This window comes from Xyrauchen texanus, chromosome 17 (genome assembly GCF_025860055.1).
Source record: "Xyrauchen texanus isolate HMW12.3.18 chromosome 17, RBS_HiC_50CHRs, whole genome shotgun sequence".
Lineage (NCBI taxonomy): Eukaryota > Metazoa > Chordata > Actinopteri > Cypriniformes > Catostomidae > Xyrauchen > Xyrauchen texanus.
This window is the reverse complement of record NC_068292.1, coordinates 3,738,359-3,882,537: the sequence shown is the minus strand read 5'-3', so window position 1 is coordinate 3,882,537 and position 144,179 is coordinate 3,738,359. Positions and strand designations below refer to the sequence as shown.

The following is a 144,179-nucleotide window of genomic DNA, read 5'->3' as shown; positions in this document are numbered from 1 at the left end:
ATATAAATCCTGTGTAAGCACATTGAGAGCAATGAAAAAAACTGTGGTCAAATTCCTTGTATGTGTACAAATACTTGGCCATTAAAGTTGATTCTGATTCTCATTTTGATATTAACCGTCAATGTAGTAGATGAGGGATGTGAAGTGTATTGGTGGGAAAATGGACTGGGATTTTGTTGTAATGCCAACTTGTCTAGGCTGAAAAAGGGCAGCTCAGGCATTGTTGCCTCGAAGTAAGAACGTCCTGGGTATCCATGTGCTGGCCAGCTAGGGCCTTTCTTTGAGTTTCCTCCCATTGCAATACTTTTTTCCCACATGTATTTTTTTTTAAATTGATTTTTTTTCCAAATGAGGGTTGCAGCATGAGGTAACCCAAAATATATGTTGTTGTAATGGATGGAGACCTTTTTACAGTGTATGCATATTTGTTCATACACCAATAAGTTGGAAAAACAGGGATGGGGAAAGGTCAAATAAATTAATTAAATCCATTTAAAGGAAATAAAAGATATAAATAAATTATTGGGTTTCTTATTATTTGTTTAGACATGTCTGTATTAACACAAAATAAATGTGGGCAACAGCTATTAACTGTTTATAATTTTATACACATTTTATACACTTTTTTTTTTTTTGAGGGTCACAAATGGCACCTGTTTTGAACAGTGACAGAAGTGCACTTTTGAACAGTTTGACTCTTTTTTTTTTTTTTTTTTTGCTCATCTAGGTCCACCAACACACCTTCAGCTAATCTTACTCGTCTCATGGATGAAATGCGAGAGGGTTTCAGGAGGAAAACTGTGCACTCATTGACACGCTATCACTGCACCTCCATATCTAAATTAAGACTAGCAGTGGGAGAACATGTTATAGATATTTATGTCTTCACTTGGCACATTCTATAAGAGCAGCGGTCATAAGACTAAACTGAGCTAGTCAGGAGTTTGCCAGGGCTGTTACGATTATAATATAATATTACATAATACAGCTATAAGGTATGTGAAGTTGTACGATATTGTGTATATTGTCATGGCTAAAGGGTGTTGTTGCAGCAGTTAATACATTAGCATAGCTTTGACTGCCTTGTCGCCTTTATAATATTACAACGACAATATGACAATAACTTCTGAATAGCACACCAAGAGATTGTGCTCCTCATCCAGTGTGGATGACAGCGAAGATCCGTAATGAGAAAAGATAATAGACATTAAAACCTGAAGTTCTGCATCAGAGAGGAAGTTAACCTGTGGGATCTTGCCCTTAAATGGCACTATAATTATCTAGAATCTCACCATGATATGGGCAATACTGTAAAAGACAGGTTGGTGATGGTTCATATGTCATAACTTTTCTATTTTAAACAGTTTTGTTGTTGTATTTTGTTTTCTTTGGCTTGTGTTGTGAAGTCTTTCAGGGACATCTTGCACTTCTGGAAATGTTATAGTGACCAAGTTTCACAATCTGAATAATTATATAACTCTTTATTTTGGAAATGTGCTAGTTATTAAAATAAAAAAAGTATAATGTCATCAAACCCACTGGCATTGTACAATAAAACAGTATATACACACTACAAAATTAAGTATTAAAAATATATATATATATTATAAATATACATTAATGTTCTATTAGTTTATAAAGGAGTTATTTAATGAGTAACACATTTACAAATGTATTATAAATTATTTATATGCTGTTTTATCAGCATGCATAAAAAGGTTAACTTTTATTTGTAATACCATCCAAATAGTGAGCCATTTTACAGTAATTACTGTAAACACAAAGCAAATTGTAGCAAAATGACACAATCCTTCCTTTTAATCTCCATATTATAATAATCTATTTTTGCTGTGTTGTGACAGAAATCATGAATTAGGGCATTTTATGTTTTTTTGGTATTAGAATTATGAGTTCTAATTAAGTGTATTAATTAAGTGTTTATAACACATAAATTAAAATTTTCACAATTTAGCATGTATTGCATGATAGTTGTATTTTTATTCATGTTGTTAACTATATATAATAATTTATAATGACAAATAATAAAAATCTAATAATTTTATTAACATAATATATTATACAAAGTATATAAATGAATTATAAGTCATTAACAAACCCATTTATAAACCCTTAACGAAAGGAACATTAATGTAAAGAGTTACTAAACACTTAATCATATTCTAGCTTAATATGTAGAGTCAGCTAAATAAGCCGTTTACAGGTTGATTTCCCTGAAAAAATGTAAACACTGACTCAACCAATGATGCCAGTTTGAGGCTGTTTGTTCAGGACAATCACTGAAGTGAGTATTCATGAAAGCTGTTTGAAAACAATTTTGCTATTCCTTTTGGTGACGCTAATGATGCAGAAATGACACACTTCAGCTTTAACCTTGTCCCTGCATCCTCCTGCGTGGACATGCTATACATAATTTCATTTCATTTAAACCGACTGATCTCAGTTCAGGAGACTCTGGGCTGTCAGTAAAGAGTTACACTTTTGACACATCAAGTCATGTGAAATAACAAAAGGCGGCGATCACAGCAGAGTTTGTCTTTGGGAGAAACGCCAACAAAACTACATCTGGTAAAAAACACATCATTAAGTTTTTACATTGAAACCTTTTTGAGTCAAAAGACTAGAGCCTCTATTTTCATCCAATATGCCAATTTGAAAATGTCATTGATTTATCGGGAAACGGTACGCTGTTAAACACAATTACCACAATTAGTCCTTTTTTTAATTAGAAATCTTATATTTACTACATTATCACATTGAGAAAAAAGATCATTGCATTCAGAGGCTTTATATGGAGTTAGGATTAAAATAAGGTGCATTTCAAACTGGTCTGAGACCAGTGCAGACAGACTAATTAACTAATTAACTGTCCACCTATGCAGTTAAGTGCACACACTGCTAAAATCTGACCGAAAGATCAATTTCAGGCTGCAGATAATGTTGGGACAATGATAATCAGTACATAGATTCAGAGTTTTATAATGCTAAGTTTTATTTTAACATGGCTGGCTGTGATTGGATGATGCTGGCCAATACTATGAATCAGAATTAATTATGCTAATTTGTAAAATGCTTCAGCACTGGCTATCACTTGTTTGTTTGACAGAGCAAAGAGAGAACATTGAGATTTTTAATTTTTTTTTTGCTTTTCCCAATACACATTGTTCCAATGCAGCTTTACAGAAAATCAACTGTAATGTCTGTAACATCTCAAACAACATGAATGACCAACATTCCTGCACACATAATAAAAAAATTATAATAATAATAAAAAAAATCTGACATTCTATTGTTTTGTTTTACATAAAGTGTAATAACTAAGTTCCGCTGTCCACATATGAGGACATAATTTTTTTGAAAACTATTGCTCTCATATACTGTATATATACAGTATATGCATGTTTATTAATGGCTACTATTTACAAATCGAAAAGGCAAATGGAAAATGCACACAGAAGTAACGCTCGGGTTTTAGGAGGTTAATGTGTTGAACCTGTGGTACTCTGTAACCACTAAAAATCACTGCCACACCATTTGCTGAAAAGTACTTAGAAAAATGGCTAAACAAAAGTTTGCTCTTTCATCTGAATCTAATGCAGTAACATTCAGACAATTTTCCTGTGGCATCAGTGTACAAATCATTTTGTGGCCACTGTATTTGGTTGTACAATAACTACTCTTTCTCTGAAGATTCACACTGTAACTTTGGCCTCTGACCCCATGCCATTATATTAATGGCTTGCTGCATTTTTTGTCTGAGCGCTTAATAATCAAATCCATCTTCAGTCTGCTTCTTTTACCCTGCAAAAAGACCATCTTAGACCAGCATACATTTCTATTCTGGTTCAGACTGTGTTATGCTGGTTTGAGCTGGTCTAGCTGGTGGATCAGCAGAGTTTTTCCTTGATGTATAATGAGAGGATTTGAGACACCCGCTACTCATTTCAGAGGGGAGAAAGAGGTAAGACAACTGTTCCTATTTTGCAATGTTTCAGGTCTGGAAAATAGGAATGCCTCTCTGTTAGATGACATTTAGTTCTTCCTCTCCCCACCTCATGTACCAGACATTATTAGTTATAATATATCAATGACTCACAATAGAAAATACATCTCTGTTCCAGTGTATTTCCATATACTGTACTTCTTGCTTAGGAGACACTTTCTTGGCTCTGGAAGTATATTTCCCCTTAATTTTCTCCATGTCATGTCAAATAATTCTTTAGTAGAGTTCTGCAGAAAGTCATGAACCAAACCAACCAGCTCCAGCATGAATTACAACATTACAAACTTTGATTTGATTTATTTTTTTAAATGCTAATGTACAAGACTGTTTACTTAATATCTTTAATGAGGGAATTAACTCGAATTCCAAATTAATAGACATAATCAAATTATAAACAACAGTACAATATAAAATTATTGATTTTTAGTCATTGATAATAAGTATGTATTGCGTGGTTTAGGTGTAATGTAGCTTTATCATGGGTTATTGGCTATATTCTGTCAATCTGTCATGACAGCTCAATGGAGGACACAAATGAGGAGTTATTGTGAACGCATCACTCGCTTAGCCGCTTTATTAAACAATCAGATGTGAAACATCATAAATTATCCCACTGAATTAAAGTGTGCATCTCTTGCTTCTCTCCTCAAAACTACAAACACACCACTCTCTATTCTGGCACTATAACCCCAAATCCCATTCAAAATCATAAATCTGATTGGACGAGAGACGTTCCATGAGCACTGATGGTCTGACACATCAGCACTCCGACGCTTCACTGTGTGTATCACTCCGCTTGTGTTCGTCATCCTAAACTAAAGTGTAAGAGCAGTGCAGATGTGTTAAGAGCTACTCTTTGTCTTTTTTTTCCATTACATATGTTAGCCAGCAGGTGGTGGCAAAAGGTAATTTTTGTGTGAGATATGAGCCAGTTAGATGAGGTGAAGTGAATCCGCATCAGCTAGTGTTTACATAAAACAGCTCTTAATGATCGCTTGTATTACTACTACTAATGCTAGGAAATAGCTTTAAACAGCTTTAAATGAACAACTTCAGCATTACGGCACATCACAGCTGAGAGACACAACAGATTGATTAATTACACAATGGGTGCTGTTTAAAATGGAGGACATTGCAGTCTCTATAGTGATCAACTCTTGCCCACCGGCTATCGCGAAATAGGGAGAAATACCCCTGCTTCAAAGCTATTTTTCCACTGAGAAAGCTGACCTTCAGAAAGCTGACAGCATCTCTGCTTGTGTGTGACAACAGGTGATCGCACACGCTCACTCTCTCTCTTTCCTTCTCTCTCACACACACACACACACACACACACATACTATAGTAGTTCCATGCACAAATGCGTTTTTATGACCGTACTCAGTTTTCCTCATTTTGTTTTATTTATTTGTTCATTGAACTGAATATAAGCATTATCACTCTCGCAATCTTGCTCTATGGCCCATATTGCACACTTGCTCTTATGATATTGCTTAAATATACATATATATATATGTCTGTAAGTTGAAATTCAAATATCAATTTATCCATGGAGAAAATATAGATATAAAGATATACTGTACAGTATATATATATATATATATATATATATATATATATATATATAAAACAGTAGCGATTTCTCCGAGTAGGCAACGGAGGCAATGCCTTCTCCAAAAATTGGGTGAGAAAAATAAATGTCTGTACATAGATGAAATAATAAAATATTACGAAATGTAAGCTTAATAATGTGTATAGCAGTCTTCTTTCTGCAGTCAATTTGTCAAACAGTGGAAAGTTCTTTCATTAACGTGCGCGCTGCCCCGGCGGCTTTCACTTTCGCGCACTGTCTCCATGTTTATATCTGCATCTCCCGCTAAACGCTCTTAGATGCTATATACAATATGGAAAAGCCTTTCTGTGCAATCCCCCACCCTTGAACGCTTGCTCTTAAATGTGGCAGCTCATGCCTTCATGAAACCTGTGGTGTTTACCAAATAGATGACATATGATCCAAAAATAAGTCAACTATAAATAAAAATAGATAAAATATTAATTTATATGCTTGTTGCTGTATTCTTGTACTATGATGGCTTGCCACCTGTCCAGGGTGTTTCCCTGCATTCGGCCCGAGACAGCTGGGATCGGCTCCAGCACTCCCCTTGACCCTACATAGGAAAAGCGGCTATAGAATATGGATGGATGGATTTTTGTGGGTATTGATTTTGAAGCAATGTAAAATTATACTTATAATTCAGTCTTTGATTCAACTTGATTTAAAAGTGTTAATATGGCCATACAAAAATGAAAGTATTTAATGTTTATTTTAAGGTATTTCATATGCCTTCCCGTACAGAAATCTATTATATGACTATTAACGTATATATAAAACTATAGTTCATTTTGTTTGGGCTTATATGTATTCAAATGAGATGATAATAAACTATGATTTAAGGAAAATATATGTTACATATGGGGCTGTGCGGTTTTTCAGATTTTTCAGAATAATTTGAATTTGCATTTTGACAAAAATAGAATCGTGAATCGTTGATTTTTTGCCATATCGCACCTAGTTATATATAGGAGAACAGACATTTTTTGTATTTTGAAATATACTGTATGCTTTTAGAGACTAGACAGAGAGTGCAGGGAATATGTATGTATATGTAGTGTGTGTGCTGATTATTGAACGGGGAACCGGTGTGGAGGGATAAATGTGCTTCAGTAGTCTGGGGAATTGGAGTGTATGGTGTCAGGGAGAGGAGAGGCCGATGAGGGCGTGAAAGTTAAATCAGATGATTTGTATAGGTTTAACCTGAAAGTTATATAAATGTCAAATTAAATTGAAATTGGAATTTACATTGGACATCGTGTGTTGGACGTTTTGAAATGAGGTGGCAGAGTAACATTTCGGCATTCGTTTTTTTTTTTTACAAGTCCAATGTACATTCCTATTTCAATTTCATTTGACATTTATATAATCTATAAATCATATGATTTAACTGTCATTCCCTCACTGTCTCTCCTCTCCCCTGATACTATACATCTATATATATATACCATAAAAGTATCATAAAAGTATCATAAAATATGCCTCTTTATGGTATTTAGTACACTTTTTGGTGTATTTGTGTCCTTTTTGAAGCTTGAATGCTTCAGTCCCCATCCATTTTAATTGTATGAAAAAGAGCAACCAGTCAATTTTCCAAAATGTGTCCTTTTGTGTTCCATGGAAGACTTGGAGTGGTGTGGTTGTGGCGTAGTGGGCTAAAGCACATAACTGGTAATCAGAAGGTTGCTGGTTCAATCAACACAGCCACCACCATTGTGTCTTTGAGCAAGGCACTTAACTCCAGGTTGCTCCAGGGGGATTGTCTCTGTAATAAGTGCACTGGAAGTCGCTTTGGATAAAAGCATCTGCCAAATGCATAAATGTAAATGTATTGCTGTTTGAAGCTTGATTTCTGAGTGAAACTGTGAATTCAATGACAAATTAGGATTTCATTTTATCCATTGGTGAGGGGAGGGGTTGAAAGTAAGTATGAGGGATCGGTGATGTCAGCCAAAAAGAAAACTTACTTCAGAGGTGGAGCAAGTTATTACATTTTGATAAAGTTATGAAGACAAAGTACCAGTCGCTGATATGTCTTGTGGTTCACAGAAAAATTACTGCATTTGTGGAGCACGCCCCTTCGTTGTTGAATGTACAACGTGGCTCGTGCCTGTTTATTTGCAGACGTCAGAGATACTCAGTGTTGTCAAGGGACTGCTGACTTCATGGGCCCTGTGAGTTCTCCACAGCTCTGAGAAGTTGACCTTGCCCACATTGTCTATAAACATCTCCTGGAGGTCATCCAGAAGTCAGAATACACTGAGGAAGCTTTCCCGGCCGGACTGCCACCACGGCAGCCCGTTCACTGAGCTGCTCTGACTAAATCCTTGATGATCCACTTTATACAATCATAAAGTGCATTTGACAATTTACACTAGCAAATGTTACATATCAAGAGCCTGCAGTGACATCAGTTTTTTTGTGTCTGTGTGATCTTGTGACTAAGCCAACACCAAATATAACCAGCACAAAAATAAACACCTGCCAAAGCAGTAAATACTTTTATATCAGTTGTCATCACAATGTTTTCACAATCTTCTAGTATTCATGAAATCATTCATTTAAAAAAACTGTTTAAACCAGCCTGAGCTAGACTGCTGGTCTCCAGCCTGGTCAGGTCAGTCTGTTTTGTTGGTTTTTAGGCACTTTTCAGCAAGTCAGACAGCACCAGCTAGACCATTTCATCAGCCTAGGAGACCAGCTAGACCAGCGGTAGCCAGATAAGACCAGCAAACAAGCTTAAGATGTTCCCCACTCTTGCCATTTTGGACAGACTGGTCTGTTTTGCTGGTTTTATAGGGATTGTGGGCATTTGGTCAAACTGCGAGACAAGCTAGACCAGCAAATCATCATAGGATGGTCTCCCAGTCTGTAAATCTGGACAGGCTGGTCTGTTTTGCTAATTTTTGAGGGTTTATGTGGCATTTGGTCAGGTTGGGAGTCCAACTAGACCATCTTTAAACAGATAAGACCAGCAACCCATCATTGGCTGATCTCCCAGCCTGGCTAGTCTAAGCAGGCTGGTTGGTTTAGCTGGTTTTATAGGGTTTTGGGGCATTTGTGAGACTGGGCTAGAACAGCATAATCAAGCTTTGACAAGTAATCACTTTAGGCTAATTTAAGCTGTTTCTTTGTTTGTTCTCCAGCTGTGCAGTTTTATTTACTTCATGCCAGCCTAATGTTTTGTTTTGTGCATCATGTGAAAACTGATGCACTATGGGTGTTGTAAATACAGTATGTTAAGAGTGAGACATGGGTTTGGAAATGGTTACATCATACGACTGCATAACAACAGGCATTATCTTGTGATGGCCACAGCAGTCAACCTGGTGACTTGACTTTCCCCTCGCTTTGACAGTTAAGGTGATTCTATCTCATTCCTTTATATGATCGAGCAACCATGACATCTGCCAGTATTGCGACAACACATGCTACTTTTAGCATATCCGGCCTCATGACTGAACTCACCTGTCCTGGAGTCTGTCCACGCAACACATTCTCACCCCGACTCGTCACGTACGGACGCTTCGGGCAGTTTCGTCACATATTGACGCGCCGGGTATACCTTTGGCGTACTTCCATGTATCTCCGCGAACCGGAGCGTGTAGAGTTAAAATGTCACGTCTCGGGTAAGCTCACGCCGCGAACGGGTGGACAGTCGAGACCGCGATAAATAACAATCAAAAGGAATAGGCTGCAATGGCCCTCCAACTGTTTTTTGATGTTTAAAACCCCGGACACGTCACGTTCTACATATCTCCGAACCGGAGCGTGTAGCGTTGAAATGTCACGTCTCGGGTAAGCTCACGCCGCAAACAGGTCGAAAGTCGAGACCGCGATCAATAAAAATCAAAAGGAATACGCTACAATGGCCCTCCAACTGGTTTTTTATGTTTCCAAACCGGACGCGTCGTAAAACGACGCCAAAGGTACACCCGGCGCGTCAATAAGCGACGCCAAGGGGTCCTGCCCGAGTGTCCGTATGTGACGAGTTGGGGTGAGAGAATGTGTTGCAACACCCCCACAGATGGCTTCACCATGCCATTAGTATAAATACCATTCACTGGTGCTTTGATTAAAACAATCAACAAAGAGCACTTGCTAATGACACATTCTCAAATGAAAGTGAAATTAGTTTAAAGAAATAGCTCACCCAAAAGTGATCCAATATGTGACAACTATTGGATCACATAATTCATAATCCATTTGCAGTTATTTTTGTCCATGGAACACAAAAGGAGTATTTTTGAATAATCTGAAAAGGGTCATAGCATCATTTTCTTTGTATGTTATTATTTTCCATAAGGTTCACTTATAATTTTAATAGTTTTTGCAAAAAAATTAAATACTGTCATAAAAGTGTTACATTAACTTTTCCACCCTGTCTCCGGCCCTCTGACTGAAACACTTGGATCCTATTCTATGTCTCCTTCAAGACTTCGATGTAAATGGCCACTAATATGATTGGCTAACATCTTTGCAGAAAAAAATGCCCTGTACAAGTCACGAAGATTTAAAAAGGACAAATAAACACCATGAAATTAGTCGATATGACTCATGCACTATTTTCCAAGTGTTCTGAAGACAGATGACAGCTTTGTTTTAGGAACAGAACTACATTTTATCTTCTCCTATGCTGATGCTCATGTCTAGCCCACATTCACATCCAGATTCAAAAGTGTGATAATCTACCTTGATCTCGGAGTTTTAAAAGAACCGAATATTGTAGGATCTTTTGAAGGTATTTTGCACACTACATCTCATTGGCCACTTCAATGCGCTCTTCCTAGGGCACTTTGATTGCTTGGTGGACTCAGGGATAATGATCATGTCTGTCCAGTGTGATGTTGACATGATGTGCTCAAGGAACTTTAGCTGCTTATCCAGCTCGAATTTGAACAGCCAGTCAGAGGCTGTGTGAAGGAGACCTGTCCTTGATTTTGGTTGTAGATTGGGGTTTCTCTCCAGCTTTGATGAAGGTGATGGACTTCCTTGGGGTGTGATTGTGTTTGCTGGTGCCAATGACTTGAGCACCTAGTCCTGGCGCCAATGATAGTGACCTTCCCCAAGGGCTTTTGGGTAGCTGCTGAGGAGCTGCTCCAGAGAATCCCTTCCAGGACAAAGAGGGCATCTCAATTTTTTCCCAGATGTGAATGTTTGACTGGCTTGGTAGGGTGTCATAAACCATCTTGACAAGGAACCGGCATTAGGACATTACTAACCGGGTGTTAGTCAGCGAGCTGTTTCTTTGAAGTCATCTGCATTGTCTCACACTCCATGATTGCTTGGATTACTATTACACTAAACCTGGGAACAGCTTCAGCACTCAAAGCAGAGAGACACAACAGATGGAGCAATCACCCATACTCAGGGCACTTACCTGACACTGGAGTTTCTGCAGTGTGAGATGTAATAAACATAGTGGAGGAGAGAAAGTTTTCTGTAGTGAATGACTCTCGCAAAATACTCAGGGGGGACCCCCACTCGGATGGCTACTTTTACAGAAAATAGGATGTATTTGACCAAAATTCAAATCATCTTCAGAAAGCTGACTAACACTAAACTACTGCTTGGGAGTAGCGACCGACTCAGCTTAATCTCTCTCTCTCAAACACACACACATCCATGTTTCTGTAATGACTTGTTAGAAACAGCCCAAGTCGTTGTTACCAGTTCTGAAGTGATGTTTTTCAATTAGCAATGTAGGGCCATACAGCACTCTTTCTTGTGTGATATTGCTTTTGTCAGTGGTCCTACTCGACCTGCCCCGAGTGTGATTCGAACTGGTAGTCCTAGGCAATGGAGTCAGACGCGCTAACAAGGAGGCTAGAAAAGTCATGGCCTCTAGCCTCGGTCGCTAGTGCGTCTTTTATGGCCAGGAGTGACACACTACATAGCTATCATGTACCAGCTAGCTACCATTACACTTTAATATACTTTAATGCACAGTGAATTGTGGCAGACAGCTTGCATGATATATTCAGTTCAGCAACAGTTTAAGGGCTCACTTTATCTGTATCATTCTTTATCATTTGTTTTAGAATTTTATGATTTAAATAACAACAAATTGAAAGAAATGTATTATTTTTTAGCTTACATTGGCTTTGCAATCTATTCATTCGCTTTATAAACAAAGCATGCTTTTAATGCTTTTGGGCCCACTCAAGAAATGTCAATACTGATTAATGCGTACTTTTGACACCTTTGGTCCTGCCCGAGAGTAAGACACGCTTAGGACCCCCCTCCCCCGTCAAACCTGATCTGCTGCCTGCAAAACTGGAAAATGCAGTATAATACTGGTGAATAGAATTCTGAGTACTCTCAGCCTGGGGAAAATGTGCCTACTTGCATTTGATCAATAGTAATTAGAATAGTTGTAACAAGTTGGAATACTAATAGATGTGATGAATTTAAAGCATCCAGACCCTTGAGGCATAAATTGATTTAAAGCAGCCACCTGCCCATGTGGATTGGACATGGGAAAGTGCAGCAAACCAGCAAGTTTACCAACAGGGTACACACTTCTATTCGTAACTCAGAAAGGTGTGAACCCACTGAATAAAATGTTGGCAGAGTGACTAAAGGAAAGCAAAGCTCACAAGAAAACTTCTTCTTTCAGCTGCTCCCGTTAGGGATCGCCACAGTGGACCATCCGTGATCCGCATATTTGTCTTGGCACAGGTTTTATGCCGGATGCCCTTCCTGACACTACCCCCAGTGGGACTCTCATTCACAACTATGGGGCAATTTAGAGTCTCCAATTCACTTAACCTGCATGTTTTTGGGGGAAATCGAAGCACCTGGAGGAAACCCACGCAAACACAGGAAGAACATGCAATCTCCACACAGAAAGGCCCAGTTGAGCCGGGACTTGAACCCAGACAGTGCTAACCTCTGAGCCACCGTGCCGCCCCAAATCTCTCAAGAAAACAATTTTTCAGATTTTGAATATTGTGAATGTTATGAAGGGATCCAAGGAACTCTCATTAGTATTGGTTTGTATTTGTGCATAATGTTTACACATACATGTTTGCACATTTGGAAAGATACTGAAACATAAAATATGAACAGCATCTAAAATATTCTGTGACTGTACAAATTTAGAGATGTGCAAATCTTTGCAAGAATATGCTGTCAACATTCATTGATATTGTACATTTTAGTATCTATGCAAATGTACAAAAATGCATGTGCGCTAGAACATTTTACAAAGAAATACCTAGGAATACTAAAGAGATTATATTGATGGGTACAGTAGAGCTCATAGTTGCATGCAAACACATTTTCATTCTCCCGTCTCCAAGAGTACTCATATATAGTGGTTTACCTGAAACCGATTCAGACTATGTTGCTTAGGGTGACAAACAGGCAAAAGTGAATGTTACTGTATATAGATTACTGCCATTACTAATTAACTGTGTTTGCTGAGGGCCACACATCACCAAGCAAAGGCAGTGTGAGGATTCTGTACCTATGAAAGCAAATAGTGTTCTCTTCAGTACACAGTACCATCTGCATGGGAAATTTGAAAAGGAGAATACTAGAGAGCATGCGGTCTTTTCACTCTCAGTTTAAAGAAACAGATCACCCAAAAATAATACCTCACTGGATTTTGTGTAATGAGATCTCAAGATGAAAGTTTAATGCCGAAATTAACTCATTTGCAAAGTTGTTTACTTGTTGGTTGCTTTTATGTTTTCTTTTGTTGCTGTGGTAGTTTATATAGATTACTCAAAGATAATGTGTTTACTGTTCTGTTTGGCAAAGTGTTTTTTGTAGTTTTTTATCCCCTTTTCTCCCAATTTGGAATGCCCAATTCCCACTACTTAGTAGATCCTCGTGATTGCATGGTTACTCACCTCAATCCGGGTGGTGGAGGACAAGTCTCAGTTGCCTCCACTTCTGAGACAGTCAATCCGCGCATCTTATCATTTGGCTCATTGTGCATGACTCTGCGGAGACTCCGCATGTGGAGGCTCATGCTACTCTCCACGATCCATGCACAAATTACCACATGCCCCATTGAGAGCGAGAAACACTTATCGCGACCATGAGGAGGTTACCCCATGTGACTCTACCCTCCCTAGCAACTGGGCCAATTTGGTTGCTTAGGAGACCTGGCTGGAGTCACTCAGCACACCCTGGATCAAACTCGTGACTCCAGGGGTGGTAGTCAGTGTCAATACATGCTGAGCTACCCAGGCCCCCCTGTTTGGTAAAGTGTTAAATACCAGTCTGTTGCTTGTGTGTAGTATGCATACTGCACACTATATGGCACACTATATGGCTACTGTCGCATCATCCAGGTGGATTCAGCACAGTGGTGGTGGTTCAGGAGAGTCCCCTGTTTCCTATGTCAAGCGCTTTGAGTGTAGTGTCAGAAAAGAGCTAAATAGGTGTAACGTTCATTCATTCATTATAAAGACGTTAATGAAAACAAGTTCACATAAATTGTTAGGATTGTATAACATTGATGTGTTTTCAAAGTTCCCTAAATGCATGCTGCAACATTCTCCTTTCTTTTAAAAATAGCCTAAAAATGACGATTCAATGCACACATTTTGCATCAGTTTCCACTGCCCTCTTTGCACAGTTAGCCTGTTAAAGCAGACTTTATAAAGTAAAAACTACAATCTAGAAGCCGCTTCATGTACAAGATAAGCCTGGATACTGAGTACAGATTTAGTTTTGTAAAACAGTATTTTACTCATATAAAGATTTGTTCAAATATGGATTGGTCTGTTGACCATCACTCTGTCCAAAAAAAATCACAGCTGAAATCATGTACTGTCAGAGTATGTTCTGCATTTGATGAAGTAAAGATTTATAAGCTGGTACAAATTGTTTTCTTTAGGTACACAGGTAAGTAGTATGAAGACCTGCAAATGCTTCATCTAGGAACGTATGCATTGTCCCGTGACCCGAATATGATATAATACAACCATGACAATAAAGTTCTATGGATTTGTTAAGTAAAGCACAAATTAAGCACAAGGAACAACTTGCTAAACAGGGCAAAAAAAGAAATGTTCCTTTTTTAGGACACTGTATTTTAAAGATAATTTTGTAAAAATCCAAATAACTTTACAGATCTTTATTGTAAAGGGTTTAAACAATGATTTCTATGCTTGTTCAATGAACCATAAACAATTAATGAACATGCACCTGTGGAACGGTCATTAAGACACTAACAGCTTACAGATGGTAGGCAAATAAGGTCACAGTTATAAAAACTTAGGACACTAAAGAGACCTTTCTACTGACTCTTCAAAAACACCAAAAGAAAGATGCACAGAGTCTCTGCTCATCTGCATGAACGTGCCTTATGCATGCTGCATGAAGGCATGAGGACTGCAGATGTGGCCAGGCCAATAAATAGCAATGTCCGTACTGTGAGATGCCTAAGACAGCACTACAGGGAGACAAGAAGGACAGCTGATCATCCTCACAGTGGTAGACCACGTGTAACAACACCTGCACAGGATTGGTACATCTGAATATCACATCTGCGGAACAGGTACAGGATAGCAACAACAACAACTGCCCGAGTTCCACCAGGAACACACAATCCCTCCATCAGTGCTCAGATAGTCTGCAATAGGCTGAGAGAGGCTGGACTGAGGGCTTGTAGGTCTGTTGTAAGGCAGGTCCTTACCAGACATCACCGGCAACAATGTCGCCTATGGGCACAAACCCACCTTCACTGGACAAGACAGGACTGGTAAAAATTGCTCTTCACTAACGAGTTGCGGTTTTGTCTCACCAGGGGTGATTGTCTGACTCACGTTAATCATTGAAGGACACCGAGGCCTGTCCTCTGGAGCGGGATCAATTTGGAGGTCGAGGGTCCATCATGGTCTGGGGCGGTGTGTCACAGCATCATCCAATAACAGCTGTCTGTGCGTTCACTGGCTTCCTCTATCCTCTGTGCTTCCGCGTTCGTCACTTCTCACTTCGCCTACGTCATACGGAACTTGACTCTCTCGTGAACGTGCAGATGGCTGTTACCGGAAGCCAATGATTATAGTTTATAAAGTTATAAATATGGATATCAGTAGGCCTTTATTAACCCCCTGGAGCTGTATGGATTACTTTTTTTGATGGATGGATTTTTTGGGCTTCAAAATCTAAGATACCATTCATTCCGATTATAAAGCTTTGAAGAGCCAGGCTATTTTTTAATATAACTCTGATTGTGTTTGGCTGAAAGAAGAAAGTCATATACAGCTAGGATGGCTTGAGAGTGAGTAAATTATGGGATCATTTTCATTTTTGGGTGAACAAACCCTTTAAAGGTAAAAATGGAAAAACAAAATGATGAGGAGCATTTATGAATCAGCCTTGTACTTTCTGTGGCTTTTGTGTACATGATTGTCCTAATTACACTCCATTATCGCTCATTCCCTCATAGTCCTTTATTTAAAATGAGCAACAGTATTTTTATAACCATGTAGTTATGTCTAAATGTGTCCATGCTCTTTTGCGTGGGTGGCTTTTGTTGATTACAAGAAAAGAAAAACATGAATAGGCAAATTTGTGCTGTTCAGTGGAACTTAATGAATGGTTTGAAGTAAGAGGGAGACAGAAGCTGTCATCTACAATGCTTGGCGACCTCAAACACACCAAATTTGCTCACTTTCTCTGCATGAAATGCTCTTGTAAAAGCACAAAAAATGCAAGAATCAGCAATTACCCAAAATGGTCCTTGGTGATTATGACTTTCAACAGAATGTTACGTGGTTGGCAACAGTTTAAGGCCATTATTGTCATGCATTTCCCTAGCTATCCATGTCCTACTTCCCAATTCATTCTTTTGACTAAACCTCAACCGAGCCAGAGGCTTGAGCCTGAACAGGACTTGTTTCATAACATTCAAGTTACAGCAACATATTTGGGCCCAATACTTTATATTCAGTTTTATACCCCAAAATAAGTTGGTTACCAAACTATTTAGCAATACTGCCACTCAAATAGAGCACAAAAGTGACAGCACACTTTTTCAGCTGCACATCACCCTTACATGTTACTACTTAATCAAAATTAATGGGATTTTAACTTGCACTCTAAAAACAGTCATTTTGATCTGAATGCAATTTTTGTAAATAAAATACATGTTGTAGAATAAGAATCGTCATGTTTTCCTAAAGTGTCCCAGCCCATAACATAGTAGGTGGGCCATGTGGACACAGATGACATAGGTCAAACACTTGACATGTCCTCATTTAAACCTATGACCTACTTGTTTCCTTCTACTTTACCTCACACACGCACGCACGCACGCACACACACACACTCACATGGACACACCCACACTGCCCACACAAGCTTGTCACTTGCAGAGCATCCATTAAAATCATCTGGCAGAGACCTCACACTGTCATGACAGACCACACACACAATCTCTGGAACTGTCACATTGAAATACATCCAGTGACCTTAACAGGTGTCCAGAGCGGCCATGTGGGATACAAATCTGGTCCAGACTGAATGTCTTGGAGTCAAAATGAAACGCTGTTCACAACTCATTTTGCTACATATTTCTGAATAAAACAAGATATTCAATGTGAAAATGTTTTAAAAAATATAAGCCAGGACTTGATTTAATCCTTTGGATCATGAAAAGTAAGTGTTACCTACCAGAATGGCGTCAAGTGGTTGAAGGGGCGAGGTTGAAAAAGTAGAAGTGAGTTGTGATGTCATTAACTTCAGCAGTTAACTGCTGCAGGTAGATGCAGTTAATACACCCATTATGTGTGTTAAAAGTAGTTTTGTCCATTGACAGACATTCAAAAGTAGCAATGTATTATGACTAAATAAACTGCAAATAACATATAAATCACAACTATTTCATAATATTGTAGAAGATTTTTTTTTTTACAGTGCCCATCCATACAGAAATCTGATATATGGCAATATATGTAAAAAACACAAATGTGAAATGGTATATGTTCATATATGATTTGCTGTGATATAAAAATGTCACATACATACATATACACATGTATATGGACACTTACATACAGTATATGGAACATATATTTCAAAAAACTTAAAAAATGTCCATTTTCATATATCGCAGGTAACATATTTTCTCAAATACTGTTAGGCCATTTTTTGAGCCAACGTGCATACAACAAGCTTTTTTATTATTATTCAAATTGACACAGATGCTGTCTTTCCTTGATACATGCTAACAAGTGTCCCATGCAACAAATGGCCAAAATCATGCAGCTGTTTTCTCAGTCAGCTGTTTGCGACCATTTCATTCTGTCTTTGATAGAACCGTAATCTAGGGGGAATTTAAATCGAACGTGATCATCCTTATATGCCCTACAAGGACAAAGGGTTTGATGTGCGCAATCTAGAAGGAGCATGCCATTTCTGTGTGAATGTACCCTTCGCTAACATTCTTGTAGATGGACCCTTGTGAAAAAATCGAATTGTCTTTCTTTCATTTGGAACGAGCATTTGAGTGGTGTGCCCTTCAAGGGTGCAAAAATGTAGTTAGGAAATCACCCCTGATGCAATGTTGTTACTGCAGGACCAAAGAAGGCTTTTTGCGTGGTCTTAATCAAATGCCCAGCCATTTTGAAGTTTTAGCTCCCCCATGTGTTGGGGATGCAATTTTAGGATACATATTTAAAAGAACAAATATTCCATATAGTTTCTCAAATAATAAATCTGAATGTGCAATAATTCTTAAAACAAACAAAAAAAAAACGTATTTAATGATACTTAAAATATTTTTAGCACGTCACACCATTGGACATATAAACTTTCCAAAATGATTTCATGTCAACTAACCTCATGAGCACCTAGTTCAGTTTTCTTAATTTTTGTTCTATCAAAGATATTCAACATAAATTGAAAATTGTGCCAACCACCCCCGTTTCCCCACAATGATACATTCATACATATGTGATACTACACAGATTTATCCTTGAGACATTAAAACTGATTTCATTTGGAGATACTTGTTGAGAAAATGTTAATGAACTTTTAGGCAGACAGTCTGGAATCAACTTTCTCAGAGGAAGATTCTGTTTTTAGAATATTATTGGCACCTTATTAAAACTCAGTACATTAGAAACTACATGACGTCACATTGGGCATCTTTCAGATTACTTAATAAAAGAGGAAGAGTGTTATCATATATGAAGACAAAACAAGACCTTGTTTTGTTCATCCTTGCTCTGAAACGAGGATAAAATCTCAGCGCTGCAGATGATTTGACTACTGCTGTCAATGATATGATTTCTTCTTGTTTCAGCCAAAATAATATCCAAATAAAAGGATACATACTGTATGTTCATAGCATATGCTCTTCCAAACCTGCGATGGTTTTCATTTCCAAAACCCAATCCATGAGCTATCATCACTGCACCCTTGAGAGAGACATGTAACCTGAGGTTACTCCAGGATAATGTACGTTGATTTGGATAGAAGCATTTGTTAATGACTTCTTACTGATGAATGTGATTCACGGTCCTCTTAAAGGAATAGTTCACCCAAAAAAGAAAATTCTCTGATTATTTACTCACCCTCAAGCCATCCCAATAGATATCCATAAGTGATATGATAGATTTGACCAGTTTTAGAACCAAAAGATTACTTGCAAGTGTAAAGTGACTTGTGAGATGTTTCCAAATTAGCACATTAGAATGATTTCTTAAGGATTAAGAGGAAGAATTTTCTCAGTAGACTGGAACAATGACTGCTGAAAAATGGGACTTTACCATCATGAGTAAAAATTGAAAACACTAATAATGCAACATTACTAATAAACTAATAATTTGCAACATTACTAATGTTTTTGGCACTATTTTTGATAAATTTAATGCATCCATGGTCTTAGTGTTATAAAACTTTTGGATGGTTGTGTCCACATACTGTAGAGGTGCATCTCAGTCAGCGCCCTAGTTCAGTAGTCGGGGCATTGATCAGGGCGTCGGCCATTTTTAGGGCTGTCTCAATCACAAAATGGTTCCAGGGCACTGAAACGTTCGCTCCCTAAAAAATCCCACAATGCACCGTAAAAACCAGGGAACATTGTTGCTCACTGTTTCCTTACCGGAAACATTGTCATGTCTTCTGAACATTAGTGTCATTTAGACAGTGATGGTTCTGATTAATAACAGCTGTACTTGAAAGTTCGAGCTTGTTAACATGTCACAGGTGATTGAGTCATAAGTATCCCAATGTTCAGTGGACAAACACACTTACCAGTGCCTGAATTCGTGTTCACGATATACTGATTCATGACACAGGGAGTTATTGAGCTGATTGAGACACAGGGTATGTTTAGTTCTGCATGGGGTGAGTTACATCATCAATATTTTCAAATTGAAGATGGTAGCATGAAGTGGACATCCAGCCAGGTCAAGGCCATGAGGCAAATCTTATGATACAGCCTTGAAATGTTCCTTACTTGGTCTTACTCTTCCTTTATTATCCTCTAAACTTAGACTGGCCATCTCTCAGTCAACATGTTATTAAGTGTTCACCGTAAAAAACACAAAAAGTTAACAAACCACCACATCTGTTCATGTGCAAACTGAAAAACTCAGAAACTACAGCTTACTTACCATGTGAATCACTTTCACTTAAGAAAAATACAAGAAACAGCACAAGAGCAGCCATGAAATTTGTGCTGAACCCAATTTCCAGTTTTTGCGAGCCTGTTCTGAATGCTAAGCTGTAAAGGATGCAACAGACTATTGCGATCTGACAAATTTAACTGGGACTGTACAGCATCACGATCTCTACACCTGAATCCACTCTTTAAAATGCTGAAAAGGTACTTAACCACACTACTCCTCTGGGTACAGTAAATGGCAGGTCTCTTCACCATCATTTGATCAACAGGTACTGTTGTCATGAGCCCCAGAAAACCTTCAAACATCCGTTTTAAACAAAATTCTGTTTAAAGAATAAGTGCAACATTAATTAGCTATTTTTAATAAGGTGCAATCTATAACTCAGAAAGGAGTAGTGTTCAAACTGATCTCACAGTGAAATCAGAAACAGTAGGTTCACTTTTCTATAGCTAAAATCAGTCTGTGCTTACCGAAATTCAAAACACTGCCCCCAGTGGCCAAAGTGGTAAGTGCTGTTGGGCGTGTGAATGCCATTTCTCAGGTGAAATGTCCATAGAGGGGCGCCAAAAGCGAGTTGTGAAGCGAGTTGTTTTCAGCTGTACAGGCTGTAATACAGTGAAGAGAAATTTATATTTTCTAAACTGAACCCCCCCAACCAATACCTAACCATCAGTGGGGTAAAAATGTAAAGTTTGAAGGAAAAAATGCAACCTACGAATCGCATTTGTCACTGATTATGCAAACGCGATTACTTTCAGGTTTCAAATTCAGTATCCAAACCCAGGTGTCCCACGCTGCTAATGCAATGAGCTTCCAGCTGCGCCACTAGGTAAGGTAAACACACTTGAGCTGATGCAAAAATGTCTAATGGGAGATGACGCTCATCAGTGAGTCGGCATAATGTGGCCGATCCTAGTGTACCGGAACTCTCAGAAACAACTCACCGACTTCCTGTTTGATAAATTTGTAGTGCGATACCAGTGGACTGGATTGCGAGTGGTTACTGAATAAGACACAATTTTTTTGGTGATGCCTCACACAAGGTGTTTGACATGAAACTGAAGACGGACAGTGGGGTGAAATGATCTGATGATCCTTCCTCGATAGGTATGAGAAAGCACAAGGTGCAGCTTTGGCAAAACATGTCTCTATATTGTGAATGTCACTGGCGTGTTTATTTATAAAGGTGTTTATCAAGGTTGGCTATTTCTGCCTCTGGTCTTTCACATTCTCATTCTCATGCACAGCTGATCATGTCCCTTGGATGATGGTGTGAGGAACAGGCAGAGCAGACTAGTTTGTTCCTCACAGTGTTCTGTTATTGGTATTATAAGTGATATCATCTCATGTAATAAAATGACAGCATTTTATGAGTCTCTAACAGACCAAATGGGCATTCAAGCAGTAGAGTAGTCTAACACATACACAAGCATACGGCACATGCCTAAGAATGATCTCAAAATGAAATTGGAAACATTAGGTTGACTTTTCTTTATTTAAAATTGGTCTGTGCTTACCCTAAAACGAAACACTGCCCCTTGTGGCCAAAGCGGAAACTGTTGTTGGGTGTATTAGGCACATGTGTCCTACATTTTCTGGGTGAATTGTCCACTGAGGGGCACCAAATGTGAGTTGTTTTCAGCTGTACAGGCCATAACACAGTGAAGAGGAATGCAGGTTTTATAAACTGAACCCCCAAACCCCAACCCTAAACTTAACCATCAGTGGAATAAAAACGAAAATATGTAACCTCCAAATCGTGCTCATCTTTGATAATGCGAACGTGATTACTTCCTGGTTTTAACGTGGGATCTAAACTCGAGTCTCACATGCTACTGATACCACACGCTTCCAGTCATGCCACAAGCTAAACACTTTTGAGCCGATGCAAAAATGTCTGATACGAGATGCTGCTTGTCAGAGAGTCGGCATAATGTTGCCGATCCTATATGGTACTGGAACTCACAGAAACTATGCCAACTTCACATGTGATCATGTTGCATGCCCACATATTTCTCTAATTATTTCTCATATACTTACCTAAAAATGAGTAATTATACAGTATGAATACAGTGGTGGAAAAAGTACTGAAAATCCCTCCTTGAGTAAAAGTGTTGCTATTCCCTTGAGTATATGTAGAAGCACTGACATAATATATCTTATTTAGTACAGTGAAAATAAACAGAATTGTCAACAAATTTAGGAAAATATTTCACTTTTGTTAATAAGACTGGACTCCCATATGATAATACAACATGTATTGTATCTGTATTTAACCCTTGAAAATACATTATTTAACCCCCATCAGGAGGTTTTACTCCTAATAACCGCTATTTAGATTTAGCAGAAGTTGATTTTTGAATAGATTAAATAGTTTAATAGATTCCCAGATGTCCGAAATGAACATTGCCACTAGTAAAAATCAAAATTCAGCAATTTTACTAGTTTTAATTCAATTCTTGATATCAGGAATGGATATTTGTACTAGCAATGAAATTATTGATATAAAAATTATAATTTTACTAGTCAGTCATACATAGACATTTCTATATATATTTTAACTAGTAAGAAATTAATTATAGATGTCTGTTATTGTGTTTTGAACAGGAGTGAATGACAGCTCATTGTGAGATTATATTAGTGAAAAATCCATTACATAGATCAGTAAATCTGTTTTTAACAAGTTGAAATTGCATTTTGACATCAAGAATATTGCTTTCTGTCTGAGGAATCTGGTATAGTCTCCAGACATCCTTGCGACCCTACATAGGATATGCAGGTATCAAAATGGATAGATGGAGATCAACAATGGTTATATCCATTAGTAATGAATTCAAATCAAATTTACCATATTCACACTAGCGCCATCTTTTAATGGGAATAAGGCTGTGACGGATAGACTTACAGTCTCTTCAATGGGCTGTACTACAGTTTAAAGTGTTTTAGGACCGTTCCGTGGACAAAACATTGATAATATAACTGTCCAGGAACATCCAGTATACAAAGAACTCCAGACAACATGAGTTGTGGAAAATCAGATGTGATCTAGGAGCTTTATACAGCTTAAACTGTCCTGCCAGTGAAGAGACCGTACGTCTATCCCTCACAGCCTCGTTGTCATTCCCATTAAAAATCAAAGATGGCGGTAGCGTGAATTAAGTCTTTTCCTGCTGACATCATGAAATAGTATTTTAACTAGAGGAAATTGAGCACACAGAGCACTGACCAAAAGCCCAGGCAAAATAGACAGTCTGACTCCGTAAAATAACCAATCACAATTTTTAGCACTAAGTGTGTTCCATGGGAATCAAACCCATGACCTTGGCATTTTTGGCACCATGCTTTACCAGTTCAGTTACAGTAACCACACAATGGATAAACACACCTGCTAAATAATTGTATGTACATTTATATTAAAATTACTAAATGCACCTTTAAATGAAAATGAAACAAACATGTCTGTTTTTATGTCGTTCGTTTTTCTGAGCTACAAATTAGCCAAGCAGAATTAGGTCTGGATGACTGAATTAGCTTGTGAACCATCATGTGAGCCTTCAGAGTAAAATAATTTAGCCCCAACAAAAGCTTGTGGTTAGATATATTGCCCCCAGTAGATATCCCTTATCTGTTTTCAGCTGAAATAAAATTAAGGTCCTTCCAACTTGTGCTGTTTTAGGTGTTAAAGTGTGTGGGTTGACAGAGTCTTGGCATGAAAGTTACAATGCCAGTCAATGTCTGTGGCTGTCATCAACACAACCGCGTCTGTCAGCATTTTGCAGCACAGTCTCATCGGCTAAATACAGAGATGTTTGAAATGGGAAACAATAACATTCACAAACATTTATTCCAAATGGTGACCCTGTACCGCACCAAAATGTTTAGCATGAAAAATACAATTTAACATTGTAATTTATTAACATCCCCATTGTAGAGGCCCAACAACATGAACATTTCTCATAGACTGATTTGGAAAATGCACCATATTGGTTTATAAATGTTTCATGGATTTCAGTTGTTTTATGCTAACGGCAACCAAATAATTTACTGCACAAAACACATTTTGGTCAGCATAAATCACATTTATCCACACTGCAATTGAACCCATATTTAATATAGTCTTGGCTGTATTTTGTTTTACTTCGCATGGTTTTGCCCATGGTTTTTTGTGAATGAGAGCACGTCACTCACCCTGTTCTTGTTGGCATCTCCCTAATTTGGCTAGCTTCTAACAAGTTACGGAAGCACATCATTATACGCACATCTTTTGACATCAACAACATATATGAACCCATTTCTCCTCCCTTTAAAAACCTGGTACTCTTAGTTATTTTGCTTTCTTGTACAATTCCCCAGTTTTCCTGACCAAACATTGGGCGTCACCATGATGATCCAGATTGCCGCTGAACTGATTCTGGTCCCCATAAAAAGCAACGTAAAACTGCCAAAACATCTGTTCCAGTTCGAGAACAACTACCATTTTAAGTGTTAGTTGATACAACAGGTAACTCTGGTCCTTGAATTTGATTGGCCAAGCAGAGTTCCAAAAGTACTCATATTTAGTATAACAGAACTTGGACAATTCACTATTTGTGTCACTCTGCTTGTCTGCTTTCATAGCTTTCCAAAATAGTGTTGGGGATTTTGAATCATCTTTCATTTTTATTTGTTTCACTGATTCGTTCATTGTCCATTTCTGCAGTTTACATCTTTATCCCAGTAGGTGGCAACAAATGAGCATCTTTTATGTAATGAGTGAGCCATTGAATCATTGACCTAACAGATTAACCAAAACAATGGATGTAAATGAGAAAGATTTGTTTAGTTAAAAGATGAATTCAAACACTTATTCGCTCACAAAGGAAACATGAAAGGGCACCATCTTACCCTAGGAAGGCACCAGAAACTTCACAGTCTGAATATCAACCCAGCTGTGATTACTTGTGGCTGGACCCGGTGCTGATATATAGAACAACAGCACATTTGCTTGTGTGATTTCGTTTAATTATATTGTCAGTTGTGTTTTTTTATTTGCATTTAGCATTGTTTTGTCCCAGCTGTATGCAAACCTATTAGAACAGACTTGTGAGCCATTATTGGGTTCTGACCCATCATTTGAGAACCACTGATTTAGACCTTTAAAGGCCTGTGTCACCATCCCCTCTACACAAACTCTGAGTAGTGACAGTGGATCTGAAGAGTTCGTAGAGGTTATGGAGGACAAAATCAGTCAATGACCTCCTTAGCCATAATATTCATATCAGACCTTCAGCTGATATGCTCTTGTTGTAAATATTAACCTTGCAACAGCTGTTGTTATCTCAGGACGCGGGAGCAATGCGTGGGGGGGGGGGGGTGTTAAAAGAAGAGAGATACAGTCCCGCTGATCTTTGAGCGATGACCTCGCCGGTATTTCCCGACTGAAATTTGGCATAGCAACTCTGATGGGATACAGTGGCTCTCATTACCAGAACACTTTCTCCCATAATTCCTCACTCTCTCAATCAATGGCTGACCTTTAAACCATCCGTTACTGGCTGTTGCAGCCAGTCTAATCTTCATCAACTCTTGACCTGTCACAGTCCAGACTGGAATTCCCAATCTGTTTGATGACCTAGCTGGAACTAAGACACTAAGAGCAACTAAGCAACTAAGTCACTAAACTGTTACTTCTCATTTAGATGTACCGTACATTTACAAGATTAAGTTACTGTCTATAGATTAAATTACAGTTAACTAACAAATGCTTGGTGGTGAAATGGCTGTTTTATATTAGCACATCATTCACACTGATGTGAAAATGGTTGACACATCTCATTTCTAAAAGATTGGTGGTTGATTTGGGCTTATTTTAACTTCCAAAAGGCAATCATGGTGACAAAAATAAGACCAAATCACTGATCTATGATATAGAACTAGATTGTGGACGCAAGTTGTAAAGTAAGTAGAAAATAGTGCAATGTCTGCTTGTTATAGGGGGACAATATCTCCTTTTCCCCAGACATCCAGTTTTTCGGACCTTAAGTTCAGACAGTATTTCTAAGTTGCCTGAAATCCCAGGATATGCCTGTTTTCAAATTGATGTGCTCTCTATAGACATGCATACATGTCAATCATTCTATGTGTGTATTTGCCATCGGAAAACTACTTAAACCTTTTGGGTTCGAGTCCACCTCAGTTGATTCTGAGTCAAGTCAGAGCCATTAACCAATCAAGTCTGCGTGTGTTGGAGAACATAACTATAAAATTATTGTTCATTTAGTTTGTCTTTGTCTCGATTCTGACTCGGCCTCCTTTGGACTCAGACTCAAGATGGAGACAAAACAAAATTAACAATCTTTTTTTATAGTTATGTCCTCTAAAACACTTCTTATTCGAATTTATTGCCATCCCCTTTCTAGTGTAGCAAAGAAAACAGCTCTGTCCTCTCAGTTTAGTTTTATCTAGTTTTATCTTTAGATTTGTTTTATGTCTATATCTGCTGAGGTTTGGGAAAAGACATACAATAACATATCTCGCTAATCTCTGCATGATGCAAATTGAATTGACTGCAAATGATATATGAGCTGTCTGCTTTAGTTTAAAGCCTGATTCACTAAAGGAATTATGCAGATCAGGCAACGACGCAAACGAGGCCACAAAATCACTACTGAACGCAATTTGTCGCACAATTCCGATCTTGCGGGCCAATTCTGAAGGCTGTATAGCGGAGAATGCAGCCGACCACGTCAGTCTGGCTCACTCTGTTGGGACTGTAGATGTTAGGAATGAGGCAGCGAGGAGAGAGGATCTAAATGCAGGCTTCTTTATTATTAACAATATACAAAACAAACACAAAGGAAAAACCCTCGATGGGGAAACAAACATAAACTAAGAACTCAGGCAGGGAAACACAGATCAGGCTTGACAACATCCAACGAACGACAAGGAGTGAACAAAAAGCAGGGCTTAAATAACCAGGGAGTGATGACTGAATTAGACACAGGTGAGAACAATGAACAAAATGGCAGTGGTGATGGCAGGTGGATTCTGGGAAGTGTAGTACATTTAACAATGACAAGTGAAACCCAGGACAGACAACAAGGGAATCGTGACAGTAGAGCATCACTGACTACTGTGATCCAGACACCTGAATCATCTCTTAAACATGCGGAACGTGTGCTTGACTACACCACATATCTGGATATATGCAGGTTATAACGTTCTTCTCCATCATTTGATCAATATTCAATGAATTACTGCTGATATGATCGATAGAAAATGTACACAAACATGTGTAAAGTAAATAGTGGCTGGCAATTTTTGTGAATGAACTGCAATCTATAATAAGCCTAATATACCTAGAAAGGAGTCATGTTTGTGCAGAAAGGAATGACAATGAATTACTTTAAATACTGTAGACGCGCCACAATTTCAGTGCTGATTGTGTATGCTTAAACTACATTGCGGGTGGTTAATGAATAAATTGAAGGTTTTTACGCTAAAATACCATACACAAAAGTAGAGCAACTGTTTAGTGAATTCAGCCCTAAATATTTAAATGAGGAGCTTGCCTTCTTTGTATCTGGCTAAAGTCCACACTAATGACTCCATGATGAATACAATCTTACAATACAGGAACGTTGACTTGCAGAAAACCTTTATCAAGGAGTGCACTTTGTGCTATGAGTAAACCTATCTTTGTTATCTTGTAAGTATTCTTCTCTATATTCACCAGTGCCAACAATGAAGTCTTGCATACACACTTTAAGCAGGTGGCATTAACTTTAACCCAACAATGCTGTCAGCTGACAGGCTGGCCCAACGCCATCCCAGAATTAAGCTAGTGCAAACGTGCGGCCGCTCATGTAGACACTTGGACTGTAGCCCCTTAGAAATCAAATCACTGCAGAGACAATATTAATTCATTTACTAATAAGAGAACAAACCTAAAACTAAATGTTGATGGGGGCTATGTCACAATAGACAAAACAATTGTCATTAGTGCATTTGATAAACTTGATAAACATAACAATCAATGCAGTGCAAATGTAATGCAACATTTTTCAGATGGCTTGTTTTTACATGTAGAACTGTGGCTGTGTATATTGTGTATTATGGGAAACAATTGGTTGCGTAATAGACACTAAGTGTCTGATAATTTCTCAGGTTCTGCGTGCTAGTGATCAGGTTTGTTGCATAGATTTGCATCAGTAGGTTCATTGTAATGGTTCTATTATTTGGTTGAGATGAGTGGCTGGTTTAAGACCTGTGCCATAAAACTGTAAGCATGTGGATAGTCATAATTTTAAAACAATATGCATATATTATATTAGGTGATCTTAAATAAATAGTTTACCCAAACATATTTACTGATCTTTATATGATCTTGTATGACTTTCTTTCTTCTGTTGAACACAAACAGATTTGATATATTACACAGAAATATATTATGTGTTTATATCCATACAATGCAAGTCAATGGGGACCAAAACTTTCAAACTCCAAAAAGTAATCAGTATGACTCTAGTGGTTTAATCCAAGTCTTCTAAAGTGATATGATAGCTTTGGGTGAGAAACAGACCAAACTTTTTCTCAATGTAAATCTTGCCGCTTTCATGAGAGAACCTTGATTACAATTCCTCTGTGGGTGCAGGTGAAAGCAATTATTAGTTTAATAAACCAATGACGCTGTTTAGTTTCTAAATACAGCATAATTGTATTTAGAAACTAGTATCTAGTATAATAGGTTATGTCTAAAGCTCAAGAGAAGTAGTTTTAAATCAATAGACATGAGTTTATGTTGCCAATTTGCTCCTGCCATGATTCTATAGTTGACACCCTCAGCTTGATTGGGCTTCATGATTTTTGGTACAAAATTGTGTTACAAAAATGTCTGTGGTCCTGTATTTTCATATTTGGAGACTATCTATCTGTACTGTCTCTCCAGTACATGCAATAGTCATCCATGATGAAAAAATGAAGCTGTGGATGGGGATCTAACTTACAATGGAACCTCATGGTCAGATGCCCTCAATGAGTTTGCCAAGTGTCATTCATTGCTAAGCTCCAGTGGGTTTTAAAAAATGACAATCAGGCCCTTTATGTTGCAAATGTCAGTGGAGATCAGTTCTCATTCACAAACACAAAGCATGCCATACACTCACATTACACTGAAAAACACACTGAACCATTGACAAGTTTAACAGAGATGCTGACGGTGTGATCCACAAGGTATTATTATCATTATGTTATTGAAATCTGAATAAAGATTAAGACGTTGTTGAGATCTCCTCTGAAACAGATTACTGGGGTCTTTTTCTCAGGAGAAACATCTGAGGAGCAGATGACTTTCCTTCTTCTGCTGTACCCAAACAAAGAGTTGTGATGTAGATAACTATAAATTGATAGTAAAAATGACATAAATATTGATCTGTTTCTCACCCAGACTTATTATATCACTTATGAAGATATTGATTTAACCACTGGAGTGTTATGGATTACTTTCATGCTTCCAAAAAGTGCTTCTTTTCACCTTCAAATATTTGGCACCCATTCACTTGCATTGTAAGGACCTACAGAGCTGAATTATTATTCTGAAAATCTTAATTTGTGTTCTGCTGAAGAAAGGAAGTCATACACATCTGGGATGGCATGAGGGTGAATAAATAATGAGACAATTTTCATTTTTGGGTGAACTATCCCTTTAATATCTTTGTTGTCAAGGAGAGAAAACTGATTATTCTGAGCTATAAAGGCCATTAATGGCAGTAACACATGCATACTCTCTTCTTTGTTCTTGCCTCATATGTTAAAAAAGCAGCACAGGGAAGATGTCCTGCAGTGCAGCATCTGCTGTAAAAACATGTTTTCATGCCTCAAAGAGGTCAGACTGCATGATACTGTTACAAATGGAAGCAAATGCTGTGTCTATCCACATCAAGGATGTACATCCAATCTGTGCGCACGCAACTGCAGGAGTATAAACAACACACAAGCATTCATTTATGAAGCAGGATGGACAGTGCTGCTATATAATAATGATGATGATGATAATAATAATAATATTTACTTTTTATTTGTATAGGACCTTTCATGCATCAAGTGCAACTCAAAATGCTTCACATATCAGAAATTAAATGTTTGGGGGATACATCACCCAAAAATGAACTTTCTTTCTTTTCATCATTCGACTGGCTGTCAAGTTTAGTTTAAATTTTGCTTGCTTTGTTAAAAATGTGAGTTAACTGTGTGTTAGGTCAGGATACCTTGCACAGTAAATGAAAACTTTACCACTAGACTTGCACATCAGAATCGGGTTTCAAAATTACTCTCAACAAATCAATTGTTTTGCTTTATGAACGTGATTTTTAAATACATCTTGTACTACATACATTTTGTTGTAAAGGTAGTTTTAATTTTCATTGGTTGTCTTGTCAAGAGCACCACATGAGTCATGAGCAACACTGGTGCCCCCTCAAATAAAACAGGTGCATGATGCCCCTGACGAGTGAGATTAACACAAACAGGCATTGTTGCTATGTGAACAGTGATGCTGTTGTGTGAGGATTCTGCGTATGCCGCGTGCTGGTCAGTCTGCGCCCAGATCACACGTACACATACCGAGAGGGACGGGCACTTTGGACCTGGCAGAACCAGAGGAGTCATTTAGGAAACAAACAGCATGTTGTGAGCATTTACTATGCATGAAATCTGTTTACAATCCATAATGGAAGTGACATATTTGTATTGTATTTTATGCAGAGGAATATCACAACTGATTGCATAAATTATGGCTGGCAGCCTTGTCAAAACCAGGATGACCCATTCAGTGTGTGTGGGAAAGACGTAGGTGGACACAGAGGGCTGATGGCCAGTGAGAGGTTATGTCATCCATTCAGGACACCCAAAGAACAAGACAATTTGCCTATATACAGCACCTGAGAGAACAGACCACCCACCCCTCCCCTTTGTGTTAATCACATTTTTCCATCCGTTACATCTTTGTCCATATTATCCACACATAATTTCATTTTAATTTAATGAGAAGAAAAAGCTAAAGTTTGTTTATAAAGGTGCAATTTACACCTTCAAAATTATTTGGAAACTTAAATCACACTTTAAAATGTATAAATGCCATGGCATTAGATAAGAACATATTAAGCAAGTGTCATTTGTTTACAAGAACTTCACAATAATTTTTGCAATTACTCTTAAGCAACTGGTGTCAAAGTGATTTTTAGTGAATGCCCCCCGGGGAAACAGACACTCTTGATTTTATTATTTCCCAAATCACTGAGTAGCAACGATAATCTACTACTTCACTTTCCTAAGCACCTGTTTGTCACTATGCCCTTTAACATTTTCTGATCCATGAAGTCACTGTGTGTGCAATGTCTAAAGGCTTATTTTGAACATTTAATAACTTTTAAAACTTTGCAAATGTATGTAGCTAATGAAAATCCCTGAAAATTAACCTGAACAGAACAATCCGCAAAGGAATATGATCTGCAACATCACCAAAACATCACCACGTTATTATCATGGTGTGTACCGCCCTCTAGTGTTCACTTCATACATGAATTTCTTTAATCCACGTGACAGATCACCCTGTTCCGTCGGTCAAAAACCCCACAGAACTATGGAAGACAAAACTTGCAAAAATAATAAATAAATACATAAATAAATGTAATAATAAGAAAATAAATAAAGGAATAAATGTCTTGATAAAACAAATATAATTCGTTTTTAAAGAAAGTTATTCCTGAAGTTATTTTTGTATGACTTTTTTTCCTTTATTTATTATTTTCTCTTTTTATGTATTATTTTCTCTTTTTATTTTTATTCTTCAAAACATTTTTTATTCTTTCATTTTTTTTTTTTATTTATGCATTAATTTATTTTTATATTTATTCCCACATGTATTTATTTCTATATTTAAATATTCCCACATTTATTTATTTTTGTATTTATTCTTACATTTCTGTCTCTTGTATGATAATGATGTGGGCGGGTCCTGCTTACCATTGGTTTATTGTAGATTGAAGCGTGTGCTCGATTACTCTTGACTTGTTTTGATGTGACTTTAGGTCATAGCCATATTGCGTGTAAACTATAGCTATTTGTGGGGCTAAAAACATAAGAGCTTAAGTCAATCCGAGATTTATTGGTTATACTACAATCACAAAATAAATGGGGAGCTGTTTCTTCAACAAAACCACAAAATGAGCAAGTTTCATAAATGATATGATTTAATAATTTATGACTTGTCCTTTTCTTTTTTTTCTGTGTATATAACTTCATATTTTGATGTCTGCAAATCCATAATATTGTTTTCTGTTGTTATGATTGTTCATTGTAAAAGACACAACCATGCTTCATTTCCCTGATCGTTTATGCATGTATACATCTGCAATAAAAAAAAAAAAAAATTAAAAAAACTATAGCTGACTCTTCACATATATCTAGAGAGTTGTGCGACATGCGAATGAAGTCGATAACCACACATCAAATAACTATGTTTCATTTAAAGTAGAGGTGCTTATTGATGGTTTAGGAGAGCTGTAGGCTGGTATGAATGTCGAAGCACATCCTGGATTGTTAAACTCTCTGCAAAACGTTTCCCTGCATATTCAAAATCTGTGCGAGTCAGAGGCTGCTGAGGTGGGATGTCCATCTGCTCCCAATAAGTACTATTGAGCTCTCATCCAATGATGCACTGGAGCTCCGCAAGGACCGCCTCCCTCATTTCCATTTTGCACACAGAAAAGTAAAAATAAATACATGTATAAATAAATAAATATATATGGGAATATATAAATATGGAAATATATATATGTGGGAATAAATAAATCTAAAAAAGAAATTAACACATAAATAAAAAAATATGCAAAATAAATGAATAAATAATTAAAAGTTAAAAAGAATAAAAATAAAGTAAAAAATAAATATAGAAAATAATAAAGGAATAAAGTCATACAATAATAAATTCAGGAATAAATTTAATTAAAAACGAATTATATTTGTTTTATCAAGACATTTATTCCTTTATTTATTTTTTTATTATTACATTTATTCATTTATTATTTATGCAGGTTTGGGCCTCCATACAGAACCAGTGTGCAACGGGGTAGATATATCACATAATAAAAATAGATTCTTGAATTCTTGCCTAGGACACGCTTTCCCATGAATGTTATTCCAGAAATAATACCAGACAAAACACACATGTGGAGCTTTGAATATAAGATCTTATACTGTATGCCAAAGTGGCATTTTCCCTTGAGAGCTTAATAGAGAAGCTACATCACGTTTCTACAACTTAACAAGAAAACAGTTTTGTAGAAAACACTTAGACTGATGAAACATAAATCCAATAAATACACAATTACACGCCTTGTCAGTCTTTTTTTAGGAGGTTAGGTTATTTTTACAAGAAATGCTAACCAATGTAGCCTTTAACATCATATAGAAAGCTACAACCAATATATTTATGATGAAAATGCACGTTGGAGCATAACTTTTTTTTTCTCTAGTAAGACCTTTGATATTAGAGCAAAGATGTACCGCAAAAATCATATTCTTAATAAGAATTTAAATATGTTTTTTCTGTAAAAATATGTAAAAAAATCCTTAAAGCAGGGGGTCTGGGTAGCTCAGCGAGTATTGACCCTGGCTACCACCCTGGAGTCGCGGTTTCAAATCCCAGGGCATGCTGCGTGACACCAGCCAGGTCTCCTAAGCAACCAAATTGACCCAGTTGCTAGGGAGGGTAGAGTCACATGTGGTAACCTACTCGTGGTTGCTATAATGGGGTTTACTCTCGGCGGGGCACGTGGTGAGTTGTGCGTTGATGCTGCGGATAATGATGTGAAGCCTCCACATGCGCTATGTCTCCGCGGTAATGCACTCAACAAGCCACATGATAAAATGAGCAGATTGACGGTCTCAGACACGGAGGCAACTGAGATTTGTCCTCCGCCAGCCAGATTGAGGCGAGTCACTACACCACCACAAGGATTTAGAGCGCATTGGGAATTGTTCTTTCCAAATTGGGGAGAAAAATCAAATCTTTAAAGAAAGATAAATTTAAGTGCATTTTCTTACTATATTTACTTGTTTATAATCAAAACAAGTGAAAAATTTGCCAGTACTGAAGAAGTAATCCAAAGTATTTGGATTTTTTGAATTTATCACAGTATAATCTGTATTGCTTATAAACCTTTTTCAGAGTAATGCCATATATGATAAGATATCTTGTAAGATAATTTCTAACAAAACATAATTTTAATATTACACTCAGTGCACTCAGTATTTTTTTTATATGTGATCTTGGACTTACACTAACACATAGGGGCCTGGAGGCAGCTTCAGTAGGGTTCCCAAGACAATCTCAGTTGTGACTTGATTCACTGTTACCTCCGTGGCTCCTAGTGTACCTCCAGCCACTGCTCCAAGCTAACGGCAGAACCCATCACCAAGCTCTTGGTCTCTGAAAAAAGTAAAGAAACATTTGTCAAGCTGTGTATTAACAGCTACCAGTCAGTGGCAGTAATGATTATTCATCTTGTTAATGATATGACCCTTACAAAAACAGATAGAGTTCTGGCTAACTTGCCGCAAATTTGCCACTCATTACTTTCACATGCAAATGAGCTTGCTATTCACCACAAATGTTTGCCAGAAATTTGCAGCTCTTCACCAGCAGTGTTGAACCTGTAGCAAACTCATTTATGTTTCATCTGTCAAAGCGTTTCTAACTGTTTTCTTGTTAAGCTGTTACTTGATGAAACTCCTCTATTAAGCTCCCAAGGGAAAATGCCCATGATGAGCTCATGGTGAATTTGTGGATCAAAATTATTTTGTAAGGGGATGCATTGAGCACTGCTGAAATCTAGATAAACTATTTCCTCTCCAAATGTAAACATTTTTGAGATAAGAAACTGATTCATTGTCAACTTACTATGACATGTTGGAAATTGTCATCATTTTGAGTGAGTTTGATTCATTCATTGATAATCATGATGATCTTGTTCATAATATGATGCTTTGAGCATTGCTGCAGTTTACATAAAGGATGGAAATCTGTAAAAACTGTTGAAAAATATAAAACCATAGTTTAAAAGTTGTTCATTATAAGTAAAGAAACAGTGGGTACGGAAAGTATTCAGACCCCCTTACATTTTTCACTCTTTGTTATATTGCAGCCATTTGCTAAAATCATTTAAGTTCATTTTTTTTCCTCATTATTGTACACACAGCACCCCATATTGACAGAAAAACACAGAATTGTTGACATTTTTGCACATTTATTAAAAAAGAAAAACTGAAACAACCATGTTTATACGTACATGTACACATATGCGCATGTGCATGTAGGATGTATCAAGATCGTGACGGGTGGTGATGTGAGTGACAGTGACAGGTGGTAGTGATAAGGGATTAGCTGGTTAGTGATTGATGAGCTTTCCTGATGTAGAAAGGATTGGATCTGGATTTTTGTTCTGATTAACCTTTTTGGGCAGCTGTGGTTGCTGCACTGATACAGAATGTATGACTGGAGTAAAATTTTGCCACGATGCCGGAATGGAGGATGACTCCAAAATGCTTTTGGAACCAGAATCTTGAAACTACATAGTTATTATCATTGGTGAATAGTGGATCAAGAGGGGACTCAATGTGGGAATGTCTGCTAAAGGCGGAGGCATCCTCATGCCTGGGGCAGCTCCGAAGGAAGGATAGATTGAGGGAGGGAGGAGCTGGAAAAGGTAAATATTGTGCTGGATCATTTGTCATTAGTGGAGGCAGCCTTGCACTCGATTCCACTCGAAAGCCCAATGGTAGGACGGGGGGAGAGCTGGGAAGGCTGGTTGAGGAGAATGATTTTGAGCCTCTGAGGTTGGTGACACTCCGAGCGGTGGTGGCCGGCAGGCTCCTGCATCAGGGTGCCCAGTGGTTGGGTGTGAAGTAAGCAGAGGCTGGAATGTGAGAGAAAGGATGGTGATGGTGACTTGCTAGGCATTTACTGTGGCGCCGACACCACGCTGAAGGCCTTTTACGGAATGGAAGTTTGGTGATGGAGAAATGACCTGTGCCTGAAAAAATTGAGGGTTTTGAGCAGTCAGAGTGTTTGCGAGCTGGCACGTCACGTCTAGAGGAACAGGTAGAAGGTAAGGATTCAGCTATAACATTTTCGGGGGTTTTAGAGTTGTCTGGTTTTAGAGGTCGGGGCACTACTGAGGCAGTATCAAACGTGAAAGGGGTACTGCTGTGGCGGTATCAAGCATAGGCGGGAGCTGCTGCGGCAGTATCAAGCGTGTTAGGGCGCTGCTGCATAGTATCAAGTGGGGCACTGTTGCTGCGGTACCAAGTGTGGCGCTGCTGTGGCAGAATCAAGTAGGGCACACATGGCTTTATTATGTTTACACATACCTGTAAGGAAAGCACAAGGTTATTTTGGAGGTTATATCAGACTCTATTTATTATGTGTTTGGCTCATTTTAACCATGAGCAAAAGATGCCAATGCAAAGGCTAATGGGAAATGCTAAAGGCTCTTAAGATTACTGCACCACCACTGGACTGGAACAGGAGAGCTCATACTGCGTTTCGGACGGGAGAGCCCACGGAATGTATGACGTGAAATCTCACACTGCATTTGAATGGAACAGCCCACCCTGTGATTCGAACAGTAGAGCCTGTATTGCGGTCAAATGGGAGGACCCACACTGTGATTCGAACGGGAGAGTATGCAACCAAGGCTCACACTGCATTCAAACAGGAGAGCCCACACTGCAATTTGATGGAAAAGCCTGCATAGCATTCGAACTTGAGGGACCACACTGCGATTCAAATAGGAGAACATGTGGCCAAATTGCATGGGCTCACACTGCATCCAAACACAAGAGCACTGCATTCGAATGGTGGGTGGCGCAGAGTAAAGAAACTTGCCGAATTGGTGTTTGTGATGGGTATATATTTATGCGCTATACCCCTAGACCTTTAATAAGAGTAAACATAAGAGGAAACATGAAACAAGATTGTGGTGTTGTGGGAGATTTAGAGACATGGCCTGAAAGGTTCCGCAGTTGCGGCACCTGGACAACACATTTGCGCTACTTTGTGGTGTCATGGGTGTTTGTTGCATGACCCGAAAGACTCACATGGCACGTGGACAGCACATTTGTACTGCTTGGGGATGTTTTGAGCCCAAGGGAGAAGCACCGCAGTTGTGCTTTCTTAACTAATATAGTTGCCATCTTTGGCTCCACGGAAGGTAATGGTGAAGTCTTGGAAAGACTCCTAAATAGAGAAAGCGAGAGGTAAACCTGCATACAATCCAGTGACAGGAATTTAAATGGACTCTCACAGAGACCTGCTGGAAGTAATATTGGGGAAATCCCTGTGGAAGGCACAATTTTAGTCGTTGCTGTAGAAAAGGCAAAATAATCATATTTAGGTGAAACTTATACTAGGAAGACATTTCACGACCCTGTGAAATACGAAATTATCTGTGAAAGGTTAGGAATAGTCTGAGCGGAATAGTCAGAGCGAGTGCTGCGCAGCAGCGAGCTTGCGTATAGATTGGTTTGAAAAGAAGTTGTCATTATATTATCGGTCGATTGAAATGAGTTATGTGTTACATGATGCCCATGTGTTTACAATTAAATAAATCATGCTCCGAAGGGCACTTTGGAGGGAGAAACAATCATGATATTCATGTTAGAAGATGATGAACAATCACTGGATAGAGCAAGCCCTAAACAAGCTGTGGCAAGGTAATGAGGCTGACTTGCATCATCTCTGTGGCATAACTTGATTAAAAATGCTGGGGGTTGAAATGGTGGTTTGATTGAATAGTTAATCTTTCATTCTCTTTCTTTAAAAAAAATTTAATTATAATGGCATGAAGATGGAATGGTGCCCATCCGCTGAGGCAGCTGGCACTGCTTTCTGGGTGGAAAGTTTAGATAAGAGAACATATGAGCAATCATAGAGAGCTGTTTCAAATTTTTAAAGTGCAGGAGCAGCCAGTTTGCAGCAGCAACTTCACGCTATAAACTGCTTCATTGAATGGAACATAGAAAAAAAGACAGGGTAAAAAAAAAAAAAAATATATATATATATATATATATATATATATATATATATATATATATATATATATATATATATATATATATAAAATACTTAACATGGTAGCCGTCAATACTGCTAAAAACAAAGAGCTGCTGTGGCAGCTTCTGTTGAATAATGAGACTGTTTGGATGGAGGAGCTGTTCTGTTGGATTTGAATGCTTTGCAGGGAAGTTGCATCCTATGATCCGACTGCCTGGGTCTGTGTATTAATAACTGCCATGAAGAACTTGAGAGTTTGAAGCGCTTGTCTAATATCATGTGGTGTCTTGAATAATCACGAGATAGTGACTTATTATAGGAAAAGGCCTAGAAGTCTCATAAATAATTATGAGACACTGTTGATGCAATGATGCACTATAGTATGTGAAAACGTCACATCCTGTGATGTTGACTTGATGTTGATTTTAAACACAGAAAACGAAAATAATGCAAAAAAAAACTAGCCATTAAATTAGCCATTGTGCCTTCTAAAATGTAAATTCCAAACACTGGTTTCTGTTTTTACAATGGCTTATTCAATTATCGTGAGGTTGCTAATTCTAAGTTAATTTTTTATGTGTCAGTGGTGAGAGTGTTTGCACTATCTGTGGGTGTATGTGTGCCAACTGTGGGTGTATTGTATGTTAATGAATTGGTGCAAATTTGGCGCAATTTGCTATTTTCCTGAGTACAGTATATGGGCATTGTTCACAAATATTCACAAAAAAGAGCAGTCAGTAATGAAACAGGTGAATAGCAGTAAGGTCAGCCAGTGCAGAGAAAGCTTTAGTACAGGCTCTGGCGGTATTCTTCATCAACTCGGTACCTCAAGCGTTGAAGTAGGGTGCATGTTTCAGTTCGGGGCATGGGACGGAAGGCTGTTTCTGTTGATAGGTTCACGATTACAGGTCCCATGCTCCCATCCAACTTCTGATATGACAGATCCAGTAATATCACGTAAACTGCTTATACTTGTGCCGTTGTCCAATGACAGGCTGACTTAAATCCTCTTCGAGTGGCACGTGGGAGAGAGGGTGTGTCTTATAACTGAGTCAAAAGTTCATTGGTTGCTCCCACGAGTCAACAGTCCAGTGGAATTTTTTTTACTCAATTCTCAATTGGAGAAAGAAAAAGAAATAGGCAAAATAATGAAGACAAGCAATTGCCAAATACCCTTTTAAAATGCAATTTAAAAGATGCTTTTAAAAGTGCATTTAAAAGACTCACTATATGATTTATTAATTCACAATTTTATTGTTAAATATAATGACATTTTAAAACATGAATTAAATAAACACATTTAAATATGTCTATTTACTTGTACACTAATAAATTGGTTTATTTATTCCTTCGTATTATTTTATTTTCAAATTAATAGATTGATCATTTATTCCTTCATTCTTTTTTAATTGGCACTCCTGGGCTTCAGCAGGTATGAATGGAAAAAGAAAAGGAAACGTCAAACATCCAGCAACTGGATGAAGTTGCTTTTTAAAAAGGCAATTAAATGGTGCATTTAAAAATGACATTTTAAAACATGAATTAAATAAACACATTTAAATATGTCTATTTATTTGTACACTAATAAATTGGTTTATTTATTCATTCATATTATTTTATTTTCAAATTAATAGATTGATCATTTATTCCTTCATTTCTTTTAAATGGCCCTCCTGGGCTTCCATTTTAACTGTGTGGTAAATATGGTTTAACTCAATCCCATGGTTAAACTATAGTTACTGTAGTGAAACTGTGGTTACATTTTGTAAGGGTTAAAAAAAACAGAAGTCTAATAATTTTCTGTTTAGGCTCACAAATGTAAAATAAAATGACTTGAATTAAAAATAAATTTTAAATGACCAATTTTATCCCAAGAAATTGCAAAGAAAGAAAAAAATAATGAATAGAGGTATCGGTGTTGGTGGTATTGACGATTTTGGACTTGAAAGTATTGGTATCGTATCGAAAAGAAATAAGTGGCCCATCATATCACAGCGGAAACCCTGGTTGGGAACGCTGACTTTAGGCTGGGCTGGGAGTCAATTTATAAAATAATTTTTCCGCACCCCATATATATTTTTTCTTTAGCTTGTTTGGCGATGGATTGTAAAGCACTAAGACAGTTCTTTGTAAAGCTGCTTTGTATTGTGGAGTACCGAATTAAACCCATGCGGAACCTTTCTTGAGCACCTCTACCTTCACACGGACTCTTTAAATGTTGCTCGTAAATATCAGAAAATATGGCGACGCTCTTCGAGTCAGGCTGGAGGCGAGTTGGTCGGTTCAAGGCACCGGACTGGAGACGAGAGATCGTTTGTTTGCCATCAAGATAAGTTTGTTAAACCGCCATAAAACACCAAAAAGGTATTTCGGATAGTTTTAGACGGCTGTTGTGCAGTCATGGAGGAAGATTCTGAAGAATCGATAATAGAGGATAGGGAAGGATTTACGGAGGTATTGGGAAAAAGCCAAAAGAAAAAAAATTCAAAACGTAAGAAATTCAAGGATCAAGAGGATAGCGAAGATATGACGGAACTAATGCAGGATAAAGTAAAAAAAAGACAAAAGAAAATCAAGAAATTGTAAGAGAGCAAACTGTACAAAATGTTAAGGAGTCTGGATTCAAAGTTATGTTGACATTTGAAAAGAGTACAGGAATACATTTGCATCCAATAAGACTATCCAAGGCAATCGATAAAATCATTGGGTCAGTTGTTTTGGCTAAATGTTTGGGACTTGGGAGAGTTTTGATCATAGTGAAAGATATTGGGAAAAAAACAAACTTCTCAAGATTAAAGAAATGAATGGAGAAAAGGTCACAACCAAAGAGATTGGAGTAGAAAAGGTGGAAAAAGGGGTTATATATGGAATTCCAACATATATATCCACTGACGAAATGTATGAGAATTTAAGAGGAGGTAAGGTTATTAATGTGAGAAGACTGTATAAAACAAAGGAAGGACAACGACAAGAAAGTTTAAGTGTCTTGTTGACATTTGAAGGAAAATGCCTGAAAAGGTTCAAATGGGATATATAAGTTACCCAGTAAGAGTGTATGTCCCAATGCCATTGAGATGTTTTAAATGTCAACGAATAGGACATGTGGCTGCAGTGTGTCGGGGAAGGTAAGATGTGTAAAATGTGGAGGTGAGCATGAATATGATAAATGCACAGAGGTGAATGGATTAAAATGCTGCAACTGTGGAGGTGCTCACAGTGCAGCATATGGAGGATGTGAGGTACAAGTTAAAGCAAGAGAAGTACAAAAATACAAGTCTGAGCATAAAGTCACTTATGCGGAAGCAGTGAAGATCTGTAAAAGTAAGGAGGTCAGGAGGGAAGAGAAGAGGGATAATTTCAATCAAGACCCAAGGGACCTAAGAATGGAGAAAGCTAAAGAATCAGAACAACAGTGTGATATAAAAGATAGTACTTTAATAATGACTAAAGAGAACTTTCTAGCCTTTATTGTTAAGGTAATTAATGTCACTGCTATGTTGCCAAGCAGATCGGCCAAGATTAAAACAATTCTAGAAGCTGCATCAGAATTCCTAGGGATCTCTGGGATTTCAGTGAACGCAATTCATGAAATTCTAACTAGAGAAGCAGCAGTAGTAGTTTCACAGGTATCTGAGTAGTTAAATGGTGATTCATGTAATGCAATGGAACGCAAGGAGCCTTGTAGCAAATGGTCAAGAACTAAAAAAACTGTTTTGGATATGGATCATAAACCAAGTGTAATTTGTGTTCAAGAGTCTTGGCTTAAGCCAAATCTGCAATTTGTACTACCAGGATATAAGTCTGTTCGAAAGGATAGAGTTGGGAAACAAGGGGAGGGGTGGTAACATTTATAAAAGAAGGAACTATTTATAGGGAATTAAGTGAGGTCAAGGATATGGAATGTGTTGTGGTTGAAATATATTTTAGAGAAGAATCAGTTGTAATATATAATTTTTATAATCCATGTAAGAAGATTTCTATTAAGTTGTTTGATAAGATTAAGAAAGAGACAAAGGAATTATGGTGTGGTGATTTCAATGCTCATAATTGTCTATGGGGAGCTCAAATATAGATTATAATGGGGAAGTAATAGAACAGCTCATGGATGACAGATCACTAGTATGTTTAAATACAGGAGAAGGTACTAGGTATAATGTAGCAGAAAATACGGTTTCAAGTATAGATCTAACACTAATATCAAATGGTATGGCTGACCTATGTGAATGGAAAGTAAATAGCGAGAACACAATTGGAAGTGATCATTTTCCAATTATTTGTAAAATAAATATTGATAATAATCCAGAATGTGTTCTACAAAAGAAATGGTTGTATGAGAAGGCAGATTGGAATTCTTTTAGTAAGCATTGTGAAGAAAATAAAGATTTAGTGGTAAAAGATTCAGTAGAAACATTTTGTGATTCAATTACAAATATAATAATGGAAGCTGCAACATTATATATACCTCAAAGAAGGACAGGTCAGAAAAACAAAAATATTCCATGGTGGAAGGAAGAGTGCAGTAATGCAATTAAAGAAAGAAATAAGGCATTTAAACATCTCAGGGAAAATATGAATATGAGTAATTTGTTGGAATATAAGAAAGCAAGAGCTAAAACAAGAAGAATAATTAAGAATGCGAAGAAAGAAGGATGGAGAGAATTTTGTTCTACCATAGGAAAAGATACTCCTTTGGATAAAATATGGAATATGTTAAGGAATATGAGTGGGAAAGGAAGGAAGTCTACTCTAATACCAGTTTTAATTGAAGAAGGCAAAGTTGCAGTAATAGATATAGATAAAGCAAACATGTTAGGTAAGGTATTAGAAAGTGCACATAGAATAGATTTGGGAGAAGAATATGAGATAAGGAGAAAGGAAATTTTAGACAAAAATCCTGATATAATGAAGAAAAGAAATAGCAATAAAAGCTGTATGGATGTAGAGTTTTCACTTACAGAATTGAAAGTAGCTTTACATAAATGTGTCAATACTACTCCTGGGGTTGATAGAGTAAGCTATAATATGATAAAGCATCTGTCAGATAATATATTATTAAAGATTCTTGAGCTATATAATAAAATATGGATGGAAGGAATTATTCCAAAAATATGGAAGAAAGCTGTAGTAATTCCAATTTTAAAGCCAGGAAAAATCTCAGCTAACCCAGGAAGTTATCAGTCCAATTGCTCTGACTTCAAATTTATGTAAATTAATGGAAAAGATTATAGTTCATAGACTAACATATGATCTAGAGAAAAGGGTAAATTAAGTAAGTATCAATGTGGATTTAGAGGTAAAAGATCAACCATGGATGCATTAATCAAGGTCAGTAATGAAGTAGAGAAGACAATAGCTATGAAAGAGATTATGGCAGTAGTGTATTTTGATATAGAAAAAGCGTATGACACGGTATGGAGAGAAGGGTTGTTAATTAAAGCTTCAAGGATAGGAATAGATGGGAATATGTATAATTGGTTATCTCAATTTCTGTTTGAAAGAACATTTGTAGTTCAAGTGGGAGGGTGTCAATCTTTAATTTATAAAGCAGAAAATGGTATTCCTCAAGGGAGTGTTGTAAGTCCAATTCTTTTTAATATCATGATTAATGATATTTTTGACAATTTAGGATATGGTGTGGGATGTGCACTGTATGCTGATGATGGGGCTATTTGGAAGAGAGGAAGAAATTTCAAACAAGTGATGTCAGGTATGCAAACAGCTATTAAAAAGGTGGAAGAATGGAGTATAGAATGGAGTTTTAAAATGTCAACTAGTAAATCATGTTATATGATATTCAGTAGAAAAAAAGATTTTAAGGATAATGAATTACTATTGTATGGGAAACCTTTAGAACAAGTTAAAACATTTAAATATTTAGGAATGTGGTTAGATGGGAGATACACTTGGAAAAAACATATTGAGGAAGTTGATAAAAATGCAGGAGGATTTTAAATGTGATGAGGGCAATAGCTGGGAAAGAATGGGGAGCAGAAAGAGACTCAATGCTAACAATATATCAAGCCTTGATCAGATCTTCTATTGATTATGGATGCATAATTTATGGGGCAGCTTCAGAATCACTATTAAAAAGTCTAGATAGAATTCAATATAGAGCCCTTAGAATATGTTTAGGAGCAATTAAAACTACTCCAGTCAATGCATTATTAGTAGAAGCGAATGAAATGCCATTGAATTTAAGGAGAGAGAAACTGTCTTTGGTATTATGGACATCTTTAATGAGTTACACTGGAGGAAATATAGCTAAAGATGTTTTAAATAATTGTTGGGAATATTTAAGTAGAATTGAGAGAGGATATGGATGGAAGATAAATCAGTTAACAGAGAAATATCAGATTGCAAATATTGAGTGTAGTGTGTCACCTGTATGGGGAGAGGTTCGAACTGGATTATTCCTGAGGTTAAAATTGATTTAGGAATATTAGATAAGAAATGGGAATGGGAGGAAATGGGTATAATTAAGTCTCAAGTTAATAAGTACATAAAGGAAAGATTTTATGCAAGTATGAACATTTATACTGATGGATCTAAAGATCCAAGAACAGGGATTACAGGAATAGGAGTGTATATTCCAGAGTTCAGAATATCAATATCTAAACGATTAACTTCTAGATTGTCAATTTATGCTGTTGAAATGGTCGCTATTATAATAGGACTAACATGGGTAGAGGAGGTTAGGCCTGACAGAATAGTGATATGCTCTGATTCTGCTTCTGTCTTAACATCACTACTTACTAATTGTACTTCTAGAGAAGATTTGATGTGCTGAAATATTTTCATTAATATGGCGAATACAAAGGAAAGGAGTAGAAGTTGGATTCTGTTGGGTGCCAGCATGTAGGAGTAGCTGGTAATGAGTATGCTGATGAGTTAGCAAAAAATGCTTTAAAAGGGAAGAAATAGATTTTAATGTTCCATTAAGTAAAAGTGAAGTTAAATCTATTATTAAGGAAAATATTATTAAAGAGTGGCAGGAAAAGTGGAATACAGATATTAAGGGACGATACTTATATAATATTAAAAAATGGTAGATACTAAGAAAAGCATAAATGGTAGAAATAGGAAAGAAGAGGTCATTATGACTAGGATGAGACTTGGTCATTCAAGATTGAATGCATACGCTCTTTATAATTGGAGTTCATGAGTCAGGCTTATGTGAGAATTGTGGGGAGAAAGAGTCAGTGGAGCATGTGATATATGATTGTAAAAGGTATGAGGAGGAAAGGAAGGAATTGATATCATATTTAAATGAAAGAGGGAAGGTTAATAGGGATTTATCATATTTGTTAGGTTATGAGTTTAATAAGGATAGAGAAGGATATAGAATATTAATGAAATACATATATAATACTGGATTAAGTGAAAGGATTTAGTTTAGAATAAGGATGGTCTGTTTTGTCCCAGATTTTATAGTCCAGTTTGGAGGAGCTGAACACGCAGCGCCAAGCGGACTATGGGAGATGGAATGAGATGGAGCATCAAATAAATAAGGATGATTATGTGAGAAAGAATCAAAGGAAATAATAATAATAATAAGGAAAACCTGATTAAAAGAAATCATGACTGCATAACAGCAAAGGTAGGTGGCGATATGCACTAAGAATGCAACGCGCCAATAAACGAAAGAAGAAGAAGAAGAAGAAGACGCTCTTCGAGAAGCCACATGTTGAGGTTAAAGATGAAAATGGTGAGAAATGTCACAGTAGAATTAAGTTAACATACATTGCAACGATATGTATTGCTGATGGTTAATCAAACGGCTTTCACGCGCGTTCGGTTACTGACGGAGTTGCCCGAATCAACAGGGAAAATAACATTTATATTGCTTTAATTGTTACAGTAGGATGGTAAGTTTTACAAAATTGCAGCACGGTTCAATGGCGGATGGAATAAAAATATATGTTTGTTTTGAAATATCGATGCCAGTTGTAAATGCACATCATCTTTCCAAGCTTCGTTGATTTGTTGCGAATCTATTCTTCATTAGGAAGGCAAACTGATTGGTATTCTTATAAAGTTTAGGTGTTACAAAAGCTGAAATTTATTTGGACTAAGATACAGTGATCCAACTTCAACAATGGAATTATCAGAATTAAAGTTTGGGATTTTTATTCCAAGAATGTTTGTTTTTAAGGCCACCTGCTTGAAAAAATTCACCATAATAGTTCAAAAAAGTTTTATTTGTGTATGTTCAGATGAAGACTATGAATATTCTGATGATGGTGTCAGTGAGCACGAGGAGACCGCAGGGAGTGATGGAGATAAGGAAGAAGAGCAGAATGGAGATGCAGAGGAAAACGACAATCCCAATGCTGGATGGGCTGAAACCATGGCCAAAATCTTGGGGAAGATCACTGAAAGCAAACCAAGCATCCTCCTGAAAAATAAAGAAATGAACAAGATCAAAGACAAGAACAAGAAAGAGTGGCTTGAAAAAAAGAAACAGGTATTGAGTGGCCATCTGATCAATTCTACTTTGTATTTGTCTTGAACTTGCAATAATAATCTCATAAGAGGCATTAAAAGGCCAACCACTAGATGCATGTCAAGTCACACATTTTAAGAGCTTGTCTTTTGATAGACTGATAAGAAGTGACTGTGGGAGAACGTGCCGGGAGAAGCCTGATGTGGTTAGAGGCCGAGACCATGAGAGGAATCTACAGAGAACTGCAACAAGGTGAAATATCATTCGGACAAGTAGTCATTTGTGTACTTCTCTATGGGTGTGGTGTTAAAGCAGCTGGTAAAAGCACAGGTTGTTGCAGGCATCTTTTTAACACAAAATTCAATAAAGGAATTATGCAGATCAGGCATACGGCACAATCAAACGTTGCCAAATGCAATTTGCACGCACAATTCCAATCTTTCTCCCATCAATGCTCAGCGATTCTGAGCGATATGTTGTGGAAGATTCAGTAGACCACCATGATCTGACACTATCCGTGTGTTCAGACCAGAGGAGGCGAGAGCATCGAAATTCACTCTGGCTGCCCTGCCAACAACGCTATCGAAGATTCGTGGATGCTCTGACGTAGTTGAAATAGGCGGCAACGTTCGTTCGGAATGCTTGGTTTTGTGACATGTCGACCGGTATCTTTTTGCCGACCTATCAAGTAGCGTATATGCGCATTAAATGTTTTAAATGTGAAAGAAATCAATTGATGGCAGAAAGTAATTAAAATGATTGTTGTTTGTTACAAAAATAAAAAACATTTGTAATTACAAGCTTGTTTGGTGGGAACCAAAGTTTACACTGCTCATTACCATAATGTTACCTGCACTTGATCTTTCCTCTGACGCCCCAAGACGCGCCAGCCCCGGACACTCCACTTTTCGCCGCCGAGCGATGCTGGCTGGCATAGACAATGAATGACTTCCGGTCGAATTGACACTCCCGACGCCTCTGGTCTGAACGCACCATATGCTGTTGGGGTTGACCAATGTTGTTTTTTCAGGGCCGATAGCAATTATTAGTGAACAAGAAGACTGATGACTGATATTTGGGGCCAATATTTGCATTAAAAATGAAACTTTTGAAACACAAACTCCTACAGAAAACATCCTTTAAATGCCTATGAACATATTTAATCAAATACTGCAAAACAGAACATGTCAATATTATCTTTTGGAAAATACTGGAAAACAGCATCAACATAGCATGTTAAATAATGTTACATTTCTCCCACTCAACAGTTTCCCTGGATTTGAACTCACGACTCCAGGGGTGGGAGTCAGCGTCTTTACTCGCTGAGCTACCCAAACTGATTTATTAGATTTTCTTATATTGTACATTTATACACTGTTGGCAACTTCCCCCCCTGTAGTGCATTTGTAAATTTTTCTTGCACACCTTTGTTTCCTATAATAAAAGGAACTTTGATTTATCTCTCCAGGTTGCCTTGCATTCTAATAAAGAACATACAATTTGAATCATGTTGGAGTATATTTAAAAGTTGAAAAAATCAAGATTACATTTTTTTGCCATATTGCCCAGCACTAGGATGGATAGACAATTTGATGGGATGGATGGATTGATGGATAGATAGATTGGCTGAGGTTAGAACAGGCTGAAGAACTGTGCCTAGTTTGGTGGATGTTGCTCTTCGACATCCATTTAACATTTCTAATGATGACTTGAAGTTTTTCAGCTATTTAGTCATCCAAATGCGTCCTGCGTTTTAATTGATTATTTGTTTTCCATCTGGACATCCTTGTTGTTCATTCATCTGTTGTTCTGTTTGGGGTGTAGTGCAGTTGTTCAACGCGGTAAAGAAACATCAGATGAACGTGGATCAAAAGATGAAGGATGTCGGCGGTTCAGAGAGAAAGAAAGCCAAAATTCTGTCCTCTGTCTAAGAAAGACTTTATTGATGTTCTACGAGGAGCAGACTCACCTGCCATTAAGAAAGAAAGAAAAGCGGTACGATTACATGATCTTACCATGAGCTCCCAATTTCTTTTCATTTGGCATATCTTCCTTGATTGTAGTTTTCATGAAATCATAGCCTGAACCTGTTTACCTTCTATTACATGTTCTTTTGGTCTTATAATGTTCATTAATAACCAAGCATCCATTTAGTCATTGTTTCAAGCTACTATTGTTGGTACATCATCTAAAAGTTCAAGCAGTAATGTAGTGCAGGCTGACATTGTTACAATGGGTTCAGAAGTGCTACTGTTGGGATATGTGATCAATTTGAATTTCAGCCTCAAAGTCCCAGTCAAAAAGCCCCTCAAATGTGAAATGGTCACATCAATGTTATGTTTTTTTGGTCTGCTTGTCGTCATATGGGATCTCGTACAACTCTTCACAGAGTCATACCATTGAGCACTTTGTCCTTGGCATTATTTTTTCAATTCAGTATAGTCACTTTCCCACTGGTGGATCTTCTCGTTGTGCAGTTACAGAAATGGAATAGAAAGTGTGATGTCTTACTGACCGAGGAGGTCTACTATCACTCACAGAAGAAAAGACTCAAGCTGACTGACATGATTTCAGACATTTTACTCTGATAGATTTGATGTTATCTGGGTCTGAACACATTGAACCCTGAGACATATGTGGCTGTGCTGCCTCTATATGAAATGAACAATGTTTGGAAAAGCATGCGTGCAAACTACTAATATTTCTGTAGTATGAGTACTGAGCACTTGTATGCAGACCTACGTTTGCCATAATGTGCAATAAAAAACAGAGCACACTGTGTTGCTATTTCGGGCTGGATGGACCATTCAGACAAATCGAGGAATGTTTTAATCGTGCCATGCTGTTGCACTTTTGGAGAAATCAACCTACAACTTGCTTGCTTATTGTTGTCGCTGCATATTAAACTGCAATGGGAGAAATAATTTTAAGAGTAGAAAAAAAATGTATGCACATTTCTTTAAATTTCATCTCCCATTGTGTCCAGTGTGTGATTTATGTGCCTTGATCTTTTTCTGCTGGTTGATCTCTGCAGACAGCAGAAGTGAAGGTGGAGAATCCAGCCTGGAGTGTGCTGAGAGATGACTTCATGATGGGCGCCTCCATGAAGGACTGGGATAAAGAGAGTGATGAAGAGGCAGGAGGAGACCAGGATCCTGATGAGGACTGCAGAAGTGAATCAGACTGATTGCATATGTGCGTCATCAGCGCATACAGACTGTACCAAGAGCTAAGTCTCTACACGAACCAGAGTTCCCTGTTGCTGGGTCACATTTGGCTGCCTGTGGAATTAAGTGAGACGCTGGTTTGTGCTGTTTGAACTGGATCTGTTCATATGTCCTGCAAACAGGGTCTTTATTGATGAATCCTGCAACGTTTTGCCTAAACCGTCTACTATTTCTGTTTATACTACAGGGCTGTTGAATGCTTGATTCTGATTGGTTGAGAACGTTCTAAGGTGTGCAATTATTTTCAGGGAAACCCACGGCTAAAGTAGTTCCAGGCAGGTCTTGACCGCATTACAGTTCCATATCACTTCGCGTAGTCAACTGTAATAACGGAAAATAGGATACAATTCATAACAAGAAGTGACAGCGACAAATCCACTTCAACTTCAAGAGGAAAAAAATGACAGACTATTTTGATATTTCCGAAGTAAATTTTAATATTTATGGTCAACATAAACATTTTAACAACTGGGCGACCGCAGTATTGGATAGCTCAGATGAAAAAACAAATAAACGGAAGAGGACATCAAAGGCAGCCGGCAACAACAAAAGACATAAAACAATCAGCGAAGAACAGCTAGACCGACTCGAGGCTGAAAAACATGAAGAAAACACCAAAAAAACAACAGCTTGGGCTGTCAATGTGTTTAACATGCAGTTTAATTTTAATAAATAAATTCGTTCGAATTAACGAATGAATTATAACGTATGAATTAATAAATAAATAATATGACGCACATGATTTTCTGTCTCATTATTGCAACCTCTGTCTCTCTAATAACTACACTAATAACTGTATTAGTCTGCTGTCAGTGGGTCAAACCTCCGTTACTAACTCTAAAATGGCGTTTTGGAATTAGCAACGGAGGCATGGGATTAGATGCGTAAGAAATTAGTCCTACATACAAGAGCGTTTTAATGACAAAAACTTGACAAACGTCTAGAATCACATCATCTGAACAATGTTTCGAGGTGTGGTAACTGTAGTATAAGCGGAATTATTGACTCCGGGCCGTTGAATTATTAGAAAAATAATGCACACCCGAGGTGTAACGGCTGCTTCGCATCGTGACCGCATTACCACCCCGGGTGTGCATTATTTTTCTAATAATTCAACGGCCCGTCGTCAATTATTCCTTACATATAGTCATTTTTTCCATATGTTTTGCAAGTTGCCTAATAAATATTTTTTACATTTGTCAGATGTTTTCATAGTGATGTGTCCAGTATGTTGCTGTTAAGTGTGTGGTATGGAGAATTTCGAGATGTTCACTTCATAGCATTATGAGAACGGGCCAGATATTTCATAATTTCAGTAAGGGGTTGACTGAGTAACTTTAGCCTTTATGAAATGTTTGTTGCCATGTTCTTTTTGCCTTGTATTGGTCATTTGGATAAGTTACGTTTTAAGTTCAGGTTTAAGTTAAAAGGAAAAATGATCCACATGCGTAGATTTCTGCCCATTACCCAGATTTCGCGCTGCATGTAAACACTTAGCCGACGTTCTTCAAAACAACACAAAGCATTAAATTCTGGAGATTTATATTTTCTTGAGTACATTTCTAAAAGAGGCCATTTAGACTAGTGTCACAAATGAACTTTTCTATTAAGGGGCAACATTTGCCCCCTTGGAGTTGTTTTTTAGAGGAATTTTTATTTTCTAACCATACAAAATGACAATATGAAGTAAATTGTGTTCAGAGAAACGGATTGGTTGCCTATAAATTAAAATGAACATCAAATAATTGCATGTGATAAATAGTGTACTAGGTCTAGAATAGAAAAACAAATATATTTGATGGTACAAATAAGAAAAATAAATGCCACTTTTTGCCCCAACATTTTATTTGTTGGGGGACTTCTTTGTCACCTTCAGTGAAATTTCTACACCAATCATCTATGTGATTATCTAATCAGCCAATCATGTGGCAGCAGTGCATAAAATTATGCAGGTATGGGTCAGAAGCTTCAGTTAATGTTCACATCAACCATCAGAATGGGGAAAATGTGATCTCCGTGATTTGGAGCGTGGCATGATTGTTGGTGCCAGACGGGCTGGTTTGAGTATTTCTGTAACTGTTGATCTCCTGGGGATTTCACACACAACAGTCTCTAGAATTTACACCGAATGGTGCCAAAAACAAAATATCCAGTGAGCAGCAGATCTGTGGACTGAAACACCTTGTTGATGAGAGAGGTCAACAGAGAATGGCCAGAGTGGTTGGAATTGACAAAGTATACAGTAACTCAGATAACCGCTCGGTGAAATTGTTGTGAGAAGAATGTGTCAGAATGCTATTCTAAGATGTGGGTTGTTTCTGTTTTGGTGGCACGAGAGGGACCTACACAATATGAGGCAGGTGCTTTTAATGTTGTGGCTGATCGGTGTAAGTAAGCCATTTGTGGGTTTACCTTCCCCAAAAGTATAAACACTGAACCTCCCAGGCAGTCAAAATAATGTTTACATTTTGAGCGGCCCACTCAGCTCCACCCATCCCTTTTTAGCTCAACCTATAGCATGAGTTTGGGGCGTGGCTTCTTGTAGTAAACTGTTCAACGGGAGAACATGAACATCCATGGCACACGTGTTACAGAGGAAACGAAACTTAGCTTCGGCAAAATTCAGAGACTTGCTAGAGACAAAGAGACATAGTGGAGGAATTTTTGGGATTTGATTCTTGCGATTAGATTCATGTTGTATCTCGACAGGTAAACTACACTCTGGTATTGCCACACAAGTTAGCTCATTACTGTTGAGCTTCAGATAAATTCGTAAACTTGAAGGTGAGTAACTGATTTTTTTTTAACTATCCAATTAAGATTTTTTAACTTACTGACATTCTTTAAAAAGTTAACATATTTTTTCTATATTATAAATAAATTAAGAGTGCAGCCCGCAAGGGTACAGGGTTCCAGCGACCCCTGACCTTTCCGAAGTGGAGTAGCCCTGGTCTAGTGTGTCATTATAAGGCTACACCTGCCGAACCGTCAAATCTGGGAAAAAATTGGCAGTGTGTGTTTGTGTCTTTTGCTTAAGTTTTTCATTAAACTATTATTTATATACACGCTGTTTCTTGCCTCCTCCTTGCCAGTCTAAATCCCTTTACGCTTGACGGACAGCTGCCCGTAAACAATCTCTCTCTCCTCGCACCACCATCCGCAGTTGGCCTTTATCCCTCTCGGAGGCTTAATTAGCCTGATAAGGGGCGGGGTGTGCAGAATCGCGACCGGCCCTGCCCTCCGCCCTGTCACATACATATGTATAAAACAAACAGCTTTGTTGACTAAAGAATGTTTTGAGTGGATACAGTGACACCTGTGACGGAGAGGTTTGGCGAGCTTTGTGTGCACACATTTTAAGTTTGTACATTTGTACAGAGATGATTTCACCTCTAAAGAACTAAATTGGGCCAAAAAATTGCCAAAAAAATGACTAAAACAACATTTGCAACAAGTGGGGTGGGCGTAGATTTAAACTTCAATTAGTTCTGTCTATTGTACATAACATGTTATGAAACTATAGTTATTTAGTCATCATGCGCAGAAGATATTTTGTTCTCCTTACAAAAGCATTTTTATATTGATATTTGTTGACCAATTCTGAAATGTTTGTATCATGAAATCAAAGCTAATATTATTCAGTTAAATGTGTTTTGGTGGCTTTTTATGTTTATCAGAATTCTGATTTAATTAGTTATGACTTCAGCGTTTCTTCAGGGTTTTTTGTTTTCACTGAGTGCTGTTATGTTGTTTTATTATTATTATTATTATATAATGATCATCTTATAAAAAGAGTAAAAATAAATTACACTAAAAGATAAAAGAAAGGGAATTAAGTGTCAGGAGTATTACAAAAGATAAAACAATTATCAAAGGAAAAAAGATAAAAGGATTAACAAGTTTGTTTGTGCGATTGTTTGTCTGATCCCTGCTCAAAGATTGGAAGTGACCCCCTGTTTGGAGGTCTCCAGCATGCAGCTATACCTACTTGGATTGGTTCAGTGTCTGTTAGCAATCTGTTATCTAGAACAAAACTTGCTACGGAGCAGGTTAGCCGTGTACAGGGCCGTAGCTAGTGGGGTGAAAGTTGGTAACGAATCCAGGGGCCCAAAGGTCCAGGGGTCCCATAACGAATTTGAAACTGTATTATTTTAAGAGGAAAAGGGTCCAGAGCAATATATAGCCCAGAATTCTTTGCTACGTCCCTGGCTGTGTAGTGTAAGTTACTATGGCGATGAACGCAGCTAAAAGCCGTCCAACCTTCATGGTACCTAAAACCCAACGTTAACACAAACTTAACTGAACGTTTTCCCTCTGAAGCTGGCTTCATGGTACAGGCTCCTGGTGTGTTAAACTGCTTTCACTTGTTCCTTTAAACAGTGTAAGAAAACGGCATTCTCGTTGACATGATGTAGCCTATCAGAGCGCCGCTTTTTGGAAAAAAAAAACGTTTTTAAGAACGTGTAAATGTGGTGATTGTCATCGTTAGAAACTATGTTTATCCTTGCTGCAAGTAAACCCATAGTTAAAGTAGTATGAGCTGTACAATACTTTGTGCACTAAAGAGTGTAGAGTTTCAGTGAACACAGCCTTTGACGTCAAAGGAAAAAAAGTGGGAAGCTTTGATCATTCTATTTGCGTTGATAAGCGTGAGAAGCACTGGAGAATCCTGTTCATCCCAACATCAGAAACGTTGTGTTCTGTCATGTCATGCCATCTCTTGGGAGAAAGTTTTTATACCACACGTCTTCAATGGGATAGGATGGAGTATAAAGTGGAACTGAGAAGGACTGTGTGCCTTGGTGTCCAAATGTCTCCACTGTATGTTTGTGATTGTCAGTGCTGGTGATGTTGAGCACAAGGTGGCGCTGCTGTCAAAGTAGTGTAATGATCTGCAGGTCAGTTCACATTCTGACCTGTATGGAGAAGCTCGTTCTATAAATGAGAACTGAACTCCCATTGCATCTATACCTTCCATCTTGATATGAGCAGGCCATATGGTGATTTATATTATCTTGAGCTCATTAGGATAGTGCTGACCTCTGCATACCGGCGTTGTCGGGTTGCCAAGAGTTGTCACCTTTGGCTTTTGACCTTTTAGGGTGCAGTTGATTCTAGACTTTCTCTTTATCTCTCTCAGTCGAGCTCTGTGTACACTCCCAGTTGAGATATATTTACCCAGCGTCTCGGACAGTACGCTGTCACTCTCAGAGTGTGCTTCAAGTAAAATGTTCATTTCTCACATCATCACTGTGACCTGCCCTCTCCAGGTCATGTTGACACGCCACCCAAGAATCAGTCAACCTCGCTGTCTGTCCTGTTTCTCCTCCACTACTCATTTTTCACATTTGAAGTAGATTTCTGTTCGATTTTTAACATTATATTTGACAAAGAAAGTTGCATTGTGATGATTGGAGTGTGACAGGGTTGAGCGTTTCAAAGCAAAATAGCTGCTGTTATCAAGGTTATTGCTCTCCTGTCATTTAAATTATCCAGTTTTAATTAAAATAAAGGTTTTTTATACAAATGTGATTTATCATATATATATATATATACATACAGTGTGTTGCAAAACACAATATCAGTTCCTGTTCAATATATTATTTAACATGACTATTTTCTTGAGGTTAATAAGTGATGTGAACATATAAATTATTGTGTTGTAATGGAAAATAATGTTTTTTTTTTTTACATGGATAATTTTTAATGTATGATTGTTTTTATATAAACAATTTTTGTAGATATGAACACATTTATTTATATATTATAATGTTTATTATAATATAATATTTATATGTTATAATATTGTTTATTTAATATTTGATATATCATTTCTATTACTGGCTACATGTATAAGTAAAAATGCATTTAATGCTTTAAAATATTTATAAAAGTACTCTATGAAATCACGTTTTTAAAAGAATAAGTTTATCATTTCTTTTGAGAAACTAATATAAGATTGCAAAACACTTTATATCAGATTTGTGAGCACTTCATCAAATGTTGATGAGACAAATATTATTTTATGGTACTTTAATTCATGGAATGCCCTGCATTGAGTCTGTGTTGATTTTGATTTAGTGATAACATCTGGTTTACAGCAGTGGGCAGGCCAGTTGGGGGGTTCTGAGGGGCTGTCTCTCTGATAAATTACTGGAGTGTGGGTTTGGGTATAAAAGGCTTTGCAAATTATTTTTTAAGGAGAAGCTTAAGAGATGGAGGAGTAAATCAAGCAGGTGCAGTGAGGGAGCTGGAGGCAGAGCAGGTTCCACAGGTTGGAGTATAATTCGGCCCTGTGATCAACTGACTTCACAACCTTCCAACAATGGTTATCATCTAGAATTTTATGCACAGATGCTACAGCTGGACCCACTTTCTCATTCCTTATCAGCTGCCTGTGTCATAACAGTAGCAATATCATTAGCCACCACTTGTATTTGCAGAATTTTATATGAAAATAAATCTTATAATGTTCAGTGAGGCTACTAATTGTCTCCGTTAATTTATAGAGAATATATATATTCAAATTCAGAGAAGTCAACATTTTCATCATTGCAGAGTATCCCATATGAACACAATGAGATAGGATGTTCTGTCTAGGCAAGTTTTTAAGGGTACAATCTGTTGAGGATCGTCTGGCATTACCCAAAACAAAACATAAACGAAATATTTTGTTGACATAATAACAGTATTTATGTTTTTGATCATCATCTGGGATGTCTGTTGCCTCTTGTTACCTCCTCAGCATGGCCGTCACTTTGTTTTAAAAAGTAGGGAGGATTTTTCACTGCAAAAAGCGCAAACATGCAATTCTTAAAGGAATAGTTCACTCCAAAATAAAATTCTCTCATAATTTACTCATCCTCTTGCCATCCCAGATGTGTATGACCTACTTTCTTTAGCAGAACACAAATGAAGATTATTCGAAGAATATTTCAGCTCTGTAGGTCCTCACAATGCAAGTGAATGGTGGCCAGAACTTTGAAGCTCCAAAAAGCACATAAAGGCAGTATAAAAGTAATCCATAAGACTCCAGTGGTTAAATCCATGTCTTCAGAAGTGATATTATAGGTGTGGGTGAGAAACCTTTTAACTATCTTTTCTACTTTCACTTTCACTTCCACATTCTTCTGTTTTTGGTGATTCATATTCCGCGTGCATATCGCCACCTACTGGTCAGGGTTGGTCAAATTCTTATGGATAACTTTTATGTTGCCTGTATGTGCTTTTTTGAGCTTCAAATATCTGGTCACCATTCACTTGTATTGTATGGACCAAAAGAGCTAAAAATCTTTGTTTGTGTTTTCTGAAGAAAGAAAGTCATACACATCTGGGATGGCATGAGAGTGAATAAATGATGACAGAATGTAAATTTTTCATGAACTATCCGTTTAAGGAGCTATTGTTACAAGATCTGACCCTCAAATTTATTTTTAAATAATAAATAATATTTTGACTTCAATCAAACCATTTGATTATATTATGTATGTTACCACATCATCATAGATTAACATTTCTATCAGTGGGTGGTCACAAAATTAGTTATAGCACATATTAACTAATATTTATTTGGTGTTTTACTGTTTTATTTCTAACATGTATACATTTTATAATTGCTAATTTATGAAGAGAATCCCTGAAATGATTACATGTAATCTGAGACTAAACACTTATCTGTCATTGTTCAAGATGATTCATTTAAAGGTTTTTCAATAACTGTCCAATAAGTGAAAGGATTGTATTAGTTGCGGAGGCTAAAGTCCCTCCATAAAAAGACGTATTTTTTCGTAGATGTGTTATAAAAAATGTTCAATGGGCTCACACTGACTGATCTGATCACAATGGAGATGAATTTGTTCATAGAATATTGAGGTGTAGTCCTAATGAACTGCTAAATGTGATTGAAATGAACAGGGACCCCTTTTTGGAAGTAGTTATTTTAAATAAGCATGAATTGTAACTCAAAAAAGCATCATGCTGTTTCAAAAGTATATTAATAAGTTGACAAATATTATCCTATTACTATTGCCCCTATCTTTACATTATAATATCTCTACACTATAACCCCCAGGGGCTTCTAACCCCAAAGTGTGGCCTCCTTTGCCACCTTTTATTTTCTTTTTTTATGAATTTTAATCCAAACAACCTTGTGTTATTAATTTGTTTTCACAAAATGATGTTTCTCCATCAGTATTCACCATTTTTGGTGTGCCTTTAGCCCCGAGCCTATATTTAATTTGATAACTCCATCCAACACCTGCCACTGTCGGCCCTGGGACATTGTAGGTCATTTTTGGCTTCAGAGTTCTAATATCACTAAATATAACTTTAATAAACCAAAAACGCAGCTGTATGTCAGTGGTTGTATGCAGAATCGTCCTCAGTTGCGTTTAAAAGGTTAACAGCTGTTTAGTAACGCTTTGGTAAAGACCCTCCTGCTTTTTGTTTTGACTCTTTTGGGAGGGTCCAAGTCTGATTTAGGGAGGCCAGTCCCGTGTGGCAGACTGGCAGGACCCAGTGGGCGTTAGGACCTGACCACAGTGCTCCAGTGAAATGACACGCTGAGATATTTACACTCAAGTGCTCGGTAAACCCTCGCGCTGACGAATCCCCCGGTCTCACCGTGATGATCACAACCACGTGGTGAAGTCAGTCCCTTATAAAGCTCTCTCTCTCCAACCGGCTGCCTTCAGATGTGTGCGGATGCGCTGGCAGAGAGAGCGTCGTTTTCCACCAGCAGGTATGGAGGAGTGCGTAAACTGAAGGAGGAAACACTTTTGCCTGCTCTTCCAGAAGTACCACATCATCCAGTTCTCTTTCTGGTTCTCAACTCTTAGAGGCGCATCTGCGTTAGGACGCGTCAGCTCGGTAACGTTTTGTTTTCTTCAGCATCAACTGGTGCCAAACGCGCATGGCGATGCGCAGTGCGGAGTGAGCGGATGCTATTGCAAGTGAAAGGCGTGATTGTGCGTCAGTTTGGAGGAGAGTTTGAGGCGCTCTGATGCGGTGGAGGTGCGCGCAAAAACCCCGCTGGCGACGCGTCTGTGCTCAACACCCAGTCTGCAGTGCTCTGAGAACCACAAACTTATCTTTGGGCATTAGATGGCCACATCAATGGCTATTTTAGTGTCCCGTGATTTTGTATTGAATTCACAATTAAGTGATTCAGAATGAAGATATTATTTGTTCTCCCGCATTTAACGGATCTGACAGACCATTTTATGTCGACGACTCGGATGGATTTGCACGTACAATAAAAAAGAGACGTTTGTCATTGATGATAGTGCGCGCAAGAGCGCAACGAGTTGCGGTTTGCTTCGCCAGCGAGTCAGTTTAAAGCTGTTTTATTGAGATGATTGGATTTCTTCTTAACTTGTGTCATTAAATAGCATTTTAAAAGTCGCCTATGGTACAAAAACAAACGCACAAAATGAACTTCGTCTTGAGTCTTCTCCTAACCTTGGATTTAGCCACGGTGGCCGTCAGTCTATCCACATGCAGCACTCTAGACATGGATCAGTTCAAGAAGAAGCGGATCGAGGCCATCCGTGGTCAGATCCTCAGTAAGCTCAAGTTGAGCAGTCCTCCGGAGATCTATCCCGAGCCCGAGGAGGTGTCCCGGGACATCATCGCCATCTATAAAAGCACACGGGACCTGCTGCAGCAGAAAGCCAACGAGCGAGCGGCCACCTGCGAGAGGCAGCGCAGCGAGGAGGAGTACTACGCCAAAGAAGTGCACAAAATAGAAATGCAACCATTCTACCCTGCCGAAAGTAAGTGTTTCCTTCCTGTTTGACGTGTTTCTGGGATGGGTGGTGTAGTGGTGAAAGCTCTTGGCTTGGTAACTCAAAGGTTGTAAGGTTGATCCTTCCCCTCAGGTTGAACTTGAACCTGTAATTACAGTGTTGGGGAAGCTATTTTGAAACTCGACTTTCCCAAGCAACTCATAACTTGGCTACAGTCAAGCTACTCTTTTGAAAAAGTAGTTAGCTATACTACAAGCTACTAAAAAAATTTAATTGAAGCTATTTAAAGAAGAAAATAGTTACCAAATAGTTCTATTTAATTAGGATGACATTCCCTTAATAAAATGAACCATGGTTTTACCACAGTAACTATAGTTTCTATCAGGAAGATTCGCAGACTTCAGTGAAATTTAAGATTACATTTATTTGATGAATATAAAACAGAAATGTAATGACTCTCTTTGGCGTAGGCCCCTTCTGGCGGTCCGAAGGGGTTGTACTCGGAACCCTCATATCCTGCCGGAGATAGGACAGGACTCAACTGGTGATGGTGGGGTGGTGGAGGTTGCCGTGTTAGCACACTGAAACAGCAAAGTGATAGATTGCAATGGCTTACATGTGATTGGCTAGGAGTTACCTAGCTAATGGTGTGATGATGTACAGCTGCAAGTCTTCCCACTAGAACTACTTTTAACAATGGTATTTGTCAGGGCCGTTTCTGATGTTGGGTACGTAAGTGAAATCCTACTTTGAACCAACCTTTTTCTTTTCTCCGCTTCTGACTTAAAGGTACGCTTCATGATGATGAAAAACCCTTTGAGCATGTGCGTGCGTGCCAGTAGCATCTAACTACAACTCTCTCATTGCTGTTACATTCTCCCTTCCCTCTGAGGCCACTAGAGGGCACCCTATACAACTGTCTTACTGAGCCATAACAACTGCCTTAGTCTTACTAGCAGCTTTTAATATATATATATATATATATATGAGGCCGAGTGCTGTAGGTAATCACAGCAGTGCTGATGTAGGGCCATATAGCACGATTGTGAGTGTGATATTGCTTATATACAACAGTTCAATGAACAAGTCAATTAAAAAAAAATTGGAAAAACCTAGTACAGTCATAAAAATGCATTACTTTCTTACGCGATGGCTCATAATCTGCCGTTGCTGGTTCAAAACAAATGATGCATCCAAGCCTTCTTTAGTAATTCAAAAATCGGCAATAGGATTCTGAATAGGATTCTGAGATGATAATCTCCTCACCACAATTGTACAGAGTGGTTATCTGAGTTTCCTTAGACTTTGTCAGTTTGATCCAGTCTGGACATTCTCTGTTGACCTCACTCAACTACAAGGTCTTTCCATCCACAGAACTGCCACTCACTGGATGATTTTTGTTTTTGCCACCATTCGGAGTAAATTCTAGAGACTGTTGTGGGTAAAAATCCCAGGAGATCAGCAGTTGATGTGAACATTAACTGAAGCTCCTGACCCGTATCTGCTTGATTTTATGCACTGCATTGCTGCCACACGATTGGCAGATTAGATAATCGCATGGATTATTGTTGGTGCCAGATGGGCTGGTTTGAGTATTTCTGTAACTTCTGAGTTCCCAGTGCTAAATATAAGGCTCAGCTACTGTCACACTACTGGAAAAATGTAAAGTTAGTAGTGTCACTACCTTTAGTTAAATAATTGCAATAACATAAAAGAATTGACTTAAAATGCATATAATTTTAACTTTGTTATGTTTTTGTTTGTTTATTAAATATTGATACTATATAACTTGACACTTGACTTGATATAATAGATCTACCAAGTTAGTCCTCTTTTGACCAAAAAAGGTAGCAAAAATGCATATGATGCATATGGTTTGATTTATCGTTTGAAATGAATAATTTTAATATTTTAATAATTTTTAGAAAAATAAGTTAGGCTAAACAGACTTATTTCTGTGTAATTTTTTGGACTTTTTTTAATTGAAATAACTGTCAGCCATGGATGAGATGCAGTGTATGAGAAAGCAATAAAAACGAAGTAGCTTAAAATGTTCGAGTGTAGGTTAGTGATGTTTTATCAATAATCGTTGCTTGGGTGTTCAAAGATATTGTCGCTCTACACCCCCCATCAAGATTTGGTTTTCTTTATGAAGTTCTTGCAATTAAATGTCCTATACTCATGAGTTTGTGTTAAAAAGAAGCTTACCGATGTTGATAGTCTTGAGCACACATTTAACCGATTGTTGTCTAATGTGAACCTCATGTGAGATGCAAGGTGGGACAGTTTCACTTTGCTGTCCAAGTGCATAGATGTTATTGCCAGTTTCTTGACGTACATTCTAAATGACCAAATGATATTGATAATTTGTAATTTAGGTAATGCTTTTAACCAAAGTGACTCACAATACATAAATTACAGGTTCAATCCCCTCTGGAGTAACTCTAGAGGTTTTACATCAGGATCAAGTGCACAATGGTGATGACTCATGCGTCAAATCTTGGGAAGGTTTAAACACACAACCTTTCAGTTACAGCACAGATTTAACCACTAAGCCAGAAGCACCACATCACAGGCTGTAGTGTGGTCTCCCAGTATCTATTTTTACAGCTGTCTGTTGTGAGGACCTTCGACCCTTGTGCACCATCTCTAGTGCATTTACTGGAGTTTCCTGATGTACAATTTCCTGAGAGGTAGAGTACTTACAGCCCATTTTTTATAAACACCATTGCAAAGCATTGATTCAGGAACTTCTAGTTTGCAGTCCTTCTTGCTTCCCCTCAAAATGCACTTCAGTGTGCCTCGATACTGCCCAACTTTGTCTTCAAAGTCAGGCCTGTATAAGCAAATCAATGATTTACATGCCTGTATTGTTTCATTAATTATGTAATCTTTTTCATTTCCCAGATCAAATGTGAGTATACTGCATGAAAGAAAAATAAATTAGTATATTTTGCATTAAATGTTATTCTTGGGGCTCTGCCCGTTGTATTAATACTCCAAATATGAATAGAGATGGCACGGAGCCAGCCCCAGTCAGCGAGGCATTTATTGGGATATAAATAATCCAGTGTCAACATTTTTTAATTCAACCTTGGCAATCTGCACTTCAGATTGCGCATTCTGCAAAGGCAGCATTTTTAAGGCCTTATACACTCACCGGCCACTTTATTAGGTACACCTGTACATCTACATATTCATGTGATTATATAATCAGCCAATCATGTGACAGAAGTGTAATGTTTAAAATCATGCAGATACGGGTCAGGAGCTTCAGTTAATGTTCACATCAACCATCAGAATGGGGAATTTTTTTAACTCAGTGATTTGGAGCGTGGCATGATTGTTGCTGCCAGATGGGCTGGTTTGAGTATTTCTGTAACCGTTGATCTCCTGGGATTTTCACACACAACAGTCTCTAGAATTTACACCGAATGTTGCCAAAAACGAAAAACATCCAGTGAGCCGCAGTTCCGTGGACGGACACGGCTTGTTGATGAGAGAGGTCAGAGGAGAATGGCCGGACTGGTTCGAGCCGACAGAAAGGCTACGGTAACTCAGATAACTACTACAATTCTGGTGAAAAGAATAGCATCTCAGAATGCACAACATGTCGAACCTTGAGGCAGATGGGCTAAAACAGCAGAAGACCATGCCGGGTTCCACTTCTGTCAGCCACAATCAGAAAAATTAGCCTGTTTTCATCAGCAGAAATCGAGATATGTCAGACCAGGTGATGTTTTTACAATAATCTACTGTTTTTGTGAGCCTGTGCCCACTGCAGCCTCAGTTTCCTGTTTTTAAGCTGACAGTAGTGGTACCCGGAGGGGTCTTCTGCTGCTGTTGCCCATCTGCCTCAATGTTTAATGTGTTGTATGTTCAGTAACATTTTTCTGCATATTACTATTGTAACGCATGTTTATTTGGGTTACTGTCACCTTCCTGTTAGCTTGGACCAGTCTGGCCATTATCCTCTAACCTCTGTTAATAACAAGCCGTTTTCGCCCACAGAACTATTCTCTTTACACTCTAGAAACTGTTGTACGTGAAAATCCCAGGAGATCAGCAGTTACAGAAAGACTTAAACCAGCCCGTCTGGCACCAACAATCATGCCACAGTCTAAATCACTGAGATCACATTTTTTCACCATTCTTAGGGTTGATTTGAATATTAACTGAAGCTCCTGACCCATATCTACACGAGTTCATGCACTGCACTGCTGCCACATGAATAGCTGATTAGATAATCACATGAATAATTAGATGTACAGGTGAACCTAATAAAGTGTCCGGTGAGTGTACAGTAGGTGCGCTCCCAACTCAAAGGCTGTTTCAAAATGTTGGCAGCAAAATGTGCCAATGATATGTGGATATTATACAGTACATTACATTGTTTTAAATATGAGCCTAATTATGTTTCATTGAAAACCTAAAATTAAACCCATAGCTAAATTTTTGCTAAATTATTTTTTCCTGGCTTGTTGTATGTATCGCAGCAGTTTCCTGAAATGAACACCAGAGGCCCTACAACAACAATTACTTTTATTAACATTCACTTAAATCATGGGTATAACGGCAGAATATCAGTTCATAAACACTCGTAACACTTTTTCTCACTCAATACAATCTTATGACATCTACACTCTTACTATAGTGCATGACTTGTAAGACAATATATTTTAACATTTGCATTCAATACCAAACACATTTACAAGTTGTACGAGCATGGTCAAACTGTGTGGTATCTCAACTCGGGGTACGAGTCCTGAAGAGCACACAAGTCAACACGTGAGCTGAAAGTTTCACAGAAGCACCAAAAAACAATGTGGTTGCTTGAGCAATTGCGTTTTTCATGTCACCTGTGCTTTTAGAGAACCACGGTTAGGTTTAGCTTTAAGGTTTATGGTAGGGAAGTCGGTTTTGTTGATGTAAATCTCGATAGAACATTAACATTAAAAACATGATCTGTTTGGGAGAATTTTACTCACTTTTTGCGCTACAAAGTAGACATTTCACCAGAACTGCCGCAATGCATGCAATGAACCATGTTATATAATTTTGCTAAACTGTCACCACAGACACAAAATCTTTGTGTCGGCAAAAGGAAAAGGATCTGCAAAAAGTAGCCAAGCAACCAAATGTCCAATCAACAATGTACAATTTATCCCAGTGTTTGTGTGTGTGCCTTGTTTTTGAGAATAGCACTGTTAGCTTAGCAACATGCTAATGGCAAACTCTGTTAAATCACTTGTCAGTCAAGTCTTCTATGTGTCTCTCGTGTGTGGAAGCGCTATGTATGTGGTGTACAGAGTTGCTGCCTATGTAGACCATTTCAAATCAGTCACTTATGAGGTTCCATTTGAGTTATGATGCTGCCTCCAAAGAAAGCAAGACAGCAAGGAGGCTTACTGGGTTTTGAAATGGAGCCAATGTATGGGAAAGAAATAAAGAGCAAATACAAAAGAAAGACTATATAGGACGTGGTTAAATTTTTCCTGGAAATGAACTTTTAATGGGGTGTCCCATGTCAGAATAATGTGTTTGCTAATACACACACACTCAGTCTATCAGCCTTATTTGGTTGGGCGCCAGGAAGTCCTCGCAGGCCGCACTGCTGGGCACAATGGCACTGGAAGCCACACAAAAATGCAAGCGAGAGAGTGGGGCTCAGTGAGACATAGTGCTGGCAGAGCCCACACAGCAGTTCTTAAACTAGAGAGCAGTGTGCGTATACTCAGCACCGTGCCACATGCTCCATGGAAAATTCCACCCTGAGACCCACTGTTGCTGGGGTGTGGAGAGCTCAAGTCACTGGAGAGGTTTCCCCTCTCCCCCATACATGCTTTCTCCACACCTCCATGCAATCTCGTGTGCTCTTAAAAATAAAGGTTCTTCAGTGACTTTTTGCAGCACCGTAGCTTCAGAAAAATGCGCCCATCATACAGTATAAAGATCAAGAATGTAATGTGTTTTTTTGTGCTGGCTGTTGTGTTCATTGGAGATTAAAATATTTGTTGATATTACAATATAGGTTCTTCACATCAGCAAATTGGTTGTTTAAAGCAATTAAACTCAAAGACATGCACTTGAAGAAACACACGTTATTGTATTTTCAAGAACAGACAAAAGAAAAGCACTCAATGCTTGTGTCTGATTTGCTGATTGTTCAGATGCGTGCAGCGCGAGCCTGTCAAGTGGAACAAGAGCATGTAAATAGTTTTGACTCTTTTTTTCTCTGTTTCATTAATCTGAAAACTGTTTGCAATAATAATGTCATCTATGAGAATGCTGCAAATTATTTTCGATCACCTCATGAGTGCTGTGAGTTTTGCTTGCTTTATTTCCACTCGGTTAGCATACATTGTGAACGCAACTCTGCAGGTTCAGTAATATCTTTCTATTAAAGAAACAAAGACAAAAGGGATTAAATCATAAAGTACAGACACATTCACCTTGAACCTAATTTTTTTTTCTTTTCTTTAGGCAGCATTAACAAAACACAATACAAACACATATTCAATAAGAACCCACATTTGGCAGCATTATTTGGGAACACAAGGGAATTTATTAGGCTTTATTATTATGATTATTATTATCTTTACATTTATAATTGTCTTTAGTTCTTAATCTGTTGCCTATTAGTAATTTTCCACTTGTTGTCATTGACGTATTCTTGCGTGATGGCAAATGGAGCCATTGGAGATGGTAAATGTTTGGATTTGGGGAGGTGGTTCAAAACGATTTCTTGATCCCTTCGTTATTTAAATATTTTTTATTTAGTTTCAAGTGTAACTTGATTTAGAAGTGTATTTTGTTTTTGTTTTTCTTGTTTCAATAAATACATTTAGAGTGTGGTTCGGAGTGGCGGTGGCGTAGTGGGTGTAGTGGGCTAAAGCACTAAACTGGTAATCAGAAGGTTGCTGGTTTGATCCCCACAGCCACCACCATTGTGTCCTTGAGCAAGGCACGTAACTCCAGGTTGCTCTGTGTGGATTGTCCCTGTAATAAGTGCACTGTAAGTCGCTTTGGATAAAAGTGTCTGCCAAATGCATGAATGTGAATGTAAATTAATTGAATTCAACATTCGGCAGGGGGGTTGACAGAATAATCATATATTGCGATATATTTTAAGGCAATTATCGATAAAATATTTTTTGGAAATAGACATTATTTGGAATTTGTTGAGCTGAAAGTGTTTTAGAAAGTAACTTAAAAGTAAAGTAATAAGTAATGTGATTACTTTCACCGAAGTAATCAGTAAATTATTCTGATAAAAATTTTTTGATACATATTTATACATTTGTAGTGGATACATTTTTTGAGTAATTTACCCAACACTGAATGTGCAAGGAAAGTGACAACACAAGTGAGTCAAGACAGTAGTTAATATAAATAAAGCGGACTCTCATTATAATTTCACCATATTTTCCTTTTGTGCTACATTGTGACGTAAATCATCAAAAATGGCATTTTATGTTATTCATTAATACAAGTATGAATAAGTGCATTAATTAGGCATTTATAACACGAGTTAAAATGCTCACTATGTGGCAAGTATTTAATGAAAGTTTCCCTTTATATACATGTGTTGCCATAACTGCATAAATGATTTATAATGCATTTGTAAATTTATAGTAATTAATGAAACCCTTTATAAACCCTTAAAGGTATAGTTCACCCCAAAATAAAAAATCTCTCATAATTTACTCACCCTCATGATATCCCAGATGTGTATGACTTTCTTTCTTCACCAGAACACATTAAAAGAAAAATAGAAAAATATCTCAGCTCAGTAGGTCCTTAAAATGCAAGTGGATGGTGATTCGAATTTAAATACTCCAAAAAGAACTGACAGTCAGCATTAACGTCATCCATACGACACCAGCTGTTAAATTAATGTCTTCTAAAGCGATACAGTCACTTTTGTTGCAAAAAATATAAATATTATGTAAAGTATAAATATTTTAAAGATGTATCCATTTCAATTTAATAACATATTTCCATCTAATTGAATTGAATAGTCTTGAAGAAAATGTAATGAATAATTTTTTTTAAGATTTATACATTTTATTTGGTTAAAGATTAGGCAACTCAATTAGATGAAAATGTGTTATTAAATTGAAATGGATACATCATAAAAATAGGCTAAAATATTTTTTTTAGTGAAGGGGACTCTCCAAAAGTTTACTGAAATCTTCAAGAACAGCAAAGACACCTTTGTTAGGTTCTTTAAAGCTCCAAAACTACAGAATAAAAATGTCTTTGTGGAACTCAAGCTGCAGCCCGAGAAATGACACACCCAAATGAAAACGGCTGCAGTTCATGATGCTTTTGGACTAATAGTTGTGATCACTTGTGAAGACACGTGGAGGCTTGCTATCCAAAGTCAGAACTGATAAAAATCATAATGAGAAAAGTTAGAAAAGCACAAATTCAATGTAAATTGAATTAAATATTCCTATGAATACACATATGAAACCATGTGCAAGTTCAAATCTGATGATGATAACTGTAAAACACAACTACTACCATCTAGGTTGAGCATAGAAACCATCTTCTTTGCCTGTACTCTCACGTTCAGTGAAGTTTGGTTTGAAAGCTGCTTCGCTCTATAAGCAGTTGCTGTCAAACTGACACTGCAACTGTTTCACTGTTGTTACACGGGCTCACCTGGCATATACTTACAGTTAATGAAATTTAGTTGGACCAACTTAAGACAATTAAATAGATCTTATCTAGTTGGTCTGACAAAATTAATTTAACTTTGTACAGCTAGAACTAGAACAAGTCAGTTCAAACCAATAAAAACCTGTTTAAACTTTTTTTTATTTAATTGAGTGGAAAAGTTTTCCTCAATTTAATTAAGTTGGATTTTTTTTTTAAGTGTATTGGTTTCTGGGTACTGGATACTGATGCATCAGTACTTAGTTTTCTGGAGAACTAGATTAAAAAATTCTTTTTTTAATGGAATCAGGCTATAAAACATTTATGATTCTAATTGAAACCTTTATTTATAAGAGTTTTATTTACAACCTCTCTCTTGATATTGGGATTATTCTGCCACATTTTTTGGGAAACAAACCAGCCCGTTCAACTATCTTTCTTCCTGCATGGGCATCCATTAAATCTAATGCCCCATCCAGCTCAACAGTATGTTTTTGCTGTGGTATTAAATGTCCATGCATGCATAAATGCTAACATACCGTGGCCCCACCGGTGTGTTTGTAAATGCAGGTCTCTTGGAGCCCAGTACAGAGCTCCCTTGTGACTGCACACAGAAGAACACAAGGCTGTCTGTGTGCACGAGGATGAGGCTCTAGGAAATGGTTTATGTTGCAGCCGTTTTATGGCTTTGTGTGGTTTATGCTGTTCAAGAGTATATGTCTTAGTATATGTTCTTTGAGTGGTTGCTGAAGTATGCTCTCTGTTTGCACTGGATACCAGCACTGTATTTTTGCCACTAACACACCTAATCTAAAATGACTGGGAGTTTTTGAGCAAAAACAGCTGGTTGGGGCTGTTCAATTTCACAGTGTTATATCCTCCAAGCAAATAAATAAGACTCTAAATTGGCCTAAAAGATCCTTTAGATTTGAGGTTAGTTTTAAGTATTCAGAAGACACACGCACTTTACCAACTAAAACAACAAAAGGAATGTTAGCCTCAATATGTTTCTATCGGGAAGACCCACAGGCTTGAGTGAAGTTTGAGATGCCATTTATTTGATAGATGTAAAACGGGAGGTGATGTCTCTCTCTCTTTGGCGTAGGCCCCGTCTGGAAGTCTGAGGTAGTTGTACCCGGAACCGTCATGTCTTGCCGGAGATAGGAGGCAGGGGCAAGGAGCCTACCCCCCTGCGGGACAGGGCTCAACTGGTGGTGGTGGGGAGGTGGAGGTTGCAGTGTTAGCACACCGAAACAGCAATGTGATAGATTGTGAGCGGACTTAAAAAGCATTGGCTTACGTGCGATTGGCTAGGAGTTACCCAGCTAATGATGTGATGATGTGCACCTGCTGGTCTTCCCGCTAGAACTATGCTCCACTTCCATTTCTTGCAGAAGCGCCATGACTTTTCAAACTGATATAGGGCAGTTATAATAAGGGGTTAAATTGGGACATAATGGCCCGGAATGTCATTCTGTGACCTCTGATTCAAGCAAGCGCTCAAAACAAACACTTTATTTCATCACGCATTGCCTTCATTTTACACCAAGACAAGCGGATATTTCAAGATTATAATTGTAGCTCCAACTTAAGAAAGAGTTTTGCCAATTGTGATAATGTGAGCTTGTCTGTGTTGTGGTGATGATCATTTTCAGGGTGATTCTGGAACTATGGGCTCTTATGACCTCAGTTTCTAAGTATACATTTTTATATCATTGCTGAAATATATCAGTGGCTACTGTAGAAATCCATGTAAACATCCGCGTTAAGTATAAATGCAGTTTGCTCTGCCAATCGCGTGCGTGACGACTGGAGTGCATCTCTCGCGTGCACACTGCACAGCAACTTTGAGTTTTACAGATGCTGCGTTTTTCTCATGGACGACAGAGAACAAGCTCTGAACTGAAATAAGCAACACACTTCCAAACACAGATATAAGATGCACTTTTCACCGTAATAACTAGAAACTGGTTTCCAAACTTCTCTTTTAATTTACAGATTCGTCCAAATCTGACAAGCTTCCATAAAAAAAAATTAGGAAAAAAACATGCAGTAAAATAGACATTTTCCAATATTCAATAATAATGTATACCGTGATATTTAACATGCACAATATTGTTATTGTAGCACTTCAAAATACAGTGAAAATTTCTAGATAACCTATTAACCAAACTGCACTTTAGTATTTCCATCAATAAATCAACATTCCCAGCACTCTTTACTCTTACAGTAATAGGAATACATACCAGATTACTGGGAAACTCAAATTCATGTTTCTTTTTCAATGACACTTTTCACTCAAAATGTTACCATTGATGTTACTTGTTCATTTGCAATGAAAATAAACCATAATAAATGACATAAATGCAAAATGGAAGCATTAATCTCAGACTTTTGAAAGCACCATGTCTCAATGAATCTTGTATGGTTTGATCTTTGCAAAGATACTTAGTAACTAAGTACTTGTAAAACAGATAAAGGATGGGCAAGGAGGAGGCGAGAACCGGCTTGATAATATAAATGATAGTTTAATGGTAAACTTAAAACAAAGACACAAACACACATGACGGACATGTCCGCTAACGATCTCTCTCTCTCGCACGGCCCTCCGCAGTCGGCCTTTAAACCTCACAGAGGCATAATTAGCCTAATACGGGACCGGGTGTGTAGAATCACGACCCGGCCCCGCCCTCCGCCCTGCCACAGTACTGTAACTAAATCTTGTAATTAAGAGCAGCAATAAAGTTTTTTTTATCTTTTAACCCGTTTTGTAATTTAATACAATACCGTGATAAATGCTTCATCAATTATCGTGATATGAAACGTTCACACTGTCACATCCCTAAGTGAAAGTAAATGGTGACATTCTGTCTGACATCTCTTTAATTTTTTGCATTGAAGAAAGAAAGTCATACAGGTTTGAAACAACATGAGGGTGAATTATGAATATTAATAATAATAATAATTCATATTATTATTATTATTAGATTGGGATACATGTTAAATGTGCATTATGTGGAATATTGGGGAGTAAACGTCGACTATGTTCAGGGTTGGGAGGGATACATGCTGTGAAATGTAATTTGTAACGTATTCTCTTAGATTACTCAAGGTCAGTAATGTATTCTAAATACTTTGGATTACTTCTTCAGCACTGACTGTGTTACATATGAAAGTATCTAGTTACTCACTACTTTCACTTACTACTCAAGTAATTATTAACTTCATTATTTTTACTTCTTCTTGAGTAATAATTTTCTCAAGTAATTGTACTTTTACTTGAGTACAGTTTTTGGCTACTTAACCCAACCCACCTCGGGAGATAAGTCAGGTGTTTTGAAGTATCGATTAATTTAATATTAATGAATCTGTACAACTTTAAAAGCATCAACCAAACTTGTGTTATGGGACATTGAGGGAGAACAGGTTGTCCAATCAGAAGAAAGTGCCGTTTCAGGGATGCCCAAATTGTAATACTCAAATATTTAAGCGCTAATCTTATTTTCTTCTTGTGAAAATGACAAAGAAAATCAAGCTTTTTATTTCTTTTTAAATGGATAATCAAACTAACAAAACATACATGGATCCATCTAAATAATCATCAATCATTTCAGTTCCGATTTAAAGGTCACCAGTCCCAAATTCACTTGATGATTGTTTTGGTTTGTATAAATAAAATATTTTGAGATATTAAACACTTTTAATAACTGTTCAATGTGGTGATCCAATGTGGATTTCCAGTTCTCAAATAAACAACTTCATATGATTTATTACAGAACATTAATCATTACAGGAGTTTGTATGGTAGTTGATATGTGTTTATTTGATCTCCCAGACAAATTCAGCTTTACATGAGTCAGTTTAGTGAGCTGGAACTGTAGCAACATACCTGTAACAGTGTGGTGATGTATAGTTTAGTCAGACCACTGAATATATATAAAACACATTATGCACATAACACAAACCCAAGCATAAATCAAAACTAGGAATGACTGCAGTCAGTGCCAGACAGCTCAGATTAAACTACTCATGCAACACTCAGTAACACTTTATAATCATTTTCAATAAAATATCATCAACCAACATTATGCTTAATATATCAGTGGTTCATGTATTCACATATGAATGTTTATGAAAATACAAGAATCAAAGTTTCAATACTTCCTTTGAATGTATATGAAGCAGTGATTTGTGAAGCGTTATTTGATGTAATAATGTTGTTGATGCTATTAATAAAAGTTATTATGAATTGTAGCAGGAAGGTTTTGTCGCTAAGCAAACATACAGTCATCAAAACGTTTGCAAACACCCTCAATTTTGACTCGCTTCAATGTTATTGCTTTTGTTGCTATTCCTGCTCTTCTGAGGTCGACCGTTCTGTTATTTTAAGAGCAAAATAATGTGTGCCTTTTAACACGGTTGTAGACAGAAGTTGCTCTTTTATCTTTGAGAACATTTCAGGCTCAACTGACTAATGTGTCACACGTGGCAAATTTGTTATATAGTGAGCTAATTTGACCCAAATAACAAAATAGTCCAGAGAATATCTGGACTGTTGTATAAACATGCTCATGAGTCGACAATATAAAATACTAAATGAGTAAATGTTAAATGAGTGGGTAACACTTTCTATGTAGCCCATATTTGTGATGCATTGTAAATGCATTATAATGCTTTCATAATGTCTCATAAAAATGTCTCATCATGTTAGAACTTCTCAATAAAAAATTACACCTATAGTCATAATGCACTTTAATACTTAACATATTCATATTTGTATAATGCATTATAACACTGTTGACATCATATAGGTGCTGTAGTGGAAACGGTCATAAGGCTCTATGATGTTTTTTAAATGGCAGATGTTATTTGCACCCTGGCACATATCATCTTTTATGCTATTTACACCCCAGTGCAAATAGTGGCAGATATTATTTGCACCCATATTTAAATACTAACATACAGTATGGGCATCACATTAACCCCTACCCCTAAACTTAACTTTACCTTAGAAAACATAACCTTGGTTTTACTACAGTAACCATAGTTTCACTGTGGTATTTTTAGTAAATTTACAGTAACCACAAAATGAACCATGGTTACCATATTACCATCATAATTCTGTACTAACACAATGGTTAATTGCATTAATGCTATGGTTTCTGCCAAAAAAAAATAAATAAATAAATGTGTTATTAGTAATACAGTGATGCAGTCTACACAAGGAGCAAAATAGCTCCTATGATGAGAAGAATCAGGTATGCTTGAGGTCAGTAAAGGCAAATTATTTCCTGTTTTTGGTCTGTTTAGACGTCTTTGGTCCAAGTTGCGTTCATATATCAATCGAACCGCACCAGAGTTTGTTTGGCAGTGGTCTACTCAGGCGGTCTCGGTCCGCTAGTTTAGTGCGCACCAAGGTTCGGATGACAGCGTTCACAGAGCTAATAGAGCAGTCGCACCAGAGTTTGTTTTAATCGAACCAAACCTGACAAGTGTGAACACACCCTTAATGTCTCCAAATAATATGTACAGACATTTGAGTCCAGTATACAATCAGTTTAGTTGTATTTTATTTAATTATTATTATTATTATTATTATTATTATTATTATTTTTAGCAACTGATATGTTTTCAGCTTGTAGCTTATCAAGTGTTTTTTTTTTTTTTTTAAAGCTACAATATGAACTTTTGAACCCCTGGTGGTTAAAAAATAAAACTTTAAGTTTTGCAATGACTTTAAGCCAAATGGTGCCAAAGTGATGTTTTGTGGCCAGTTCTGACAGGTGTCCCAGCAGAGTGACCACAGGTGGAGTTCAGCACATTGACTATAGACTATCTTCCACTAATGTTTGACAAAGTGTTCAAATATCTTTCGCTCATTTGGAACCGTATATCTATTGTTCTGTGATTTAAAACCCAACAACCTCTTCTCTTAGAGCATGTTGTGCACGTGTTTAATAAGTGTGTCAGCGATTGTGTATGTTCCAAAAGAGGCTGGTGTGTGTGTATGACGGATTGTGTTTAGTGACACTGAGCGATCTCTCCCACTGTGCCTCTCCATCTGTAAATAAACACAGGCATGTGGAGAGGCTCTCCCAAAACAAGCCAACACACCAGAGAGCGGGCCAAGGGCGGGTGCTCGAACCCCCACCACATGGGCCTGTCACAGTCACTCACGTCAGCTCTCCTGGGGCGTGCAAGGCCGCTTTTCAAGCCAATCTGGGCAATATCACTGGAAGCGAATTAAGTTTGATCTCAAACAACCTGCTGGAAGAAAACTTGCATTTTATTCACACAGGACTGTAAGTGTTGTGGCTTAAAGGAATATTCCAGGTTCAATACAAGTTAAGCTCAATCGACAGCATTTGTGTCATAATGTTGATATCTAAAAAAATATTTTGACTCGTCCTTCCTTTTCTTTTAAATTAAGCAAATAGAGGTAACAATGAGACATTTACAATGGAAGTGAATGGGGCCAATTTCTGGAGGGTTTAAAGGCAGAGATGTGAGGGTTTAAGGGTTTGTTTACATTACATCGTCATGGTAACAAAGTTGTAAAATCACCTATAACTTTACCAAATTTTATCACACTAAAAGCATGTTTACATTTATATTGTTTATGTCTTGTGGTTGTACTTTGGAAAAGTGAGTATTTTAATATAAAAAAAATTTGGCCCCCATTCACTTCCATTGTAAGTATCTGACTGTAACCCAGATATTTGCTATTTTTTAAGGAAAAGGAGGGATGAGTTGAAATACATTTTTGTGATAATCAATATTATGTCACAAATGCCATTGATTGAGCTGAACTTGTATTGAAACCGGAATATTCCTTTAACATGTAGCCTGCCAATCATACTGTGTCATTTGCCAGATATCTAACAGTATTTGGACACTTAAAGGAATATTTCACCCACAAATAAATGTTTTGTAATCATTTACTCACCATGATGTTGTTCCAATCCATCTTTGACTTTCATCCGTGGAACACGAAAGATGATTTGTTTTTAAGAATATCCTGGCTGCACTTTCACTTAAAATAAATTTAATGACTAAAAATTCTCAGTTCAAACAGATTTAAGAACACTCCCCCTGTCTTCCATTGGTTGTACAAATAGATAGTTCCGCCCCCAACTCACTCCATTGGTTGAGCCAATGTTTCTGTGTTAGGCTGGACAGGCTGCTCAATAAAATAGAAGAATGTTTTGATTGTGCCACAGAGTCACAGTTTTGCACTTTTTGGACAAAGTAACATAGAAATAGCTTACACTGCAAAAAAAATAAATTAAAAAATTGCTTATTTTTTCATTGTTTTTCCAGGCAAAATATCGAAAGTTCTTTTTTTGGGAGACTTGAAAGTTGGTAAACAGGAGATATTGTGAAGAGGTAGTGAGTTCTAGCTTAGAGAGGCCAACCACCCACGGAAGACAAACGGAATCTAGGAACGGACAATAGACCAAGTTCAGGAGATCTAAGAGACCGAGTGTGGAGATAGGGGTGGAGAAAATCAGACAGATAAGTTGGAACCCGTACCACCGCTCCCAATAAGCAGACTGTGCAGTCTGCGTAGGGCACCAACTCCCTAGGGGGCACCATCTTACCCTAGGATGGCACCAGAAAGTCCACCGGCTGCCCTTACTCGCACATTATACCTTATTCAATGACCCGAAAGCAGTTGCGGAACACAGAGGATCGCTTCACATTCGTAACACTCATAACACACAACCAAATCGTTTTTTCTTTTTGAAGTATAAACCACACCATTTTTTTGTTTTTGTTTTTTTTTCTTATAGTTTCGACTCTGCATAATAAGCTGAACATAGAAAACATTACATCAGCTTTAAGTATCCTAATACTGTTTGGGGCCGCTGTATTTACAGTACAAACTTCTTCTCTTTATGCACATTTCTTACTATTTGTGAGTTGTTGTTGATAATAGAAAGGCTCTGGGAGAAATGTACCGAGTTGGATCCGATCATTATTAGTCGTCTGCGTGTAGATTTACTGCCTGTGTGTTTATGCAGAACATCCTGATCACTAAGCCTTTTGGTTTCCTCATAGCTGCCTTGAGAGATTTAGTTTGGGTCCACCTAGAATCTCTCTCTGTGAGATTCTTGTGATCGCCTCAGTGGGGTTATTGTCAAAAAACGGGGTTCAGGACTTACGCAAGACCTGGACACTCATCTGCTTCTATTGGGAAGTTAGCGACAGCCAAACTGGATTGCGTAACAGGAAAAGAGTGGAGGGAGAAAGAGAGAGTTGAGTTAAGGATGAGAGAGAGTGAGATTGTGAAAGAAAAACAACAGCTCTTCCAGGGCTTTTATACTGTTTACAGGGAGAGCACAGGTCCCATGTAATACAATACGCTTACACGAGCACACTGCAGTGTGGGAATGAAATCTGGGGCCCATCTACATGTCCAAGATGCTCTGAGAGGTTAGAGAGAAGAAGATAGATTGGACTTACTGTGCGCGAAGCACCATGTTTCCAACAGCAAGCAATTTGTCTATCTGCATTGAAAGTGAAAATGGTGCACAAAGTGACATAGCCACAGCCAATCAGAAGATTTTTGATGAGATGTGGAGTGGGAATTTTATATGGACATGGTGTTAGGGAAAATGACAATGCAATTTGGGACCATCCCACAAAGTTAGGGATCTCTACGATTTACTGTCTATGACGCCAAGACACTTTTTGGGCAGAAAAAGCATAGTAAGAAATTCAGTCCAAATACAGTAAAGTTTCAGCATCTTTGATGTTTGGACCTCTACTGATGTATTCAAGAGCTTTGCAGCCATACATTTGTGAAATCCAACAACTAGATGTAGTATTGCACTAAGTGAAGAGCCATGTGTCTCTTATTTGGCAGGGTATTTTTGGACTTGAATATCGAGATTTGTTTTATTGAACACATAAAGGTACATTTCTAGTTTCAACATTATTTGTATTTCAGAACTTTGTTTTGCTGGACAATAAAAACCATCTTCATACCATGTGACCCACATTTGGTTTTCGACTATTGAATATTGGTACAAAATTTTACAATTTAGACATGGAGCCTCACTGAGAGCCCCATATCTCTAGGATTTAACCATATAGGGCCTTAAAAATGAGGATACTTAAAGGAAAGTTTGTTCAGAACCAGAATCTGAATGAATCTTCAGATATCTTTAACACTGCTGGAGCTATAACCACTGCAACTTTGGAAAAACGACACAAAAATGAGCTTTTCCCAATTTTTGGACTCACACCATTGGTATATAATGCAACAAGGTGGGCTGAAGTCAACTGATCAATCTCTGTGTAAAAGTAAAATATTGACACTGCCATCTCTCGAAGGCTTTTTTTACCTGTAGTTTTGCTCCAAAATCATATGCAAAAATTTTCATTTTGAATCCCTCTTCTAACCGTAAGTAATACACTTTTGTGCATAACATGTCCTGCAACATTTGTGCAATGACATGAATGAACTTTCACCTGGTGGATGACAAAACAGCCAAAAAAATCCCAAAGGCTTACAATAAAGTCATATCTTTCATGTTACAATGAGTCATCTCTAAAGACCATAATATCATAGAGACTTGGAGGTGGACTCTTCTGACTTGGGACCGTAAGAAACCAACCAGAGTAGGGGTTTCCAAACTAGAGTCCAAAAGGGGGGTGTTTGGGGGTCTGTGAAAAAAAAGGTTAAAAAATTTAACATTTATCAAATTTGAAAGTATTAGAGGTGGTCAGACTGTACGCATTCTCGCATTGAAAAAAGCTAGACGCAACGCATAGAGCGGGTGTTGTGAATTTCGTCTAACGCAACATCTGAAAAACACGGCGCTCCTGCGCGAGACGCCAAAAATCAGCGGTATGTGGCACGACGATCAAATACTACAAAAAAATATTGAAAAAACAATGCATATGGATAAAAGAACACATTCCGTTTGAGCCAGGGTCAGAAATTAAGGGGACTTGGACTAAAATGCCAAAAAAATTCAAAATGTAGGGGCAAAAATACCTTTGTAATTAATTTACTGTTTTTTTTTATTGGTAACATCTGATATTGTTCTAAATATTCTAATATAGTCCCAGTTATTAAACTATATTGGGGCATAAAATATGAGTTGATGTTGATTTAATTCTCAGGGTAAGAGGTAATACTGTATTAATTTGTAATAATGGAATAATGTATTCATTAATGATCTGAGATTAATATAATGAGACACAGTTTGTTTTTAAATGGTTAGATAAAGGTACAAAAATAAAAAAAATGCCTTGTTTATAGGAAGTGTTGAACCTCACGAGGGAATTGTCATATCTGAGGATCCTTGGCATCAAAAAGTTTAAAACCCCCTGACCCAGAGCACCCAATTTGCATGGCATTGAGTTTTGAGTGGGCAAGCACTACTCACGTTTTCTTTGGAAAATGTAAAAATCAAGTTGAACTTTTTTTCTTTCTTCTTTCCATTGTGGATTAAGCTTAAAGTGTCAGTTTCACCTGAATAGCAGCCTGTCATCTATCAGGACAGACGTCTCTCCATTTCTCCCATCTCATTTTTCTGTGAGTGTGTGTTGGATGGTTGCTTTGAAGGAGTCCTTCAGATACTGTCAGGCCTCATGGAAGGCCTTTAAAGTCAGGGGTATTTTTAGTTCCGAGGGATTATGAGTGGAGTTGTTTTCAATTTGCTATTGGCAGGTGAGCAGCTGGGCGGAGGGGAGTGCACCCTTCCATCTCACATTCCCTCTGTTTCTCTCTGTTTTTCCTTTCAGTCCTCAGCTGTTTCTGTCTCTGTGTCCCGTGTCTCACTTTCTTTCTCTCTCTCCAGTCCTTCATTTGTTTCCCAGAGTTCGCACTCCCACTCTTCTGCTCTCTTCTGCCCTCACTGCTCAATCTGGCTTCTGTTCAGCATCTCAAAGCTTCATCTATCTCAGCGCAAAACTTAAGCTCTCTCAAACTTTAGCTTGTGAAGATCCATGCAACTCAAAATTTGAGTTAGACTTCACAACATCTCCCGTTTACCCACTTTCAAGTCCTAGCTAAAGCGTATCTGTTTTTCTATTTATTTTGCTTCTGCATTTTGATTTGCTATCTCTCATGTATTTTTAAAAAATATATATTTTTGTATTATATGTGTTGCAGTTGTATCAATGAAGCTTTTCGTAAAGCCACATTGAGCTTGAGAAAAGGCGGTTTATAAATAAATGTTCTTCCTCTTCTTCTTCTTCTTGAAGGAACCATAAAAGTATAGTTCATACATCTTTTCCACTATATTTTTCAGTGAAGACATATGGAGATGTACTCATATGTACTATGTTTATTTAACCTTAATATGCTTTTATTATCCGTTGATCACTACGAACTGTAGTTAGGCTATGTGGAAGAGAGCTGTGTGAAGATTCAAAAAAATTGTACAACCAGATCTCATGAACGTTACGTAACTGTGGAAAATTTTTGCAAAGCGAAATCACGTACTTCATTACACGTTTGGCTGCAATTTCCTAGTGAAATGTCCAGCAGGGGGCACCAAAAGCGAGTGAAATGGTGTCGTAATCAGACTAGATTTTTAAGGTAAATTTTATATGGAGGTTTTAATGAGTAAAACCTTCATCTCTAACCTAAAGGTTTAACCTAAACCTAACTAATTGTGTCCTATAAGCAAATGAGAGTTGAACAAAACAGACAACCTTACCCTAAACCAACACCTGAACTTAAAAAAAAATAAATAAAAATGCCAATTTTCTGAAGCATGCATGTCATTTTGTGTCACTTCTATGTCACTTTTATCTCACGTGTTAACTTGCGTGCTGGTCTGGTCTCTAACTGCGGTCTCACAAGTCTAAACAAACACTGTCAGGTGAGCTACCGCGCAAGCTAATTATATTGGAATAATTGTGTAAATCTAGAAAGGCCTATAATACAAGCATTAAAATGTATTGTTTTTATAATGATTTGTTATAGTAAAAGTATTTTGATGTTATAACATAGCAAAGTGTGAGTAATAAAGTGAAAAATAAGTGTTTAAAAATTCACAATCAGCCGTTTGCTGTAGAAGTGAATAAAAGGCACAGTTGTTGTAGCATCTCTAGTGTCCGTACATAAAAGTCAGTTTGCAAATATTTAGTTATAGAACGTCCATTGAAATTTTACATTTTGTGCTGCTTGGAAAAAAAACAATATGTAGTAAAAGTAGGTAGAAACAGTGAACAAGTGTGTGTAGTGAGATTTTGGACTATTTAATATCTTTTTATATTTTATGTCAGTATTTATCTGGCATAAAAATTATAAGGCTGTTAATTGGGGTGGCTACATTAAATCTAACGTTTAATTTAGGTTAATCGGTTAATCGAGTACTCAATTAATCGAGGACTCGTTCAGCATTAAATATTCCACTAATCAAATCACTACTCGAATATTGCAATTTCATTTTCCTTGGTGCCTTTGCCTGCCTTGCACAACCGTGCATCTCTCTGAGTTAAATGGGGGAATCCGAGAGAATGTCGTCCAGAAGTGAGAAATACTCAAAAGTAGGTCAAATAGTTTCCCCTGCTCTCCTTCCTGGAGTGTGAGTACACTGCTACCAGTCTTTGGGCTCACTTTCCATTTTCGGATGGTAAAAGTGACTGTGAGGTAGAAAATGGTTGCATCCAGCAATTTCTCGAACTCATAAATCAGGATCAAGTCTTTTGAATGTGAACATTTTGGAATTTTCCTCATTATTCACTGTTTGTAAAAGGCGAGAAAACAAATATATCCTCATAAATAAGCCCCTTAATGTCATATTATTATTGAAGCCACACGTCATGTCATAGGTCTCCACAGTAACTAAACTTATAACTTTGAAATAACAGAAACGGCAACTCTGTATCTGTGTGTTAGTTAGTAAGAATGTGGGTGTGTGTGTATGTTGCTATTAAAGCGAGGGAGCTACACTGTCAGAAAAAACTGCTAAAATTTTACCTTTAGGGGTACAATGGTTTGTCACTGGGGCAGTAGAGTGTCATAGTCCTAAAATAACATATCTTGACCTGGATAAATTATATTCCATTCAGGATCAACTTTGTGTATGCAGGAAGTGTGAAGCACAATTCAAATCTTCAACTCTTAATGCAAAGAACCCATTTGATATTGATCCTTAAAAGTCAAAAATAGAGGAATTTCCTCTGTGTGGACCGCCAATAGTTAATAGTCTCTTCTGAAACACAGTGAATGTCTTCAAATGATTCTTTGCTATAGCATGCTACAGGAAGAAAGCTTATTTTTCATGTAGGGCTAAAAAAGTCTTTAAAAAGCAAGTATGCACTGAAGGCTGCAATTACCCCCTCTTCAATTGTTATTTTCCAACACACCATCCACTTGATCAGGACTTGAACCCTCCTCGTGAAAGCCTTTTAGTATATACCAAGTGCATGGTTGGATATGGTGAATCAGCGTCACACTGCAAGAGGAAAACAAAATATCAGAACAGTATTAAACCCATGCAGTGTCTGTCAGAACTGCATTATGCACTATATATCAATCACAGTAACGGCTTTATATCTTTGAAAGCTGTTCACGTTTGCTTACTCAGCAGATTAAAGGAGCAGTTCACCCAAAAATGAAACATCTGTCAATATTTACTCAGTATCGTGTCGTTCCACACCCATACATGGTTATCTTTTCTGATTCAATAAAAGCCCTGTCAAACACACATGTGTCATGTTTCCAGTCTGATTGCCGGAGCGTGCGATGATCCGGTCAGCAACAGCAGTTATTTCCAGGCTGAAGGACGGACAGCCGTGTCATTGAGCAGACAGGCACACTCATCTATCTGTTTCATTAATGCCTGGACCGAGTCCAGCACACAGGAAGTAGGACTGGGGTCAGTGAAAGAGCAGAGGACACTGGGAGATATTTCCTGGCACAGGTGCGTGATCAGTGAGCATTCAGATCAAGAACTGGCATCCAGATTCAATGTCTGTTTAAGTACTTAATGCCTTCAAGATGTATATTCTACATAGGATAAACAGCTTATACACCGACGGGGCTTACAGTTTCAATGTTTAAAACAAACATGATGTCATGTCTTCAAAGATGTGCGAGTAAGTGTACACATTTGAGGGGGTTCTGCTGAGGTTTGGACCTTACACTGTAGAAAATCATTTTCTCAATCCGTCATTTTGTCTTGTTTACCCCGTAACATCATTGGAAAACAATATACATTAGCTTCATAAATCTAACAACATTTTGTGAAGTTTCTGCTCATGCCAATAGGGTAAGACAAATAACCTTGAGTCAATGACAAATAAGGTTGTCTTTTAAAATTAATTGATTTAAAATTACAAATCTTTTCAAATCTAGTTCAAAATACGTGTCAAGTTTGTAGAAATGTGATCGTTGTGTCCATGTTGGTTTTTGCCAATTTATTTTATCAATTTAAAATTGTTGTGTTGTGTTGCCATCAAGTAAAGGGTATTAAAATACACTCCTTGCATCTTGAATGAGTGTACAACTTAATTCATAATTTCAAAAATATTTTCAAACATATTTTTCAAGGTAAATTTTTTTTTATTTTTTTACTAAAATGAATGTTTGAGTCAGGAATATCAAAGGGTCTTGAGGGTCAAAAAGGGTTCTTCCCTGTTTTCATTTTTCACATGACAACACAATGGTGACCACTTGACTTTATTATTAAAAAAAAAAATTTAAAAAAATGTTTGCCAATATTTTGTTTTTCAAGAATATCAGTTTTTAATGAGATGGTTACACAACATTAAATTTTATACTTTTTTAAAATACATTTTTAATTATTTTAAACTCATAAATTGGAAACATGTTAATTATAGTAGAGGTATATTCAAGTAAATAATTTGTAGAATTGCATTTGTAATTTATTTTCTAATATTAATAGATCTGGGAAGAAGAAGAAAATAGGACTGCGGTCCTGTTTAGGGATGATGCCTGGAGGCAACACTCGGCAACAATGGAAAGAATTGACTTAAAGACTTTATTGATGTCAGAATAAAAACTCACTGGTACATGAGATAAACTCATTTTATTGACTCCTAGTGAATGTTACATTTTACTTAAACCTTAAAGGAATAGTTCACCCAAAAATGAATATTCTGTCATCATTTATTCACCCTCATGTCATCCCAGATGTGTATGACTTTCTTTCTTCTGCTGAACACAAATGAAGATTTTAAGAAGAACATTTCAGCTCTGTACATCAATTCAATGCAAGTGAATGGTGACCAGAACTCAGGAGGTCAAAAAAGGACATAAAATCAGCATAAAAGTTATCCATATGACCCAGTTGTTAAATAAATATCTTCTGAAACAATATGATTGGTGTGTGTGAGAAACAGATCAATATTTAAGCCTTTTTTCACTGAAAATCTACACGTTCACATTCAGCCACCTTTTGGTTGGGGCTGGTCAAAGTTGGACCTTTTTATAGTTAAAAAGGACATAAATATTGATCTGTTTCTCACCCACACCTATCAATTTGCTTCTGAAAAATATGGATTTAACTTCTGGAGTTGTATTCATGTCATTTTTGGACCTTCTGAGTTCTGGCCACCATTCACTTGCATTGTGAGGACCAACAGAGCTGAAATATTCTTCTAAAAATCTTCATTTTTGTTCTGCTGAAGAAAGAAAATAAAACACATGTACAAGTAATTTCTATGACACTAAATGATTTAAAATGAAGTTTACTCAATTGTAAATATGAATCATATTTTGAGAACAGTTCTCCATAGCAAAAATGTGTAGCATTCACTCTTTGTACCATGCCAGAAGAAGACTTTAAAATGTTCACCAAGATGCAGTGTGACCAAGCAAACCTTTCTTATTGGTTCAATTAATCAATAAGCAATCAATTTATAATTAACCATTTTGGCAGCAATTTACATTAATATTCCCTTTAACGATTTATAAAGTGGCTCATTAATGACCAAAAAATGACAATTGAATTGCCATTTAAAATTCATCAATGTATAAATTATGCAGCAATGTGCAGAGTGAGAAAACATTGTGGAATAGAATCAGGAAAATAAATGTAAAAGATATCTAAAAAGAAATATATGACTGATTAAGAAAATGTTTTGCAGAGTATGTGTTGGAAACTGTGCAACAGATAAGCATTTTCAGTGACCAAACGTCTGTCGTCTGCCACATTGGGGCTCAGTGATGTGCTCACAGGAAGAGAGAATGAAATCTTTCCTCTCAGGAAGGAAGCTCTCATGAGATCAGGTCACTGTACATATTTTCGTGCACATCACAAATGCTCTTCACTCATGAAGACTTCCTGACTTTAATTTCCAAGTGTTTGCAGTGGCAAACTTGACGAGTGATTTACAGAACCATAAAAAAGGCTCTTTGTTATTATTAGTACAGTATTAAGTGTGTGTGTGTGAGAGATGTGAATCATTCATCACAATTATAACTTTTTGTGTGCGCTTCATATCGGGTTCAACTGGGTTTAAATTCGGCAGTAGATCTCACTAAACTTTTCCAACGTTATCTCATTTTGTGGATAAATGGTTACATTATCATACATTAACAAGGTGCTATCAAATACCTTACGTAAACCAGCAATAATCCTTAAATGGGAATAATAAGCCCTTGCGAGATATTTTTATTCTTGAGTGATCTTAAAATGTCCAGCCAGGAGTGTTAGTTGTGCCTTTAAAGTCACATATATTGACAGGTCATACATGCCATGACAGGCTGCACATGGTAATTCTGCAGAAATAATCACAAAAGCTATGTCACGTGACCCTCTACATGTTTTTAAGTTCTCACAATCGCTCTATAATATATCATACAGCAATGGATTTCAACTGGTGTATCGTAACCCGAAGAATGGGCCTCAAGTCTCTTCTGATAGCATAGTTGAGATGACAAAATAAATAGGTTTATTGCCATTTAAAATGGAGGAGAAGACACTAATCATTTCTTTAACCATTTTTGGTTGACTTCCAATCAATGTTATCTACAGTTTTCTACTGCTACAGTACAAGCCAGACAACATTAAATACGGATTTGTTCGCAGTGAAGATCATTTGGCGAATTATTGAGCGATCAGAACAACAGGAATGCAAGAGATATTTACAATCCAAAATAGTCCGATTTCATATTCAGCCTACGTCACGTTAAAAGAATAGTTCACCCAAGAATTATGACAATGAATGTCAATGGGGTCCAAAACAGACAAAAAAAGATATAAATACAGCTTAAAAGCAATCCATATGATATATTAGTGGTTTAATCCATGTCTACTGAAGTGACACACTCGGTTAGGATGAAAAACAGAACTAAGTTAAAAACCTTCATTGCTGCACGATTGATTGAATTAAGAATAAAATCACGATGTGGCCATGCACGATTACAAATCAGTGAAAGTCTGCATGTTAAAAAACCATCCATTCAGAGCTTCAGTCAGTAATGTGTGATCGTGGGGCACCCTCTAGCTGTTACCTCTAGCAGCACATGTTGAGCTGTGCAATTTGAGCAATTTTAGATGATGTTGATCTTATTACAATATAAAACATCTTGTCTCGACGGACAAAGAAAACTGCATTTGATGGGTCTCAGTTACATTCTCTGACCCTCTGTGCAAAACAGCTGAATGTCAAACCATACTTTCCTCACAAGTAGTGTTGTCTAAAGTACCGACTTCGGTACCAAGTCGGTACTGAAATTTTAAAAATGTGATGCTTTGAGCGCTGTTGAGTGGAATTGTAAACACCTCTGATTGGCCATTGTGTTCACGTGCTCATCGGATATGTCTGTGATGCCAAAATATTTATTTATAATTATCTCAAGAGCAAGCATATAGTATTTCTCTCTACATGGCAGGCAACATGTATAATAAATATACATACAGTATATGTACCTAAATCAAAACATGTTAACATACTTTGATGAACTTGTTCTTAATGCTACAATGAATTGCATTTATTTTGTTTATTTATAAAGTGCACAAGCATTCAGCATTCTTGGAACTCCTCTCGTCCAATCAGATTCGAAGAACTAACTGTTGTATAATATGAAATATCTGGCTGGTTATAATAATGTTACCCCCAATATTTATACCATGATCAATGGAAACATGTAAATGCTTCACGATGCTTCACGTAAAAAAATCTACGCCCTTGTATGAAATGATCAGCTTTGTTATTCTCCATGCTGATAATGTGTTGGGTTGCCACTTGTATTCCAATGTAAAATCTGCTGCCTGAAGCAAAACCAGCTGAGAATCACTGTCATATTGTAATGATCTTCCTGTTAGATTCACTTTCTGCTCCATGTGACATCTTTTTTGCATATGTTAATCTGGTTCTGCTTCAGAAGCTTGTTCAAACCACAGCGGCGCCACATGTGGCCAGTCACTTTTGATGTCACATTCATATAAATCAGTGGTTACATAATCTCTGCTACCGAATCTCTGTAAATCAACGGTTTGCTTCCTGAGTCAGCCCATATTCCCAAATTGATTGGAGGGTTTCAGGAAGCTTGTGGTGTATGGAGATTAGAAGTATCATTATCTGTGTGTGTGCACTCGCTCGCATGCCTTCACTTGTGTGGACACTCAGATGAGCGTAGTGTGGTTTCCAGTGAACTCTGCTCAAAGCGTCCAGTGTAGTGGCCAGCACAGCAGAGCCTTTCATTGAGTCAAGATGCTCAGGGGAAGTTTATGCAAACACTGCTACTTATGCAGCCCCATTTCAAGTATGACTTTTTCTGTTGATGGATGGAGGGAGCTTGAGAAAAGTGTGCTAGACTTGGTCCTTCTCCACAGATGGTCATACAAACTAGAGTTAGTGATAGTTTAGTTAGCACTTCTCCATTAATGCAATCACACTTAAACTAGAGGGAAGTAAAGAGAGATAGAGGGAGAAAAAGCAAAGAAAGACAAAGAAAGGTGGATTTGTAGACTAGCATGTTTTGACTTCTGGTGACTGAGATATTGAGCATTACATTTACATGTATGCATTTGGCAGATGCTTTCATAGAAACAAAATTTACAGTAAATGCTAGCTGTACATTTTATCATTTTGTGTAGTCCTACCCGGTCTTATGACAAGTCGTAATAGTAGTACGAAATGGTGAAATCATAAGAAATCGTACTGTATAAAAATGCACAAATTGTACTCCCACAGAGAAAAATAAACAAACCAATGAATGAGGTTATTATGGTTTCAACAACTCATATGATAAGTTTAACCCCTTATCCAAACACTTAACCTAACCATGGTTTTATTAGGAAAATATCTTTAAGGTACGGTGGAAGAAAGAAAGCATAGGGGTTTGGAATGAGATGACGAAATCATATTACAGGTTATCAGTCATTTGTATATAGCTGTTCAGCTTTGACATCAATATGTAGGCAAACCTGAAAAGCAAATCCGCCATTGATTCCCTCTGGAATTAAGTAAAATAAGGTGTGTGGTAAACATTACTTGAAGATACTTGGACGTTTTGTTCTGGAAAATAAATTACACACAGTCATGCCTCAAACTTGAATCTGCTGTATTTTCAAAAAATGGATGTTGCTAATCAGTTGCTGAATAAGGACTACAAATACCACAAGCATGTAAGCATACATGCCAGACAAAATGGAAGCCGTAGTATGAATGAATTAATAAATTAATGTTACATTTATACAACGCTTTTCTGACACTACACTCAAAGCGCTTTATGAAATAAACAGGGAACTCTCCTCAACCACCACCGGTATACAGCATCCACCTGGATGATCATCCATAGTGCGCCAGTACGCTCACCACACACCAGCTATTGGTGGAGAGGAGATAGTAGAGTGATAGAGCCAATTAATGGATGGGGATTATTAGGAAGCCATGATTGATAAGGGCCAATGGGGTGAATTTCGCCAGGACACCGGGGTTACACCCCTACTCTTTTCGAGAAGTGTGATTTTTAATGACCACAGAGAATCAGGACCTCGGTTTAACTTCTCATCCGAAGGACGGATAGTAGGGTAGTAGTTCTTTTCTAGCAACTTGTTCTTCACTAGCACATGGCAGCTTCAGAATTCACGTTTGAGGTAGGACTGTGTGTAATTTATAACCTGTTCTCATAGAATGAACGTTACTATTAGTACTATGTTACTATTAGTACTATGTTACTATTTTTGCAAACTGAATTTAACATGCCGCTTTCTATGTTTCGGCGCTCATTATTTTTGCATGAAAATGCAAAAAGAGCCTATGATTCATCTCAAATGATTGCCAGAAGTTTGCAGCTCTTCACCAGTAGTGTTGAATGCTCATTTGCATGTGAACATTATCTGTGGCAAGTTTGTGGCATATCTGAAGTGAACTCTCTTTTTTTGTAAGGGAAGGATAAAGATGTCTGTTTTGTTAAACTCTCATTTATCTTTTTGGACACTATTGGTTAGGTTTAGGGTAAAGTCTTAGGTTAGGGAGGTAAGTTTTACATATTAAAACCTCTATCTAAAATTCACCTTAAAACAGTGTTTGATTTCAACCTCATTTCGCTCTGTTTTGGCGCCCCCTGCTGGACAATTCACTTGGAAACTGTAGCCAAACGTGTAATGAAGCATGTAATTACAGTTTTGCAAAGACGTTGCAATGCTTGCATAAATTTCATGAGACAAGGCTGGTAATTTATGTTGAAGAACAAAATGTCCAAAATGCTAATTCACTAGATAATGCTAAATGCTAGTTTTTGGGACTACAACCAGAATAGCTCTATTGAAGCTCTAAAGCAAAAAGTCCTGATGAGGACCCTGACCCAAAGCTGTGGTTTGACCAGTCAGAAGTAAACATGAATGAATTGTTTTCTCTACAAAGCCACTCACTACAGCTGCTAAATGTTTTCTCCTCTCGGGGCATCCTGATTGCATAGGCTTATTAAAAAACGGTTGAGTTTCTCCAATACCTGGCGTTCAATTTAGTACTTCAAGCCTCATCATACACGTCTTACAGCGTCACACCAGTGCACACATTGTTTCTCTCTGTTACCAAAATGCAAACGATGCCCATGCTAAGCACATGCTTGCTACACATGATTGGAGTTGTACGTGTGTTGTGGTGTGGCATAGTCCTCTCCAATCAGACTCCTGCTTTGCTGCAGAAGGCTTTCGAGTTAATTTAGTATATCGCTATGTATCGTACGACAACACTTTGCTGTAAATTTATCCTATGTCACGCCTCCATCTACCTTATCCCACCAACGTTAGCTTACGCGGTTTTGCACCTGGCTTATGTTGTCTTTGTTCATTTGTCGAGCTACTGTGCGGAGTGACGCTCTCATCTCACTGTTCCGCACATGGTTTGCAGCACACGCAGTGTGTTTTCGAGGCCCTGTCAAAGCACATGACATTCACACATGGTTTTGAGTACTCTGTGAGTGTTGTGCTACTGGGCTCACTCAGGACCATATGGAGTGGGACAGACCCCAGCTAACCTTAGCGTGACAATGCAACCCAAGTGGGGTGCCTCCCTGTTGCTTCATCACTCTTAGAGACTACATCACTTCTCTGTGCCTTAGACTGATCAACTGAAAGGACTGTAAGAACTCATCTTTTAAAAGCAGTGCTGTTAGACTTAGTATTTTTGTCTTCTTTTCCAGTAAAAATATTTAAACATCTTTAAAACGAGATGGATTTACTTGAGAAGCAAAATATATTCAAGGAATATTGTGGGTTCAATACAAGTTAAGCTCAATTGACAGCATTTGTTACATAATGTTAATTACAAAAAATAATTTTTCTTAAAGAAAAAAGCAGAAATCTGGGTTACAGTGAGACACTTACAATGGAAGTGAATTGGGCCAATCTGTAAACTTTGAAATACTCTCTTTCAAAGTATAGACACAAGACATAAACAATGTGTGTCAAAATTATTTTAGGTGATAAAATTGCTTATAAATCTTTTCAATGTAAAGCAATAGCCACGTTTACAATTATGCTTTATGATTTACTTTTTTGTCTAACATATTAGACATATTTCTCTAAATAAACTAAAAGTAAATAATCTAAGTCATCAAAACAAATTTTCACTAATTTTTTACTGAATAACTTTGTCTTGTTTTACAGTAAAAATATCGAAACATTCTTAATACAAGATAAATGTACTTAAGAAGCTAAATGACATAATATTTTTTCTGGTTTTCAGAGGAATCTAACAAAATTGTGTAAAGTTTATGCTTCTAAAAAAAAAAAACTATTTGAAAAAACTTGATTCAAGGAGAATACAAATGTATTTTTCTTACCCCATTGGCACATTGTATATCTCATGTCATTCTGCTTAATGATTTTTTCTCATTTTAAAGATGTTTTGATATTTTTTACTGGAAATTTGCAGTGTTCAAAACAGAATGTAATTTTGCCATACAGCACCAGAATTTGACCACCACATTGTTTTCAGATAAGGTCATAACAAATAAAATGTGAACCTATAAAGTATATTTACTGTGTATACACTCACCTAAAGGATTATTAGGAACACCTGTTCAATTTCTCATTAATGCAATTATCTAATCAACCAATCACATGGCAGTTGCTTCAATGCATTTAGGGGTGTGGTTCTGGTCAAGACAATCTCCTGAACTCCAAACTGAATGTCAGAATGGGAAAGAAAGGTGATTTAAGCAATTTTGAGCGTGGTATGGTTGTTGGTGCCAGACGGGCCGGTCTGAGTATTTCACAATCTGCTCAGTTACTGGGATTTTCACGCACAACCATTTCTAGGGTTTACAAAGAATGGTGTGAAAAGGGAAAAACATCCAGTATGCGGCAGTCCTGTGGGCGAAAATGCCTTGTTGATGCTAGAGGTCAGAGGAGAATGGGCCGACTGATTCAAGCTGATACAAGAGCAACTTTGCCTGAAATAACCACTCGTTACAACCGAGGTATGCAGCAAAGCATTTGTGAAGCCACAACACGCACAACCTTGAGGCGAATGGGCTACAACAGCAGAAGACCCCACCGGGTACCACTCATCTCCACTACAAATAGGAAAAAGAGGCTACAATTTGCAAGAGCTCACCAAAATTGGACAGTTGAAGACTGGAAAAATGTTGCCTGGTCTGATGAGTCTCGATTTCTGTTGAGACATTCAGATGGTAGAGTCAGAATTTGGCGTAAACAGAATGAGAACATGGATCCATCATGCCTTGTTACCACTGTGCAGGCTGGTGGTGGTGGTGTAATGGTGTGGGGGATGTTTTCTTGGCACACTTTAGGCCCCTTAGTGCCAATTGGGCATCGTTTAAATGCCACGGCCTACCTGAGCATTGTTTCTGACCATGTCCATCCCTTTATGGCCACCATGTACCCATCCTCTGATGGCTAGTTCCAGCAGGATAATGCACCATGTCACAAAGCTCGAATCATTTCAAATTGGTTTCTTGAACATGACAATGAGTTCACTGTACTAAAATGGACCCACAGTCACCAGATCTCAACCCAATAGAGCATCTTTGGGATGTGGAGGAATGGGAGCTTCGTGCCCTGGATGTGCATCCCACAAATCTCCATCAACTGCAAGATGCTATCCTATCAATATGGGCCAACATTTCTAAAGAATGCTTTCAGCACCTTGTTGAATCAATGCCACGTAGAATTAAGGCAGTTCTGAAGGCGAAAGGGGGTCAAACACAGTATTAGTATGGTGTTCCTAATAATCCTTTAGGTGATATACATATACTGGCGATAGAAGTTTGGAATAATGTACTGATATTGCTGTTTCAGAAGGAAATTGGTAATTTAATTCACCAAAATGGCATTCAACTGATCACAGAGTATAGTCAGGACATTACTGATGTATAAAACAGCACCATCACTATTTGAAAAAGTTCATTTTTGATCAAATCTAGACAGCAGCCATCACTGCAACACCTTATCCTTGAGTAATCATGATAAATTGGTAAATTTGGTACTAGAAAATCACTTGCTATTATATCAAACACAGTTGAAAGATATTTGGTTCATTAAATGAAGATTAACATTGTCTCTGTGTTTGTTTTTGAGTTGTCACAGTATGCAATAGACTGGCATATCTTAAGGTCAATATTAGGTCAAAAAAAGGCAAAAAAGAAACAACTTTCTCTAGAATCTCTTCAGTCAATCATTGTTTTAAGAAATGAAGGTTATACAATGCTTGAAATTGATAAAAACTGAAGATTTCATACAAAGGTGTACACTACAGTCTTCAAAGACAAAGGACAACTGGCTCTAACAAGCACAGAAAGAGATGTTGAAGACCAGATGTACAACTAAACAAGAGGATAAGTAAACGCTCCTCAGCTGACAGCTTCATTGAATTCTACCCGCTCAACACCCGTTTCATGAACAAAAGTAAAGAGAAGATTCAGGGGTGCAGGCCTTATGGGAAGAATTGCAAAGAAAAAGACAATTTTAAAACAGAAAAACAAAAAAAAAGGTTAGAGTGGGCAAAGAAACACAGACACAAGACAGACACATCTATGGAAAGTGCTACAGGAAGTGTGGGGTGAAATGTCACCTGAGTATCTGAGAACTCATTGAAGTAGTTTAAGAAGTTCAAATTGTAATAGTAATGTTTCAGGTTACTAATGTCCTGACCAGAGGCGGATTAAGGTGGTCAGGGGCCCCTAGGCTGCTCTTTGTGTGAGCCCTCCCTTAATCATTATGCTTTACTGGAAAATGTATTTAGTGCCATACATGGTCCACACACAAATAGTAAGGTGAACAGGCATACGCACATACATTGAGACAGCCAATACTACAGTGTTTCCTCTACATTCCTTAAAGTGGTGGACCAACACAGTAAGAAAATGACCACCACACCACACAAGTAAAATGAGAAATTGAACATTACAAACAAAACACAAATACAAACAAGCACAAGGCCCAGCCCTTTAATTATGATCAAGAAACACCGGCACTACAACCAAAACTAACGTCAACAGAGATGTAAGTGGAAAGAATACCAGATATTACCCACTGTCACCAGAGCCACAAAACAATTACAGGGGAAATATGTAACTATAAACAGCAAAGCAACAGAATTCCCTGAATTCACAGTTCAACTGCAAGCTGGAAACCTCTTTTAGCTTTATAAACCAACAGGTAGGCTACAGCATACCGGGCATTTTCCCGGTGGGCCGACACACTTTGGGGCTGATCAGGGATTAACTGGTATGCCAGATTACCTGTCCATCGTGGAACTCAGTCTATTTTTAATTAGTCCCAGTTTTGAAAAGAGAGCGCTCCCCACTGGCGTTGTTACAGGCAAAGTCATAAATAGCCGGAGTGCTATTTCAACATTTGGAATCACCGATTGTAGTTTCCTTGCTCATATAAGTTGCTGCAGTGACCTCGCTGAGGTGATAAATTGTCTGAATTTACCAATTTCGTCCACAAAATCATCCTCTAGATCACCTGCATATTTCTTCTGCAGATTAGCTGCTGCTGTGCGAATATCTTGAAGTATCCAGTCAATTTAGTTTTTTTTTCAGTATATCTTGGTCACGTTGTTCCTTTAACCTTTGTATTTTCCGTTTTTGTGCTCCACTATCGTACTTTCTTTTGGACATTTTGCCGCTATGCCGTCTAGCAATAACAGCGACGTAAATGAAAATTATTGACATGTTTTGACCAGCAGCTGATTGGACAGATGTGACCCAAGTCACCTGCTTATTTTTTGTAATGTTTCTTATGGGCCAATGAGGGTCTTTTACTGAAGTAAATTTAAAATAAAAAAAATAGTCTGGCCAATCCAGGGCCCCTCCACAAGTGGGGCCCCTAGGCTGCAGCCTATGTAAGCCTGTGCGTTAATCCACACCTTATACATTGTGATCAGTTGAATGACACTTGTTGAATAAAAGTACCAATTTCTTTCCATAAGAGCAAAATATGTACATTATTCCAAACTTTTGGCCGCCAGTGTGTGTATATATATATATATCCATCCAGACACGGGAGAGAACATGCAAACTCCACACAGAAAGGCCGGGGCAACCAGGGTTTGAACCCACGACCTTCTTGCTGCGAGGCGACAGTGCTAACCGCTGCACCACCGTGTATGATAACATGTTTCCTGTAATATTGACTAATTAAATGCATTATTAAAAACTAAATATGCGTTGGGCCTGGGTCGCTCAGCGAGTATTGACGCTGACCATTAGGGTTGTGCCGATGGATGATATCATCGTCCATCGTGATGGCTGACCGACATCACGATGTAGAGCCACCATCGTGATGCCACGGCCCCTTTTGCGAGTCTTGCTAGTGTGACTCACTAATCCTAGTCTCTTCTATAGTTAACCTAAAAACTTTGCAGGGATTGCTCTGTAAATTAAACTGAGAATATAACTAATGCATATATGCTATTTTAAATACTGTAGTTTATGCCAGAGACGTGACGTGTTAGTCTGTGAAAATACCGTGTCAGGCAGGCTACACAAATATTGATTGTTAGCTTCGTCTTTTTTTTACATGTCTTACACTGTACATTTAGATTAAAATATTTTATGTTGTAGGCTACAAGAAAATAGCCTTTATTAATTAATTATTAGTAGTTGTAGTGTCTCAGAAAATCTTGCTCATTGTCACATAGCTCTTGTATACACTGAAGCGGCAGTTTAAGATCAACCCAGACCAGCGAACGTCAAATAACTTTTGTCTGGTTAATACTTTTAAAGAAAACTTTCCTTGGACATAAATCCATAATGTCAAATCAAATGAAAGAAACAAGGTGAATATGAATAACACACATTTATTAAAACATAGAAGAACAACAAATAAAACAAGAAAAATGCTTCCCGTGTCGTGCAACCTACTGATAAAGCGCCGACGAGTCATTCGTGGGGTTAGTAAAATAACGAAATTATAATTTTTCATATAATTTTTGAAAATTATATGAAATTATATAATCCCCCCCCGCCCCGCCCCACCGACGATATCATCGTCCATCGCGATGTTTTACTGTCAACATCGTCAACTGCCAATTTCGGGGACATCGCCCAACCCTGCTGACCATCACCCCTGGAATCGTGAGTTCGAATTCAGGGCGTACTGAGTGACTCCAGCCAGGTCTCCTAAGCAACCAAATTGGCCCGGTAGCTAGGGAGGGTAGAGTCACATGGAGTAACCTCCTCGTGGTCGCTATAATGTGGTTCTCGCTCTCAATTGGGCATGTGGTAAATTGTGCGTGGATCGCGGAGAATAGCATGAGCCTCCACATGCTGTGAGTCTCCGCGGGGTCATGCACAACATGCCAAGTGATAAGATGCACGGATTGACTGTCTCAGAAGTGGAGGCAACTGAGACTTGTCCTTCAACCTGGATTGAGAAACCGCGCCACCACGAGGACTTACTAAGTAGTGGGAATTGGGCATTCCAAATTGGGGAGAAAAGGGGATAAATAAAAAACTAAACATGCAACAGTTACAGTATATAATTTTATTTGAATTGTATTCCATTTTTATTCTACGTATTCAAATTGAAATGCAAATCACAACTCTACATCCTTTTTGCTGCCTAAATTCAGTTAAAATCCCAGAATTGAGTCTGAATTGAATTTGTATTCTTAATTCGGTTCTGAATGGCTCACAACCCTGTTGTACATGCATGTACAAGTCACCAGTCTTGGTGTGTTAGTAACTCTATCCACACTGTGTACTGCAGATGTCATCTCTTCAACGCATTACAACCCATACTTCAGGAGACTCAGGTTTGACGTGAGCTCCATGGAGAAGAACGCATCCAACCTGGTGAAGGCCGAGCTCAGGATCTTCAGACTGCAGAACTCAAAGGCTCGTGTGTCTGAGCAGCGCATTGAGCTTTACCAGGTCAGTCCTCTCTTCTTTGTCATCCCTTCATCGTTCTAGTATTTCAATTCACTTGATCCACTCATTCAACTTCGCTAACAGTTCTGCCTCGACCGCAGTCGTTGTTCACCCATAAATAAAAATGTGTCATTATTTATACACCTTCATGTAGTTCAAACCCGTCATATGGAACACTCCTGTCTTCTGGGAATTTTTTAAGAATATCCTGGCCACTCCTTTCCATATTGTGAAAGTGAATGGGGACTGGGGCTGTCAAGCTCCGAAATGGCTCCAACAAATTGAATTAAATACACAAACTTTAAAAAAGAATTACATTTTGTCAGTTTGCATTGCTCAGCAACACGCAATGAATGAACCTTGTTTTGCTTCTTTTTAAACTATTTCATTATTCTATGTACCCATACTCTTGCATGTAACCAGCAGCACGCAGTTCACTTCCTCAAGTTAGGCCAGATTGCTTTCTTATTAATTGATTCAGATAACTGCTTTTACACCCACCAAACAAACCGAACACTGTTGTCAAACAGGCTCAGTTGCACAGCAAAAGCTCTTGCGTGACAGCGGCCGCTAATGTGCTTTTTAATCTCTCGTCTCCTCCTCGTCTTTGCTCGTATGTTCGTTTATTTATCTTAAGCATGCCGTTGGGCTCCGGCCCATTGATCAGCAGGGTTTTATGTGTGTGTGGAGAGAAGTGAGGGTGGAATGCTGTTTGGTGATTTAGAGTTCAGAGGGTCTCGAGGGCAGAATAAACTCCCAGTGCTGTCGGGGTCCGTGCTCCCCACCTCCCACCTGCCTCTCCATTTAACCTTGCTCCCCTACCCTCTCTGTTCACGTGTCAGGGTCTGTCCTGACAGGTGCAGTAAACACTACCACACTAACACTGAGATGGTGAATGTGTTAGGGAGGCTTTAAAGGGAGTTTGCAAGCTAGAGAGAGGTTTTTTATCACTCATTTAGTGGATTATCAAGTAAATACAGTGATAATTAAAGAGTACTCCAATACTTATAGTATAGTCACAATCGGCAAATATTGGGGTTTGAGCAGTTTGGAAAAGTGGAGAGAAAAAAAGCCAAATTTGAAAGAACAGATCTGTCAAGGGCAGATAGTCATTTCATTACTAAGTACTTTAGTTACTTTTTAAATGTGGTATTTGCAGACTTACAATGATTAGCCAAACAAAACAAGTATATACAGTATTTATTACTTTTTCAAACTAGTCCAAGACGGTTGGTCTGATTCACACAAAGTTTTGTTGGTATCATTTAGAGACCCTCATTATATAAAAAGTTATCAAAAGAATTCTGATTCAAATTCCCTTTTCAACATACACCGATCAGCCACAATGTGATGAATCAAAAATAGATTTTTTGCTTTTTATCATGTGGGTCTTTAAATAATGCATGCAGAATTTTGCGCAAATAGGACCAACCGTCTAGGAAGAGATTGAAAAAAAAATTATAGATTATAGAATTATAAATTTTGTTGCATTTGACTCAAAAAATAATTTGAATTGGAAATATTGATTCTAGCCCATACGAGTGCGACATGAGCGAAAACTTAAAATGTGCATATTATAGCGCCACCTTGGGTCAGATGGGTGTGTGTGTGCACCTGAGTAGTGCGAGGGATTTGGGACCATCCTGCCAAATTTGATGTCTCTCAGACAGCACTACTCAACATAATGTTGCAGTGACTATTTATTTAGCAGAGATGGGCCACTTCTTTTAAATTTAATGGGAGAAATTGGAATGCCCAACCAAAGAGCTCTAACTGTCCAACAGTCAACGGATGTACAAAAGGAAGTCCTGTCTTACAGGTAAAAGAGCTAATCACCTTTTAGATACTGACATTGCCTGTTAATCAACTCAAGAATGTGCATGCACATTAGCTATACAAGTTGTGTAATATGAGTTAAAGAAGCACAATTTATGATACAATTGTCTTCATATTTTACAGCTGATTTGAAAAATGTTGTTTAATAGAAAGCCTGGCAAGCAGTGTTTGAGATTTCGGCGTTCCCCATTCTGTACTGTCATGACTGGTAATAGCCTCCTGGGAGCATTCCAAAGATGGCCGACAGTGGACTGACTTGCTAGAAAGACTTTGGCGGCAGCCCTCGAGCCATCTTTTGTGGCCCTAGTTATGATTTCATCATCAGATATATATATATCAATAGCCTAAATGTGTCTTGTGAAGTGTCCCTTTTCAAGAGTATTTACAGTAGTTCTCTGTATTGCTGAATCACAGCACAGTTAGAGAGGGAAATAAACTGCAAAAGGATTTAACGAATTAAATAAACAACAATGTTTATCTGAGCATAGCTGATGTAACACGAGCGGCGGTCAGTCTGCGCAGTCTCAATCTAAATAATGTAAAGAAATAGGGTATTAAGATATCTAATACTGAGAGCCTCACATTCTATGAATGTTTGTTATGATTATGAGTAGCATCTTGTGTAATGTAACTTAGCAGGCTAATGAGGTAGCTTGTTAGCTGTAATGTAGTTGAGAACAAAAAGAGAGAGACATTTTTCATTTGACCATTTGTGGCGTTGGTTAAATAATGTGATATGTATATACAGCATGGGAATCCTGGACTACAGTTTACTTTAGTGAATATGCATCGTGTAAGGTTTATTTTTCAAAGACTGTTTCTATAGGTGTAGCCCACATACCTTAAAGTATTAGCTACAAAAAAGCTATTGAACTTTTCCAAAGTTTTTCCCCAGCAAAAAAAAGAAAATAAAGTTGTGAACACAACCTTACCATTTGTGACAATGTGCTTCAATATCGACTCTGAATAGAATAGATCTTTTTCACTGAGGCTAGTTCAGCTCTGCTTCGTTGAGTGTTTGTTGTGTAAAGAAACTTCTGGTTTATTCTTTATCTATGGTAGTGATCATAGCGTGGAATTGTATTGATTTTAAATCTAATCAACCCATCCTCAATTTCCGGTGAGTTCCCAGAGATGATGTAACAAAGAAAATGGTTTTATGTTATTCGACCGGATGAAAGCACACATTAGTGTTTTCAATGGGGAGTGCACAACTGTGTAAGCAACTGTTCAAAGAGTTCAAACTACTTCATTATTCAATAAATGTAAAAATACAACATAAACAAATGGTACATAAAGCACCTTAATAAAAAATAGTAGAACATGACAGGGCCATATGCCACAAAAAACATTCCTAAAGAAATACATTTGTACATTTCTAAAGATTGCACAAAATAAACAATGATGGTCTAATGTTCCCATTGTTCCCTTTGCTCTCATGAAGATATTAATTCATATAATCTTCTTGGATGTTTTAAGACCAACGTTAAATTGCTGAAATAAAAGAATCTGTTGAGGAACCACTGTAGCGGCTGTGGCTCAGGTGGTAGAGCGGGTTGTCCACCAATCGCAGGATTGGCGGTCTGATTCCCAGCCCACACGACTCAACATGCTGAAGTGTCCTTAGGCAAGATACTGAGACCAAAGTTGCTCCCAATGGCAGGCTAGCGCCTTGATGAGTGAATGTGTGTGTGAATCGGTGAATGAGACGCAGTGTAAAGTTCTTTGAATACCGCTAAGTTTCAAAAGGTGCTATATAAGTGCATACCATTTACATTTACTGTTTTAAAGGAATAGTTCACCCACAACTTTAAATTCGCTAATCATTTACTCACCCTCATGTCCTCCCAGTTGTGTATGACTTTCTTTCATCTGCAGAACACAAATGAAGATTTTTAGAAGAATAGTTCAGCTCTGTAGGCCCTCACAATGCTAGTGAATGGCGGACAACATTTTGAAGCTCCAAAAAGCACATAAAGTCAGTATAAACGTAATCCATACAATTCCAGTGGTTTAATCCATGTCTTCAGAAGTGATATGATAAGTGTGGGTGAGAAACAGATCAATATTTAAGTCCTTTTTAACTATAAATCTCTAATTTCACTTCCACATTGTTCTTCTTTTGTTTTTTGGCGATTTGTATTCTTCGTGCATATCGCCAAATGCTGGAAGGGGCTGGTCAAATGTGGAGGTTTATAGTAAAAATTTTATTTTTTTAAATGTTTTAAACACAGAGTAATACCCTCCTGATGTGAGTGGAATGACTGGGTTAGTGTTCACCACTGACAAATGTATACAACAAAATATTTTAAAGACATGAGTTTAAATGTGGGGGTCCTCATCTGATATAACTGCAATTTAAATAAATACGTATGTAAAAAAATAAATAAAAATAATTGAAGATGACACACACATAGTAATGTGTTGTGTCTGTGTTTAAAATGTTATGGTTTATTGTCAAATGTATTTATTTCTCACTGAAAAACGGTACAAGCTAAAAACAGTCTGATCCACAAAGGCCCTACAATACTTTGTCAAAGGAAGCTGAACACCAAAGAGGTTTGGAGACCCCTGGCATTATCCCAGTCCATAATTCAGCACTGGTAAAGTGATCCTGTTTGTCAACAGCATTTTAGTTCATATCTATTATTAAGCTCTGCTGTTTACCCAATCAAGTGTTATTGCAGTTCAGCAGCGAGATTTATCTTCATATCCGCAGTTACTAAATTTGTGAATACCCCCAAAGCCCCTCTGCTGGTTAAGGGACCCATGTATCTCCATTCTAAGAATGCTACAATTAGTATCTCCATCTTGGCCTCCGTCTGAGGCTCTCCATTCCATGGCCTGGTGGAGAGAAGCAGAGCTGTTGAAGTGTTGCAGCTGAAGCAATGTTTTACGCATTAAGAGGTGTGCAGTCCAATGTAAACACGCAGCCCTGAAGGATAGAGGAATAACAGTGCACCCTGTCCAGCATCTGTTTCCGACACCACAGCCTCTCCAAGCATTTCTTAGCCCTGGCTAATCAATCAGGAAGCATCTGATGGGGGGAAGGGATGGGGTGGGGGGACTGCTCACCCGTTGAACTGCTGTTTGAGGCACTATACAGGGTACCATTTTAAACAGGGTGAAGAGGGGCAGGCAAGCACGTACTATACATTAGAGTGCAACAGCGATTTGACAATTTTTCACCGACCTTGGTATTTTTCCTTTCATGTTCTCTATAGGGATTTCTAAAAAGTCTTCAGTTTGAAGCAAAAAAGGTCTATAGCTGGGCTGAATGTTTACCATTGATGAACCACACTGTTTTTAATGAGGTGCTGCAAAATCTGAATTAGAATGGACTGACTGGGCAAGAGACTAAACACAAGTCTCCATGGACGAAGGGCAATCTTATCTATTATCTATTGTATTATCAAATAATTAATAATAATAATAACTTTAATTCATTTAAAAAAAACTATTTGAACTTATACTTGAAAAACCTGACCCGAACCCGGATCAAAACCTCACGGTTTGTCAGGTCCCCTTGGGCTTGGTCGGGTAGCAGACCTCTAAAAGCATTATTAAAGAAGTCCACGCATCTTATTCCAAGTCTTCTGAAGGCATACGATACAATATATTTTGTGAGAGGCAGCCCAAAATGCATCAGTGAAAACTTGATGTCTGTTGCATGGTCTAGTGTGTAGTGAGAGAAGCATGCTCACAATGGCTTATGTGTTTGCACAAAAACTTGCTTTGTTTACCATGTTTTAAAGTAACATCTCCTTTAGTGTTATGCATAAGAAAGAAAGTCATATAGGTTTGGGAACGACATGAGGGTGAGTAAATTATGACAGCATTTCCATTTTTTAGGTGAAAAAAACATCTCTGAGTAATTGAACTGCTCATCCCATGAAGCATTGCAAATGACAATAAAAACAACAAGATATTTTAAGTACATATTCAAAATGTTTCAATATACATACTTAGACCAATTAAAATACATCATCTGCACTGCTTCAGGGGAGTGGACAGTTACTGCTGAGCTCTTTTATGGCATGTTTCATTTCCATGGTAACAGAGACTTCTCTGATTGGTGGATCGCTCTTCAGGATTGTGGGTAGTGTAGTACTGCATAGAGAATTCAGCTTTTAAACAGTATTTGTTTCGATGAATTAAATAAATCACACTGTAATAAATCACACTGAATTGTTGTTCCTACAAAATCATAAATTATTGCTTAATAATCTCAGAGCTCAATGCAATGGCTGTGTTGAAAGGTTTATACTGTATGTTATTGGTAAAAATTGGAGAAAATGAATGGGATTGTTGCACTCTATTGAGGACAGTGTTTGTGGTCTGTCAGGTTCCAGTGCTGATGTGTTTCCTGTTTCTTTAGATTTTAGGTCATAAAGAGCTCACGTCACCCACACAGCGCTACATTGACAGCAAGGTGGTGCACACCCGTACGGAGGGGGAGTGGCTCTCCTTCGATGTGACGGAGGCTGTCAGTGAATGGCTGCTGCACAGAGGTAAAGCAGTTTGAATGTGGAAATGTGTTAAAGTGTATTTAGCATGTTGGTGTCAGAAAATCCAGCTAAAAACAGGTGGTTGCTGGTTTCTAGCTTTTTCAAGTTGGTCATTTATTGTCATTAGATGGTCCAGATGCATGTTCCCACGCTCATTGAAAACTGGAAATCAGGGAACTGTAAAATTGTGATTTCAAGGCCTGGAAAACTCATAGAAATGAACGAACTGAATATACAGACTTTTTCAACAAACATCTTAGAAATGAGATAAATCTTAAAAAATGTTTAGCTGGTGCATTAATCCACTCCTGCCAGTAGGTATAGATACTGGGAGAATTATAATTGAAAGTGATCATCCCTATGCCCTACTTCCTTCGAAGGACAGATCTCTTGATGCGGGCACTCTAAAGGGAGCATGAATGTCCAAAATGGGCAAGGAGGAGGCGGGAACCAGCTGAACAGTCAAAATAATGTTTAATGAAAACTTAAAAGACACAAACATTAACACACACATGGCAGCTGTGTGTGGCTCTCTCTCTCTTGAACTGCCGCGTCCGGCTGCATTTATCCCTCTCCTCGCTGATTGGCCCGGCCCGCCCTCCTCCTCCTCACAGTCTCATTCACTTATAGTCTTGTAAAAGGGCTCTTCGTGAAAAAATAAATATATATATATATTTTTCGTACTTTTGTTTGGAATGAACATTTGAGTGGCGTTGCCTTCCCGCAGTGCCCTTCAAGGGGCAAAACTGCCGTTTGGAAAACCCCCACTGTATCTATCGTAAAGAAGAAGATAAAATAATTGACTGATTGGACAATGCAACCATCACTAATCTTTGTGCTCTCTAGTGACATCTGTGGTTGAAATGTAAAATTACAAGCAATTTGCAGAATAACACTTAATGCCAGTCGTGTTTCGACTGCTCTCTGGTGGATGAATCTCATGATTTGAGTTTATCGCCTCTTTGTGATCATGACTGGAAGATATTCAGAGTCAGAATGTGCAATCATGATGATAATTAATTGATTTAATGTAAGCATACTGTTGATGAGAATATTAAAAGTGCAAGATATAAACAGAAGAAGAAAAATCTTGAGAATCTGTATATAGAATAAGATTTGATATGTATTCATTTAATCCATTAATCCAGTGTTTTAGACATTTCTCCATTTGAGCTGCGCGAGTTGAACATAAAAAACGCCGGCAAAATGAACCACTTTAAAATGGGATAAATACCTCATTCAAACGAATCCAATTTATACACAAGATTCATCAATATATCCACAACATTTATGGAACAACTTACATCTGCACTGTGAAGAGATGCGCTAGTTAGAATATTGCGAAATTTGCGCTGTGTAAACGCCGTTTCCATAGAAACACGCTATACGAAATGCATCCTTTCGCGAAAAGTCTCTAAAGCATGAAGAATTCAGAGTACAGAAGGCTGATTTCTAGAAAGTACTAATACTTCAGTCTATACATTATTATTTTAGGAGCTCAGGTTTTTCATAACAAGGACCATATGTAGACTACATACTGTATGTTAGATACTGTACATGTTGACATTATAAAAGTTTATAAAAAAAATCTGAATGTTTGAATATTATTTAAAGTTTGGTCTGTTACAGTTTTACACTTTTTTGTCCATTTTGCACAGCATCAGTAAAATATGTCATTTTTGTAAAAATGAGTAAAACTGACTAAAATAAATTAATGTGACATGTCGAAATATTAACAATTTTTAAAGGACATTTTTGTCAAAAGAAAAACTATGACTAAAACGAAAAATAAAAAAATGAACACAGGTACAGCCTCAGTTGATAAAGCAAGTGAATCTGTAATAACATTATGAAAATAAAAATATAAAACAAGCAATGATGATGGGGATATAAAACAAAACTTGATAAAACATGAAAATAATACACTTAAATATGCAATATAACTATTACAAGAAGTCAATTTCAGAAGTCGTACATATTAGTAAACATGCACAGTAACTTCATAGTATAACGTAGATACATCACGATCAGTAAACACACGGGTAATGTTCGCTTCATAAAAGCATCACAACCCTACCAGACAAAATACTGTATCAGAGCATTATAGTAGGTAAACAAATTATAACAACGGATAACAGAAAAACATCCATCCAGACTGCAATGATGCTGTCCAGAACTGTGATTGTGACTGACTGAACTGAACTGAACAGCATTCTTTGCTGGAACATTACACAGCCGGTGCTTCTTTCCCGTGTTTACGGACATGACGTAATGATGCAAAGATGAACAACATAAACCAGCAATTTCACACCAAATCCGACCCGACTGCTGAAAATATATATTTTTTTTATAGGCTTACCAAAGTGAATCGCGGGTAAAGTTTGAGCTTTGTTTTGAACACTGATAGTTTATGTACTCAATCAATAATGGCAATTTGTTCATTTTTAACCAAAAACAATTGCACGTAGTGCTGTTTTAAAGTATACCCTTACTTAACATCATGGTCCATGGAGTTGCACTGATGGTCTTACATTTTAATTTTATAGACTCATAAAAGAGACTTTCCCTTATGGTTATAGTCCACTCTTGGTTAGGCCCAAACACCTCCAATCTTTGAGAAAAGGCCAATGAGAATTGGCGAGTAGAATTTGCATGCCACTCCCCCGGACATACAGGTATAAAATGAGCTGGAATGCGGCCACTCATTCAGATTTTTTTCCTTCAGAATCGAACGGTTGTGTGTCAGCGAGCTGAATCCCACTGCCGGTCCATTCACCTCTAAACGAAGAAACGTATGCTGTTGTATATACGGCACATTCCAGCGGCTTTCTCTCCTTCTGCACGATCAGTGCACAGTACGCCCCTGGCCGCTTCGACAGTGCTAAGAGTATATTTTCTCTATTAGAGCAAAACACATTGATGTGAACTTCTTTTTAAAGATGCCTTTCCGTCTTTGTGTAGTTCTTGGATGCTTGCTTTGGCGGACAGCGGAAAGGGAACGCTGTCTCCAAACAGAGGCTTGCCCACTGTATCATGAATGCCATCATGCTGGCATACTAGCCCAGGCCTTGCCCGTGCCTTTGGAAATACGAGCACACTCTACGAGGATTCTGGCATCCTCGTGGGCACTGGTCGGTGGCACCTCTAAAGCAGACATCTGCAGGGCAGCGGGCTGGGCAACACCCAATACCTTTGAGACTCTATGGTCTCTGGGTTGAGCCGGTTTCGTCCAGTGCATTTTCAAGTACGAACAGGTAAGGTTATGGGACAGCTGGCCAGGTATACCGCTTGCGTACAGCATCTTTTCCCTCCATGATGCGAAGACGTGCACTTCTTTCCCATGAACCCATGAACCCTGGATGCCTTCCTCCCTAGCCCTGTGGCTCGCAAATTCGACAGAGGAGTTCGCAGCCAGACCTGCTATGGATACTAATATGCCCTGTACTGGGATAGGAGCTCCACAGGTGCCGGCTACTCCGGTAACCCTCTGTGATGTTTTTTCCTGTCGGCAGACCCGTGTCTCCCTTGGGCAGAGCTTTCTCTACCCTGGTCGCTGTTTTTGTAGAGCTCCTGCCCTTCAGGGCAGGTCCGTGTGCAGTGGATGAGCCCACTTGTTGTATTGCCACATGCTACCTCCCCTTTGGGCAGGATGTGGTCTCCACAGGGTTTTTTTCCCCCTGAAAGAATAAGAAAGGAAAAGAACACCTTCCCTGATGCGAATAATAGCATTAGAATGCCCCGTGCAATGCTCTATGGAGAGAAAGCATAGAGAGAAAAGGCCACGGCTCGCGGCTCCCATGCTAGTTACGTTGCTTCACCCACTCAGGGTTATGGCGAACTACATGATGTCTTGTGGGGCATTGGGGGAGATTACGTGCAGACTGATGCACCTGCTATAATGCACGCAGCAGCTTGCTTGCACCTGCATCGGCAGTTAACGTAACACTCTTCATCTGTTGTGGCCTTTTTCTATAGGGACCCCTAGCGTCACTACATTGACACAACATCGAGTGAGTGACAGAAGGGGAATGTCAGGGTTACTGTTGTAACCTCCGTTCCCTGATGGAGGGAACGAGACGTTGTGTCCCTCTTGCCACAATCCTGTACTATCCGCTGAATTGGCTGGGACCTTGTCTCGGCTCCTCAGCACAAAACCTGAATGACTGGCCGCATTCCAGCTCCTTTTGTACCCGTATGTCGTGGGGAGTGGCATGCAATTCCACTTCCCAATTCTCATTGGCCTTTTCACAAAGATTGAAGGTGTTTGGGGCTCCCAAGAGCGACCCCTAGTGTCACTACATCCACACAACGTCTCGTTGCCTCCGTCAGGGAACAGAGTTTACAACAGTAACCAAGACGTTATTCCATGATAAATCAACCAAATTTTCCTGGCTGACATTTTTGAATTTGTTAATATTTTTTCTAAAGAAAGATAAAGATTAATGATGATTCTAACAGAAGATCAATATTTGCTGAGTAAACCTTATATTGTAAAGAGGGGTCAAAATGACAATTCCTAGCAAAACCTTTGGTAAAATAAAATATTAATATGAAGGATGCAGCATTGTTATATTATTGTTAGATAGGCAGGTCAATTACTAAAATCTTTTGACTTCGGCTTTCTTTGTCTCATTATATGCCAATGGTGTGAGTCCAAAAATAGGGGGAATTTTATTTTAATTATTTATCAAAGTTGGCGTGCCTATAATAATTCCAGAAGTATTAAAGATATCCATGAATATCCATGTAGATTCTGTATCTTTATTTTAAGGCCCTCTATTGTTTAATCACAGAGATGTGGGGCACCTAATTTGGCTCCATTTATAAATGTTTAAATTTGACCCATTTTCAATAGTAGTAAACCAAATTTGGGCCACATGGTATGAAGCTGTAATTAAGACTCCTGCTTCTCAGATGTTTCTCCTGAGAAAAGATTCCAGTTATCTCACATGTCTCCTCTAGAGTTTCAGAAGAAATCTCAACAAGGTCTCAAACTGTGCTCAGATATGCTAAGATGCCAAAGTCTGCAATCGAAAGTCAGATATGAACTCATATTGAAAATTTTTCCATCAAATTCTTCCAAGATCCAATTAGCTGAGATCTTCTAACCAGATTAATTTATTCACTGAAAACTCTTACAGATTTCTTCTAGGACAGTTTAAAAGTAGCTTCCACAACACTGCATAGATCATGAGCTCATAACAGGTCGAGTCCAGCTGATCTCCAACAGGAGAGTGCGAGAGATCAGCATAGGAGATATTGAGCATTGCTAGCGTGACTATGATGAATGCTGGAGAGACAGCAGTGACTGTGTTTGACTCCTGAGGGATTATGGGAGTGGGCTATCTGAGTCGAACTCACTTATATCATGAGCCAACACCAGAAATGAGCTCATTTATCTGCTGGAGATTATCTAACCTTACGCTGCATGCTTTTTTTCTCACTGTTTTTCTCCCACCAGACAGAAACAAAGGATTTAAGATCAGTCTGCACTGTCCCTGCTGCACGTTTGTGCCGTCAAATAATTACATCATCCCCAACAAGAGCGAAGAGCTGGAGACACGCTTTGCAGGTGGCTTTGGGTGGGGGTGCGAGTGAGTTAGTTTGTGTGTTTGGGTGTTTCTCTGTGTGTGTATGTCTTGGAGAAAAACTTGAAATGTTTTCTCATGAAGTTCATCAGATTTTACTTTTGTTAGGATAGATGGGGTTTAATTAATACTTGAATCCCCCAAACGAAAGGCTGGGGAGTTCTTGAAAGGTTCTCTTCTAATCTTAAGATTGGACACGCCTACTCATTATTTATTTTCTACATTTCTGAATAATAGGGAAGTCATAACTAAAGTCCTAACTGTCAAACTGTGAAATAACACAAATAGAAGTATGGGGCAAAGTTCACTATCACAGGAAATATATTTCATTGTTCATTACATAACAAATGTGTACATGAGTATGCATTTGGCAGCAAGCTACATCTAATTTAAGGTGCTGTAAGTGATTTTTCCATGGAAGAATATGCAAAAATGTTTCCTACTTCCTTAAAGATATGAATGAAATAAGTGTCCTGAGATATCTCACTATAGATGTAGACTTTGTAAACAGCAAACAAAAACGTGTCATTGATGCTTTTCACCTGTCAATCATTTTGCTCGTTCCCACAATGTTGTATTTGAAGTGGATTATTGAGGCTGTGATTTATAATATTTGTCAGTTGAGGGCGCTATTGTGCCACTGTTGAATTTTACAGCCACAGGAAAAACAATGCTACTATTTTGCTCACTTTTGCTCTCAAAATTATCTGTGGAGGGCGGGGTTTTGGAATGAGAGGGCAGGGTCAATTCAACGACTCTGTCAAGTAAACGCTTCAGAATGCTAAAATCGCTTACAGCACCTTTAAATATCTGCTTCAAAGTAATGAATTCTATTATATCAATTGTTACATAATTTCTTTGATATTAGAAAATGAAAATATCAAAATATAACAAAATATATTGTATTATATTTTGTACATCAATTTGAGATAGATATACAGTATGTGCTGGGTCACTAAAGACCCAAGATATGTAATAATGATTGGCAAATCACCCATACATTTAAGGATTAAACATTATTAAAGGAGTTCTCATGTATGCTAGACATCCATTTATATATATATATATATATATATATATATATATATATATATATATATATATATATATATCTCTTCAGATCGGTAGGTTTTAAGATTAGGAGATGCATAATTTCAGTCAAGAGTGTGCACACTCTTGCCTCTTTGACTTTTGTATCAGCTACTTAAATTGTATAAGTTCAATTATTAAGTTGTCTGGGTGCATATTTTCACCAGCCACCAAATAGACGCTCAGGAATATAAGTTCTATCATGAAGACTCGCAGACTTGAGTGAAATTTAAGATGACATTTATTTGATGAATATAATACAGAAATGTAATGTCTCTCTGTAATTTTGTGCTCGTAACCATCATATCCTGCCGGAGATTGGAGGCAGGGGTGAGGAGCCTACCCCCGTGCAGGACGGGACTCAACTGGTGGTGGTGGGGTGGTGGAGGTTGCCGTGTTAGCACACTGAAACAGCAATGTGATAGAGTGTGAACAGACTATAAAGTAATGGCTTACATGTGATTGGCTAGGAGTTACCTAGCTAATGGTGCGATGATGTACAGCTGCTAGTCTTCTTGCTTGAACTAAGTTGCACTTATATTTGTGTTAAAATGAAAAAGTAAGTGTTGGTTAACTGTGCTTCAGTGTTAATCTCGTCAATGAAATTACTGACAAAACAAGATGAAAAATAGGCCTACAAATGATGATAATAATTAAAAGATTTTAATTAAAACATACTGTGATTAAAATATGATAAGAAATAAACAACACTGTGAGATATTTCCTGTGATAATAGTCATAGTTTACAGTGTCCAGCTTTTACAGTAAAATGGACTAAAATGAATGACTATGACTTGATGAAATAGTGACTGGAGATATTCATCAAAAGACTAATGTAAAAAATGACTAGTGTAAAAATGAACACTGCCGTGCTTGGGTTGGCAATTTGGTTTGTACAAGATGAAACTCAACCGATGATGTGAATAATTATAGAAAAAGCTTTAATTGATTTTAATAGCCTATTAAGCAAATCAAGTACAGTAAGCTCAGTCACTGGTTCTAAATGAAATAAATATATCAGTGTAACCTCTATGGACAGCCTAGACTTCTATTCTGAATGCATAATTGTATTTGTCAATGCATTGTCTTGTATGTTTTTACCAAATGCAAGATAAGCTTATTTTCTTTAATAATTGACAGCGTGTCAAAAATGCTTTCGATAAAGAATTCCTTGAAGGTCTCATAGATTAGGTGTGCTTTCATCTGCGTCCTCTAATTGGCTGATTTTGGGTTTACAGGTATAGATGACAGCTTTGTGCATGGAGGAGATCTGAAGATGTTTAAGAAGCGGCGACACAGTGGCCAGTCTCCACACCTGCTGCTGATGCTGCTTCCATCATACCGTCTAGAGTCCCAACACAAGAGCCACAGACAGAAACGTGCACTGGACGCAGCCTTCTGCTCCAGGTACAAGACCTACCCAAAGAGCTAAACTGACCTCACCCAACATTCAGAAATTATGAATGAGCTCTTTAATGTGTTTGAATTTAATTGGCAATGCCCCACAAGATGTTGAACTGGAATATAGCCTGATCTAATGACAATTACATAACGGTGGCAACATTTTAGAAAAATGAAATCACGTTCATTACAATTAAAGGAAGTTAAGATCGACAGCATTTGTGGCATAATGTTGATTATCACAAAGATTAATTTAGTCTTTTTGACTTTTGAGCTTACAGTGAGACACTTACTATGAAAGTAAATGTTGACAATTGTTTTTACGTTAAAATATTCATTTTTCAAAAGTACAGACACAAGACAAACAATTTGCGTGTAAAAAATGTTTTAGTGTGATAAAATCACTTACTAACCTTTTACAGAACTCGGAAATATTGCTATAAATTGCTTACTTGTCAACTCTTGTCTTGACTCTCATCTCTTGGTTGCTTATATTTATGCAGCTGGATTGTAAATAGGCCAATAGCAAAACATTTGTTTAATTATTTAGGATACAAAAAAATTAATGATTGGCAATATTCAAAATCATTTTTCAAATTTCTTTAGAAACTTTATTAATTTCAGTAAAGACTGAAAAATATGTGTTGCATGGTTTAAAGTAACCTATTTCCCATTATATGACACACAACTGCTGCTACAGCGGCCCTATGGCACAATGCAATTTCAAATCCAATACATAATAAGATCACACACAACTAATGCCTCAGTGAGCATGCCAAAAATCTGTCTTACCTTGAAGTAAATTGTTTTCATAGGAGAACACTGTGATCTGGTTGATCAAGTCTGTTTTTAGGTACTTCAGTCCAAACCTACATGCCACATAGGAAAAGCCAGAATAAGGATTTTATAAACTTGTAGGCAAGTCCAATTGTATGTTTTTGCATCCATTCGCACTGTTTTCCTTTGTAAGCATGCACTAGACTGACATCTTTAACTGTTGTGAAGTGTCCCACTGTTTTGCAGCATCTTGTGTAGGAGCGCCACTCTTTTAGACACTGTGAAAAGTTAAAAAGTGCTAAAATTGTTCAAATTGCCCGATGACAAAGATGGTTATGTAATGCAAGTTAAAATGTATCCAGCGTTGTCTTATAGAATGAGCGTTCCTCTATATACATTTTTGCACACTGACTTCTACGTGCCAATTTCTTCGTTTTGCTACAGTTCCTGATGAAGTGAACACTAGAGGCTCTACAACAACTGTGTGGTTTAATCATTGTCACACAAATTACGAGTACAATTGCTGATTTTTATTTTATAAAAACATATTTTTCACTCTATTACTCACTCCCCGCTATGTTATGATATCAAAACACTTTTACTTTAACGCCATGATTTGAAAAATGAAACATTTGAACACTTGTATTACAGAACCACCTACATATTCACACTTATTCCTATACCTATTCTTTAGCTTGCTTGTTAGCTCACCTGATAAGGTGTTGGACTTTGGGCTCGACGGCCATGAGGGGTGTGTGAAAGTGGCATTGGAGTGTCACAAAATGACATGGTTGCTTAAGTTAATGTGTTTTCTGTTTTTTATTTCAAATTGGCATTTTAAAACACTATCGGTTAGGGTTAGGTGTTGGTTAAGGATGCCTGTTTTGTTAAACTCTCTCTCTTTTAGGACACCATTAGTTAGGTTTAGGTTAAAGTTTTAGGTTACAGAGTTAGAATAACCTCCATTTAAAATTCACCTTAAAAACCTTGTCTGATTACAATCTCATTTTGCCCAGTTTTTGCGTAATGAAGCATGTAATTTCAGTTTTGCAAAGACATTGCAATGCTCACATAAATTTCATGAGACCAGACTAAATGTATCACCTTGCAAGTCAAGCGCTATAGTAAAAGTGTTTAGATGTCATTAGATATAGATAGAGATTGTGTAAGGAATAGGGCATAAAGTAAATGTTTATGAACTGATAATCTATCATTTTACTCGTGATTTGTGTGAAAGTGTAATAAAGTCAAGTCAAGTCAACCTTTATTTATAGAGCACATTTAAAAACAACAGAAGTTGACCCAAAGTGCTTTACAGATCAAACAAACAAAATGTATAAAACAGACTGTTTTAAAGTTAAATATAAAACATAATAAAATAAATAAAAACATATAAATACAATATCATGTATTAATCCACTTCAACCTATTCAATTATCTATTCAAAAGCCACAGAATAAAAATACGTTTTTAAAGAAGATTTAAAAATGGCAAATGATGAAGCTGACCTCACTTTGAAAGGGAGACTATTCCATAGATCAAGACCTATCATAGAAAAGGCACGGTCACCCTTAGATCTATAGCGGCAACGAGGAAACTCCAATAGAAGTTGATCAGAAGATCTGAGTGCACTGGTGGTGGAGTAAGGGTGAAGAGGGTCACTGATATATTGGGCTTGTAGACAAAAATCTAAATTTTAAAATCAACCCTGAATTTCACTGGAAGCCAGTTTAGAGATGCTAAAACCAGGGAAAATGATCCCTCTTTCTTGACCCTAAAGCCTAGCTGCTGCGTTTTGAACAAGCTGACGGCGGGATAATATAGTTTGGGGCAGACCAATGTACAATTGTTGCTATAGTCTAACCTTGATGAAATAAGTGAGTGATCACAATTTCCAAGTCTTTATGGAAAAGAAAATATTTTCATTTAGCGATAGATCTAAGGTGGAAAAAGCTACCCTTGACAACAGCACTAATCTGCTTATTGAAAAGTAATGATGAGTCTAAAATCACTCCAAGACTCCTCACATGATCTCGTACATTCAACGACAGAGGACCTAACTGGGCAACCAGGCCAGGTAAGGAGAACATGGAGGAAAGTAAAATTAGAACTTGGAATTTGCTTTCATTTAATTGTAAGAAATTGTTTGGCAGCCAATCTTTAATATCTTTGAAGCAATTTAGGGCATTCTCAGATTAACAGTTCTTGTCTACACTCACTGGGAAATAAAATTGGGAATTGTCAGCTTAACAGTGAAAAGATATGCTGTACTTATTAAAATAGAGCTCAGAGGAAGAATATACAGTGAAAATAACAAGGGTCCTAAGATTGACCCTTGAGGGACACCACACTGGAATTGAGCCGACGTAGAAGAAAAATTACCTAAACTCACAGAGAACGTCCATTCTATTAAATAGGAGGAAAACCACTGGAAGGTCATTCCCTGGATCCCAACCATACATTCTAGACAATTGAGGAGAATATTATGGTTGATTGTGTCGAACGCGGCACTGAGATCTAATAAAACTTAGATGACAGATGAACCTGAATGCATGGAGAGTAAAATATAATTAGTGAGCTTCAACAATGCAGATTCAGTGCTGTGCAAGTGTCTGAAACCAGACTGAAATGTATCTAAAATGTTAAATGTATATAGCTGCGAATTAACAACTCTCTCTAAAATCTTGGAAATAAAAGGCAGTTTGGAGATTGGTCTGTAATTGTTGTGTATTGCTGGATCCAAAAAAGTTTTTTAACAGAGGATGTAGAATTGCATGTTTAAAACTACTTGGAAAAACTCCACTTGCTAATGAGCTGTCACACTGGAACCGATAGTCATGAAAACTTCTTTAAGAAGGCGTGGGGAAAGAATATCCAGCTTGTAACTGAACACTTCATCTTGGAGACTACATCTGCTAACTGTTCTGATGTAACTGGTTGAAAGTGAGTAAGGGAGCTGGACGGGGAAGGTATTAGTTGTTGATCAAATTGTGAAGGTAAAATTGCACCTTTAATCTGCTCAATTTTGTGAGTAAAGAAGTGTAAAAAAAAATTCACATTTCTCTTGGATGGCATCCAGAAAAGCATTTTTAGTTGGGTTCAAAACAGAATCAAATATTTTGAACAAAACTTTTGGTCGACTTGCATTATCAGATATTAATGTAGAGAAAAAAGTCAGTCCGGATGCCCCCTTCACGGGGGGAGGCCAGGCGGATGTCCTCAGTGCCGCGGCGGCAACTCTGGATGTGTGCTGGGCCCTTCTCTCGGAGCTCCCCAGCTACGGCCTGCGCCGGGTTACCTGTCGGCGTCCGCACGTCCTCCGGGGCACGTGTGGCGCCACCGGGCAGTCTCCCTGGTGCCTCGGCCGGTGCCTAGCAGCTGACTTACAACTCGCGAAAGCCCGTGGCAGGTGTTTACGCGATGTGATTTCTGCCCAGTGCTCTGAATGTCAAAATGAAGAAATTCAATGAAGCCAATGGTAGCCAAATGCCAAATGTTTTTATATGCACTAATAAAATCATTGTTGTTGCAGCAATACATACAACAATCCATGTAAAGATTAATTTGCAAAAATGTACTGACTGGCAATTCAAAGAAATTCAACACAGTGACTGATAACAAATACATTTCATTAGTCCAACACAAGTTTTGTGACAAAACCTAAATAATTACATCATTAATTATGACTAAATACCAATTTATTTCTTGATATGTATAAGTATATAAGTTTTGTTAAATGTATTATTTTACAACTTTCCTGTATATTAAGTTCAGTACTGTAAATTAACACAGCCATTAAAGCCATTTTGTCATAAAGCACCACAAAATGTTCTCCACACAAAATAAAAATTGTCCTATCCAAAATTATATTACAATTCAGGAATTGGGTTGGAATTTTAAAGGCATTCTCAATTCACTTCTGAATGGCGCACCACACTGTTTCCCACAGTCTTTCATTTGAATCACAGAATGTTAAATACACCCAGCGCTTCTGCGCTCTGTCATTAGTTAAAATCAGACAGACTTTAATAAAGGATTATGTAATTGATGGGCCACATATCAAAACAGACTGGCCCACCTACTGAACCACTGCAGACTGAATTTAATCAATGAACTGGAACTGTTTCACTGTTGGATTAAAACTAAATGAGACACAAGTGTCTTCTAATAAAAAGAGGCTGAATTCTCTCCCGTTCAGGCCATTGCACTGTCCTACTCACATTCTAGCAAAGTGCTGTTAATTTGATACTTCCTGAGATACAGATCATAACAGTAACATCCATTTTGTTTGTGGACGTGAATCTGGAGGTTTTTTCCAATAAATATTTCTAAAGGTATTTAAAAATCTTCTTGGATAAAGAGTTAAGCCATGATAAGCCATCAACTGAACCAATATGAGATTAATTAAAACATAACAGAGTTTGATTTGAAGCTAAATGTATATGAAAACCTAGAAAAAAAGACAAAGGTGTATTTAAATTAAATTACATCATTTGCAATGCTTTATGGGAATGAGCAGTCGGTGCTAGCTTTTTTGCTGCTAGCTTTTTTGACAGCTGTTTTGTGGTTTCTATGGGAGTATATAGAGAATGATCGCTAAAAAATCTCATGGAAGGTCTTTATTGAAATTGTATATGTTTTTTTCATCAGTTCATCAGTTCTGAATGTGACTGTTGCACTCTGGTGACACAGCTGCCATCAAAACATTCAGTAGTGACAATTTGTGAGGTTTTAAGACAGATCTCTACAGATCATAAAAACAAATGATGACAAATTGCCTGTGAAAATAGAGACTGACCCGCTGAGGATTTAACAGGGACACCATTGTACACTATTCATGCGAACATATTCATAGATATATTGAGAAGTCTACTGCAGTTCCATTTGAGGTCTAAAACTGCAATCTCTAGATCTGTTAGACAGTGTAAGATGAGTACTGGAGATTTTTTTTAACCATACAGATCTATTAAAAGAAAGCAAATAAAAAAACTAAAGAATTGTTAATTTAAAATAAAAAAATTAAAAGAACACTATAAAGTTGTGAATACAACTCAATTCTGAGTCTTCTGAAGCCATAGCCCTCATATGTGTGAGGAACAGACCGAAATTGAATTTGTTATTCTCTAAAAATCTTCCCCTCCGCTGTAGCTCTCAAATGTTTTATCATTTTTTTTTAAATCTGGCTTTTCGAGTTGAAAATCAATTGAAACCATGTTTTCTCCTTTCATCCTACAGGAATGTGCAGGACAACTGCTGTTTACGCTCTCTCTACATTGACTTTAAGAAAGATCTGGGCTGGAGGTGGATCCATGAACCGAAAGGCTATAATGCCAACTTCTGCGCAGGAGCCTGTCCATATCTGTGGAGCGCTGACACCCAGCACAGCACTGTAAGGAACAGATTGTTTCTGTAAAATGTAGCGGTTAGAAAAAGTCCTGTAGAAAACATGAACAAACTTATGGTTGATAAAATATATGTGATACAGCTCACCCACAAATGTCATTATGTACTCTTTCCAGTATAACCATTTTAAACTATTTCTTTAACTCCTTATCCTCAGACCGATCTAATGGGCTGGTTGAAGAGTGCATAATAATTAATTAATTAAGTCCCTGGATACATAAAACAAATGTGGTACCATTTGAAAGTGTAGAATCTGAACTTTTCACATAACTTCATCACATTTACATTTATGTTACATAAAACATCAAAATGAGACCTGAAACCTCCATGTCTCAAATTAGTGCCACCACTGGTGATGTAGAAATATGAAAATAAAAACAAGTTTTTCAAATAGAAATAATTAGACATGTCATATATCAAATGAAAGCTTCCATTCTGAGAGATGAGTAGTATATATTTTTGCCATAATACCACAGTTTGAATGATAATCAAAAGAATCACCAAGTGTTAACATCAATGTAAAACAAAAATCTCTATTTCAGATTCTGCCTAATGGTGCATTCATATAGAACGGAAAGAAAATGTTCACCTCGCATTGCTCACGCGAGTTTGACCGCTGGATTATAAATTTGTGTTTAAACTTGAGTTCGCGCGAGTAACGCAAACCTGCGAGTATTACCCCATTTTTTCAGAACTTCCTTGCACACTTTCCTCCTTTCCTCTTTTTTCGTCCAGTCTCTGTACATGTGTGACATTGTGTCATACAATTCTGGGTGCCCACACACCGCTACAACAATTCTTTCATAAATATTTCCAGATTTCTTCTGCTACTACTATCTCAATGCTGATTGACTTTCGCGACAACGCGTCATGCGGATTTCTTGCTCGATTTGAAAAATTTTAACTCACGCGAAACGCACGCTTCGCTTTGTATGTGAACGTACCATTAGGCTTTCTTTTTTTCTTTTTTTTTTTGTGCCACGTGATAAATTGCAAGGATTGACGGTCTCAGATGCGGAGGCAGCTTCGCATCTTCGATTCACTACGCCACCATGAGGACTTGGAGCGCATTTGGAATTGGGCATACAAAATTGGGGAGAAAAGGGGAGAAAAATCAAATAAATAAATAATATAATATAATATAAAATAATAATAATCATTATTATTATTACTACTGTAAATACTTCATTGTACTACACAATAGTGATATATTTCTCTATGTATTTCTACAATTCTCTCATCTAGTTTTTATTTTTAATCAAACTTTTATTTTGACATAAAGGCTTTTCCTTTCAGTGTTTTTGATGGTAGTTTCACACTTTCGGATAATATGCTGGTTAAGTGGCCTACTGTGGTTATTTAAGTACAAAATGCTGTAGTTTAATTGTATAAATATATAGTCTGCTGGCGCTGCGCACTTCACAGTTAATGTGCGCTCTCTTTTATCATCTACTACAACAAGCGCAGCACGTGATGCTCATGAAATGTTGTGTTTTGATCAGTCTGTGTTTTCAGCTTATAAGCCACATCACACATTCACGTATGTTCTAAAACAAGCAGCACATGCAGGTGGAATGGACTAAGACTTTAAGTTGGGACATAGAGCAAACAGAACCTGAATTACTGGCTTTCAAATGCAGGATAAAAAATGTATGTTCATCATAAGATTGTAAACATATACAGTATTATTTATGACTAATTGGAATCTTCCTAAATCATTTCGGTTCTATAAAATGAGACCAATATTTTGCAGTTAGTCCACTATGGTAAGGTAAGGTGTAAGATGAGCTTTTAAATTCGCTTGTGAAAATTGCAGGTGACAACAGAGCTTAAGGGGTGAAGTATGAATCAAATATGAATGTTTTTAGTTCAATAACTGAATTTCCTCCCGTTTCAGATCCTCGGCCTCTATAACACCATTAATCCAGATGCTTCTGCATCTCCGTGCTGTGTGTCTCAGGATCTGGAGCCCCTAACAATCCTCTATTACATTGGCAAAACACCCAAGATCGAGCAGCTCTCCAACATGATTGTCAAGTCCTGCAAGTGCAGCTAGAACTAATCAGCTCCCTGTTCACCAACACGCATTCACACAAACAAACACACAATAACTTGCATCAAGGTACAACAGAGTCAATGCCAGGTTCTACAAGTACACACCCTCACAAACACACACCCATCTAGATTGTGTGTGGATGTGTGTACTTCTGCTGGAAAACGGGCCCTGTCGGCATGCGTCACATCATCCGATCATCACTCTATGGATGTGAGTTTGGCAAACACTGGAAGGATATGATTGGTGTCTATATGTGAAGCAAGTGGAAGAGAAGATCCCTCGTTCCCACATTTATTTAAAGCAAACACTTATTTCTGTTCTTTTGTAGTTATTGTTGTTGTTGATTTTGTTTCTCTCAAGACTACAGATCTTCTTTGTTTGACTATATGTTAATGTTATTAACCCATTTATTGGTTACTGGAGGTAATGACATCCTCCCTGGTGACAGATCGCAACAGAAAGATGGAAAATTGTCGGCAGTGTTGGAGATAATACAGGCCCGAGGAAGACTATAATTAGCCACCGTACGCGGAGTGAAAAGGTTCAAGACCATCATGTTGTTCATGCTGTTTCAGAAGTCTGATTGAAGTTTATAAATGTTAAGTCTACAAGAATGAAGAGTTTGTATCTCGCATATTTCATTCCTGAAACAAATCATTAGTAAACAAAAATATCAACATGTCTCAAGGAGGAAAGTGCTGGCTTTGATAGTATGCCCACCCGAAGGTTAGTTCAGAAGCAACGACAAACATTATTGTTTAGTGTTCTCTTGACTTGAAATTGATTTGATCATAAGGGTCCTGTAGTGCCCTGACAGAGCAAGTGCTGGCAATGTTGTCACCCACTCAATGGTTCACAGCACAATGGTCAAGCAATAAAAGTCCCATTCATTTTCTCCATAGAGATTTTTTTATTGATAATATATAAACTTTTCCAACAGACCTACCATGAGAGCTGAGATTTTAAATGTGAGATTTGAAGAACTGTGCTGCGGTGAAGAACTTCACTACCCATAATGCCGAAAAGAGATCCACCAATCAGAGAAGTCACTGTTACCATGAAAACAAGAACTTCGCCAAAATAACTTGCAACGACTGCCTCGGTGACGTAATCAAGTCAAAATGCTTGTATATCTGAATACTTTTCAGTAAACTTTAAATATGTTGTACTTTGTTCTTACAATAAATAACTATAAGACAACAGTTTTTGAATCGATTACGTCATTCGCAATGCTTCATGGGATGCATAGTTCATAAAAGATGTTAAGCACAAATACTTCTTACTCAAGTCTTACTCAAATACATTTTTGGTTCTTATCAAATGTTGTAATGTTGTGATTAATCTCAGAGCTAGTTGGTTTGATTCATGTATTAGAATAACTTACAGAAGAATTTTCTTGAAATCCCTCTGGAGAAAATGAATGAGAAAAAAACAAATTCGCTGAAAAAGATTCACTGTTGTGCTTTATAGTGGAAGGAAGTGATGTCATTGTTCTGCTTTAGAGAGTGAGGTGATGGCAGGTTATGCGAGAAGAGAGAGGGGTATTGTGTCAGTAAGGTAATAGACTATAATGAAAGTACGACTTTGAAGTACGTGAAAGTATAATGGGACAGGTAGCGTAAAACCCAGTCGACACCGTATGTTGACGCGACGCAACGCTTGAGGCTTTCTACACTGGACACATCGACAAACATTTTAAACTGTTTATTTGTGTTGTTGGCAGTAGTAGTGCCAGCAGGTGCAGCGCAAAATGGAATGGGACACCCGTTTAGTGTCGCCGCGCTGTAATGGATGCTTCCGGTGTACACAGCATCATTGATTATAATGGGTTCTATCGCTTTTGATGCGACACAATGCGCCGCTCACGTCCGGTGTAGACAGGGTGTTAGTGGGATCCATGAGGGATGAGTTACCCCGGTATGTTCTGTTTTAACATGTTGTTCTGAGGCCAGAAACATAAATGCACTGCAGCAGCTTCAAATGCTGTTGTCCACGATGTTAATCATTGAGAAAAGTTCTTTACACATCTCAAGCTGTCTTCCTGAATTTGTGATATTCACAGCAAAGGAATATTTTTCTTAATCAGTATTTTCTGTCTTGTTGTCCAGTAAAATATCTAAACATCCTTAAAACAAGATAAGCAAAAACAAAACTAGATGAGATATAAGGCCATTTGTACTGTATCCACCTTTTTCCTGAACGTGGCATCCGCCCAGTGGTTGCTCAGGAAAACTGTGGATATTTTGGCCATTAACAAAATTGATAGTTCCAGTCCTGGATGCTGATTGGTCAACAGCCATGTTTTATCAGAGACTATTTAGCAAAGATGAGTCACTTTTATTATGAATGAGAGAAATTGGAATGCCCAAAGGTCAACGGATGTAGTTCATTTTTCGTAGTTAAAAAAGTCAATTCTATCGGATTTTTCTCCCCATTTTCCACATATGAATGTATGGTACCAGCGCTTTGCTTCCCCCCACAAGTGGGCGGGGCCTCCTTGCTGGCAGTTATTCTTGTTGCCTAGCAACGTTCTGTTTAGTGTTTACTGCCAAGGACTATATTTTTGGCGGAAGGATGGCATATAATGGTTTTTCTTGGAAAATTAAAAATTGTAATAAACACCCTCACAAAACAGTCTAGAGTTGCCACAAACTTGCCGCAATATCGCCACTCATTAATTTTCACATGCAAATGAGCTTTGCGGCCAACTCCTCATTGTTGCCAAAGGTTTGCTGCAGGTTCACCACTACTAGTGAAGAGCTGCAAAATTCTGGCAAACATTTGCAGCGAAAAACATGCTCATTTGAATGCGAAAACAATGACGGGGAATTTGCGACAACGCTAGATTTTTTGTTACGGTGTTTGTGTCCTTAATATTTTCATGATTTGTGACCGTTTTATAAAAGCACTAAGGCAACGTAACAACACCATTCTGCCTTGAGTATATTCACAATATAGCACAGCCTCTCATGCATTATTGCTTAAATATATTCTATATTATTGTTAGCACTAATCAAAGCACAAATTACAACATTTAGTGAGGTTTATGCTTAAAACAATAAATAAATAAAAGAAATATTTATTCAACTTAATTCTCTGAAAAGGCCTTATTATTTTACAAAAATGTGCCGAATGTGTAAATATATGTGGGTTTAAGGATGTTTAGATATTTTTACTGAAAAAATAAGACAAAAATATTGATTAAAGGAATGATCCAGGTTCAATTAAAGTTAAGCATGATCAATAACATTGTGGATTACCACAACATATATGTGTGTGTGTGTGTGTGTGTGTGTGTGTGTGTGTGTGTGTGTGTGTGTGTGTGTGTGTGTGTGTGTGTATTTCATACCATCCCTTGTTTATTTAAAAACAAACAAACAATCAGGTTACAGTGAGGCACTCACAATGGAAGTGAATAGGGTTAGTCCATAAACACTAAGCGTATACATTATAAGTGTGAACATTATTTAAGTGTAATAAAATAAGGGATTTTACCTTGTTATGCCGTTTACCACATTACAGGGCTTATCGGCGTTACATCGGCCTGACAATGCAGTCATAATATTGCATATATCTTTACACAAGGATAGTAAGCTATTTTATCACACTTAAATCATGTTAAACTGTTTAATGTTTACATCTTGCGGCTATACTTTTGAAATAGTGTGCATTTGAATGTTTATGTACTGCCCGTTCACTTCCATTGTAAGTGAATCACTGTAACCTCATTTTATTTTTATTTTTTTTTTATTTTTTTAGGGATGAGACCAAATAAATTTTTATGGTAATCAACATTATGCCACAAATGCTGTCATTCGAGCTAACTTGTATTGAACCCAGAACATTCATTTAAGAAAACTTTTTTTTTGCAGTGTTTTCTCTTGGAGGAAAATAGATCCTTTATTATCAAGAATTGCACTGACTCTTTTATTTTAACTTTTTTTATTTTTAGCTTTTTATTTGTTTTTTATTCGTAGATATAGCTTCACCCACATAACATGAGCTGATGATGTGAGTGGCATCCAGGTGGAGGTTTCCCATTTAACTAGTCCTTATCTTAACTAGTATTAGAGATAAAACTGATCCCAGATCATTTTAAAAGGACAACCTTCACCTATGCCCAAGATTTTTAGGTGACACTTATTTTATTTTTATTAGGGCAGTAGTGCCAATGGTGGAGACACCAGCATTGTCACACTAGAGCTGTTTAATGTTATTGTTGTCTATGATGATAATGATGTCGATATTGTTGATCCACTACGATGTATTTTAACACATTACTCTAGTGGCAAATAAATTATTTAAGTGACAATTAAGGTATGTGTGCGTGTGCTTTCTTTTGAATGATAAATTGAGAAGTATTATTTTCTTAAGAATGTCAAGTTAAATACTGTAATATCAGATATTTTAAATATTTCTATTTATTTATCTATTACAGAAACAATAAGGGTTGCTCGAGTCAATGTTGCTGTGTTGGGCTGTTTTGGCCACTCAGATAAACAGAGCAATGTTTTATATTAATAATACATTTTATTTGTATAGCACCTTTCATACATAAAATGCAGCTCAAAGTGCTTCACAGATGGAAGTATAAAAACATAGAATTCTACATTTCAGAGAAAGTAAAACAAATCATCACAACAAAATGAACGAGTACAAAGATAAAAAACAAATGTAGGTAAATCAAAATACAAAAAACATACAAATTGATTAGCATGATAATCAATAAAAATCATAAAATAGATTAAACTAGCTAAACTATTAGATAGATTCAAAGCTAGTTTAAAAAGATATGTCGTCAAATGATTTTTAAATATGTAAATGCTTGGTGCTTGTCTAATTTCAATTGGTAAATTATTCCAGATTTTTGGTGCTAAAAGAAGCTTCATAAGATCTTTTAATATTTACATTACAGTGTGATAGAAATTCTGCATTGGAAGACCTCAGACTGCAAGCTGGAACATAATTTGATAAACAGTCAGAAATGTATGATGGGGCTAAAGCATTAAGTGCTTTAAAAAACAACCTTAATATCAATCCTGTATTTAATGGTAACCCATGCTGAATAGCTAAAACTGGTGCAGTGTGGTCTCTCCTCCTAGATCTTGCAAGCAAAAGTTTATGTTCATCTGTAATAGGATGTTGGCCAAACATTCAGACAATCTCTTTAATGCTTGTGTCATTTGGCTTTACAGAGATATACTGTATAATTGGTATCATCAGCATAGAAATGGTAGTTCCTCATCTGTCGCTCACTTCGACGTTGTGTCGAAGAAGAGACTCTAGGGGTCTCTCTTGAGAGCCTCGTGCATCTCAAAGGCCAATTCGACACAAGGTCGAAGTGTGCAACAGACGGGGAAAGTCTAGATTACGGATGAAACCTCCGTTCCCTGATGGAGGGAATGAGACATTGTGTCCTCCCGGCCATGTCGCTGAATCGAGCCACTGTTGCGGCCGAACCTCATTGTTGGCTCCTCAGAAAAATCCTGATTGAAACAGATGCATTTCCCTCCCTTTATACCCATATGTCTGGGAGTGGCACATGCAAATTCTGTCTGCCAATTTCTCATTGGCCTTTTCTCATAGATCAGAGATGTGAAAGGCTCTCAAGAGACCTTCTTCGACACAACGTCTTGTTCCCTTACATCCGTAACCTAGACGACTCTTATCATAATTAGTGACACACAAAATTAAAAGTTTACAATACAGGAATTATGCTTAGGAGGGTAATATGTAATTTATAAAAGTATTGGTTGGTTTCCTGACAATTCCATTGCTAGATACTCACAGGAATCAAATCACCAAAAATAACATCCGTTGATTCCCTGACAATTCAAAACAACTTCCTTACAAAACAAAAATTGGTTAAAAATAGCGACTATCCCACCACCCTTCTTGCAAAGGTGAACCTTCTTTAGATATGTATAACCTGGTGGAGAGGCCTCAATGAGGGATGCAGCACCATATCAGCCAAGCCAAATTTCAGTTAAGAACAAACAGTCTAATTATCACTCAAATATAATATCATGGATAACAAAAGTTTTACTTCATTGTTTATCTTCACTTTTCCAAGTAAATGTAGAATTTGAGTCTTTCAACATTACATTATATTTTCATGTGGTACCTGTTACTTTTCTCAGTGCTGGCCAGGATGCATGAAATCACAGTCGTTTAGTATTACTGGATGGATGATGATGACTGGCTCGAGTAAGAGCAGGGGAGTCATTACACTAAATAAACATCTACAATTCAAATGTCTCAAACAGAGTAAAGATTCATTAGGAAGAGTCATTATTGTTTTAGCTGAAAATCAAGGACAAAATCTTATTTTGGCTAATATTTATGCACCTAATTTTGACGATCAGGGTTTTTATACTGTAGATCTTGAAGGGATGTTGCAAGCCATTGGCACCTCACATGATATAATATTGGGAGGAGACTTTAATCTTTTGATGGACTTGGGTCCTTGATCATAGTGAAGCAAAAGTGTGCAAGCCTCCTAGAGCAACATTAATGCTTCAAAGGCTGAGTAAAAATCTTGGTCTTAAAGATATTTGGAGACTCTTGAACCCATTTGGTAGGGACTATAATTTTTTCATCAGTCCATAAGATTTACTCTAGAATCGTTTTTTTTTTTCTTTATCTAAGTCCTTCATTTCATCTGTTGTTGATTGCTCAATTGGAAACATTTTAGTCTCAGATCATGCCCCGGTTTATTTAGAGGTGTTGCCAAATATGGAGAAAAAGAAATCATATAGTTTGCACTTTAATGTATCCTTTTTGCAAAATCCTGAATTCCAACAAATGCTAAAGACTGAAATCAGTGTCTATATGGAGAACATCTGGTCCTCAGTATCCTCTGTGGGCATGGCTTTGGAGGCACTTAAGGCAGTTCTTAGGGGCCGGACAATACAGTATGCCTCATTCACCAAAAAATCCAAATCACAAGAACTCGTGGAATTGGAAGGGAATATTAAAAGTGCAGAGGAAGAGCTGAAGCACTGAATGGCCTCAGGGAATTAACCTGATTGAAATACAGATATAATACTCTTTTGGAGTGGTGGAGTTGGTGGAGAAGGTGGAGTTTTGGGCACCTTCGCCTTCCAGTTGTCATGTTCTCTGTCTTTTGTTTTTGTGCTGTTATTTTGAAGTTTAGTTTAGTTCCTGTTTCCTGTTTGGTTTTTGTAGTCCTTTGTAGTTTCATTTTATGATTGGTTTTCCCCTGATTAGTTCTCATTCCCTGATTATTTCCCCAGGTGTTCCTTATTCCCTTGTCTGTTCCATTTGTGTATTTAAGCCTTTTAGTTTCCTTGTTTCCCTTGTTAGTTCTTGCATGTTTTTGATGCTCTGTGCCAGGTCTCCCTTGTTTTGCTTGTTTCTGAGTTTTTCTTTATGTTTCTGAATAAACTGCTGCGCCTAGATCCTCATTCTCCGCCTGCTTCGTCACACCGGTGGCCCAAACAGGGCATTAAGTATTTGGGTATTTTATTTCCAGCAAATGTTTTGTGATTTAGTTAGTTAATTTGTCCCTTTAATAAAAAGGTTTCGAGTGATGTGGGCAGGTGGGCTTCATTATTTTTATCTATGAGTGGGAAGGTTAATGTTATTAAAATGAATTATAATCCAAAATTCAACTGCCTCTCTTATTGCAAGCAATTTGATCCCGGAGAAAGTGCACTAATTGCTCATGCTGGCGTAGTGACTCACCTCAATCCGTCTGGCGGAGGACGATTCTCAGTTGCCTCCACGTCTGAGACTGTCAATCCACGCATCTTATCACGTGGCTTGTTGAGCGCGTTACTGTGGAGACATAACGCGTGTGGTGCTGGACAGTGTGGATTGTCAGGGAGGTTAATACGGTTGGTGACCAATATGAGAGTGGAGTGTTGAGATCCTTTGAAAATATGGTTCAACATTTTGGGATTCCCAGGTCTCAATTCTTTAGGTATTTAAAGCTGCGCCACCTGCTTTGTACTATTTTTGGGAGTAGCATACAACCCACTAGAGCAGCAGATACTCTGGGAGTGGTGATTTCTGTTTTTGGAAAAGGTCATGAGGCATCAGTGTATTACTCCCTGCTAATTCAGAGTCTGGGGTACAGAGCTTCAACTTCTCTCAAGAGATTATGGGAGAAAGATTTAAATTTGGTATTGGAGGAGGGAGTATGGGCTAGGATTCTAAAAAACATCAAGTCTACATCTAGAGATGCAAGGGTGCGCCTTATGCAATTTAAGATTTTGCATAGATTATATTGGACCCCCTCTAGATTGTATAGGCTTTGTCTTAAAGACTTACCCACCTGCTGGTGATACAAATCAGAAGATTGGGACATGTTTTTAGTGGTGCGTTCAGATCCATGATTTTTGGCTGCGGGTTCAGAGTTTTATGTGTGACGTATTGGACACTCAAATTTCATTTTGCCCCAGACTCTGTATTTTAGGCAATGGGGCAGTCATTAATATAGGGGATAAATGCATAAATAATTGGGTCCTAGCCGGTGTTATGATTTTGATATATAATGTATAAATATTTAATATAAAATTGTTTTTCGTAAGATTTTGTAAACATACATGGGAAAACTTTGTGTGGGTGTCGCAAACTGAACATGAACTTTCAATTCACATGAAACTGAAGCTTAAAAAGACGAACTCCAAAATCTAAATTAAATCCGCTGTTTTGTAGCATATAAATGCCTGCCTGTAGATGATGGATGTAAAACAAGCAGACACACATCCTTGTTACAGGATGCCCAACTAATCGTCCAACAACAAACTACTAAGTTTACTATTTTTAGCTGTGTTGATTTAAAAGTGAATTAAAGATGCCATTTTTGTAATGTATAAGCGTGCAGACAGCACACGGTGCATTGTGTGCTATCAGCGAGTAAAATTTGTAGTAATTATTACAGTGAAATTCCTGAGCTATGTCTTACATTGACAATTTGGCCTATGTGTACTTTTAAAATTATGAACCTAAATTAACAAATTATTATCCTAATTTGACTTAAACATTTAATGCATGCTGGCCGTAAACATTTTAAAGTCCTCTATATTCTGATTTCACGAATTCTGTTGCTTATATACAATAACAAATGAATTTCAACCATCATCTTTGTAAACAGCCAGGGTAAACTGCACCTTATCTCTGTGTTTGGAAGCATTTTATTTGTTTGGAGTTTTATCAAATTTTATGAATTTGTTGTCCTTCAAATGTAATAAACCAATGTGCCTGTGAGACTCTGATTCCCTGAGCGTGCACTCGAGAAGGCATTTCACATAAGGCTGACGTTTACATGGAGTTACAATTGATTTCTCATTAAATAAAATAATAATCAAAAAATAAAAACAGTTTAGCGCTTGAGGCCCTTTGGGGTTTGAAGTCCCGCTGGCAACCGCCCAATCGCAGTATGGTTAATCCGTGTCTGCCAACGAAGCTGCCGTATTTGATTTATAGAGTTCTTTAATTATTTGATTTGATTTGAAAGTGAATAATGGCTTAAAATGTTGTTCTGATAATCTCACAAAGTGATTATAGCTTCAAATTACTTCAATGGCTGCAGATGAGCATGAGTCATATTGATATATTGATTAATTTTACTGTGGTTTTATAATGTTTATTTATTTAGGTCTTTTTCTGAGCTTGACAGACAGGAAGCACAATTCACTTTCATTATATGCTAAATAAATCCTGTGTAGACTTAAAAATATATATTTTAGTGTTCCACTGAGGACAGAAAGTCAGAATACTAGTTCAGCGCAATATTAGGGTGAGTAAAAAAAGTTTTCATTTTTGGGTGAACTATTGTATTAAAAAGAAACTTCGCTTCCAGTGTTGGCTTAAAGTAATCCAGTAAGAATGATTCATTACTTCTCAGAAATTGTAATCAAATTACTTTGATTACTTCATGAAAAAGTAATCACTTTACTAATTACTTGAACAATTTTCACAGAAACGTTTTAGATTTTCTGCTCAGCGGATTCATTGTTTGTTTGTATGCTTACACATACAAGGAATTTGTCTTAGTGACAGCAGCTTCCAGTGCACAACAATACAAAAACAAGACAGAGATAACAAAACAAAACAATTAAAATTGAAAAAAAAAAAAATATAATAATAATATTATTTTAGACATATTACCCAATTAATGTATTTAAAAGTAATTAACTACATTTAGAGCCAATAACTAATATGATAACAATAATTTAAACTGTAATGTTGCACTACCATACATTTTGACTAAAACGTTTACTACAGATGACTAACAGTAGATTACAATAACTCATTTATAATCAGATTACACCCAACTCTATTCGTTTCTATCAAATTTATGGAAATTTTGTGTAAACCATTTTTTATTTATATAAATTTTTATAATAATCTCACATACACACATTAAAAGTCTATGTAATCCCGCAGGGAAGGTTCAAGGTGAAAGTGTCGCCAGTCCCTCGGGAGTGAAGTGATTTGGGAATTCAGTGATTCAGCCGCAGCTGGCTAACACAACAATATGAAATTAGCGAGAAGCATTCTCAATGGTGATGTCAGCACCAAAGTATGCAGAGACCCCATTAGCACACAGAGGCATTTTTGGACTTCTTGTCAAAGGCTGTTTGTGTGTCCATTCATGCAGGAAAAATAAGAGGAAAGCAATGTTTGCCCGAGTGTTTGTATGGAAATGCAAAGAATTCCTTTGATGCCGTGTCTACATCTGTCTGTAGCGCTCTTGGCCTGTCTTGTGTGTGTCAGCAGTAATTGCCCCACAGACAGAGGCTTGTATTGCAGCTGTAATTACACAGGAAAGCCTGCTCCCTTGAGCTGTGGATTAGTAACTCTTTGTGTTGCATTGAAAAGAGGCATGAAAGTAGAGAGAGTGAAGTATCACACGAACATACAAAGTGTTCCTCCACCCTCCCTTCCCTTGAGTTTGACAGACATCTTGGAGATGTCATGATAAAGAGAGGCAGGAAGAGAGCTGCGGAGCCCTGGACATTCAATCCACTCTGCACCAGTCTGCCTGGCGACAGGGCCAGACTCAGGGCCCCCTGGTGAGCTACGAACGCCCATAACCTTCACCTACGTATACACCGTATGTTGTGTCGGATAAAACATCAAATGTGAGAGTAATGCAGACAAAACCCAGTTGAAATTAGAAAGGTTTTGGAGCCAGTGTCCATTCTGGATCCAGGGGTGTGGCCACATAAGGGGCAGGGTGGCACTGGTCCATCCAGAATGATGGTTACGCCACCCAATCAAAATCAACATATGTTAAAATTAGGGCTGTCGATATAACATGTTATTTTAGTGTGCTTAATTATTTAAAAATAATGTGAACATTTGTTTTTAAATTAATCATGACCCATGGCCGTGTGTCACCGGTCTTTCTCGACCCACACCAAGCAGGATTTGAACCCCAGCATGGGAGTCGGACATGCTAGCAAGGAGGCTAGAAAAGCCATGGCCTCTAGCCTCGGTCACTAGTATGTCTCTTAAGGACAGGAGAGTGAGATTTACACACTGCACATCTATCACGTACCAGCAGGCCACCGTTACACTCACCCCCTAAACCTCATTCCCATCCGGGTCACAGCACCAGGTCCTACTTGGCCTGCCCAGAGTGGGATTCGAATCGGCGATCCCCGGCATGGGAGTTGGACATGCTAACATGTAGGCTATAAAAGCCAAGGCCTCTAGCCTCAGTCGCTAGTGCATCTCTTAAGGCCAGGAGAGTGAGATTTACACACTGCACAGCTATCACACACCAGCTGGCTACCAATACACGTGCATAAATTATCTGAAAAGAACGTTCCTGCCATCGCAGCATGTCAAGTCAAATTTATTTGGATAGTGCTTTTCACAACGGATGTTGTTTTCAAAGCAGCCGCACAGGAAATTACACTAGAACAGAAAATGAATGAATATAATGCCAATATTAGTTATTTATGTTCCGAACTATTAATGGTTAAAATTAGTAAACGAAGTAAGTGTTGTGAGTCAATGGTTAAACTAAATTATTTTGTATGAACTATAAATGTATTGTTAGTTAATTTTTTAAGAGAGTGTTGTCCCTCCTTTGACCAAGATGATATAGGTATCATTTATCAAGGAGCATCGCAGTCTGGCTGGAAGCTTATGGCAGGTAATTTTGGTTGCTTCAGACAGTGTCTCATGATGAATCACATGTCTTTGAATTTGCATCAATTCATCCTCTGTGAAATCTGTCAAACTAGACTGAAGTGAAATCTGGCTGGCACATGCAGCGGTTGGTCATCATCACTTAGCGACATGTAGCAGTGAGAGTCAGAAATCAGGCAGGAATGGGGATGGATCTGGTAGGCTCTGATAACCTTGGTATTTATATCCCTTGTGGTTTAGACAGGGAAAGAAATAGAATAAAATTAGCGTAGATGCCATTCACAGAAAAAGAGGAGTGTTTCCGATTCCACCAGACCCAACTAAATCAGCATAACTATGAATTGAGGGATAAATTAGGTGTATGCCAAGTAATTCAAGCTTGAAGTACAATTTTTGCAAGTCTCAGTCAGCAGAGGAATGTCAGCACAACTCCAGCTGTACAGGCAAAAAAATAAATAAAGAGCAGGCAGTACAAAATGAGTAAAGCAGCCTCACACAGCAGGATATGTTCTTTGTTTAAAAACAGCTGGAAAGAGCATAACTCGAGAAGCGTCTTATAAAATTTCAAACTACTTTTAACTTGGAATAATGTCCTAAAAACTGAGCTTTTAATGCTCGTTGATGCTGGAAATCAATACGGCATGATGCAACCACAGTGAGGTGCACCAAAAGTGTCAGATTGACGCATGTGTACATAGACCAACAAAAATAGCACAGACAAACTCTAGATTGCAGATTGTGAGAACATCTGTGTCTACCTCGGTCAGATCAAAAAACGTAGTTGGAATATGAAAACATATGGAAATGAAACAAACAACGTTTGTCTTCTAATGCCACATTTTGTATTGTCTAATGCTTTACTTGTTTTCCACAATAATTAAATGTATTTGAATAACCTGAATTACTATATTTACTAAATATAAAATAGTTATGATTTACAGTATTTACAGTATATATACATTAAATATTACTTTAATTCTGTGGAATAGCGGGTGAGAGAATTCGGTTCATTAGTTCACGCACTCCTGCGAGAATGAGGCGACCGCAGTTTTAGCAGGTAGGCGGCACAGAAATATGAAACCTATCACATATCCCATACAGATATTGCATTGTCATAGTGGTGGGAATATTCACATATAATTTATACACATAAAAAACATGATATTATAGATAAAAAAAAATCTAACAATTTAGAAGATAACAAAACATCATGGTTGATAACGATGGTCCAAATCTCTCTGAAATGGTGTCGTTCATTTGTCCTTGACCTGTGCCAGTTTGTGCTGTTAAAAGAAACATCATAAAATATTCCTTTCTTTGAATTGAACATGTATTGAAACCCCATGTCAGTCACTCTCACCTGTCTTCATCATTTGTGCTTGCTTCTGGTTTGTGCTGTGTTTGGTATCATTGAAGCATTAATTTTTGGCAAAGATTAAATCTTTCGCCACATCAAACTCTAAACACATCTCTCTGTCATGAAATATTCATGAAAATCATTCAATACTGTTTAAAAAGCATCCCAGGATGCTCCTGAAATTGATTGAGATAATGAACCGTGTGCCGTGCTGGAGCAGATGAAAGGCTACACTGAAGAAGTTCAAATAGAAGATGTTTCTGATTTAATTTGTTTTAGTCACTGCATAATTTCCATCAATATTGATGGCACACTCATGTTTTTAGATGCCATGTCAAGTTAAAAAGAACCTAAACCTTTAAATGTCTCGAGTCAAGACAGATACGCTTTGCTCTTTTGTGGTGCTGCGAGTAATTTTAGTGCAACAACAAACACATTCCAGCATGTGAACGGCACATAACATGTTTTCAAAAAACATATAGTACAATGTAATTACACAAACACTGTCAACACAAGTCGCCCCACCTTCTGCACAAAGGAACGACACCGGTTCGGAGTTATTTGGTGTGACCTAAATGCTCCTGAAAAGTTTCATGCTATTTCTAATGAAGATAAATATTTACAGTGTTTCTTTTAACGACACAAATCAGCACAAACAAATGACACACTGGTTCGTAGCGATTTGGATGTCACTGCTCCTGAATACAAGCTGTGATTTCTAATGAAGGGAAATCTTAAACTGATCTTTAACTTTATCTGTCGTTCTTTTTTTCCTGCGTCAGACATGCTTGTGTAGCATCTTGGGTGTGTTGTGTCATAAACATAAAATGTTTAGGTCACTGTGTCAAGTTAAATATAGTTTAATACTTAATCTTTAAACACATCTTGAGATCCCATAGTCTGCATTTGCGCTCCTTCAAGTTTTTTGAACGCAAGAACGTAACGCATGTTTGTGTTGTGTGTCTGCTGATGTTGTTTTCTTCACTGTATAAACTGTGCGTTGCTCATACAGCAACGCACAGTTGAAATTAATATAATTTCACTTCCTGCTCTCTGGAGTAAACAGGTGGTACTACAAGCTTGCATTTCTCAGGAATCTTCCCTATTATGGTCCAAGGGCATTGCGATTAATTGCGTTAATTATTTTAACAAATTAATCACACTGAAGTAACGTATTAAATCGACAGTCCTAAATAATAATAATCCTTAGAAGAACGAAAGAACCTCTGCGCTTTCAGTGCTTGGGCCCTGATAATAATAATAATAGTAATAATAATAATCCTTGGGAAAAAAGGATTTGTTTCTAGGCCATCCGGTTCAAAAGTTTTAAGCAAAAACATAAGTGAAAATTTGAAATGTTGGTGGCGCAAGATGGTTTAAGTTAGAGACTTCAAATTTGTCACAAGTAATGTTGAGACTCTCCTCCACCAGTATGCCAAATTTCACAACTTTTTACCATACAGACCTGTGTAACCATAAACCTAACCCTAACCTTTAGTGCTTGACCCCCAATAACTGTAATCTGATTATACAATTCTCTTACTAAGAAATGTAGATCATTGTTCTTTAGGTTGTTTACTGTTGCTAATGTAGCAACTTGTCACATTAACATAGAAGGTGTTTCCGTATCTCCAAACCAGCAAACTACATGGATCATGCATGCATTCTCAGTAAGACACATCTCCTGGAAGTTTCATAGAAAGATAACATGTTTGAGCCCATCAGTCAAGTCCATTGGGTGAGATGTATTGGTTGAGGGGAGTGAGGGGGGGTCACAGTGAAGGCAGAGAGGTAACAAAAACTGTTGCTCCTTTAACCCTGTTCTACCTTGTCTGTGTAAGGAAGTCATTAAATGGCACTCCATCTTTTGTGTTGATAAATGCTCAGTGCTCAGGTACCATCGGGGAGCAGAGTGTGACCTGAAGAACCCACTCAGCTTGTGGTCACGAGCACTGTCCCTCACACCCAGCTCGTGAAGATTAATAGCACATAATGTCTCGCGTCAGAGAGCAAAATTAATGGCACATAATGGTTTTCATTGCTGGGCTTAATCAAGGTGTCAAGTGGCGGCTTTGAGCAATTGCAGGCCCAATGTAATTTTTCACATGTCTTTTAAACTATCCACCTCTTACTCATGTATGGGGTTGTGTACTGACCACTCCATTTTTGGCTCATGTATTCCTATCGGACAGATTCCTTGCAGTTAAATTAGGCCTCATAGAAGCTGATAACATCACTGTGTGCATGAACTACTATCTATAAAAGCAAAAAAAAATTGCCATTCTGTTTTACAGAGACAAATGCAGAAAAAGATGATTGCTCTAAACAACAACCCGATTATATATATCCCTGTAATTCCCTGCATCCACTCTACACAAACAGACCCAATTACAGCTGCCATGAGCCTGCTGTTTACTAATGGTTTATCTCCATCCAGTACACTACAGCTTGACTGTTACATATATGGGAATCAGCTCAGCAACATTTAGGAGTGGACCGGATCTGTCCCTGCCAGCTCGCATTCCACACTCCAGCACACATCCAAACAAAGAGAAAAGATACAATCTTGAAAATCCAATACACCAATGTTGATGTACTGATATCCCCACCAGGCTTCTTTACTAACTTAACTTTGCTCAACCAGCTTCAATAGTCATACTGGTTTCACTGTGAATTTAAAAAACAGTAGGTTGAAATTTCTTGACCTAAGCTTGGTCTGTACTTACCAAAATTCAAAGTATGCACCCCAGTGGCTGAAACATGGAGTTATTTTAACATAAGTGCACGAGTGATCTCCAGTTCCCGGGTGGAAAAACCCAAGAGAGGCGCTAAAAGAGAGTTGTAAAACGAGTTGCATTTAGCTGTGATTTATGTAATACAGTGAAGAGGAATGCATATTTTATTCAATCTACCCCTAAACCCCAACCCCAAATCTAACAGTCAGGGCAGTAAAAACATAATTTTAGGGGGGAAATGGAACCTTAGAATCATGCTTGTAACTGATTATGCAAACATGATTACGGCATAGTTTCAACTACATACGAAAACCCGGGTCTCCCATGCTGCTGATGCAACACATTGTCGCTCGCAACACAGGAGAAGGTAAACTTAAAGTGATGCAAAAATGTGTGGTAGGAGATGCTGGTGTCAGTAAATCGGCAGAATGGGGTCACTGTCAGGGCACTGAAAAGTTTGGTAACAATATGCCAACTTCCTGTGTGATCATGTTGTACCAGAAAAGCCATGCTGAAAACCCTTAACAAATAATACCTCACATCATGCAGCTTGTTGGAAGGGTGTGCTATTCCATTCTAAGCTTTAGAGTTACAATATTTGCCGGGGGTATGAAAAATGTATCAAGAAAATTGAGTAGGCTTCCATTAAAGGTAGGAACCGAGCCATATATGGATACCAGAATATCCTAAAGATTTGGGGGTCAACTCTTTTGACTTGGGCCAGCAAGCAACACTATTGCAAAAACAGTGAACTTGCAACAACCAAAAACACAAATCCATTGTGAAGGTTACTTCTGCATGGGCAAAAGCCACACATTTTCTTTAGACAATGTAAAAATGTTTTTACAAAAATGCCCATTTATCCTATGTAGGGCCGTAGGGGGTGCCCAAGTCTATCCCAACTACCTCGGGCCAAAGGGAAGGAAACACTCTGAACAGGTGGCCAGTCCATCACAGGGCTAACACATATAGATAGACAAACACATTCATGCTTTCACTCATGGCCAATTTAGAATTTCACCTGACTCACATGTTATTGAACTGTGGGAGAAACCAGGTCACCCATTGAAAACCCACATGAACAGACAAACTCCACATACTGTAGAAAGGCTCAGTACCAGCCCCAAACCTTCCTGCTGTGAGGCAACAGTGCTAACCACTGGACCAGATTTTACAATAGACACAAAGTGGCAACCCCCCCATAATATCAGGTCACTTTACTAGCTAAACCAACAAGATTTCTCTGCTCAACCACTTTCAGTGGTAGCTTCAACAGCAAGCAATGATTATCCACCAGCTTGACCTGCACCAAACCACCATAAACCAGCCTGGACCAGCATGGGAATTTATTTCAGGGGAACACCACATCCACACACATATACATGCTTGACACATTTTTGCCAGTGATTTCTTAGGTGCGGTCTAGGTCAAGCACATGAGAAAGAATGGAATGCTATAGCTTCTCTTTATTGAATATGGCATTTCTCTGGAAAAGTGATGGCCTTGGTTTGGGGCCAGGAAACCCAACTCTCCCTGTCTATCAGTACAACAAGATTAATCGAGGATGAATCTGCCAACCCGTCCAGTGGCATGTGTGGCTAGTGAACTAATAAGCAGCATCTCTGACCCCTCCAGGAGATAATGTATACTGAATAAAACAATGTGCTGCTTTTCTTTTCATTGCTTGCCTAACAACCTTGTTACACTGTTGCTGGCATCTCAGTGCCACAGGCTGTGTGCACTGACACCATATCAATGCCCTACATGAGCCAGAGCATAACTGAGTACAGTGCAAGCTTAGAGCCCTGGTGGCCTCGTAACTCAGCACACACACTGACAAACACACGCTCCTTCAATCTGTTTATCAGATAAGCAAGTAATCTAAAGTCTGGTGCCAGATGTTATGGTGCATGACATGGGCAGGTTAGTCAATAATTTTTATGTAGTATCAAAGTCATTGAGTACATAACTAGTATTATTGCTCATACTTATGGTTAGGGAGTCAAACAAATGCATAATCCTTAAAATTTGTGTGCAGCTTTTCAAGGGTTTCCAACTAGCTAGGTTGCAGAAATTACACCTGTTTTCTGTATTTTGGCGGCAAGACACTCAAGGGGTTTAGCTTCAGGACCCAGATTTTACATTGGACATCAAGTGGCGACCCAATACAGTTTTTTTTATTAGATTTTTTCAAGGTTTTCAAAGACATGCAAGCTGTACAAATTGGTATCAACTGAATTTAAAAAAAGATTCTACCAAGTGCAGATTCATTTAAATGTATTAGCTGGTCTTTCAGCCTGGTCAAACCAGTTAGGTTTGGCAAGATGGCAAATAAGCTCAACCAGCCAAACAACTGCTTGGCCATGCTGGGAGACCAGCTAAACCAATCTGACCAGTAAACGAACCAGCAAACCACCCGAGCCTGGTTTAGGATAAAGGGCACAATTTTTTCTGTTCACGTAAACACACACACACAAACTTGCATACACGCACAAAAACATTTAAGAGGGTGTTATTATTCTGCACTGAATTTTTCAGTGTTTTGTTATGGTAGTAAATGTAATTGAGCACTTCCACATTAGCACATTTTCTCAGTTTCCGACCCATCGTCCCACATTTCCTCCCTCATAACTCACATGCAGAGAGACTGGCCAACTCCTGCGCTGGCCAACTTAAGTGGTCCATCCTGGGTGGTTTGCTGAGGGTGTAGTACCTGCTGGCTGCCTTCCCTGACTATCAGAGCTGACACTATATCTCCTAGTAATGATGTATGGTACCTGTATCTCTCACTGGGTGACTTTGAGACAGTGAACCCATGAACTCCTCCTCAGGCAGCACTGACTGACAGCGACTGAACGCCTCTCGCACAGGTGTGAGTAAAGGGGGAAAGAGGTATTAAATATAAGGCTGGCGGGAGCATGTGAAGAAACAAGGTAAATGTTTTAGCTATAGAGCAATGGGGGATATCAGATGGGCACTGACCTAATCAGGTTACTAAGAATCCTATTGAGCACTGACTGACACTACAGACACCTCTCTCATGGCCCTTACTATGTAAAAACAGATCCAGGCTCCCTTTTCAACTAAATCTGTTTTTCTCACATTTTTGTGTAACAGCAAACCAGTTCAGTAGCTGTGAAACGATGATAAAGTGTAGGACGAAAAATCACAAAGAGCTTTAAAAATGAACGTTCCAAATAGAACCGAAAATATATAAAAGGTTATAGGGTCATTCACACAGGATGTGTTCTTGCATGACAAACAGCTAAATGAAGTTCAGCAGTATTTTTGAAAAATATGCTTAAAATTATTATATTAATATTCTAGTCTAGTCTAGTCTAGTCTAGTCTAGTCTATAGTACTGGGCGGACATTCACTCTCTTTATTTCAACAATACCTTGTAATTGGACGCTTTCACTAGCAAATTATTTTAATCATGGTTGACCTTAAATATTATATAATATTACTAAGTGCACCTTTAAAGAGCCTATATTATACTAATTCACAGGTTCGTGATTTTAATTTGGGGGGGTCTATTAGATTAGGTTTACATGCTTCAATGTAAAAAAAAATACATTATTTTTCTCATAATGTACATTTCTGCTAAACCTATTTTCATCCTCTGGCTTAAACGCTCTGAACTATGTCCTGTCTCTTTAAAGCCCCCCTTTTCCAGTCTGCTCTGATTGGTCAGCTGTCCTAGTCTTTTGTGATTGGTCAAACGGGTAAAACGTGTGTCAGAAATGTAACACCATTTACCATAACAGAGTTTCAGGCTTCCTTAACAGCTGTAAACACTATTGTAACTATGGTAGCAGTGGCGTCGGTTTTTGCTGTACCAGATCTAGTCCGAGTCTAATAGTGAAAGTTTGGAGAACAAGCTGATCAACCCGAACCACCTTCGCAAGCATGACTTGAGAAGGACATTTCACAGTGGTAAGTTTTACTTTTGTTGCTTTATTACTAGTAAACTGCTGATTTTTGTGAACCTAACAAAGCTTCAAGTAAAAGACACATAGTGCATCTAAGTTTGTCATCTTTTGCTGGAATGGGTGAATCCAAACTTTTTTCGCCAGAGCTATGAACGGAGAACAGAGGCTAACTCCCAGTTAGTGAGCAAGTTAGCCGTGGACTACTGTGGATAACAGCCGTAACATTACAGATTGTAATTATATAAGACTCTTGAGATCGACCATTTTGTTCCACAGTTCCACACTGAGAATGCATGCATGATCCATGTATTTTGTTCCACAGTAAAAGCCAGCCCACAGCTGAATAGGAAACCCTTACCAAAACAATAACATTACATAGCAAGTTAGCTACCACTATCATGGATTTCAGACATAAACTGACCATTTGTAAAAATAAATCAATCTTCACTCTTGATCACTATTCATGATAGTAAGAATTAAAAACATCCTGCGTAATTCTACACAATTGTAGGTAAAAGTGGGCCTGCTGCTGATTAGCAAAACTATTTTAACACAATAACATTAGCTAGCAGATTAGCAGTGGCCTACAGCTGGGCACTGGATGTACACCGCAGCTATAACACAAAACTCTGCATTTGAACTCCTGATAGCAGATAAATCCACAAATAATCAAGCAAACTTACAGGTTATGATCCTGAAGTGCCAGATTGTCCCAACAATGTTTGGACTGCACCATCTTTCCTCACTTGAAAATCCAGCATTGTTTGTTGTTGTACTGCTAAATATTTCAAATACATTTAAACCACTGATTCTTCAATTCTTCTGCCTTTGGAAGTCCAAACAAAGGGGTTTTGATTTTGCGGTAAAGAAAACCGCATCTTCTCAACATAGCAACAACACTAACCCAAATCATCCTGGCCTTGGCTATAACATTTGTTTTAGGGTGGGCCAAACTAGCCCTTAGGCGGGCATTACTGCATTACAAACCAGTCATTTATTGTAGTTCATGAGCAGTGTTGTCTGTGGGAGAGTATAACTCATTTTGAGAGGACTTTGTGTTTTGTAACTTTACAGACCTTTTACATGCACAAACAGCTATATTACACACTAAAGGAAAGATAAAATCCCCAAAAGCACAATAGGGCCTATTTAAGTCCTATACAGCATTGCTAGGGTGCATACACAATAGAGCACATTGCCCAGCGGCACCTGCTGCTGTATGGCCGTACGCACTGTGCATACTTGAGTGCTCTGACTGACCTGAGAAACATTTACTATTATAGAATCCGGAAACCAATATAGTAAAAACATTTACAATGTATTAAGAACATTTCAATGAACCATATAGTCATCTAAAGCACATCAAGAAGAATGTTGCTCAGAGGTATCTCTTTCGTTGGTCTTGGAAAAGAATTTGAAAGAATCTTATGTGAAATTTTTAAGTTCAAACTGTATTAAGAAACTGTATTTTTTATCGCAGACTTTGGCATCTTGGAAAATCTGAGCAAAGTTTGAGACATTATTGATCAAATTACATCTCATCAAATATAAGGAGAAACAAATAACATATTATAAAGAACTCATTTGAGCTTTTTTATTATTTTCCTGCAGGAATCCAAGAGCTCTGTGAGTTTTAATGGACAGAGGGCATCTGATGTTCTTTTCACCCCAGCAGGGAAAGCCCCTCTACTCAATATATGATCAAAACACTCAAGCTCTGCGCTCTGTGTGTTTCTGTGGCCAGTTGTATCGGTAGACCATATGGGGGAGGCAAACCGACCGAGTGTGTGATGGACTTAATATAGGAGTGTTTTTGAAAAGGGCTGCTGGTGAGCGTCTGCTGCACTGTCAGCAAGTGTGTCTTTCCTGTTTGAAGTTCTAAACACACTGCTATTAGCCACTAAGACAGAGTGGCATGGGAACATGGATTTCATCCACTCTACCCATCATCTCCCAAACAAAAACACACACAATCATTCTGATGGTCCGTTTTCCCAGTTTCCTTTCTGACCTGTCAGAACTTTGGGTGACCACGGTTGTCAAGTTCCACAATTGAAAAAAATAAATAGCATTAAAGTATAATTAAAGTAGTTTATATCACTCATGTGCTGCACTGTCATAAATCTAGTGTTCTGGCAAACTAGCCAAAAATTTGCCACTAGGGCTGGGTGATATGTCTTAAAAAATTATATCTTGATATTATTCATCCTATATATATATATATCTTGATAATTATGTAGTTGCTCTAAAATTGCTCAAAAGTGTTTGTCTTTTTTATCAGAGGAACCATCATTTCATCCAAACAGACACTGTAGCCAAGTAGATTCAATATTTTAAAGACATTAAATAAAAATCTAATAATTAGAGTTCCATTAAATAAACACAATTGAGAATGAAGTTCAATCATTTTCATCGATATGCAGTTTACATATACTGTACATATTAGCTTAATACAAAGCATTATTTACCTTCAAATGTTTTTACTGTGCAAAGTTACTTCACTGATTTATTTTTGAAACCCCAGTTTAACATTGCATAATACTCAATTATTATGGTGTTTCACGTCAGGTTGATTATTATAATTTAATGCTGAATTATCCTTATTATTCTGATTATTAGATTTGCTTATACAAAAGTAATATATTTCTGTCCTATTTACTTCACCTTCACCTGCAGGCTTTTATTTTGACACCGAATGTGCTATCGTATTTACTTCAACTTCACAAGGAGCTTTTATTTCGACACAGAAAAGGCAATGTGTATTTGAGATGTTACAATGTTCCACATTTCCTGAAACGCTGTAATTCTCTTGCATCACTGGTTTGTTCTGAATCACACACAGACCTTTTGTGAATTAATAATCACATTTGACCAACTTGCCATTTTGATGTTATTTTGTTTTATTGTGCAGCCCTGAAGGATTCTGAAATTAGTCTACTGATGCGCTCTTTATGAAACTTAATGGCCAAATGAAAGCACATTAAAATCATAAAGATACAGTATTCACGGCATTGGTAAATTTTACATCGTCAGCAAAATTATATCATAAATATTCACCCAGCCCTATTTGTCACTTATTATTTTCACAAGCAAATGAGCTTGTGAATTGCCACAAATGTTTGCCAGAAGTTTGCAGCTCTTCAGCGGTTGTGGTGAACCTGCAGAAAACATTTGCAGCCAACCTAATTTGCATGTGAAAATAATGAGTGGTGAATTTGCAGAAAGTTTGCAACAAATTTGCCATGAACTCTTGGTTTTTGGAAGGGAGTATATCTTCTGAAGTCACATACTTTTGTGATAGAACAGACTGAAGTTTGGAACTGACCAAACTCACAAATATGGTGGCACCTGTGGTGCAGGCAGGATGTCAGCTACATGTATCATTGGATCTTCCGTGTCTCCAGCTGACTGATCTCACTGTGAATTCAGAAACTGTAGGTTGACATTTCTTGAGCTCAACTTGATCTGTGCTTACGGAAATTCAAAGTATTGTCCCAAATGTGTTGTTGAACACATAGGCACATGTGAGCTAGAGCAACATGTCGACTTCCTGTGTGATCATGTTGTGTTGGGACTAAATGTCATTGACACCAAAACTGATGGGACATGTCTAACGGTGCCATATTTGATTTGAGAGTTGGAAAGGAAGATTTCTGTTAATACCAACTAAAACTTCAGTCTGTTCCTTGCACAAAACTATTGTTTGACTTCAGAAGACTTAAGGAATATGGTGCATGGATTGTATGGACTACTTTTATGGTTCTTAGCAATGTTGGGGAAGCTACTTTGAAACTGTTGCTTCCCAAGCTACGCGCTACTTATAAATCCAAGCAGTTAAACTACAGTCAAGCTACACTTTAAAAAAGGAAATAATGATAGAATTGGATGGTCTAGAAGCAGGAAGCCTTGGGTCATAGGTTATCTCTCGGCAGTGTAGAATATGTTAGACAGGCTTCTACTTTGACACACAGTTGTTTCTCATTTTCCTTTTTCTCCTCTTGTTTCTTCCCAGTCTCTGTGACCTGATGTTCCCTGTCAGAACCCATTTGGACTTTTCTGATGTCATCTCATGGGTGACTTGCAATAACTGAGGGAAATATGAATTCTGCTCTCTACCAGAAAATCCTAAAGGAGAACATCCGGTCATCAGTCCGTGAGTTGAAGCTCAAGCGCAACTGGATTATGCAGCATGACAATGATACAAAGCATAGGAGTACGTCCACATCTGAATGGCTAAATATAAGCTAAATTAAACTTTTGGAGTGGTCTAGTCAAAGTCCTGACTGTTTTTAGTCCTAACCCATTTAATCTTTTTCAGTTGTCATCTCATTGCCAGATGTTAAGCGATCACATTAATCTGGAATCCAGTGAATGGGATTCCCTACTTCAGCTGTGACATGCCAGAGCCTTTCATTAAATTGCTCACATAGAAGTTGTGCATGAATAGTGTGGAAAATGTGCAACCGTCATGCAGCAGTAATTATAGATGAACAGTGAATACCGATTAACATATTCCACTTGATAAGCAAGTACTCTTAACCTTCCCATAGATTAAAAAATTTGTTTGAGCATCCTGACCAGCCCGACACAGTCAGTAACAATGGCTCAACCAATGGTGTGAGTTTGAGGCAGGACTATCCAGAGGCAGTTGCTGGCTATTCTGCTCTCATCTCACTTTTCTGGAGCATTATAAAAACGAGGAAAGAATGTGAAAAATTCACAGCATTTTTGGCTGAAACAAATAATCTCCCAGGTATGATGGGGGTGGAGGACAGCTGATGCGGACTGTACGCAGTTGAGGAATCCACAGGATGAGCATTTTTATGTGGGTGTTAGAGGTTCCATAACTCACAGAGCACATTGTCTCCAAGTCTGAAGGCAGTGGGTTGTTGTTTTGATCAGAATCTGTGGATGAAATAACAGCAGAAAGGGCCTGATGAACTTGAAGGAGCAGCTCACTCCAGATCCTACCTTAATAGATCAAAAGAGAAGAATCCTCATGCAGACCTTTTCTAAAGACCGTTTCAAACTTTTAAACTATAACAAAGAAATAACAATGCTACTGCGCATGTCCTGAAGCATTTCCAGTAGCAGCGTTTATAGAACACAGAACAGTCAAAACAAAATGGCCAGAATACGTTTTGAGTCTATCTAAAACAGAACCAACAAGATAT

General features: G+C 37.8%; 2 protein-coding genes across 2 annotated transcripts; both read left to right on the top strand.

Annotated features, from left to right (window-relative positions):
• The first annotated feature begins 43,656 nt into the window (after window positions 1-43,656).
• On the top strand, window positions 43,657-55,630 carry rrp15 (ribosomal RNA processing 15 homolog). The gene is given in 6 exon segments (XM_052146765.1): window positions 43,657-44,028; window positions 46,535-46,817; window positions 46,945-47,015; window positions 48,580-48,688; window positions 48,690-48,759; window positions 49,799-55,630. Coding segments are annotated over 6 exon segments (1,038 nt in total). The 5' UTR covers window positions 43,657-43,676; the 3' UTR covers window positions 49,952-55,630.
• A 3,067-nt stretch (window positions 55,631-58,697) lies between these two features.
• tgfb2 (transforming growth factor, beta 2) lies at window positions 58,698-123,154 on the top strand. Its single transcript, XM_052146751.1, has 7 exons — window positions 58,698-59,764; window positions 96,031-96,194; window positions 102,406-102,538; window positions 107,997-108,107; window positions 110,451-110,619; window positions 116,626-116,779; window positions 118,691-123,154. The coding sequence occupies exons 1-7, from the start codon at window positions 59,398-59,400 to the stop codon at window positions 118,847-118,849; spliced, it is 1,257 nt and encodes a 418-aa protein (XP_052002711.1). The 5' UTR covers window positions 58,698-59,397; the 3' UTR covers window positions 118,850-123,154.
• Window positions 123,155-144,179: the final 21,025 nt, after the last annotated feature.

Coding starts and splice junctions, on each gene's coding strand:
- tgfb2 (XM_052146751.1), top strand. CDS start 59,398: ATGGTACAAAAACAAACGCACAAAATGAACTTCGTCTTGAGTCTTCTC. Junction 110,620..116,625: donor GACGCAGCCTTCTGCTCCAG/GTACAAGACCTA, acceptor TTCATCCTACAG/GAATGTGCAGGACAACTGCT. Junction 116,780..118,690: donor CTGACACCCAGCACAGCACT/GTAAGGAACAGA, acceptor CTCCCGTTTCAG/ATCCTCGGCCTCTATAACAC.